Genomic DNA, 133,586 nt, shown 5'->3' on the forward strand with positions numbered 1-133,586 from the left:
AAAGTGGGATATGCAGCTTTTGGCCAGCACTATATATTGGACTGGAGAAAACTCAGGCTGCATGACAGAGCAAGAATTCCACGGATGCATTAAGACAATTTACAGTTGCCCCAGTTCTTGATTTAAACGTAAAAATATAGAGGAATGATGCAAGCACAGTTTTGTGTACTTAATTATGATGTTTTGACAAGTGATGAAACGTACTGTAAAAATGCCTTACCTGAAACTAACATTGTTTTTCATTTAGGGCGTTCTTAAACGATGTAATAAAAAAATAAAAAAAGTTTTTCTTTTGCGTTTTTCGGTGCACTGACTTTAGACGGCTACGCGCCTATAGACTAAACACGTAATACGCATGCACACTGTAAAAAAATATTTTCATGATTTGTTATCACAACTTTTTATCTTTTGTCAAATCAACTTCGATAACTAATGTGAAGATAACATACTATTTTGAGTTTCTGTTTATTAAACCATTCTTCTTTATTGTATTATAAAAAATGGGTTGTTTCAACCCAATTTTGGGTAAAATATAATATAAATATAATATAATTTTTTATATATATAATATAAATTTTTACATTACATTTTTAACCCAACGTTTGGGTTTGTCCATATTTTACCCAAAATTGGGTTGAAACAACCCAGCATTTTTTAATGTGAAACTCAAAATTTTAAGGCAACAACTTGCTTTTTTAAGTTAAACCAACATTTTCTTTTTACAGTGCACATGACGTCACCGTTTTCACAAATTCGCCGCATTTTTTGTAGTTTATGCGGAGATGATAATGGTTTCGTTTTCAAAAACTCGCACTTTGAAACCCGTTTTCAAAAGTTGGCGTTTTCAGGCCGTCAAAACACCGTTGTCGTGCAAATGAACGGCCAAAGCGCATAACGTAGTTTTTCGTTTTTAGTTAAAAACAGTGTCGTGTAAACAGCCCCTTAGTATACTGTGTTTTTCTAAGGGACCTGAAGTACTTTTTAGTATTCGTAAAAGGGTACGTTTAGTCAACAACGATGTACTAAAAACAGAAACGTTTTTCCTTTGCGTTTTTTTCCACATACAGACGACAACCTTGTCAAAACCATCCTCGTTCACACAGATCTGCGAAAACTACTAAAAACTCTGTATTATCCTGCCAGGTGAGTAGATGGCGATGTTATTTAGAAAGAAAAAACTACATGCCTATAGACTGAACACATAATACGCATGACGTCACCGTTTTCACAAATTCACATTTTATACGGTATAGTTTTCAAAAACGTGCACTTTGAATCCCTTTTTCAAAATTGTGCGTTTTCAGGCCTCCAAAACACAGTAGTCGTGTAAATGAACAGCCAAAATAGATAAAAGTTTTCCGTTTTTAGTCAAAAACGGTCCTGTGAAAATGGCCTCTTAGCATGCTGTGTTTTTCTAAGGTACTTTTAGTATTCGAAAAACAGTTAGCGAAAATTCCCTGGACGACCTACAACATCCGGCAAGTTTTTGAAGTGCGCATAATGGCACTTTACAATCCCATGAGGCCACGAGAAAAAAAATTATGAATGGAAGTGAAGTGATGCAACTGATGCTAGTAAGTCACGTGACAGTAACAACATGGCGGATGTAGTATCCGACCGGAATTCATTCATACTATACCCATATTCATAAGTGAAACTTGAAAAATTTGTTGCAGAAGTTCATTTATTTCAGTAATTCAACTTAAAAGGTGAAACTAATATATTTTATAGACTCATTACATGCAAAGTGAGATATTTCAAGCCTTTATTTGTTATAATTTTGATGATTATGGCTTATGAAAACCTTTTCACAATATTCTAATTTTGAATTTTCATAAGCTGTAAGCCATAATCATCAAAACTATAACAAATAAAGGCTTGAAATATCTCACTTTGCACGTAATGAGTCTATATAATATATTAGTTTCACCTTTTAAGTTGAATTACTGAAATAAATAAATGAACTTTTGCACGATATTGTAATTTTTCGAGTTTCACGTGTGTGCATACTTTGATTTCTTTTTTTTAGGCTATACTCAGGCTACGTGATTTCGGACTCAGCTTCAGACATTCTTACTCTCTGAAACACCATTAATGAGGCTGCTTATGCAGAGAACATTTCAGGGATGCATGTCAGTCTGTTGTGAGCAAGCCTCAATGAAACTTTATCGAGTTTCGTGCTCTCAAATTCAGTTGAGCGCTGTCTGTGCTTCTCTATATCATCAAATCTTATTGCAGTCGACAGAACATCCATTGAGCATCATTTGTTTGTCCAGCTGCGATGTCACAATAGTGAAGCCGGCGGAATGACAAGCACCATAAACCTGATACAATACAGCCGGCTCCATCATTCATCTCTGTGAGGAATGCTGCATATGTTATCAGATTACACTACATCACAGATGGAGTGCTTTGGAAACTAGTTGTGCATCCAGGTTTTTGCATTTGCAAGGGTTTGCAAGTTAAAGACAGGAGAATATAAGATGGGTTTATTAAATAATTAAATAAAAATGTTGTTTTTAACATCACGTTGACGTACAGCACAGTTTATCAACCGAATATTTTTCTGAAACACTCAATAATAACAAATTTTCGCTAAAGAATAGCAATGGAATTTCAATAATAATTTGGAATCAGTTTTATAAGAATTCTTTGAGAATTTGATCTGGTCTTAAACTTGATGGTTGTGTTCCTCATTTGTAAATCACTTTGGATAAAAGTGTCTGTCAAACTAATAAAGGTCAATGTGGATGACCTGAAAAGCCCATCTTTTTTGTCTTCAGATTTTTTTTATGCAATAGGATCTTGTTTTAATTAAAAAATATATATAATTTTTTATTATGCAACAATAACAAATACAAAAACAACACAATGAATGAATGAATGAGGCTTTTATAGCGCTTTCATATGTACTACATGAACAATAATAGACAACAAGGAGGGTTACAAGACAAAACCACAAATAATATTAAATTAGCTTAAATGTTTTACACCATGACAGTGTCTTACATGCAGTTGAGTTTTTAGATTTTCTCAAGGAGTTTAAAAACATATCAAACTCTTTCTAAAAAATAAAAAAAGGATTTTTCTTTGAAAATGTACATTTGTGATCTTTTTTTAATTTGATTTGATTCCTTTCAGATTGTGATGCACCATATTGTGATTACATTAGATCATTTCAAATTATCTCCAGCCATTCCTTTAGGATTTGTTGACAAGATCTCTTGCAGTTTCAGATTCAGGCAGTCTCTGGGCTCAAATAGGCATTTCTTCCTGTTTCTGTAGAAAATAACATCTCAAGAGACCGTGCACTGTGACCCCTAACACTAACTCATATACAGGCAGCTGTGAAAATCCAACAACAAATGAAGGCAGCTTCAGATTCAATCAAAGTGTTCAGTATATTTTAGACTCAAAAGAACGTTCTCAGTTCAGTCCGCACTGAATAAGTCAAGTGGTTGTGTGGGTTTAGAGGTAAAGCTGTGTGTTGGTGAAGGATTCGGATGCTGTTTTGAATCTAGTAAGCTCTTTATGTTATTTAAACAGTTATGTTAAAGGTTGTTTAAAAATATGAAATAAAAATGTAGCTTTCAGTGGGAATAACGAAGAAACCTACTGTTAAAAATCTTGGGGTCATTGAGGCTTTTATTCAAGAAAATTGCATGACATTTTTCAAAAGTGACAGTAAAGAAGACATGTTACAAAATATTTTGTATTGCAAATAAATTATGTTCTTTTGAACTTTCTAAAGAATCATTAAAAAATAATCTATCACAGTTCCAACAACTGTTCTCAACATTGATTAGAACGATTTCTGAAGGATCACGTGACACAGAAAACTGTGGAGTAAATAAATGATGCTTAAAAGTCAGCTATGCATCAGAAATAAACTACATTTGAAAATATATTACAATAGAAAACAGTTAAATTGTAATAATATTTCACAATACTACTATTTTGTACTGTATTTTTTATCAAACAAATGCAGCCTGAAGAGACTTTAGAAATGTTCCCGACCCCAAACTGTATAAAAATAGATGGTATTTATATGGTACTTCAAGGTAGTTTAAAGAATACAATGACACTACCATGATACATGTAAAAAAAAAACATTTCTGAACATGGTTTTACATTAGTTTGCAATATATGTGCATGTGCAATCTGTGTTGTTCTGAACATGGTCAGAGAGAGAGTCGCTGTAATATCGACTGACTGCACGGCTCTGTCCCAAACCTAGAGAGAAATGGTGATTATTCATCTCACTTTCCCAATATTTTGGTATAGGCTATTTAAATACTTTGCCTTTGGTTTATCAACATGCTAATGCCAAACTCTATTGGTATCAACTGTGCTGCTGCCTATGTAGGGAAGTCAGCACGGGTTTGGGCCAGAGACTGTTTTACGATAGATCTGGACTGGGATTGTTTCTTTGCTCTGAATGCGGAGTGAAGGACTTCTGTTAAATCAGGGTTAAAAACAGTAAAGCTGCTGCCACCTACTGTTCAGAAACACACACACACACACTCTAAACACATTCTATTGTTAATCAGCATCTTTGTCTGTGTCAAATTATTTCAAAATTTAAATGTGAACATCTATATTTAAATATAACAATCTTATCTTTAAAAGATTGACTTCACTAAAGAAACACACTTTTGTTGTTGTGATATTTCAACTGGAAATGTGCAGTTTAGTTACATTCTTACTGAATACATTCTAATGCATATTTTCTATGTGAATATGGAAATTTTTAGGAAATTTCCAGCATTATAAATTCTCAAGCAAATAAGTCTAATCTCAAGCAATGCTTTGTTAACCTTAAATCCAGTCCTGCTGTCATTTAATCATGATATAAAGTCTACCTTGAATGCACATGAAATGCATGTAATTGAACAGTAGGCCTAAAAATAAGTACAGTAGTTTCATAGTGAATCAATGCTACTCTGATCCAGTCAAATTGTAACATAATCAGGGTCATCTGCATAAAAAAGCTGACGTTTTTAGGAGCAAACTGCTCTTACAAACTGCTCAATATTATTAAGCATAAACCTTAACAAAGTTGTTTTATTTGTGTTGACACAGGGTTGCATGATGCTGGCCAAACTGAATAAGCACTGGCTTTAAGCTTCTCTGACAGGAACTCCGAGAAGTCGATAATGAACATCACATATAGTCTGTTGAAAGTCTCTGCATTCTCACGGACACATGTATCTTAATATGTGTGTGTGTGCGTGTGTGTGTGTGTGTGTGTGTGTGACCTTCAGTAACCCGCCTGCTCTCTCAGTTGAGTTTCCGATGCTTGGGAAGGTGTCTGTACAAAGTTTGCGTCAGAGTAAGAAATTATTTCCATACAATTGAATGTCTTCCAAGGCTCACAGTGTTCAGGGTCACTCAGCCTGTTCAATCTTTGTATTGAAGGGACGTTCCTGTAAATGTTACATTCGGTGCACTGACATGATGACAAATGACACAAGACATGATGTGGGTGGATGAAAGGCTACGGTTTAATTGAACAAACACTCCTGTTGGTCCGGATGGGACTTGATCCGAGTTACATCACTGGACACAGTCAGGGACGAGTGTGTGTGGCGATACACAGGCAAGAATCATTACATGTCACACACAGGCAGCTGCTGATGTAAATGTCCATATAATAAATAAATGAGCTTTTTTATAATTGTGAGGCAAAGCATTAAATTATGAAAAAAGGAAAATGTCTAATTTTTATATTTATTTTTTATTTCATATGTACATGATTTTTTTTTTCTCATCAGCAAAAGACGTCATCACAATCCTACAAATGTGAAAGAAAAGGTAAAATTAGTAATTGCACATTGCAAGAATTACATTTTTGGGGGATTTTTTATTATTTCAGTTGAACTCTATATTAATGCATTAAATAAAATGGTTAATGAACCGTTATTTGCACTTTTAACCATGGTAAAATTGGACAAAAATAAAAAATATATGAATAATAAAAAACAACGAATGAATGAATTAATTAATGCATAAAAAGCTTAATTTGTAGAACATGTTTTATTATTTTATTGTTTATATAATGAATAATAAGTCAAATAAACAATTCTTCCACCAACAAAGAGTATAGAAACTCTGCATTAATACAGAACTACACTGATATACAGTCGCATATACTTGTTTTAACAGCTTTGAACATGGCTTATCAGAACTGAAGTCAGAGCTGGAACATTCTGGCGTGAGTTCTCACCTTTTGAGAGGGATCCCACATTTTTCTGTTCCTTATTTGGGACTAGAGCGCATGCAGAGAGGAAGAACAAGGAACAGGTGTCAGGACAGCCTGAAAATAGTACTAACACTCCAAGCAACACAAACTCAGTTTTACAGTGTGTTTCTGGGACGATGTCTAACTGGTGTTGAGTCAGGAGGATGTAATTCCGTCTCTCCGGGGGTCATTACGAGTTTAATTTATGGGGAATTGCCACTCGGACACCTCCGGCAGCAGGGGCCGCAATCTCCAAGTTTAGTGTCCCCCATGTAAGGTCAGGGCCCGAGAGGAAGACAGATGTCTTGTCAAGACCCAAATAGATGGAGAACCAAATAGCTTTTTGGCTCTCCAAAGCTTCCTCTCCGAAGCAAAACATTTAAATTAGTGCACATTCTCAAAGCGGTCTCTTTCGTGGGAGATTGTTCAAAAACAAGAAAATATGAAATATTTAAAAATTATAATATTGTGAAATATTATTACAATTTCAAATAAACGTTTTCTACGTGAATATATTTTCATTATTCCTGTGAATTTTCCTCCAGTCTTCAGTGTCACATGATCCTTCAGAAATTTGCTCCTCGAGAAACATTTCTGATTATTATCAGTGTTGAAAACAGCTGTTCAAAAATAACAGCAGATGTTTGCCTAAAAATATTTTGTAACATTATAAATGTATTTACTGGCACTTTTGACGTATTGAATTCATCCTTTCTGAATAAAAGTCATATTTAAAAAACAACAACTTTATTTTAATGTGTCCTTGTTACAGTGTACAGTGTAAAGTATAATAATTAACTATATGTTCCTACTATAGGGTTAGGAGTAGGATTGGTTTAGGGTTAGTTACATTTAATCATGTATAATTTATAGTAATTACTATAGAAACTACATAACAAGGACACTGTAAAATAAAGTGCTACCAAAAACCCTTACTGACCCCAAACCTGTGAACGTAGTGTTTTGTAGTGTACTACTTATATATAGCAGTGAAGTAAAATTACTCTGGTACTTTACACCCCTGAACATATCTAAAAATAGAGACTGACCTGTATGAATGTGGGTGTTGAACTTATTTCTTATCGGCTTCAGCAATCACAGGCTCTGTTGGGAAAGAAAAGCAGAACGCAGTTTAACAGTATTAGACATGTGGAGACTCTTGTTCTGTTTGACATGTTCATTGTCTCTGCTTTCAAGAGGCTGTAAATCATTTTACAATAACAATAAACGTGTCCAACCTTGTACAGAGGCATGTAGAGTGATAACTTGACAAACATAAAGAGAGTTCCCGCATCGGGTTAAGTATTGTATTAACATAGCTTAGGTTGGATTACACTGATATTAGATGTCCATAAAGTGATGCTCCATTTGAGCCCAATCATACAAGCCTGTTTATAACACACTGACAGCAACATGAATTTTATAAATATTTATCTTACACTGATATGATAAATATAAACTTGATTTGGACTCTGGAATCCTTGTTTTTTTTTAAATCATCACATTGTTTCATTGCTGCACATGATTTAAGTTATTTTACAACATACTCTTTCAGCAAAAGCACAATTCTCTCGATTTCATTTATAAATGCATCAGTTAAACATCTGCATCATTGAAAAATCGCGATGTTACAAATGCGGCCTTGACTAAATAAATCTACTCTTACAAGGAGCATGTAATGTACATTCTCCTTTTATTGGAAATCTGTGCAATATAATGCAATCCTTTTGAATATTTAAATCCTTGGATTCATCTCAGCTAATGGATACTCATTTAATTCAGTCTTTTAGACCAATGAAAGGCCACAAGTTTTCCAGTAATTCACGATTACCGTATAGAAAATGATTTCACAGACACTGCACGCATAAAGAATAAGTCAAGCCCATGAAATATTATGGAGCTGAGGATAATTACACGTCTCTATTGAATTTTCATGCCTTTTGAGTCTTAAAATTCACTGATATTTAAAAAATTTTCATGACCATGAAAACTCTGGAGGTCTCAGTGTGGTCAGCAAAACCAAATAATGAAAATAATGTTATCACAGGGAACTGAAGAGCAGTGCTGTCAATCAAGACTGAATCTCATGATGACTGGAATGATCAAAAATACTAAAGGCTTATCACGGACTACTAAAAACACACTTGAGTTAAGTCTGCGATAGTTACTCACGTTTAACCTCCAGTTTGCAGGTAACCAAGGCCTCTCCGTGCTGGTTCTTGGCCCTGCAGGTGTAGACGCCACCGTCATAGTTCCCAGGCTTGCGGATCTCTAGGGAGCAGATGCCCTGGTTGTTCATTTGCCTGAACTTGGGGTCGTCACCAATGATCATCTGATTCTTCATCCACTCGATCCTGGGCTGCAAAGAAGTTGGAAAACACAATGAAAACATGGCACTTTTGCAGTCTAGAGTTTAAATGCATGAATGAAGATCATGCAACGAGCCATTTCTCACATAGATGAAACAAAAATGAACTTTTAGACAAAAAAAACAAAGGTTATATATTGCCTCTATTCTCTATTGATGGTTCCATGAAGAACCTTTAACATCTATAGAACGTTTCTATTCCACAAAAGGTTCTTTATAGTGGAAAAGGGTTCTTTAGATTATTCAAATGTTCTTCACACTAGGCAAAAAAGGATCTTTTAAGAAATGTTCACTGAAAAGTTCTTTTGGAAATTAAAAATGGTTCTTCTATGGCATCACTGACCCAGACAAGAGGATTGTCCAGAGCGGATTTCATGCGCAGACTTTGCAAGCACGGATTTAACAGTTTCAGAGGGGAATGTTTTTTGTAATTTTCTGATACATTATAGATATGATGGTATCCACCATTTAATCGTAATATTTGTCGGAAAACATAGGTAATACAAACCGTAATCGATAACAAAATCATGGTTGATATTCCTAAGGAGTGGTGAACCGTCTTACAAAAGCGAGAGCTTATTAAAGCAACAGAAAACAACCTGTTCTCCATCAAATGTGATAAATGCTGGGGTTACAGTGTTTAAAATAAGTTAACTTCGTCAGCCTTAGGAAGGTCAAACTAATGAGTTTTGGAAATGTTGTGAGAAAAAAACTCAGTGGGTGGAGTTTATTTAAATGAGTACCATTGTGACTTCATAAGAAACATGTTGTAGTCCAAACGAGCCGTTCGTTGTAGTTCTTGAAAAGGAAAATATAATATCTCCCTTTGAAATGGAGTATAAGGACTAAAGTTGAAAAATTGGAAAAGCATTTAATGCAAAAAAAAATTCCATGTATAGATATTAGAAACTAGGCACTCCAGACACATTTCAATGGTCCATTTTCCATTGTGCTAAAAGCTACACAACAATAAGACTTTAATTATGTTTCCTTTCCTTCCTACTGTAAGTTACAAGCAACTGGGGCTTTTATTTACTCACCAACGCCATTTTTACTTGCATTTGGCGCTTGGTGAGTGTTAACTTTGGATGCTGATCAACGCTATGCACACTTTCAGTGTCATGGCCTCCACATATCGTTGTTTGGAAGCTCATCCCGTCATAGTGATGTAGGAATCCCACTTATCCAACTCATGCGGTCCCTCGTCTAGTTATCTTTCCCACTAGGAGTTGCACTATCTCTGGTGGTATGTTAGTGGCGGATTCCTACACTTCAGTGGTCACTCAAACATGAACTGTAGAGCAGATCTTGATGGATTAAGTGTTGATTATGGAACAGACTTCACTATTAAAGCGCACCTGCACAATCTTTAGCATAATTGAACACATGAATGAATTGCATGAGGCTGCTCGGCTCATAATGATTAGATATAGGAGTCAGAGGTTGTTTACACTGGAGTGATTTGGGAAATCTGAACCCAAGAGGACAGCTCTAAAAATGTGGCCCAAATCGTTTGTGATTCAATCTCTTCACATTCACCTGTCCGCCCACTCACCTGTCAATCAACCACTGCACTAAAACAAGAGTTTTAACCTTTGCAAGTTGCATGCAGCTTAAAAAAATAACCAACCAAATGGAAAGTTGCATACATGCACAGTATACAATACATGCACATTACAGAACATCTTCAGCATGTGACGCATGTGCATTAAATTTCAATTAATTTAGATTAAAAACACTAGGAATATCTCAAGACTTATTTTACTTTAACTAGTACAGAATCACTGCACCACTTTTCACACGACATCAACATCAAACTTGTAGGTTAAAGGTAAAGTGTTTCTGTGCAACTAGCCATCAGTCGCTATAGCAGAAATAATGATGGTTCACAAACTATTACCCGAAAATTGGGCCTGCTTACGGATGCTTGAAAAACCACGTACCTTAGGGAATCCCCTAACGGAGCAGAGGAGCTTGGTGCTATAGCCGACGGTAGTGCTGCGGTCTACCAGGGAGGTGGTGAACTTGGGTGGCTCGCTGAAGTCGTGTTCCTTGTACTCGACAGGCTTGTAGTCAATGCCTAAAACACATCATAAAGATAAGACCACTACTGAGGTCATGGGGTCGATTCCCAGAGAATACAAGAAGTGATACAAATGTAGTAAATTGTATGCAATGAAACTTGCTTTGAATCTGCCAAATGCATAAATGTCAATAAAAATATTGTTAATTTAAATAAAGCTGAAATAAAATATAAATATTAGATGAAATACTTAGAAATTCAAATAAGTTGAACATTTACATTTAAATGTAATAAAATTAAAAAAGAAAATTAAATGGAAAACTGAAAAATAAAAGCTAAATCAAAACTATAATATAGTATCTATCTACATTTTAGTACTTAAATAAAACTGTATGAGACTGCATGCCACGTCACTTTCATGACATGACGCACATCTAAACAGAAATATTCTGCAAATATGATCCTCCACATGAACGGAGCAGCAGATGGCGTGACGGAAACCGATTTTACAAGATTGCAAGGTTGCAAGGAAGCAGGAAGTGCATGCGTGCATGTGACGTTTTGATGTAAAGATCTAGATATGCACAAGACCAGCCTTGTTTTGAGGATGTGGCATCATTTTTGGTTTATTTATTTTATTTTTGCATTATTCAAGCAATATGAAAATAAAAAATATAATGATAGATGGATCTAAAGTACTTGTGCTATATTTTAAGACGGATATAAGAGATAGGAACGAATCATGTGATGCTGAGCAAATATAGTCAAATATAATAAATGCAGGAAAGTTTCACCTATCTTCTGGATTGTGGCGGAGGTCTTTGTAACGGTGGCCTCTTCGCTGATTCCACACTTGTTCTCAGTAAAGGCCCTGAAGATGTAGGTGTTTCCCATGATCAGGTCTGAAATAGTGGCATTCAGTCTGTGATAATGCTCCATTACTGTGAACCAGTCCTGTGGAGACACAGCCGCTCAGGTCAGATTCAGATTCAGATTCAGATTATTTTATTTAATGCCATGTCAGCATTCAAAGCTACTTTCATGGCAAAAATTAAATTACAAAAATACAAGTATCATATAAATACAATAAAAACAAAACAAACAGAAAAACAGAAAGTCATATTATACAAGATTTTTTTTCATTTACATATTATGATAAAAAAATCCAAAACCTTTTCAGGCATAATCTTATTAAATAAGATTTTATAAAAGAGCATTTTTTAAAACTTCATAAAAGAGCAATCCTCTTGTATTAAGTCCAGGACAAACCAATAAATTATGTTTGACAGTTAAGGGAATCTAACAAAACATGCATAAAATTGGGTCTTCACCTTTAAGCAAAAAAGCAATGGTCAAACTTGTGTGACCCATACGACATCCGGTGTAGAACACATGATCAAGTCTAGTTTTAAGAGCGATAAAAAGTCTGTTTGTAATTTCCGGATGAGTTTCATACAACTTATTATTCTTGCACATATTCCACTCTTCTTGCCACTTATTTAATATGTATCGATTAATAATCGGTCTGATCTCTGAAGGAGGAATATAGCTCAGGTCAGTAAACTACTGACAGTGTAGAAGTGAATTCCTCATGTGATTTCATTCGATTACTTGGATCCAAAAGGAACTGCATAAATAAACATTGCTTTCGCACACGGCCACTGATCAAACAAACATAAAGTCCTGCCCACAACTCACGCCATTGGTCAAGGACTAGACAGGTCGCTCAAGAAATGTTTAATTTGAGACAATGAAATATGAATGGCGTAGTCATAGTTGTCTCTTCTGCAGAGCTGAAGTTCGTAAATTATGAACTTTACACAGTTATTGAACTGAACTGAATCAACACTGAACTGAATCAACACTGAACTGAATTATGATACTTATTGAACAAAGTTTGAATCATTGATTCTGTTACTTTATCACAGTGAAGCTGCTTTGAAACAATCTGTATTGTATGCAGCGCTATATAAATAAAGCTGATTTGACTCTGCTTGTTGAGCTGGGATAGGAGAAAACATTTTAACACCAAAAAATACTTCAGCTCTAATATAGCATGGCATTTACATGCTTCTTCAAGGCACTTTCAAGAATACCACCATGTGTAACAAACATGGTAAATGTCGCTATTGCGATGGCACCATGTCTGCCATCACAGTAATACCATGGTGTGTAGTAAATGTTGAAAAAGCTTGTACCCCTGTCTTTTTGTCGGCTTTCTGGATGGTGTATCCGGTGATTGCTGTGTTTCCGGTATCCTTGGGTTCGGTCCACTCCAGAGCAACATTGAAACCCCAGGTGTCCACGATCTTGATGGTGGCTGGAGGTCCAGGCAACTCTGGTGAACAGGTCGACAAGACAATTGTTGAAATAAACTCCTGCAACCACAGTCCATGATGTGTATGATCCTTTATAACACATACCAACAATCTGCAGAGTTAGCTGGGATTTGTCCTCAAAGCTTTCCACTTTCACACACATCTCGTACACGCCGGAGTCGGCTCTCTCTGCGGCACGGATGAAGAAGATGCTGTCCTTGTCGCTGTTGCGAACATTAACCTTTTTAGTATCAATAGGCTGGCCATCCTTTGTCCATGACACGGCAGGTTGTGGTTTGCCCTGCAGGTTAGAAAAGAAGACAAGTATAGCAGAGAATTAGCAACTCATAGTGCGAATATATGCCTAAAACTGGCCAAATACATTTTTAACAGATCCATACATTCAAAATGGACTCAGAATTGACTGACTAGTCTTCTTCCTCTCTGAAAATCAAATAAAGAAGATTGTGTGCTTGTGAATAATGTAATATCAATGAAATAATAAGCCATAAAGTGTACTTAGAAGTGTACTTAGAGAGAGAGTTCACTATCATGACTGTTTCTTAACACTCTTTTAAAATGTGCACTTTGTAACATCATACAAAAAAGTTTGTAACAATTTATTTATAATGCATTATAAAGTTATTCATAATGTATGTTATAATGCATTGATTACAATTATTTATGGATGCAATGCATTATAACATACATTATGAATGGTTTAATGCATTATACTTTCTAAAGGTGTAACAGAAGTATTATAACTGTGGTTATAATTATTTATGAGACCATACAATGCATTATAAGGTGCATTACAAAGCATTATTAATGCATTAAAAGTACTTTTAACGTTACGCTTTACAATAAGGTTTCATTAGTTAATTTTAGTCGACTACATTAGTTTTAACATGAACTAATAATGAACTGCACTTCTACAGCATTTATTAATCTTTGTTCATGTTAATTTCAACACTTACTAATATATGATTAAAATCAAAAGTTTTATTTGTTAACATTAGTTAATGCATTGTGAACTAACATGAACAAACAATGAACAACTGTATTTGTAAAAGATGAACAAATACAGTGACAAATGTGTTGCTCATTGTAAGTTTATTAGATAATACATTAGTTAATGTTTACAAATGAAACCTTATTGTAAAGTGTTACCCATTACTATATATATATATATATATATATATATATATATATATATATATATATATATATATATATATATATATATATATATATATATATATATATAGGCTTTAAGTAAAGTGTACTTTACAGAACATTTTAAATCATAATGTTTTAATAATCTATAGTCATGCACTAATGTTAGATTTAGCTACATTCGCCATGCATTTTCAGTGAACTGAACATTATTGTTTCATGAGATTACGTACACTGAAGGGAATAACAAGGTTGATCTTCTCTCCAACATTTTTCACGTAGCGCTGCCTCAGGTAGCGTGGCAGACGGATTTTGGGGCGATCTGAAGGGAGAGAAAAACGGGGTACATGACATAATTACATTGTATATACAGTATGCTTTTTAAACACTATGAGCACGGTTACATTATTGAGATCGAATGTGCCTTATAGTGCAAAGACAGAGCAACTTTTTATAAAGAAATACATGCTCTTATTTTATTGGTTTATAAAAAAAACCCTACTCGCTTATTTTATTTCTAATCCCAGTCAACAAAACAGAGGAGAAATCCTTGGTTTTAGGCAAGAAAAACTTGCTTATTTCACAGTTTCACTTCACTATGACTGGAACATACTACAAAATACTTTGAAACTTACGTCTCTAATCCCAATCTCCACCTTTAAGCAGAACCTCCAAAACAACATAGTTGACTCTTGTTCCTGCTGATAATCCTGAACCATATTTATACACACATACTTAAGCACTTTTTTATTTATTTATTTATTTTTCTCTTTGCGGTCAACGTTTTTTAAATTTAATTGCTTGATATGTGTTATGTGTATGACTAGTTTTACAGTATGTTTCTATTTATTCCTGTAGCCTCTTGGCCAGGTCATGTTTGTAAATGAGAAGTTGTTCTCAAACTGTTTACCTGGATAAATAAAGGTAAAAAAAAAAAAACCTAGCTAACCTTACCGTGACCCGGGCTTTCCAGAATGCAAGCTAACTGTAATGTCATCCTTAGCTGTTGTCAGCTAAGTCTGCAGCAAAAACTACCTAAATATTTTACAAAACCGTAAGTAGCAGCACAAATGTACTGTAAAAGAAGGAAATCAAAAGGCTAAAAACATTATGAGTCGTCAATGACACACTTTGAGCTAGCTCACATGCTAACGGTGCTTCTGTTGAACTCATCACAGCTTTAAATAGATCAGTCCTATTACACCCCTGTCACTAATAACTTATGATGGAGATCTTTAGTTACATTAAAACTGCTGAATTACAAATAATACTATATCTCAGAATCGCAGTTTAACATTCATTTCTAAAAAAGCACCTTCAATGCTAAATTTTTTTATATTTTTTGTTGTTGCATGCATGCATGTAATTAGGCAACCTCTGCATTGTAGTCAGCAGATAAAATGGTGAATTTGTCTCTGGAAAACGCTGAGAAGTGTTAGCCGAATGCTAACTCTTACAGGCTCCAGCATGCCTCTAAATAAACATAGCATCTCTAGTCGGGCTAAAAAGTCTCATGGGGTAACCTTAGATGTCACTTGACTCCTCATGCAGAGCGAGAACATTTGGGAATGCATCCCACCCTCCGACTCAAACCTTTCACACTTGTCGCCATCGCTCTTAAAGGAAGTAGCTTGACACTGCTCCAGGCGGCTAGCTGTCAATGGCTTTGAAGCCATGTAAAAGCCTCTCCACATAATCCTTGCTAATGCACAACACTTACCAACAAACCATTTTCTAATTTTTCTTTTATAATTGGAAAAGACATTTCATGGCATGCTTCGGTGCATGAAGACCTTTAATGGGAGATCTGCTAAGATGTCCCTCTCCCTCTTTTGCGTAGACCGGATTCAAGTTACATTCCAATACCGCTTGACTTTCCATTCTACATTTATGATTTCTTTCTTTAGACGCTGGACACTCTTGGAGTATGTAAAGCGACTGCAAGCATTCGTACACAAAAACTGGTTTACAAAACGGCTGCGATAATGCGATAATAACTGCCTCTTGTTGCTTCACAATGTTTAATACCTCAGATGTTGAAAGCTACTTAAAGTACAACTAACAACAGTGCAACAGCAAAAATATCACTGTGCCGTTTATGATATTAGACCCTGGACCACAAAACCAGTCTGGAGTCGCACGGGTATATGTGGCAATAGCCAACAATACATTGTATGGGTCAAAATTATCGATTTTTCTGGTATGCCAAAATCATTAGGATATTAAGTAAAGATCATGTTCCATGAAGATATTTTGTAGATTTCCTACCTTAAATATATAAAGAAAATATTTTTGTGAGTGAGTGCAGCACAATCGTGAACATAAATGCACAACTTTAAAGGAGATTTTCTCAATGTTTAGATTTTTTTGCATCCTCAGATTCCAGATTTTCAATAGTTGTATCTCGACCAAATATTGTCCTATCCTAACAAACCACACATCAATGGACATCTTATTTATTCAGCTTTCAGATTATGTATACATCTCAATTTAAAAAAATTGACCCATAAGCTGGTTTTGTGGTCCACTGTCACATATGCCACAGCAACAGATAGTTCTACATTGTACAGTAGATAGAAGACTTCTGCCTGATCTGAGCAAGTCTGTAAGGCAACACCTCTACATGCTAAAGCCAGACCCTTGTCAGGTAGACTTATTTAGATTTATTTTTCACAACTGGCAACCACTCAGAGCCAATTAGGGGGCCCTGTTGAACTGCATGAGAGGTTTGCCTGACGTGGTACCAGTTTCACCTCTCGAGATAGCTCTGAGGTCTGGGATACTTGAGATTCGAGAGGTGGCCCCCGATCTGTAGAGCGGCTACATGTGCAGGCAAGAGCAGGGGAACTCTGTGCTCCAACATTTACTGTAATTATGTCCAAAGAAAACTGGCTTAGATCTGAAAAGTGAGAGGGTACATTTTATGAAACTTCTCGGCTTGAAGTCATCTTAGTAATGCAATTCATTTTCTGTGAATGCCGCTATAGGTAGCCTAAATAAAGCGAAGAAAAACAAAATGCTGAAACTTTTAAGTGTTTATGATTATGATAATACATTAAAATAACATGATAAGTTTGCAATATCAAGCCGTTTTACAGATTTTTTTGTACAGCTAAAATAAATGGAAGCGGATGAGATCGGAAGCATTGACACAATAAAGTTACGACGGCGGCGCCTGCTCTCACATTAACAATAAGGTGAATAGGCTTTTGGTTCGTGCACTTTTTTCACTGCATTGTGGCCACCCAAAATGAAATTGTTACAATGGCTGTTATGATACACTATCATTTAAAAGTTTAGGGTCCGTAAGAGTTTATTCTAAAAGATCTTTTATTCTGCAAGGGTGCATTAAATAAATAAACAAACGTTCTATTCATAAAAGAATCCTGAATTTTTAAGTTATTTTAAATTGAAATAATATTTCGCAATATGACTGTTTTTACTGCATTTTGAATCAAATATATGGTGTGCAGAGGAGACTCTCACTGAGCCTACAGACTACAGTGGTGTATGTGTTTCAGAGCTTGATTCTGGGCAGTAAAAGCTTGGCTTACCCACGACCTCTCTGACCAGGACGGTGTCGGCCAGAGCTGCGGGGGGGCTGCGGCCGCTGGGGTTCATGGCCACCACCCTGATGTTCAGCCGGTCACCAGTGGTCTGGTTCTTGATCACATAGCGGCAGGACACGGTGAGCTCCTCGTTAGCGGCTTTCCAGTCAGCGGCTGCGATAGAGAGGACAAGAGTTAGAGCATCCAGTCAGTCATCATCTAAGATTTGCATCCCATTAATTATCATAAAAATTGGTAACACTTTATTTTTACAGTGTCCTTGTTACATATGTTACATGTACTTACCATAGTAATAATAGTAAATTATGCATAATTACATGCAACTAACCCTCAACCAAACCCTAACCCTATAGTAAGTACATGTAGTTGCTTAACATTACTCAGTACTTAAATATGTAATTACACTGTAACAATGACGCCTTCAAATAAAGTGTAACCTAAAAATGTATTGTGGATTAATTGCACATTGATTGTGGGTCATATTTAAATAATAAAACCTCAAAAAAAGTGTATTTAAAATTTTTCAATTAATAATTAGAAGTTTTGATCTAAGATTTGCATCCCATTTATAGTCTTACAAATGTATTGTTGGTTAACGGTACATTGCTTTTAGAAAGGCCATATTTTAATAAAATTATTAAAAGTATTATTATTATTATTTTTAGGTACTATTATAAAATAAAAAAATCTAAGATTGATTGTTGAATTGACACATTGATAGTAAAAGTGATATTTAAATAAAATGTAAGTATTATTATTTAAAAAATAGGTTGCACTTTACTTTACAGTATGGTTTAAGGTTAGGTTTAGGGTGTAGGTTCAGGGTTAGTACCCAGTTATTGTAATTACAATAATAAGTACATAGTAGTACATTTGGAACAGGACTGTAAAATAAAGTGCTACCAAAAACAGATATACAATTTTTTTTTACAATATATATATTGAAATAAAAAAGTCACACTGTTCCTGAACAAATCAATATGTGAGTGTATATATCCCTTTTCTCCCCCGAATTTATTTGCACTTATTTATTTATTTATTTAACTGCTGTGTGTGAGCAAGTTTAACTGTTTTTACATGTGCAACTGACATGACTGCAACAGCAATCCTGTTCTGCTGGCAGACTTCTGTGTAGCACTTCTAGAAATGCCTCACTCCATATAGGGACACAACTTAGGTGGGTGTACAAGCTGCCGTTGACATATTGGGGACAGGTGCAACCGAGAGTTTTGACCAGCCAATAAAGTGCTAATGAACATTTGAACGTTGCGTCGTGTTTAATTTAAGATATAGTATTGTGAGCTGGCATTTCAAGATGCAAGTGCTTGGCGGGCTCCTGTAATCAAGTGGAAAGGCTTTTCGATTTTAAATGTAATCCACATTGAGGGTTTTATTAAGCCAATGAAAAAACTGCTTGTCTGAAACCGAAAGCAGCTGCACAGTAAGTTGATGCCTGAACACGCAGCGTGTTTTATCTCAGCATCTAGAACAACTTTCGGCTACACTTTATTTTAAGGTGTCTGTGTTACACTGTAATTATGCATTTAACTGAGTAACTACATGAGGGAAATGCATTACAAGTAACTTGAGCTACGCAATCAGATTACCTTTTCAAATAACTAGTAAAGTAACGCATTACTTTTAAAATTTAAACAAAATATCTGAGTTACTTTTTCAAATAAGTAACGCAAGTAACTTTGTTTTCCCATTTATTGACTGACAGCTCTCCTGTCCTCATGTTGAGACAAATCAAAGTGCAGAGGCGTTGTGAGTGTGTGTGTGTGTGTGTGTGTGTGTGTGAACATGATGTTTATTGTAGTTCTAAACTAAATGTGAGCATTTACTCATCTCACTTGCACACACAAAAAAATATTCAATATTCCTCAGAATGAATAAAATCAGTGAAATGCAGAATCAGAATACTATGCAAACCTCCAATAACTAAATATGTTAAATAAAACATAATTTTTTATGCATTTAATCTCACTTTATTGACCAATGTGCTTGCTTCTGACCTTCGATGATTCAGTTAAATAAGCAAAAATGACTGTAGATAGATAGAAAGGTTTGCTTGTTTGCTTTCCTCTACTGTACACATTTCCTTCAGTCTGAGGATTATTATTTTACTTTTGGTGTGAAAGGGTCTTTACATTTGCCCAAAAATATAACTTTTGTGTTATAAAAAAACAAGCCCAGCCCAGGTGGGAAAAAAAGTAACGCAAAAGTAACGTAACGCATTACTTTTCTAAAAAAGTAATTAATGCAATTAGGTACTTTTTAAGGGAGTAACACAATATTGTAATGCATTACTTTAAAAAGTAACTTTCCCCAACACTGCTTACTATAGGGTTAGGTTTTGGATTAGTTGCATGAAATGATTAATAATTTATATTACATTAACTACATGTAAAAAGGACACTGTAAAAAACACCCATAAAGGGTGTTATATAACATTGGATTTGGACGTGTCTTGATCACTTCCTACCTCTAAAGAAAGCTGAATTAGTTCAGATTTCCAGACTTACTTCCTTCCTTGCAGATTTCCACAGTGTATCCATCCAGACCAGAGTTTCCAATGGTGGCTGGAGGTCTCCATGAGATCGTGACTGAAGTGTCATTGACATCCTCAACGCCGAGCTCGAGGGGCTCGCTGGTGGGCTCTGCAGAGCAAACACACATTCAATATTGTAAAGTAAAATCGGACTCTCCAATGCATGTCACAGTTGGAAATGGCACAAAGCATGGGTGAAACTGAGGTGATCTGAAGGCGTGGGTTCCCGTGGGTTTACCTGCCGGTGGGGGGGGTGGAGGAGCTGTCGGTGCTTTGATTTCCTCAGCAGGCGGAGCTTCAGCATCAGCTGGTGTTAAATAGGCAGGGCACATTAATAAAAGCAGCATTTAAATAGAGCTTCAGGCATTATGGAATCAGAGCCCATAAGTCTTTATAAGACAAATGCGTTTTAAAGTCAACATGAAATCAATACTGGCATGCTGGAATCAAGATCAAGCTGTTTTCACGTTGAATATCACAACGTAAAAATCTTTCATGTTGACTTTGACTTTTTCAGTACTGGGAAGCATCAGGTGTTTTGACTACTAATGCAGTGCGTCAAGTAAAAGTACAGTAGCTGTTTAGCATTGGTTTACCATGCACTGTAAAAAAAATCTAATCTCCCCAACTCAAAATTTTCTAGTGACTGGTCACATCTACATTTTTCAATTGGCCAAAGTGAAATTCTGCAAATGTATTAAAACAAATTTTCAGAATTTCACTTAGATGTGAAAAATTTAGATGTGACCAGTCACTAGAAACTAGATTTGGGGAGGTTATAATTTTTTACAGTGTGGCTATGACCATCAGCGAGGCCTCAGCAGCGCGTGCAGCGGCTCCTTTAGCCATGTGGACAGCAAATACTTTTTAAATGTTAGTAAAATGTTAGAATGGCCCATTTCTTTGCATAGAATATAGTTTAGAAAACATAAAAAAGTAGTCGTAGAACGAACATCAAACAATATCGGGTCGTTTTGCACATTATTTGAATTAAAATACATTTTAGTATATTTAATCTTGAGTTAATATAGTTTAAAATGATAAGAAATTAAATAATTTAATGATAACAAACTGTAAGCTGTACACAAATAAATAATGAATATAAATTATATTCATTAATGTTGTGTCCATCTAATATCATTATTTTAATACAAAAGAATATTTCTAAAACCAACAATCACTGAAGAATTACCCATACTCATTAACTTACCTTCTAACTGTTAAAGACTGGGCTAATCAAAACATCATAGTTAAATATTCATTATTATTTAAATATTAGCTCTCTGTGGAACTGTAAATAGAGATGTCTGTGTTTGTCACAGGCTCTAAATACCTCTGGCTTATAAGGCCTCAGTGGATATAGCTGGGGTTAAAATAATAATTGCACAGGTGATGAAAAGCATGCTTTGTTCTTGTTAGAGAGTAAAGTACTCAGATTATCATGTAAATTATTGCAGATTATAGAGTTTATGAACAAAGTAATGACCAACTGGGCTTCTATAGAAGCTTGTGTGAAGTTTTATGCTTGAGCTTTTAAAAATATTGCATTGGCGGCAAACCTCAATAGACGATTCCTTTTCTTTGTCTGCATTTCACAAAAGCTTTCAAAGGAACTGTGTGTTATTCTGCACTCTTGTGAGAAGTAAATGTCAATATATTGCCTGTATATTCTCTGAATAAATATATGGTAATCACGGATATCTGATACCATGGTACTGCTTTAGTACTTTTCTCTACGGGAGAAGAGATTTTAGAAGAAACTATGGTTATGGTTACCATGAACTTTTTGAAGAATGTATTTGAATTTAAAGTTGTATTGTCTTTAAGTTGATAATAAAGTGTAGTAAATGCGCAGATCAGGGTGGGTCCGGGCGAACAGCTGGTATGATCAGTATTAGAGGTTAACAGGTGTAAATGCTTATGGTGTTTTTTTTAAACCATCAGCTGTAGTCAGGCGTTTTCCAAGTAGCTTCCAAGAGTTCTTGGCTCCAGCAGTGATGTGCATTGAGTTCTCACGCATTAAAGGTTATCATTTGTTATATGGCATGCATCTGTGTTAATTTTGCTTGTTTGTTTGCATTTATTATTGCAAATGATAGAGGTCGCACAAAAGTAGGGTCATATTTCACCAACAAAGATAGAGAAGAAATTATATTTAGCATAAAAAAATGACTAAAAAAAATCTAATTTTTTTTTTTTTTACATGCATAGTAACAATGTTCATGACAAGCACATTTAAATGCGAAAATATTTTAATTTCCACTGTAATGCTAAAAATAATTATTTATAATTTAAATGGTTCTTCATGGCAGTATTTTTATTTTTATTTAATACATGGTGATTATAAATATGCAAATTATAATTTCTCCTTTTTTTCTCGCAATTTTAGACTGAAATGTTCCTCTTAGAATAAGAAAAAAGTGTGTACAGTGCTATCTTAGAGAGATCTACCAATAGAGATACACTTTGGCAATTTGATTTGAAGAAGCGTGTGAGAGTTTGGGGTCCACATGCGCACCCAGTACCTGCAGGAGGAGGTGCTGGTTCTGCTGGTGGAGCTTCAGCAGGAGGAGCTTCAGCCGGTGCACCTTCAGCTGGGACGGCCTCGGCCGGTGCACCTTCTGCTGGGACGGCCTCCACTGGGGCAGCTTCAGCGGGTGCTGGTTCAGCGGGTGCTGGTTCAGGTACGGGTTCTGGCGCCGGTTCGGGCGCGGGTGCCGCTGCCGGTTCCTCCTTCTTGGCGGCCTTAGCCGACTTCTTTATCGGGGCTGGTTTCGCCGGCATGCTTGTCAGCTTCAGGGATCCCTCTGACTCAGTAAGTCCTCCGGCTCAGTCTAAAGAGGGGTCACCCCAGATTTATAGCCTAGGCCATGTGGCGCTGGTCAACTCCTCCCCTCGAGAGTTTCAAGTGACTAGTGAGGGAGTGAACGGAGCTCTCAACATCACGGCCACTTCAGCTGTACATACAGAGTGCCACCGACTGCAGATAAGAAGTGTGCGGGTCGGGGGGAGGGGGGTCTTGAAAAGTAGGCCTACAAACTAAACTGATTTAATTACACAAATTACATAATGAAGACAACAACAGCATTTAAATGTTTAGTAATGACAAAAGAAACTTGTTCAAACAAGAAACTTCAACACTCTTCAACAATAAAAACAAAAAATGAAGCACAAATTGTGATGTTTATCTTAAGTAATATTTGCTTATTAGTATGGATGAATTGGATCATCGAAGGTCAGCAGCAAAGACATTAGTTAATAAAGTGAGATTAAATATATTTGTGTTAAGATATATAATTAGTACAGGTTGTATAATATTGAATATTCTGATATTTAATTGATTTTGAGGAATTAAAACACAACGCCTCTGCACTTAACTGTCAGTAGGACAGGAGAGCTGTCAGTCAATAAATGGGAAATCAAAGTAAATTAGGTTACTTGTTTGAAAAAGTAACACAGATATGTTGTTAAAAGCAATGCACTACTTTACTAGTTACTTGGGAAAAGTAATCTGATTACATTAAACATTACTTGTAACGCGTAACCCCCATCAATAACAATGTGTTTCTGTCTATCTAGCTTAGTTTATATGTGACTCTGGACCACAAAACCAGTCTGGAGTCGCACGGGTATATCTGTGGCAATAGCCAACTATACATTGTATGGGTCAAAATTATCCATTTTTCTTTTATGCCAAAAATGATTAGGATATTAAGTAAAGATCATGTTCCATGAAGATATTTTGTAAATTTCCTACCGTAAATATATAAAACATGTATTTTTGTGAGTGAATGCAGCACAATCGTGAACATAAATGCACAACTTTAAAGGAGATTTTCTCAATATTTCAATTTTTTTGCATCCTCAGATTCCATATTTTTTTAATAGTTGTATCTCGCCCACATATTGTCCTATCCTAACAAACCATACATTAATGAAAAGCTTATTTATTCAGCTTTCATGTGATGTATATATCTAAATTTAACATAAGGTCACATATGTCTCATGTCATCTTCATGAAGCTTTGGCATTTGTGTCCCCATGACTTTCTACAGGATACTAAAGTTATTTGATAGAGTAATTAGAAATGCATTACACACTAAACATGCTCTGTGTACTTTAACCCCAGCACGTGAAAACACAAGAACACACTTAACGAACGTTGTGGTTTTTATTTTGACAGATGGACAATGTCTTGGTGGTCATATTACGAACATCCGAATCATGCCAGTTCTTGCGCACTGGGCCACTCCATCGCTAACAAAAGCACAAGTCTTATTCCTTTCAAACCACATTTGTTAATGACATTTTTTTTTCTTCCGTAAATGATTGTTGTTGCAAATGCAGGGCCACGCTATGTACAATGTTTACATTTATAATGTTCTGTACAAAATGGAACTTAAGTTGTACAAACAATCATTTGGGGGAAACTTACAAAGAAAGAACGTAATATCATTCCTTTTTATACGACCCCAAATTAGGTAGAACAAATCCGTAATTCTGCTTCACACATGCGTTTACGACATTTAGAAACCCATTGCACATTGTAACTTACATCTTCTACCATCATATTACCTTTTATGCAACAGTATTGAGTTTTTTGAATCAATATCAAGCATTGCATGAAGTGAAAGGACTATTCAGCAACTTCTCACCACTTTGTATCTGTAATATTTTACATTTTCATTGGTCTTTGTAACATTTTACTAAGCCACCTGATATGAAGGATCCATCATTCACGAGTTGCCCAAACTTGACCCTGACCTCAAGACAGCACCATCAAGGCATACAATCACCCAAAGCCAGGGAGGAAACGAGTCTACGCAGTTCCTGACCGGTTTAACGCACATGACACATTATTGCAATAATATAGTCCACATAAAAAGGTGCATTTAAGAGCTATAAAGTGAAAAACAGCAACAGACAGAAAGAAACCAAAGCTCATGAGCGACAGACAAAAAAAAAAGCTAAAAAAAGCCAGTTTTAACAGTCACCATCCTTGTGCTGTCATTACAATTCCTGGACAGACAAAGTCGACAGTAAAAAGTTGCTGAATTGTCGCGTTAAATGGGACTTTGCACAACACAGCACAGCTATCACACGGTTACAGGCACAATAACCAGGAACATGATGCAGACAGTGTACAGCGGCTTTAGTCACACTAATAAACGTCGTTTTAAAAACGCTCCGCCAAATTGATCTCTACCTGCTCACGTAAATGAGACATAAATGAGATTCATTCCCTCAATGATTAGCTTTACTAGATCCAGATTCAATATCAATGGTAATTTAGCAACACTGTGCTGCGGTTTTGCTGGAGCAGCATTCAGTGATGTAAACTGAAACCGCAAATGGGCCGAATACAACCGGCAGATGAGCAACAAAAGCCATTCACACTGTCTTATGTCTGGAATGTAATCAAATATTAGACTTGAAGCAGCAGCGCAACAGAAGAAGGTTAAAGAAAACAGAATCATTTTGCCATCTTTGAGCATTACGAGTCTCTCTATTCGGCTAATAATCTCCAAAACCCTCATTTCTTGGAGAAGGAACTACGAAAAATCATATTTACACAGTAGAGTAATGATAATGCAATATATAAGATGAGTAGAAAGGAATGAAATGATTTGAGTTATATTTTAACTTCCATAGCCCAGATCTTACCTACATGCATGTTTGGATACTAGTTTAAGGTACAGAGATGGGAAATTACTGATCCACCACTGCTTTCTGCGAGCAAACCCTCTTCTATGCGAGTTACTGAGGACATACAGATGTAGTGGACACTACTGTCATCCGACTTTGATATTAACTGTAAGCTCCAGAGAAATGCTGTATGGTTTGATATGTTTACTACCGTAGTTAAAAAGGAGGTTGATTTACTTTGACATAACAGTTTGATTTTTTTAATGAGGCAAAATGTGATTTAACATCTAAAGAAACGTAAAGCGTACAGCTCTAAAACTACCATTAAAAAGGATCATATAAATAAAATTATCACTCGGTTGTACCTACAGGTGCCCTTAAACGCCACAAGACTAAGGCTATTGGATGTCAAGTGCGGATTATGCTAAACCAAGACATTTATGTTGGAAACTTTTTCCTAAAGTGATATCAGATAGCACCAAATAATCAAAAAAGAAAAATGTTCATCTTCCGGCCGTGTGCACTTTGTTGGGGCGATCGTACTCCGAATGAAAGGCTCGAATAAAGCACTGAGTATTTGGTTTTCTACATATGCACCATTTGCTACAAAGAGAGCAGTTAACTGAGAAAGTAGCTGTATTGAATCTAATTAGAGGCCTGAGATAACCAAACCCCTGAGCTGAGATCAGTGTCAAAGCCAACTTCTCTACAGTATCATTACAGGAAATCAAAGTGCACAGAAATTGTGTCTGGGACGTCTCTCTGAAAACAAATGAACTTTACAATCGGTTACTGAGATATATAGGGAACACAAGCTTCAGTTTTGAGAATGCTGCCCCCTACCAGGGTTATGTGCCTTATGCAGAATCATCATTTCAAATTAAATTGGAATGAAATTCAAAGACTTCATGTTTAATAATGCATTTCCTTTTTCAGAATGGATTATCCAGTTAATTGACAGTATCAAATTAAATTTGTCTAATCATCCACTGAATAAATAACCATAATTCATCATAATTAATGAAGTTTTTGTTTTAAAATTGTTACATTTCTTTGAATTGCAACTTTAATTCATATTTCATAATTCAAATTCCAATTGAACATCCTGTGTGTTGTGGCCAATTCGATTCAGATTCACATTTCACTTTAATCGAAAGGTGCCAATTAAGTTCTGAAACTTGCTCGAGGGAACATGATAGCACACTTAAAATCTGTTATAAGGCATTCACTGTGTTAGAAAGAGGAAGAAAGGTTTAAAGGTATAATTCACCCAAAAATGTAAATTCTGTCATTATTTACTCACACTCATGTTGTTCTGAACCTGCATGAAGGTCTTTCTTCTGTTGAACATAAAGAAAGATATTTTGAAGAATGTCAGTAACCAATCAGCTGCTGGTCCCCATTGACTTCTATAGCAGAGAAAAAAATACTAATGGAGTCAATGGGGACCAGAAACTGTTTGGTTACCGACATTCTTCAAAATGACAGAATTTTCTTTTTTGGGTGAACTATCCCTTTAACGAAGTCTGCATAAGTGTTTCTGAGACACTGAAGGATTGGGGTTCAACTATAGCTTATGCTATGGCCATATTCAAATGTGAAAGAAATGAAAAGTACAAAAAGCAGCATAGGCTAAAGTGGCCTTTAAAGTCGGAATGGAGACGTTTAAGATTTCCCAGTATCTCCCGTGTTGGCTGTAATTCACAAGAGCTTGACTGCAAGATGAAGTAACGCGTGCACACTTAATATTAAAAAATATTATTGATCTGCCTTTACTGACGCTGTTGTATGAGAGCTGGAAGGTGACATAATTTTTTGCAGAACTGCTTTACAGATTAAATTAACTAATTTAATAATTGATGATCGGAACTGAAATACATTATTTTCCTATTATCACTGTAAAGCTGCTTTGAAACAATCTGTATTATATAAAGCGCTATATAAATAAAGGTGACTTGACTTGACCAGTGGTTTTAGCACCTGTAATGTTGAGTTAATATGGGCAGCAGTGGAACAGTAAAGGTTCCCGCAAAGAGAAATTACATCTGTATGTACATTTACATCCGTAAACAGAAATATGCAGACAATAGTGCTATATCGTTATTATTGTCACTCTTTTAGGAGAAAGTTACTTATGACAAAACATTGTTTTTGCAAACCCTTACATAAAAGTACTGTGGTAAAAGCATAAAAAATGTGTTTTGGTCACTAATACCATGCTATTTACTCAGTACATGGATAGTTCACCATCAATATTTAAAACTTTTTTTTCTTTTTTCTTTCAAATAATGTTATAAGTAAAAGTGTAGATTTAGGTCACCATTTCTTTCTGAAGCGTTTCACTTTAATCACCCTTTATGCCTTCACTAGTTAATTTTAAAAGGTCCTGAGGTGTGACACATCCATTTTTAGAAGTACAAATGTACTCTTTCGATTCACTCTTTCATATTAAATCCACATGCATAATAACTTTAAAAGAGAAATATGCAGTTTTAGATGGAGAATAGCACGTCATACTGCAGAACATGTCAACTAGCCATTAAAGAAAGTACCATGGTGTTACCATGTGATAGCATCACTGAACCATGGTACTGCCACAGTACTTTTTTGCAAGGGACATTTGATTGAAATGAAAAAAGGTGGGATGGATAATATAATAACTTAGTGGGTGAAATGCACTACAGTAACAGTACAGTACAGTGTCATCTGCAGGTGTGGGGCAGCTGTCGGGAGTTTGGACCTCAACATGGGCGGCAGGAGAGATGGAGGGGATGATGGGAACGTCAATCGGATGTTCAGAGAGGAGGGAGTTTTGGATCTGTTTCTTTTTCCGGCGACTCGATGTAATTGGCAGCCTCTTGCAGTTTTAACAGCATAGCCATCTGGAAAAAGAGCAGAGTTTTCAGGAACATCAAGAAAATATTGAGATATTTCTTATGTAATAGGTACTGAGACAGGGAAGCCATTTAAAGTCACCATAAAATCAAAATGGACAATTCTTGTTGCAGTGCTTATTATAATGATTTATCCATGCACATTATTATTTTTTAAAATTCACATGCCCTTGTAAATGTTCTCTAAATATCCTCCACAACTGATATCAAACTGACATTCTGATCTGCCTCTGTTTATAGTTAGCAACGCCCAACTTCCTACGATCCAATCAATTCACGAAGAACGAAATCAAATCCTGCCCCACATTTCTCATTCTCATTCCAGAAGCCTTTTCATTCAGATATATACGTCTCAATCGGATCTTATCAAATCTTCAGTTTCATGTTGACTTTAATGCATATTTACTTACTTGTTTGAATGAACTGTGATCTATGTGCATTCATAAAAGTCACATATTACATATATAATTGTTTTGGTGGGGACTCAAAAAAACTATATACAGTGTATATAGAATATATATTGTGCAAAAATACTTGTGTTCCCATAAAAATTTATGTTCGAAAAATATTATCATTATTAATCTTGTCAAGCATGAGTTAAAAAATTCTCAAGCATGAACTGACTCATATTAGGCGTTCATATTTACTGAGCGCACGTATTATTTATAAGCTGTATATGTATATATATATATGTAAACTGTACATTCAAACCCCTAAGCCTAAACCTACCCATCTCAGAAAACTTTCTGCATTTTTACATTTTCAAAAAGCATAATTTACTATGATTTATAAGCTGATTCCTCATCAAAATGGGGATCAAAAATGTCACCACAAGGACAAACATTTCTGGAATAACAATCCTTGTGGGAACATTTACAACCAGGACCACACACACACACACACACGCGTGTGCTCACACAGAAAAGACAGTATGTATCCTGTATAATACATTTTAAATGTATATACTTAAATGATTGTTTTATGATGCTGACAGCCCTAATCCACACACTCGCAAACACAGCACTGACCAGTGGATCTGAGTCCACAGAGCTGGGTGGCGTCTCCTTATGTGTCCGCTCGTCTCCTGGCTGGCTGGGGCTGCCGGGGCCTGTGCTCGGGGGCGGCAGATGGAAGAGTTTGGCCTGGTCTTGCTGAGCAGACGGCCAGGGTAGAGATCCTCTGACCCACTCCACCGGATCCTCCCACACAGACTTCTGCCCGTGAACCTGCAGACGCACACATTCACCGTTAATCTGGAGAAAAACAAGTTAGGAAGTGACATCTTCTCAGTCAAGTTTAGGATACTTTGACTCACCTTAATGCCATCTTTGGCTCCTTCCTGCAGGTATGGGATGATTGAGTGATTCCATAGATCAATAAACCATGTGCGGAAATCCTCTACTGTAACTGGACAGGACAGGAAGAAGCAGGGACCTACGGCAACACAGATTGGACACAAATAGGTGAAAATACTCACTTTATTAGGCACATCAAGCTTGTTATTGAAACAAATGCCTCTTCATTCTCATCCAACATGATGCCGATATAATAATAAAAATTACCAATGAGGAAATCGGAGGTGCTGTGTTTTTCCAGGAAGGTGTGAAGGTGGTACCAGAGTCTGGGCACCCAGTCCAGAACCCGCAGAAGATCTTCATTATTTATGCTCCTGGGATCCTCGGCCTCCATTAGTTTTCTGTGCAAGTAACGCACCAGGAACCCGTTTGCCGGCTCGACGTTATTGGAAAACGTCACCATCCTGTATAGAGAAAATATATGACAAGTTCAAACATTTGGGGTCAGTAAGATATTTTATTCAGCAAGGACACATTCAATCGATCAAAGTGACAGATGTTTACACAAAAATATGAAGCTCAGCTGTTTTTAACACTGATAATAATCAGAAACGTTTCTTGAGCAGCAAATCATCATATTAGAATGATCCATAATGATTTCTGAAGGATCATGTGACACTGAAGACATCATTCAGTAATGATGCTGAAAATTCAGCTTTGATCTCAGAAATAAATTACATTTGAAAAATATATTCACATAGAAAATGGCTATTTCACAATATTAATGTTTATATTTTTAATAAAATAAATTCAGCAAGATTTCTTTCAAAAACATTTTTAAAATCTTACCGACCTCAAACTGTTGAACTATAGTGTAGGTCAAATAAAGTAAATCATACATGTGTCAGTTTGAGTGGGCCTCAAGTAAATGTTCCACAAATAAACATTAATTTTAGCAACTTTATGTACAGTAGGCTATATCCCATTTGATAACATTAAACCCAATCATAATTTAATTTAATTTAAATGTTACAGTCTGTCAGTCGTTGTGGAAAAATAAATCATGACAGGATGATCAGTATCTTAAATAAGAATAATAATGACCAGCTCTATATTATCCTGCTTATAAATGAGCATGAAACATTTATTTGAAGTGAAATTATTTGATATAATTTATGTTAGAGAAAAGGGACTGAGGATTGATACGAGAGACATAAAACGAACACATCTATGGTTAGAATTGTGGTTTGTGATTAATTGTTGAAAAAGAGAGTTAGGGCATTGGGCATACAGTAATAAAACACACATATTGTAACACTATAAAAATAGAAATATCAGGAATCCATGCGCAGTATATATAGGTAGTGTGAAGGCAAGCACATGTTAGTGTCACCCAAAGTGACAATCAAAACAAAAGCACATGATCTTCAAGAGGACGGAGAACACGCCACAGCTGTTCCTCACTGACGCTCAATAAGAAGAAGCAAAAAGGACCTTGGGTAGTAAAGTGCATGTTAGTACCAACCTGAAGCTGAGGTGTAGACCATGGTTAGGGGTCATCTTCACTGGCTGATTGGTTGTCCCTATTATATATGGACTGAAAAAGAGACAAAACAGCTCTTAACACCTTTAAAATGACTGGGAACCCCACTAGTCATGTGAGTGTAGAGTTTACACTCACCATTTGTGATATTTACAGGTTAAAGCACCATTAACAAGTTCACTAAGGGATGTTGGGTCATGCACATCATCCAAGAGGACAACCAATGGGATCTCGGTTGTGCTGCTCTCTCGATCAATCTGATTGGCCAGATTGGACAGATAGAGCTGAAGGTCCTTTTGGGATAAAAGGGACAAAACGCAATAAGAGATTATGTCAAGTCACATTTATTTATATATGGCTTTATACAATGCAGATTCTTTCAAAGCAGCTTCACAGTGATAAACAAGACAATAACAGAGTTAATTTTTAAATTGATAAATTATGAAACATTTTCAATTTCAGCTGTAAAGCAGCTATAGAAGACAATCATTTCGGTGTTATTTCAGTTCAATAACAGTGCAAAGTTCATCAATTAAAAAACAAATTCAATTTCAGCTGTAAAGCAGCTCTAGAGAACAGTGTCATTACTTCAATAGTGTCATTATTCAGCTCAATTCAGTTCAGTGTTAATGTTGCAATCAATTATTAACTGAGTTTAAATTCAGCTATAAATCAGGCCTACAGAAGACAATTCAGCTTTTATTCTCATTCGATAGTGTTAGTGTAGTCAAATCAATAATATTACTGAATATAAAGGGCTAGATTTGCTAAACAGGGCAAATTAGCGTGAGCGCAATCCCATAAAAGCGCCGATGGGAGTGAAAAGTTCAGCATGTGATCTTCAGATTTTTGAGTGGTATATTGAGTGGTATATAATGCAAATACCAGTAAATTGACAATCGCAAACCTTAGTAAATCATCCTGTGTGATTATCTTAAATACTTTAAGTTTTGCGTCTGAAAGGGAAACTCCTAAACATGTGTATGCAATAAGGTCAGTCGCAAAAATAACCGCCCACGCTAATTTTTGTGCTGTGAGTGTCTTTAGTAAATCCTGACAGAAGAGGGTTTGCGCTTGCACAAGCTGTTAGTAAATCTGGCCCTAATTGTCAATTGGGAAGCAGACACACTCTGTCAGCTCAAAGCTAGATTAAAGACACATCTCTTTGACCTGGCATTCACATAATACATTATAGACTTCTATAATTCAATGTTAGGCAACACTTCCCTTAAATCCTGATGTACTCGTTACATCATAAGAAGAATGACATCTACGCTAATATTAGTGTCTTTGTTTATCCCAAGGTTTTCCCGCAGCCTGCCAGATCCAGGCCGTATCCAGATCTGACGAAGGACCTTCGCCTGGACCCGATGTCAACGCAGTGCTGAAGTGCCAACTAGCCTCTCCCTGTGGAGGATCCATGTTACACTCTACAGATAAAGCGTTGTCGGGATGATTTCGGTTTCGCGTATCTACCCCGAAGTGATAAAATTCTGTATACATTTTTTTAAGGCCAGACAAGTAGTTTGTTAAGGCTTGGTTTGTAGGGAATTATAAACCTGCGCACATATATTTAAAGCTGCAGTCCGTCGTTTTTCCTCTTTGTCGCCATCTCTGTTAGAAATCTGCAATTGCAGTTATTCGCGGAATTATTAACTGTGCGTGGGTAGTAAATCGGCATGAAACAGCGCGGATGAACACAATGTATTGAGGAGAACCTGTCGCGTCGCTGTGGATACTGTACTGTCATCAGCAATGTTAGAGTATGCCTTTTGAAAGTGTCAACATTAGAATTTTCATCGGTAAATGTCATCTGAACAAGTAAGTAACATTCACTTTTGTTCTGACCAAATTCGGGGGGTGGGGGGAAGCATTGCAGTAGGCTAACGTTATATCATGCTGATTAAATCTAACGATTGCTTATATCACGTCAAAACGTGAAAAATATATTTTTTCTGTAGCCACTCTGAAGTCCGAAGTCTTTGGGTTTTACAACTGGTGAATCTCCAGTTGTCACTGGTGATTGTCGCTTTAAACTTTCGGGATCCGCCCGATCCGCCATACCAAGTGGATAAATCTCCTCCATCATCCACACACGCTAGCCGGGGACTCCTTCTCTATGTGTACAGAAGTGACGTAATGACGCAAAGACATGCTCGAAATTCCCGCGGAAATCCACCAGTACCACTGGAATTAAAATCATTATTACAAGCTTACCGTTTTGAATCGAGGTAAGGCAAGCAGATCGTTTTGAACACTGGCTGGTTACGTTTTTTTTCAAAAATGTCTTTTTTTATATTTTTAAACCCAAAAAAGTGCCGGACTGCAGCTTTAAATTAAAATGCGCATAACTATAGAATTCATTTTTGATGCGCACGTGAGCCATCAGCGTTTCTCACAGGTTCGCGTTTAAAGTCTGTGTAGAGAGAACGGTGTCGTCTTAGCGGCCTCTAATTTAATAACAAATGATCCTTGCGACGGAAGTGAATCAATCAAAACTAACCTAAGCTGGAAAATATCTTTATCCGCTATAAAGACAAAACTATTTTTGTTACCTTAAATTATCCGTTTATCATTGTAAAGCCGCGTTGAAACGATGTACATTGCTAAAAGCGCTATATAAATGAAGATGACTTGACTTAAGCATGATGACCAAAAATAGCATTTATAATTTCAATTCAATTAATTTATTTGTATAGCGCATTTCACAAATCACATAATTGCAAAGCAGCTTTACAGAAAATGCATGAGTCCACATTACAGTTTCGAGTGATCCGTTATCAGAGGTAAGTTATGAATATGATGTGTACATGTTGTTGCTCTGCTCTGATGTACCTTGCAGGACTGGCGGTGCATGTTGAAGGTGGCAGCGATGGCCGGCGTGAGCTCTCGAGCGCTGCGCTCCACCAGGTACTCGGCGAGGCGATAGGTGAGGTAGGTCTTCCCTGTGCCGCTGGGACCCGATAAGATCAGCCGCCGGTGCTTGAGCAACAGACTGATGTAATGCTGCATCATGGGCTTCGGGATGAGCGTCTCGAACACTAGAACGTCCACACACTTCTCCTTCAGTCCTGCAGTCAGGGACAACAGAGCGTGAAATTAAATATTAAGGACAGTACAATATAAACACAGGTTTTACATTACATTTACAATAAGTCTTATAGCAGATGCTTTTATTTAAAGTGACAGATGAGGAATATTTACAAGCAATATGTCATACAATAACTATTTGCAATGGCAAGTGTTTTATTTCATAATGTAAAATTGTATTTTATTCCATACTTCCATAATATTTTTTCTCCTACTACTATGGAAGTCAATGGGGTCCATAACTGTCTGGTTACTGACATTCTTCAAAATATCTTTTGTGTTCAACAGAAGAAAGAAACTCATACAGTTTTGGAGCAACTTGAGGGTGAATAAATGGTGACAAAATGTTCATTTTTGGGTGAACTATCCCTTTAATATTGTCCATTAATTTGTTATACATGCTTCTTATTAAAATATAGTCTAGTTTTTAAGTCTTAATGTATGTGAAATAGGGTAAAATCGCACGCAGAAATGAGGGAATACACATTTTCTACCCCAGCGAACAGTCAAATAGCTTTATTTTCATTTGTCTGGGTGGGCTATAGCATCACACGGCCTCAATAAACAACATAGAGTCGCAGCCAGTGCTTAAAATAACACCTAGACCAAGCACTGAGGAGTCTGGGTAACGACCCCAATACCCAGGGTCATATATCAGACCCGAGAGCTCAGGAATGATGGGATTGGGGGAGGGCGGTAGTGTTCTGGGTGGGCTATGGACCAATCACACGTCCTGCTGGCTGCTGTTAGTGTGCAGCATTAGCAGTATATTGCTCTTCTCTGGTGACGTGAGCTATGAAGAAAACCTCATCAGCCACAGCTGAGACAGATAGCAGCATCTACACTGCAGTGTTGCCTGTGGGTATTTGCAGTCTTTGTTGATGGTTATTGAAGATGGAAATCTGAAAATAATGGCTTGAAGCTCAAATGAAAAAATACTGAAAGATAGTGTCAGAGAAAAGACACGAATAATTTGAAACTCCTTGCAAGCAGTAAGCAATTGTAAGCATATAATATGGAAAAATGTTGGATCAGGGAACTTTTTTTATACTGTTTAAGAAAAAAAATTAATGTCAAATAAATAGGTAAATGTATATATATGTGTGACCCTGGATCATAAAACCAGTCACGAGTCGCACGGGTATATTTGTGGCAATAGCCAACAATACATTGTATGGATCAAAATGATAAATTTTTCTTTTATGCCAAAAATCATTAGGATATTAAAGGAACACTCCACCGTTTTTTGAAATAGGGCTTATTCACCGTCTTTCCTACATTTAGATAGGTGGGCAAATGCATTGTTTTAGTTGGCAGGGTCGCCGCTAGCTTAGCTTAGCATAATGAATGGAATCCTTTGTTGCCAGCTAGCATGTCCTGAGTAAAAGTGATAAAAAAAAAAAAATCTAATTACTTCTTGTGACCTGCGTATTCACAATGAGTACAAATTGATTGATTGATTGATATTTTATTTAGAAGGGACCATGTGTAATTAAAAACATAAATGTAAACATTTGATGCATTACACCAGAGTTAGCCTTAGGCTAATTTACATCTGCAGTCCCTGTGTACAAATAAATAACAAATACATACAGCACAGGTTAAAATATAAACATTATTCAAGAATATGTGGCATATCAAACAAAAGACATCAAATATTATTCAAGAACATATAGCATGTATTTAATGCCCCTCACTAGCACGCACACACAAACACACACACACACACACACACACACACACACGCACACACTCTATAATCACAACATACAGTGGTATGCCCAGACACAACCCATTCTCGACCCTTACGTCAACCCTGCATGTAATGAGGAAATGTAACTAAAGAAAATTACCCACTGACAAGTTAGTGGAAGCATTGTTGCGCAAGTTTTAGATGTTTTTTTAAATTATCCTTAAAGACCCCAAACAAGTCACAAGATTTTATATTATCTGGAATTGTGTTCCATTGTGTCACAGCTTTGATGGAAAAAGCTGCCTGGCCAAATGCTGAATAGCAAAAGGGCACAGTGCAGCTATGTGCGGAAACCATTCTAGTGGTCCTCACAGAGCCACGGTAACAGACAAACTCACGCAAACAGGTAAAAATAGCGATGTAGATTAAGACTAGGCGATTTCCTAGGCAGATCTTGACTTGGGACTATATTAGGGTGAAGCACAGGCGAAGCACTGCTACTTGGGCAGAGATATCTACAACGTTTCATTGTTCCCCAGCCGCACTGACCTTTCAGGGCGACACTGATGCAGGAGGAGCCGGTGGTGTAGAGGCGCACTGGTGGAGTCTCGGGTGGATGAGCTCCCAGAACCCTCTTCAGATGACTGAGGCTGTAGCTGTAGATGGAGTCCTGAGAGAGGCCGAGGCTGGAGCTCGGGTCCACCACCGATAAATACTCCTGCAGACACACAGCGAGAGGAGAAGCATGTGCATGTGCATGTTTCATTTCATGTCTACATGTGTGCATGTGTTTTGTCCCTCAGAAGACTGTGGGTGGCACTCACTTTAAAAGCCTGGATGACTGCAGAGTCTAGAGCAAACCAGTCTGTGCGCCCGCTGATTTTAACCGTGCCAATGAAAAACTCCAGCTGTTTCACCTCCTATCAATGAGGTTTTACAAAGTTAGAGCAGGACAGAAGGTTGTTTATGGTTAGTGAAACAACACATTTATTTAAATAATTACATAAAATATTTATTTTACATTTTTAAAGGTAGGGTCGGTCAGAATTGTCTAAAAAAACTTTTATTCAAATTTGTTTAAACTGTCTTTATATACCAATACATAATAAAAATGCAAGTACTCTGAAATAGAGAGTATAAAAAACTGAGTGACTCTAGTGTATTTAATCTTCATTAAACACAGCTCATTAATTCCATTCACTCCCACCTAAAAACGGGTGCGCGACTGCGCGCATGTGGGTGGAGCCAGTAATAGCGGCGGTAGTCATGGCGACGGAGAGTGACAGTCGCGCAAGCCAATCACTTGTTTTGTCCCGGTAGGAATTAATGAGCTGTGTTTTTTGAAGATTAAATACACTATAGTCACTCAATTTTTATACTCTCTTTTTCAAAGTACTTACATTTTAATTATGTATTGGTATATAAAGACAGTTTAAGCCAATTTGAAAAAAAGTTCTTTAGACAATTCTTACCTACCCAACCTTTAAATATTAAAAGAATTAATATATTTTTTCTTTATTTTATTAAACACTACTTTACAACATTATAAAAAATATAACAAACAATAACATAATATTAAGTAGCTTTGTTACACCTAAAATGTTATAACTTTCGTTATAGCTAAAAATTATTTTTTTTCTCTGTTAACTGAAATAAAATATAAATGTTAGATTAAAAACTTAGAAATATTGCTGTGGAAACTAACTAAACTAAAATACACTTAAGTACCTAAACTTAAACCCTAAAAAAAAAAAAAAAATATATATATATATATATATATTAAAAAATAGGAATATTATAAAAAACAAAAACTAATACAAAAAAACAAAAAGCACATAACAAGTTGACTAAAACTCAAATTAAAATTGAAAACAAAATAAAAGCTTAAAAATATTAATTATAGTATTAAAATAGTACAATGGCATATATAACAATGATTTTCAGTACAGTACTGTATGTGGCTCGTCCAATCAGAATTTGAATCTGAAGTACACACTTTATAATGTACAGTATATTCATCAGTATGAAGATGCTTGTGTAAAGCACTCACGTCTTTGAATAGGTGCTGATTGGGTATGCGAATCAACACTCTGACGAGACTTTCGTCCTTCTGCAAAGTTGTGGTGGGGCTTTGAAAGACATCTATGAGATGAAGAGATATTAAAGTAAGAGTACAGAATCCACATTTTGTGCATGAAATGTGTGTGTAAGAATGCGTCACCTGGGTAAGGCTCATTCTGTCCTGAAGTTTTGCTGAAAGATGATACAGATTGTCGTGGTGATGAGACGCCCAATGAGCCGAGGCCTGAGGATTGGGAGGCGGAGCTTGGGGGTCTGGAGGAGGGGCCACCCGTCTTCAGCTGGTCGTTCTCCGCCTTCAGGTTTTCAACCGTAACCTAACAATGCATTTATTGAGGGATTTAAAATCCGCATTAAACGGAAGTTGCAGTCATTTTGTCTTCACTACTGTGACAGAATTAAACAGCTTTTTAAACTAGGAAGAAATGTAGGGCGGGACTTGATTTTGTTCATTGGGAATTGATTGGATTTTTGGATCGTTTCCCTCATTTGATATCTCATGTGAGTGACAGGTTGTATATATGAGATGCGATGATGATGTAAGACTTGTGTTTTACTGTTTTTCTTAGCCTATCCAGTTGAACCCACTTGATGCGATGCTGCTGCATTGTTCATTCAAAACATTGTAGAAATAGAGAAGCTCAATGCAGAGAAGATCTTTGTTACGTCAAAACCCTAACCAAGCCGTTCACACAGAACGTGTTTTCTGTGCTGCTTTTCCATTGTTTTATATGCAAACATCTTTGACCATTACACTACAGCCGCATGTTTAGAAAGTTAAAAGAAGTTCAACTTTTTAAAAAATTAACATTTTCATTCCACTGCATCTCATGTTTTTAAAAGCAAAAAATTTCTGTGTGATCGGTGCTTCGTCTCTTTGTATTAATCTATGCATGAATACAAGATGTTGTTTTGTTCATAGCCGTTTATGCAATTTACGAAAATATTTCTGATTTATAAACATTAAGTTTAAACGGTACGCACTTTTTTTGTACAGTCATGTTATTTCATTGCTTTGAATAAACAATTGAATGCAGTGCATTAATATTTTGCTCATTGCGCCCTCTTGTGGCCTCAGGATACAAGCCAAAAGCTTTTCCCCTAACTGAAATTATGCTCCTTTTTCTACATTTGAGCCTCTAAGAAACTCACAGTTTGGGACTCTGTATCGGCAGAAACTCAGTATTCAATGACTCGGATCAGGGTCACAAAAAGCTTGATTGGGACATCCCTCACGCACGCACACACACACACACACACCTGCATGTTGGTCATGGCCTCCTGAAGCTGCTCCAGCTGATGTGCGGAGCTCAGAGCCTCCAAGCGGATGTCCGTCAGCTTGCGCTCCTTCTCCCATAGTTCAGTGCGTAACACTGACACCACTTTCTCTTCATGCTCAGTCTCCTCAGGCCCGTCACACGATCTGCCGCAAACACCAGTAAAGCTTACATAACATGATGTATAATTCAAATCATCTCTTAAGACATGGTGTTTATAATGTGGCAACAATTGCATGTCCTACCCTAGTGTTGAAGTTGAGGCCTTAGCGGGGACATTATCCACATTATGGTGTATTTTGGGTGAAGACGGGGCGGATGTGACCGGGGTCGCGATCTCCTCGATATCTGCGTATGGAGCTTTGGAACCCTTTTTACTGAAGGCCTTGTTGAACGAGCTCCGCAACTACATGTAGAGGAGGAATCAAAGTTTAACAAAAGCAACTCATTTATATTGAGTCTGTCTTTAAAAACAAATATAAAGTGTTAGTGTAGTGGATGGTTTGGATTCATGACAGGGATGTATATGATTTGAAGTGTTTGTGATGGTGTGTGCATTAAGACTCTTAAGAATAATTGGTTACACTTAACAATAAGGTTCATTAGTTAATGTATTAACTAACATGAACTAACCATGAGAAATACATTTGTTACTGTATTTGTTAATCTTTGTTAACGTTAGTTAATACAAATAAAGCTGTTCATTGTTAGTTCATGTTAGTTCACAGAGCATGAACTAATGTTAACAAGATTTTAATAAAGTATTAGTAAATGTTGAAATTAACATTAACAAAGATTAATAAATGCTGTATACGTGCAGTTCATTATTAGTTCATGTTAACTAATGTAGTTAACTAATGTTAACTAACGAACCTTATTGTAAAGTGTTACCGAATAATTTTTTGCTCTTTGTTTGCAAGCAAAGCATTCAACTAGCATTAGTACAGTACATATCGAACTGAATGCATGTCTTGTTGTTGTTAACTAAACTAAAAATAATTATTAATTAAATAAATAGTATATTAATAATATGGTGCAAAAGTGATACTCGTCTCAGGCATTAGTTATGACAGTGTTATTCACAAAGCACATATCAACCAGTTGAAAAATGCATGAAATGAAGGAGTAGTAGGACACTTGATAACATCATGTGATAAGTTTTTCAGTCAATATGTCTAATAATTGTATATTGTATTGCATACTTGTTGCCACAGATTTGTGCCTTTTAGGTCCATATAATGCCCAATAAACCCAAACCCACATCCTTTAAATATGGCAGATTCTAAACCTGAAAGCATCATTTTCTGACTTATTGACTGAGTTTATGTCCATGTAATACATAAATGATGAGGATATTGATTGTTTCTTTAGATGCTGATGTGTTTGTGATGGATGTGGATGGGATGTAGCCTGGGAAAACCCAGACCACTCTCAGTTGTAACTGAGTAAGGGTCTGGCAAAGCTCCATAGACAATTCATTTCCACAGGGGCGTCCACCAACGGACGTCGGAAAGATCTAAAACCAATCAGAGCGATGAATGTCATGACGTATGCAGAGCGACGGAGAAACATCTCGAGACTCTCAGCAATTCTCTGTTTGTGTTAACGAAAATGACAAAATTTTAAATCGCTTGAAACTGACGCGATAGCTGATTCGAACGAGTGATGTTGTGATGTTCCACGGCGGCATCCATCTTTGTAATGTACAAATTCTGCGTCACCGTCTCTGCTCTGTCGTCATCGTGTAAAGCCCGCCCCAACGTTTCTGATTGGTGCCGCGATTTCGACGGACTGGAAATGGGTTTCAATGGGCTCTTTGCCAGACCCACTTGCAGAGCAAATCTAAATTTGCCGGAAGTGGTCTGGGTTTTCCCAGGCTAGATGGGATGGGGTGGGCTGGGTAAATTACTCACCTCGTAAACCTTTAAAATAGGGAGCAGGGAAGCATAGGAAAGAGATCACAGTCATACTCAATTGCAACGTTGGAACAGTGCTGTTCCCATGATGATAGCAAAATAATATACTACATATAGCATTTTTAACGTTGAACCTAAAGATACCGAACCCAAAGACATAGGGGATATGTTCACAACCTGATTTGTCGGCTTTTATTATGTATATTTCGCGATAGAACTTACAGAACATCTAAAACATGTGTAAAGGAGTCAAAACAGCGTCAGGAATCCCTCCGTCACACACACACACACACACACACACACACACACACACACACACACACACACACACAGATCTGCTGTGAGGAGATGCGGTTCTGATGCCTGTACTAAACTGTGATGGGCAACATCGCCACTATGATGAGAAAAAAATAAGTATTTTTAAGCATGTCCTTTTTGAGATATTATGTCCCGTTTTTGGTTTGTTTGTTTGTTTACATGTCTTTCAAGTGAACCACCCCAGAGTAATTATTATGTGTTATTATCTAATTCAGGCGGTCTCGGAGCGATTGTCTTGTTACGGATCACAGCTCACATTAATGCCTAAACGAACAGAACCAAGGGAGAACCACACTAGCAGAGCACTCGCACCAGGGTTTGTTTTAATCCAACCAAACATGCCAAGTGTGAACACACCCTTAATGCTAATGCATGCATGTTAATAAACAGCTGTGTTACAAAAAACCCATACACAATATACAAAAACATCTTATCCCGGCTGGAAAAAACCCCCAGATCGTACTAGTTTAAGGTGGCCAGACTGTTTTTGAGTTTGTTGCTGGACTAGCGATCTTATTTTGCAACTCAAGCTATTTTCTTTGAATGAATGTGCGACAATTTTGATTAATTTGTGGCTTATAGGTAAATAACTAAAACGGTAAACCAATTTGCGTTATAATTACAAAACATTGTGTTTATAATTATGACAATACATTAGAATAATATGACCACAAATACTAGTTTTCAATATCAAGCAGCATAACAGACTGTTTTTGTACAGCTACAATAACTGGAAGCAATTGACCCTTCTCAGGGAGATTGATTGACAGGTGATCTGACCAATCATACTTCGCCATCCGCCATTTTGTCCGACAAAGCAGTCAGGAGAGTTAGTAGATCAACATGGGAGGATTTGAACTTGAGAAGCGGAGTACTGACGTCTTTCCGCGGTTAAAACAACATTCCTTCTGATGTTCATTCATGTTTATTTGATGCTATAAATGAACTAGAAGGAAGAGATGATCGGTTCACGAGCGGCTTTAACTGAGGCGACACAGCGATCTGTCACACACATTAAAGAGCCACAAAACGGTATTTATTGTTTAAATTTCTTTTAAAAAATGTCCAAATTTGAAAGGGGGGACTTTGTTTAATACGTTTAATATCAAAAGTAACCCAAAAGTAAGCTGGTCTGTCCTGTCTGTCAGTGTGTTGTCAGTCTCCTCTCTGCTCCGCGATGTATTTTTCACCACGTGAGAACATGGTGTGGCGTGAAAGCGGCGTAGCTTGTCGGACATAGCGACAGTAAAAATAAGGTGGATAACCAGCTTGAACGAGATCTACCAGCTCAACTGAACCGGCTGCACTAAATCTATACATTAGACATAATGTATATAGACACACATCCCATAAATGAGGTATTCCCTTTTCCTCACCCAGCTCTTCTTCTTCTTCTTCTTGGCCTCCTGTTCCTTCAGGCTGCCGGCGCTGGAGTGACTGGTGATGCTGTTCAGACTGGAGATGCTCTCAGACGAGTTCTGCCGGTCCATCTGCAGCTCTGGGAGAAAAATACAAGAAGAAAATAGCTTTATGCACGAAATTATTAAATGTAAATACTAAATAATATTGTAGATTAAAACATCTTGATCATTCTGAACTCAAACTTCCAAACCTTTGGGTGTGGTGTTGGGGGTACTGAGGGCCCCTTGCATGAGGGACTGGGCTTCTGTGTTCTTGGTCTTCAAGATATCTATGGTTTCCTTCAGGTCCTGTAGCTCAGAATCCTGAAATTACAAGGCAAAGTTTAACTTGCTTAACTTTAGGCTGCATTTATTTGATCAAAAATACACTGTAATATTGTGAAATATTATTACAATTTAAAATAACTAATTTGTATAGAAATATATTTTAAATTTCTATCTGTGATCAAAGCTGAATTTTCAGCATAATTACTCCAGGTAAAGGTAAATGTATGCATATTTTAAAATAAATTATAATACAGGGCTGTTGAATGCTTGATTCTGATTGGCTGACGAACGTTCGAAGGTGTGCAGTTATTGTCAGGGAAACGCACAGCTAAAGTAGTTCCGGCAGGTCTTGACCGCATTACAGTTCCATATCACTTCGCCAAATTATTTCAGTTATTTCAAAAAGTCTTTACACTCTACAACAGCAAAATAACCACAACTCACAACGACACTGACCAAGCAAATACATATAGTTAACAATAGAATAAAAATGAATTATTTCCATGTTTTTCCCCCACAAAATTACGTTTTATTATGTACGTAAACCACATAGTCTCTCTATCCCGCTCAAACGCACACTCACACACAAGTACGGACACACACTCACACAGAAACGTGTTGTTAGCACTGCGCATTATCAGTAAAATAGTTTAGCAACTTAAAGGAGAACTCCGGTGCAAAATGAACCTTTGGTCTAATTACACATTGTTACCTAGTCAACCGTTATCTGAGATTTGTTTTCATGATTATCGAATGTAAATAGTTTTATCTCTAAAAACAGTTTAGCCTATAACGCTAGTATAACGCTAGTATATGGGGCGTAGAGTAATGACAAATAAAAATCGCTTGTTAATACCACTAACAAGGCTCAAAATAGCCCCACACTAACACGGTAGCATAATGAGGGTCCCTACCTTCAAACCGAAGCATTGAGAACTTTGACATTGTCCAGACAGTTTAATAAGAAGATATTTTATACATACAGTCAACTTCACGTATACAAGCAGAATCCATCTTGGAAAAACAGACTCTATCAATCGATCTACGAACCACCGATCCAAATGCGCTGAACTGTGTAGAATCTCATATGGTCCAGCGCATTTGGATCGGTGGTTCGTAGATCGATTGATAGAGTCTGTTTTTCCAAGATGGATTCTGCTTGTATACGTGAAGTTGACTGTATGTATAAAATATCTTCTTATTAAACTGTTTGGACACTGTCAAAGTTCTCAATGCTTCGGTTTGCATGTAGGGACCCTCATTATGCTACCGTGTTAGTGTGGGGCTATTTTGAGCCTTGTTAGTGGTATTAACAAGCGATTTTTATTTGTCATTACTCCATGCCCCATATACTAGCGTTATACTAGCGTTATAGGCTAAACTGTTTTTAGAGATAAAACTATTTACATTCGATAATCATGAAAACAAATCTCAGATAACGGTTGACTAGGTAACAATGTGTAATTAGACCAAAGGTTCATTTTGCACCGGAGTTCTCCTTTAAAAGCTACATGACATTTCTCACTAGCGAGGTAATAACGGCACTGTTCTTGAAGCAGATAAACTTACAGTTTCGCTATTAGTAGAGACGCCGCTGTCCGAACACTGTTGAGAGACGCACAGATTCAGGTAATTTACACACGCTTAATCTCTCTCTCTCTAATAACTGCATTAATAACAGCATTAGTCTACTATCAAAGCCTCAAGCCTCCGTTACTAGCTCTAAAATGACGTTTTGGAATTAGCAACGGAGGAGTGGGATGAGATGCGTAAGTAAATAGTCCTTTTAAACAGGAGCGTTTTAACATTAAAAACCTGACAAATGTCTTGAAATACATCATCTGAAAAATTTTCTCTGGACCGTTTAATTATTCAAAAATAATAGAGAATCAATAATAATGCATTATTTTTCTAATAATTAAACGGCCCATCCTTACATATTATTTGCAAATAGTTTAAATTGATAAGGCTACTTAACTACATTATTTTTTTATTCCCTTAAACACATTTTAATCAAGTAATTCCTTTAAATAAAAAGACCCCCCCCCCATGTTGAAGCCTTGCTGTAAACTGACCTTCTCCTCAGAAGTGACCGACAGACTCTGCAGTCGTGCTGTCATGAGGGCCAGACTCTGTTCAAACGCCGCCACCAGGTTGGCCTGCAGACAGGAACAGGTTAGTGTCTGACATACTGTGTACACTACGCATCATTACACAACACACACTCAGAAGTGTGCATCTCCATCTGGACGGGAGTGACGGGAAAGGACGGGAATCAAGAACAGCTGTTGAAATGAATGGATGGATGGATGGATGGAAGGTGAAGAGAGGATGACCTGCAGGCTGGAAAGGACAAAAACATGAGGTTGCCATGTGACGACACACACACACGCTTACAGAAGAGAGAGTGTGTGAACGAGACTATGGAATCATCCTGATAAAAAATACAATATCCATCATGCTTCTCACAACTACATGTTTACATTTCCTGGAAAAACTCTCCCGCGTGATGCTAGGCTGTTGTGGCTGGTTACCAGGGTGTTTCTATGGGGTTGCTATAGCGTGTTTTCATGGTTGCTAAAGGTTTGCTATGCTGTGTCTAGGGTGGGATGGATGGTTGCCAGGGCATTGCTATGTGGTTGCTAAGGTGTTCTGAGTGGTTATTAGTGTGTTGGATTTACTATGCGATTGTTAGGGTTTTCTCATTGGTTGATAGTGTGTTTCTCAGTGGTTGCAAGAGCATTGCTAAATAGTGTTAGGTTGTTGTGAATGGTTTCCAGGGTGTTGCTATGTGGTTGTTAAGGTGTGTTAGCACATTCATTTTAGGTTGCTTGAGTGTTCTGGGTGGTTATTAGTGTGTTGGATTTACTATGCGATTGTTAGGGTTTTCTCATTGGTTGATAGTGTGCTATGTGGTTGCAAGGTGTTGCTCTGTCGTTGCTTAGGTGTTCTCAATGGTTGCCAGAGTGTTGCCAATTGGTTGTTATGATGTTATGGAAGGTTGCCACTGGATAGCTATGCTTTTGCTTGTGCTGAGTGTTTTTTACCATGTTGCTATGCAGTTGCAAGGGTGTTCGGTATGGTTACTAGGGCGTTTCTATGCGCTGTGTTCTGAGTGGTTATTAGTGCGTTGGATTTGCTATGTGGTTGCTAGGGTGTTCTAAGTGGTTGCTAGAGTGTTATGAATGGTTGCCAGGGCATTGTTATGTGGTTAATAGTGTGTTTCTCAGTGGTTGCAAGAGCATTGCTAAATAGTGTTAAGTTGTTGTGAATGGTTTCCAGGGTGTTGCTATGTGGTTGTTAAGGTCTGTTAGCACATTCATTTTAGGTTGCTAGAGTGTTCTGAGTGGTTGTTAAGCAGTTGCAAGGGTATTGTAAGTGGTTTCAAAGGTGTTCTGGGTGGACATACAAAGCACAAATGATGCAATACAAGTCACACACAAAATTTAATACTATGGGTTATGGGTTTGTTAAAATAAGCAAATGCTACTTTTAATCCTCAATTAGTGCATTTATGAGTATGTCAGTGTTTGCGCTTCCGGTTCCCACTTTCAGCACACAGGGTCAACACTATGACATTATCAGCATTAGGCCTAAAAAGCCACAGAGCAAACATAAATAACTTCCGCTTCACATCAGGGCTGGGCATTGACACAAATTTCACGATTCGATTTCGATTCACAAGCTTGCAACTCTATCCGATTAAATTCGATTCGATATCAATTATTTTGGAAATATACAATACATGGCAAATTTTCTCAATTAAAAAAAAATCTCCAATAATGCTGTAAACTATATTGGCACTACATTACTATACTATACTAGGTTATATAATAGGTTAATATTAACTGACTCGTTTACAAACACACATGACACACAAGGAAGATTTTTATAATAAAGTTATAATATTAACTTTATAATTACATGGACTTTATAATTACATAATTATGTTTCTACTCCATTTCTTTTTGTTAAATATAAACATTTAAATGGTGGCTGTCATAAAAACTTGACAGATTTATTCAAACATACATTAAAAAACGATGAAAATATAATGAATATGTAATATATTTCGCAAAATGCGCCTCACTAGAGTTATTTTTTTTACCTAACTACATGTGACATTACGTGACATAGACTTTATTCAGGTATGAAAGTGGGGCTGTGAGGGATAGTGTTTTCAATGGCATCCGCAATAAAAAGCGGTATAAAGCTCCTAGATCACATATATTTTCCACAGCTCATATGGTCTGTTTTTTTTTGTCTACTTAAATTTCTGTGTTTCGTCAGCAGAAAAATCCAAAAAACACATGAAATAACAACAGCACAACCCAGAGAAGAGATGCATGTCTATCAGTCACAGCCTCACTTTCATTCCCGTTAAAAATAAATAAATAAAAATTAAAATAATACCAAAACATGTAAAGCAAATTATAACACTCACAGATTAAATTTAATGAAATGTCAGGGGGGTTAATCAATGTACTGCATGTTGCCAGTAATTTAGAGACTATTAAGGCACTCCTCTTTTTTAAATTGGTTTAAGGACTCAAATAAAAAAAATTAAATGCCTCAAAACATGGAGAAACTTTAACAAAATCTACATTTGTGTAAATTAAACTTCAATCAACATATTATCATGGGATAGTAAAGTATCCATTGAATGCGCACTTCAGAATCTCAGTGGAAGTAGTAGGACATCCAGGGACATTTTTTGATTATTTTGACATATATATACACATCTATATATAGTAGGGAAGTACTTGATTTCAGACGCTTTTCAAAATGTATTATTATTGCGACTTATTGGATGGGAGGCGCGAGACAATGTCCTGTTCATTCATCATCTGAAAACACCATAGACTAAAATATCAATTCTTGTGATTTAGCAATCGATATCGGTTCATAAAAATGAAAATCGATTAAAATCGAGAAATCGATATTTTGTATACTTGTATACTTCACATCATCAGTCAGCGCCACAATAAGGGCAGGGAGGCCTTCGAGAGGCACACACACACACACACATGCAACAGCGAGTGACAGTCCAACAAACCTGGCCTGCCTGCAACAGCCAGAAACCCCAGGAAGCAGTCAGTCATCAGAGGCCGGAGAGGACATCAGCCAGGGAGAGAGGGAGAGCGCTGTTAGGACTATAGGGCCACAACTCTCCATCCCACACACACACTCATATATACACCGGGATCAGAAATCAGGGCCCTCTGGAGGGGATTTACAGGTGCATTCTCACCTTCGGTTTCTACACATGTAGAGCCCTACTCAGACAGGACCACTATTCCCTGCGGTGATTTGGTAAATTCATGCTTTATACTGTACTTTGTGATTTTAATCCTGTTTGAATCACACTGGGAACACTAATCCTGTCTTCATATGAGCGTCACTACAGTGTGTGACTGTATGGCTGAAGCAGCAGATCAGTGCAGGGTGAGTTAAAAGCAGGTTAGTGGGAGTTTGCTGTGAGAACTGATCAATTATTGACAGCTGGATTTAAAACACTAGAAATATTGTGATTATGAAAGATCAACATTGCATGGCAACACTCATTATTGAACTAATAATCCTGGGTTGACTGGGGAAACAAGCAATGATTATTGAAGAGTTTAGAAAAGTGGTAGAATGTAGAAATGCCGGTGACTGATAAACAAACTGCTATGACAACATATTATGGACATTTAAAGGGATAGTTCAACCAAATAAATTCTGTCATTAATTACTCACCCTCATGCCGTTCCAAACCCGTTCATCTTCGGATCACAAATTAAGATCTTTTGATTGATGGATGTTTAAATGTGAATAAAAGCCTGAATTAAATCTGTTCATCATATAAAGTGATCGAGTCTCGTCAGAAAATTAGTTTTATGATCTCTTTATGAAGTTCTTGAAGCGTCAAAGTGGTGGTTGCGTAGCTGTCAATGGGGACAGAAATCTCTCAGAGTTCATCAAAAAATATTTTCATTTATGATCTGAAGATGAACGAAAGTCTTACGGGTTTGGAATGACACGAGTGTGAGTAATAATGACATAATTTTCATTTTTGGTTGAACTATACCTTTAAGTACGTATAAAGACTCAAATTGCTATAGCTATTATGACACAATACATGTGTATAACTTGTATAATATAAAATCTAATAATATATATATGAAATAAAACAACAAATTGCTACATTTTAAATGTATAATATAAAAAAAGAGAAATGTGATTAAGAGATCTATGTAAATGTATCACTTTAAAATAATACCAAGAAAATAGAAAGCAGTAAAATAACCCTAATTTTAAAAAATCTGCAATTGTGTATATAATAGTGTGTTTTTGCACGTACATTTGCTGAGAGTTGGGTGGTGAGGCTAGCCACTTTATCCTGAGACGACTCGAGCTCACGCCTCAGTATCCGGATTTGCTGAGATGGAAAACAAGTTGCAAATATTAAAAATCCATATACAGCCCTATAGTACTTTCAAAACACAGATATTTATGGTCAGCAAAAGATGGTTTAAGCTTAAAATGTGATGAAATTAGTATAAGAATGACGTCACTTAAAAAGAGAACTATGGTTGGTTCATTTACATGTCTGGTTCTTGGCCAGGAAGAGATCAGACTCAGATTCAAACGTGAATATGAATGTTTTATGTCTTGAGCAGAAAATAAGAGGAAGCAAAGGATAAGGACAAGCTGACAACAGCGTCATAAGAAAAGTCTTACCTCTCCTTGAATTCTCTCTTCAGTCTGAGAGTGCATGATACAGAAATGGAGATAAAGACCAGGAAAGGTGAGCAGGGACAGGAAATAGAGAGGAAAACAAGCCTGTGCATTAAAGTGATAGTTCAACCAAAAACATCTGCCATTATTTACTAACCCTCATGTCATCCAAACCCATTAGACTTTCATTCATGTTCAGATCGCAAATTAAGATGTTTTTAATGAAATCTGAGAAATTTCTGTCCCTCCATTGACAGCTACGCAACTATCACTTGACGCTTTAAAAAATACATAAAGAGATTGTAAAACTAATTCGCATGAATTGAACGGTTTAGTCCAAATTTTCTGAAGAGACTCGATCGCTTTAAATGATGAACAGATTGAATTCAGGCTTTTATTCACATAAATATTTATCAACTCACACATCAGAAGCTCAAACGTGCTGTGAAACATGAGAATGAACCTCATTGGTTCTCACACATCAAGCGAACATACTTGAGCTTCCATTTACAACAACTGATGTGTGAGTTGATCAATGTTTATATGTGAATAAAAGCCTAAATTCAATCTGTTCATCATATACAGTGATAATTTCTCTTCAGAAATTTTGGACTAAACCACTCAATTCATACGGATTAGTTTTAAAATCTCTTTATGAAGTTCTTGAAGCGTCAAAGTGGTAGTTGCGCAGCTGTCAATGGAGGAACAGAAAGCTCTCAGATTTCATTAAAAATATCTTCATTTGTGTTTCGAAGATGAACGAAAGTCTTACGGGTTTGGAACGACATGAGGGAGTAGATGATGACACAATTAAAAAATTTCTGTGAACTATCCCTTTAAGAGAAACTGCAAGAATTAAAGGGCCGGTCAGATCAGATTTTGTGCTCCATCCAATTTCATTCATAATCATAAGAATATGAATGTGTAGAATTTTCAGATTTATCTACATAATAAAGTTCAAGATTGATGAACTTTGAGCTGGGAATTTTTCTATTTCTATTTTAGCAAAAAAAAAAAAAAAAAAAAAAAAAAAAAAACTCTTGACCAATAGAGGATCTAAACACCATTCAACATCATCAATTGAACAAATATAGAAATCAAACCAATTTCAACAGCCTCATAAGTTTCTACTCACAGAATAGTTGGATGAGGCATTTGAGGCCAGAGACAGCACAGATCCATGAACTGAGAGAAAGAGAGCACAATGCATTTTTACTTCATAATTGAAGTCATTTTTAATATGGTATATATTCAATTTAAACATAATATTTAAAAAGGAAAACATTAGTAGAGACTTCACATAACATGCACTGAAGAATCATTCAAACTAGGACCAGGAACGTGTATTAAAGAAAAAAGTATTCATTAGATGTCTTGTTTGGCCATTGAACAGTGTTGTTATTAACTAATATGTGCTCTGGTAATTGAAAGTAAAGCTGAAATAAAATAGAAATAAGTGATGAGAAACATAAACTTGATAAAAATGTTGTCTTGGCAAATAACTGAAATCAGTTTACGTAAAACTACAAAAAATAAATAAATAGAAAATAATAGCTAAATAGAACATTCAAATTTTTTATAAAAATGGCAAAAGCACCTAACAAAGTTACTAAAACTTAAATAAAAACTACAGGTGAAACTCGAAATTTTTTGAATATGGTGCAAAAGTTCATTTACTTCAGTAATTCAACTTAAAAGGTGAAACTAATATATTATATAGACTCATTACATGAGTGATAAGTGAGATATTTCAAGCCTTTATTTTGTTATAATTTTGATGATTATGGCTTACAGTTTATGAAAACCCCAAATTCAAAATTATAATATTGTGAAAAGGTTTTCATAAGCTGTAAGCCATAATCATCAAAATTATAACAAATAAAGGCTTGAAATATCTCACTTTGCATGTAATGAGTCTATATAATATATTAGGTTTAACTTTTTAAGTTGAATTACTGAAATAAATGAACTTTTGCACCATATTCAAATTTTTCGAGTTTCACCTGTATAAAAACCAAAAGCTTCAACATTGTAATTAATACTAAAACAGCATAAAAGTAAAAATAAAATAACACTGGTATAGAGCTATCAGTAATAATTAGATTAAAAGGTTGGTTTAACTGACACTTTTAAGTTAGATTGACTTGACTAGATTTATGTCTGCATGCATTTGAACACAGTTTATTAGCAAAGTAAAGCATTTCTGCACGTCTAATCAAACTGAGGGACCGGTGCGGAACATTTCCTGTGTCTCACCGTCTTCACTCGGCTCTCGGAAGGATCCGGATCTCATCATGCTCTTCGGTCGCTCGGCCAGAGAGAGAGAGCTGCCCAGGGGAGAGGTCCCGTACAGCTCGTAGCCCATGTCACTCGCCGGGATGCTGTTGGATCGTGTGATTTGGGAACTCGGGATTGGCGCCACTGTGGAGAACGTCAAGGTGATTTATCTCAGTCATGTGATCTGGGGCTGGTTGCATAAACATAGCTATTATGTTAAGACACTGTCTAAAGTTCAGGGGCAGCCAGTCTAACTTTTCGGTATCAAATTAGGCTAATCTACATTTTTATGTAAACTGATTTAAAAAAAAGCTATGAACAGTCTTAAAAGGGGTGGTTTATTATAATTTCACTTTTCTAACTGTAGTGAGTGTGTAATGTTGCTGTTTGATCATAAACAACATCTGCAAAGTTACAACGCTCAAAGTTCAAAGCAAAGGGAGATATTTGCTTTTACATAAATAGCTTTTTAAGGACTACAACAAACGGCTGGTAGGAACTACGCGACATTCCTCCGGGGTTAGTGACATCACCAACCCTAAAATTTACATAAACCCCACCCCCGAGAACACGATTATAGATTATCATGACAGAATATGCTAATTTAAGATAGTTAACTCCACATCAGCAACATAAATTCATCAACTAACCATTCAGAAATGTCCTGTTGCTTCTACATGTTGTCACTTCTTCTTGAGTCTCTCCATCTTAGTCTGACTCAGGTTTGAACATAAAAGGCTAAAAGTTTAAAAAAAATTCAGGACACAAGCTCTCGAAGCTCCACCCCCTGTGCCGGGAGCAGCAGCTCATTTGCATTTAAAGGGACAGACACAAAAACGGTGCGTTTAGAGTCATATTTTTTTTACAGTCTATGGCTCATCCCCAAAAAGTGACAACTTTAACATGCTATATAAAATTATCTGTGGGGTTTTTTGAGCTAAAACTTCACACACACACTCTGGGGTCATCAGAGACTTATTTTACATCTTGTGAAAAGGTCACTATACCACCCCCCTTTAAAAAAAAATATTTGATGTCTAACTCGTCTTAGGGGTTTATGCAACCGGCCCCTGGTCTTACCTGTAAAATGGGAAGGTGTTTGACGTCACTTACCCACGTTGGTTGGCGGTGTTTTTCCTAGGAATGGCTGTGTCACGTGTGTGGGTGAAGGAAGCTGAGGCGGGCTCTCCGAATCCGTCATGCTAGTGATGGTGTGGGAATGCCGGCGTTCCCTTCCTTCGCCGTCGGACTGACCGCTGCCATAGCGACTGAGGAAGACAGTGTGACATACGTCAGAATCATCTTACATCGCACTGCTGTACTAGCTCATTTTAGATTAGAGGAATGTACCTGAATCCTTTCTTGGGTAAGGTGTTCCTATCAGTTTGTAAACTGGGAGGGGTAGAGAGCATGAGCACACATAAATACCTCACCCCAGACCAGCACTGTTAGCATTACACTGATATCCAGTCCACAATCTTCATCTGATAGTGTCACTCGTCTAGTTTAATCTTTCTGTTGGTTTGCTCTTTTGCCAGTAGGGGGCGACTGGCTCACACCAGATGGCATTTAATGTTAAACTTTTTAAAATATTTTATTGTGCTCATTTGAAACATTAAGTGTGTACAGGAGTATACGTGTACACAATATATATATATATATATAATAAAATTATAAAAAAATTCTATATATTATATTAATAATATATATTATTAAATTATTTTAAAAAATCAATATATCTATATACATTATATTTAATATAATATATTAAATATAGATTTATAAAATAAAAATAAAAAATAATTTGAATTAACATGATAATATTATCGATTACAAAATATTTTAAAATAATAATATTAATTCATAAAAAAAAAAAGGCTAACATGCATGGATTAAAAGCCACAATATTGATTTGATAGGCACCTTAAGTGAGGCCTGCACACCAGCATCCTTAAAAACAATGCTGGTGACAGTTATGCTGCTATTTTTAACATTATTCTATATGAAATCACCAAGTTAAACCATATACAGCCATTATACAAGCCCAAACTCACCTGTCGCCTAAAGTGATGGAGGTCCGACTGCCTGCGCCCCACGTCCCAGTGCTCCTGGCTTCTTCCCGGTCTCCCAGATCAGTTTTTAAGGGCACGCTCATATGAAGAGGCAGTGACTCCATGCTGCGGTGCAGGCCGGACATCTTCGGGTAGAGGATCGGGGAGCTGCTCACGGACAGAGCCTGGCCTGAGAAACAGCTGGGAGAGTCGATGTGGAGCACCGGCGCTGGGCTCGGGGTGAGTCGAGGGGGCAAGCGGGAGCCCGCCAGGTCCTGGAGCTTGGAGTAGGGAGGGATCTTTGGAGGAAGGTCTTGGATGGTGATGCAGGAGTCCAGACTGTTGGAGTTGACCTTGTCTAGGAGAGCCAGGCTGGGAGGGTGAACCAGAGACTTGCTGCTCAGCAACCTGTTGGAGTACAAGCACCACATCAGCCTCAGTGACGTCATGAACTCAAAGACCTTGTGTAGTCAAGCGCCGCATGAAGCCGAGGGATTCACTGCATCCGAAGGAACTAAATAAAGAACACGCCGCCAACCATAAAATCGACCTCAAAGGCTCTTTATGTCCGGTTCCAGAAAGGCTTTTAAATAATTGAGTAGCATAACTTGCGTAATATAAACACACAAGCATCAGCAGAATATTTCCAGCTAAAAAGTGGCATATTAAAGTCGCTTAATTTACTCAATTAAACACTTATTTTTATATATTTTCCCTTTTTTTTCTTCTACCTGAGTCACTTAATTTTTTACCATTTGTTGATTATTATTTGAAAATATCACAAATTGATTGTTATGATTTGTTAAATATTTAAATCACAATGCCACAGATCAGAATCATTAGCTGTAACAATTAGAATTGATTTAAATCAAATCATAATAATCAATTCATTTTTTATTTGTATACCTGTTGATTTAATTGAATACTATATATAAATAATTAAAAATAATATATAAATAATTAAAAATAAACACATAAATTACATAAAATATATAAATAATTTAGGACAAACGAAATCATTATTAAAGAAAAATGTAAACCAAAAAGGTTTATTTAATAATATTTAATATATAATTCAAAATTCAATAAGCATAGATTTGAAGCAGCACACACACACACACACACACACACACACACACACACACACACACGTATGTATGCATGTATGTATGTATGCAAGTACGATTAAAATATGTGTGTGTGTATATATATATATATATAATACATATATTTGTTACATATATTTTTAAATATTTGTTTTTTTTTCAAATTATTAATTCATTTATTTCCATTTTAATAAAAAAAGAAAAGAAAAAAGAATGTTGTATTTCACTTAATTTGATTTACAAATGAAATGGTTACAATGGATGTTATTTGACATGGCGTACCTTGGCGTGCAGGTGGGAGAGCTCAGCTCCGGGTATTTACTGGAGCTCGTCCTCCGCACTCGATGGATCTTCTCCACAGTCTCTCCACAGCTGTTCTCAGCCTTCAGGCAGCTGATCTCCAGGTCCGCTTTGGCCTTGGCCCTTTCCTTCTCCTTCTCACGATCCGTTTGGTTGACGGGTCCCGTGAAGCACGGGCGACTAGCCGCTTTAAAGCTGCCTCCTTCTTTTCCTCTGGTGGGCATGGTGTTGGGCAAAGCTGGCACGGGTTTAAGAGTGAGGAGACCGGCATCGATGCTGCCACTAACAGGGCGAGAGGTTAGACTCATAGCACTGGATTTTGCAGGCCGTGGAAGACTTCGATATTGAATGCTACCGCGAGCGTTGGGCGCGAGGAAACCCTGTTCGGAGCCGCTGGCATCAAAGCTGTTTTTGCGCCCACCTCCACCTGGGACTGGTTTGATGGGGATGCCCGAGGACTTTGGGGTTTTGCCCACAGTGGCCGAGCCACTGGTGATAGTGGCGCCTCCTGCTGTCAGGACAGTGGCGGTACCGGTGGTCGGGGGTTTCTTGTAACCAAAGGAGCCGCCGGCTGAGGGTTTCGCCAGACCTGAGGGAGGCTTTCGGTGCTCGGCGTTCTCCCGGCCGGCATCAGAGCGGGAACGCTGGAGACCCGTTGCCTTCACTGACATCCTCACCCGCTCAACTGCCTTTGAGTCTCCTTTGGGGACTTTAGAGAAAGAGAGGAAACAGTCACTAAAACTGACCACATCGCATCATATCTCAGTTGTACATGTGCATATTTAAACCCTTGAGCACCAGCGTTTGGTGTCACATCTGGACGTGTTTGAAGATACAGAGGGGAATATTAGTGGTGAATGACTAAATTTCACTTCATAGAATATTTTCTGGTATTTTTATGTGCTTTTGTGTGATTTCAGGGGAAATGTTCTCAATGTACTGTTCAGAGAAATTTCTTTAAAATCATATTATCTAAGACATGAGAACTGGTTCTACTTCATCCATAAAGATAAATCAAATCTACAATAGGATAACCACAATCTTTATCAAATCTCTTCATCTCTTCAAATCAGTTTTCCTTTAGTCTTAGTTTTGTCCCAATTTGTTACGTGCTTTTGTAATTTTATAGCTTTTTAATATTTCCATTTCACTTTAATTAATATGTTTTAGTAATTTTAAAACTTATTTCAACTTAAACTTATTTCAGTTATTTTCCAAGGCAGCATTTTTAATTTTAATTTTTGTTTTTTTAAGTTGAAGATTTTCATCTAATATTTATATTTTATTCCAGTTCCATATTTTAATAAAAATAGTTTTTAATAGTTTGATTTAACAATAACATCATATCTTTAAAACAACACACCAAACCCCAATGAAAGCCAAAACCAGAAACCCGAGATGTTCATACTACATTAACTATCATAAACTAGAGCAACCTGTGGCAAAAAAATCCTGAAATGTCATGTTATTAAAACATAAATGAATTCCTAATCATTCAGCTCCGTGAAATACATCAAAATACCCTGCTATTACCATCTGATACCACAACAGCACACACACGCACGTACGCACACACACACACGCACGCACGCACACACACACACACACACAAAACCAGGATGACACACGTCCACAGTGTGGTCAGAGTCAGAGACGTGTCTTTGAAAGGTGAGTAGGGAAGCCTTGGGGGTATGACATCAGATGAAGTCATGGAGAGAACCCGATTGAAGCCATGGTTAAGTTTCTGTGGCTTAAATCTACAGTATGTGTGAGTCATGGATGGAGACGAGGGCAAGCACTCATCTGCATTTAATTAGAGACACTGCAAAGATAAAGAGCGTCTCGGCCCACACAAGACATAAACACGTGATCCGTACAGCGGAGGAGTCAGATGAGACCAACACCAATCACATCGGAAAAATACTGAACAACAATATGTGAACTTGCTAACGAGGTTTAATTGACTAAATATTACTGATAGAGGAGATTTAATATCTGTACCAATACTATAGACACTTTAAAAGCACATTTGTTGGGTTTGAAATGATAAAACAATTGATTTACTTTTCAAAATGAACACTTTCCGGCTCCCAAACTGCATGCTAACATAATACTCTTATATTATTACCAGTTCTGCATTATATAGTATAGAGTGCTCAGTATGCAATACTTTTATACATACTACAGTTCTGTAAAAAAAATTTAAAGTAAAAATTTTTAATGACTCTTTAGCTCACTAAGGCTGCGTTTATTTAAACAATAATACAGTAAAAACAGTAATATTGTGAAATATTATTACAATCTAAAAGAAAAAAAATATATTTTAATATATTGTAAAATGTAGTTTACTCCTGTGATCAAAGCTGATTTTTTTTGCCTCGTTATGTCACATGATCCTTCAGAAATCATTCTAATATGCTGATTTTCTGCTCAAGAAACATTTCTGATTATTATCAATGTTGAAAACAGCTTCATATTAATATATATTATAGTGTAATTTTACTTCAAAGTGGCTACACACACCCAAAAACAACAGAAACCAACAGTTTAATTCAGTGCTATGACCTCTATGCTTTTTATTCCTTAAATTGGTGATTATGTTTTTGCCATTTGGGAGGGTAATTTAATAACAGAACATAAGTATGACGGAGAAAAACTGCATACGGCACCATGGCTGCTGGTTTTCTTCTAAGTGCGCTGGATTGCTGACATTTAAATGTCATTTTAAACTATGGATCCAGCATAGAAAGGTTACACTGCAGACAGGAAGACTGCATCAAGAGAAGATGGTAAAAAGATGAACCTGAACCTCATGAATTCTTCTATGAAAACATGATAAATTAAATTCTGTCATCGTTTGCATGTTCATGGCATAACAAACCAGCATGACAAGATGCATGAATGAGGTTTGAGAGTTTGTTTTCCAGAGGACAACTACTCAGAATCTATCATATGACTTCAGAAGACTTAATACAGAAGGTATATATATATATATAGCACAATAGATTACTTTTATGATGCATTTATGGTGCTTTATTGTCCTTTTTACAGTCTTACGGCCTCATGGCCACTGCATTTTATTGTATACAAAAGTGTGGAAGGATATGATGGTGAGTAAAAAGATGAACTTTGAACTATTTGTTTAAGTTAAGACTGAGTTCTGATACTATTCATGTGGTTCCTTTTAAAGTTTCCACACAAATGTGTCATCAGTTTGAAGGGACACTTCGCCAGCCTCTGTATCACACATGGTCTTCATTTACAAGAGATTATGGATGACAGTAGTCGTAACGTAAACAACCTAAGTTTGTCCAAACTGATTCATTTCCAAATCATGATATAGTACCATTAATATATGATTCTTCTGGAGTTGCATGTTTGGAGAACAAAAACGTTTTGTTTTGCTGCCAAGAATGAGACCTCTTGAATTTATGTCTTGTATATCTTATGTCTGAAATATGTCCAAATCAGAAAATACAGTCCGTTTATGTCAAAGCTAAAGCCTAAACGTTAGCATCAAATAAATAAAGGAAAATAATACAAATGAAGTTCATACCTGCGATTTTGAGCACACTTTGTGAATTGTGTGTGATGGGTGAGGTGACGCCCACAGGAGGATTGCGGCTCTTCTTGAAGCTCCCGGGTTGTCCGAGACTCTGAGGTTTCTTCAGTTCTCCTTTCCCCATCTTGTCCTGCGCCGGACCGTCCGGCAGCCGAGTTTTCCTCCACTTGCAGGACGGCTCCGCTTTCAGGCTCCCTGTGTCATAAACTCCATCAGCCTTCCGTAAGGACTTACAGTCCTCGCTGTACCACGCCAGTCCACTCTCCACCAGAGAACGCTTCTCTGCATCCGTTCGCAACTACACACACACACACACACAGCAGAGGATATATGTTAGAAGAGTATATTCAGTATGAGAAATCATGCTATACTACATTTTACTATAGTTTTCATCATTGATAATAATCAGAAATGTTTCTTGAGCAATAAATCATCATATTTGAATGATTTCTGAAGGATCATGTGACACTGAAGACTGGAGTAATGATGCTGAAAACTCAGCTTTGATCTCAGGAATAAATTACATTTTACAATATATTCACATAGTAAAAATGTAACTTGTAATAATTTGTGAAGTGTTTTTACTGTATTTTTGATCAAATAAAGTATGAGAATGAGACACTTTTCAAAAAATATTACTGACCCAAAACGGTAGTATATTTGCACTAAATTTCTATTAAACATATTTATTCATTTTACACCATAAAATATTTTACATAATGAATTTATATTTTATTAGAATTTATTTAAGTATGTTACTTACTATATTTTATACTGTAATTTATGGCTTGGCCCACATGGAATCTTGATACTTCAACTGCAAAGTTATGCAAGCTCATATGCAGGCCTATTCGTGACTTACTTTTCCTGTCATTTATGACTGAACATTTTTTCAAGTTAAATTAAATGCATAAAGGCTTCATACAACACACTCACATTATCTGAGAAGTAATAACCCAAAACGGTAGTATATTTGCACTACATTTTTATATATATAAATATATATATAAAAAATATTAATTTTACACCATAAAATATTTGACATAATTATTGTATATTTTATTAGAATTTATTTACGTTACTTACTATATTTATTTTATACTGTATTTTATGACTTGGCCCACATTGATACTTCAACTGCAAAGTTATGCAAGCTCATATGCAGGCCTATTCGTGACTTACTTTTCCAAGTTAAATTAAATGCATACAACACACTCACATTATCTGAGAAATAATAAATCAAAGCAATCAAAGGCGTAAAGATTAAACTGAGCTCATCTAAAAGACTAAGCCTTAAAGACTTTTACACCTACAGTACATTCAATGTAGGCACAGAGTACATTAATGCATTAATAAGCACAACAACTTTGCATTATATATAACATGCCGCCATCTTTGGCAAATGGAAGTGCTCAAAAATATAATGCCAAGAACATGACATTTCTCTTTTCACACTGTTTCTGAGTAAAGACCAGATGGCACATTGAAAATATCTTCAAAATGTAATGTAATCATGATTACTAAAGCAGCTCAGAAAGTATATCAAGTCATATTGTTCCCCTTTTTGTCTGTTTCGAGCTTGATTATTGACATCCGCGGCTTTAATGACGTGGAAAACAAAGGTGTGATTTCATCGAGAACTGATAGCAAGTGCTTCAAACAAGCAAATGACGTGCCGATAGAAAACAGCTGCGCTTCATTCATCCAGGAAAATCAAAGCCAGGCTTTTGAGCTGGTTTAATGTGAGTAAAAGCTCTCCCGGCCTGACTTTGGGGGTGATTATGATACACGTGTCTCATACTTCGGTTATGTTGCATTATTTGTAATCATTATTTGTGATGTCGTCTTAACAAAATATCAATTTAAAAGATGCTTCTATAACCTGGTGAGACAAAAACAGACCCACAAACTGAGAATTGTGTACTTTAGGTCACAATTGTGACTGCTATACAGCTTCTTATCAACAGAAACATTCAGTTCTAGAGAAAAACACCAGACTTCCAAACCAAAGACACGTTAAATTGAAGATGGCAGCAAACACCAAACCACAGTCTGAAACACGAGCCTGAAACTGTCAAGACGCCTTGCGTTCTCTTGTCTTGACACAAAACAAATCCTCGGAGGTTATTTTATGCCAATGTTTACCAGAGCAGGAACTGAAAAACAATGTCAAAAACAGATCCGGAAGTCATGTTAATATGTGCCTTGGTGTCTTCATTCGGTTTTGTTTTTTAAGCAGCGGTTCTGATCATTTCAGTTCAGACCAAATTCAGGGTCTGTGTTTTTGAAAGAAATGTCTTCTGTTCACCAAAACTGCATTTATTTGATCAAAAATACAGTAAAACAGTAATATTGTGAAATATTATCACAATATCAAATAACTGTTTAAATATGTTAAAATGTAATTTATTCCTGTGATCAAAGCTGAATTTTTTTTCAGCATCATTACTCCAGTCTTCAGTGTCACATGATCCTTCAGAAATCATTGTAATATGATGATTTGTTGCTCAAGAAACATTTCTGATTATTATCAATGTTGAAAACATTAATATTTGCGGCGTCAAATTTAATTGTAGGATTCTCTGAAGAATTTAACGTTAAACAAACAGCATTTATTTGAAATAGAAACCCTTTATAACATCATAAATGTCTTCAATATCACTATTGATCAATTGAATGCATCCTTGCTGGATGTTTTTTTTTTATTTCTTTAAAAAAAGTCTTACTAACCCCAGATATTTTGAATGGTTGGTTAAATTTCTACCTCATGGACAGAATATGTTCAACTTCATACTGAAATTTACAGCTGTAGATTGATTTATATCTGATCTAGATCCACCTAAACCACAAATGAGAGTCGGACTTGGCTAGTTGGATGAGTTTCTGGATATTTTCTTACCACAGAAAATCATTTCTTATACCTGCACTTTCCAAAAGCAAACCGAAAAAGTGTGTTGACAGAAATCCACTCATGTTTAATGGATGCAGTGAGGTGTGTTTCTCCATAGACGTCAATTGTCAGCATGTTTTACAAGCTGAAATCTGTAGCATGTTGTCAGTAGGGCTTCAGTTGAATCTAACCCCATTCAGAACATTTAGGGCGCTATCTTGCATCCAGCGCAAATTACTTTGTACGCAGACGCATGTATCATTCCTATTTTGCACTAGAGTGCGGATCGGGCCGAATTTTTCAGTCCGAGCCCGGCCCGCGTCCGACAGAGCAGTACCGAACCCGACCCGAGCCCGACAGGCATAAAGATATTTATGTTCGAGCCCGACCCGAGACCGGCAGTTAAAATCCCATTTTTTTCTCATACTAATGACAATTGTACGTTTGTTTGTGTGGAAAGCCCGCTTTTATTAAGCAACTGTAGGAAGGCAATCGGAAATGTCAACAGGACAGCGCATCAGCGCGCGGAGCAACAAGCGCTCTTAACACAAGCGCGCGCACATTATGCACGTGTTTCGTTGTCACGGCTACATAAACAAATGTCCGCACACAGGAAGACGGATGTTATGGTAATATTTTACATGTATTTTAATCACAAAAACGAACGTTAGCATCAAGTGAAAGCATCAGGCACATCGGCTACCTACATAAGCTGTTTTAAATTTAAAATGTTCAATGCCTTATCGCGCTGATGTGACCGAGCCCGACCCGAACCCGAACATCATTTCTAAATATCTGTCCGAACCCGGCGGGTCCCGTCGGGCTCGGGTCGGGTATCCATCCTCTATTTTGCACCCGACGCACAGCGGACTTTTCCCTCCACAGACGCACGTCGGTAAATTAGGGAATGAACTTGGCGGTTCAGAGAAAAGAGGAGGCGTGCTCCGGCGCAAACGTTCCCTGGTGATATTTTGCAGTTTCAGAAAACAATTCCGCCACAGACCAGGAGAAACCCAGTCTAAAGACAGTGGCGAGTTATTTATATGCTATTTTAAGTGTGCATGCTTGGCCATAATGTAGCGTGTGCACAACACACACACACTTTGCTTCTCTCATCTACACAGACGCAGCAGTTCCCATTTTTGCAAACCATACATAATTACAAGGAAAAGTATTACCACATGAGGGAAATCATTGTGCGCATCTATCTGCGCATTGGTTGATCTGCGCATGCGTCGCGAGTGAGCGCTGTGTTTGTGTTTGAAGCTCCGTCGACTTGATTCATAAATCGTTGATTTTGTTCTTTACACTAATTTAGAAACGAGCATTTTCTATTTTTCCAGCGTGTGAACATATCTCCGATACTACTCTCTATAAAAAACAATCGGATTGCTTTGATATCGCTAGTTATATCCAACTTTCCGAACTTCCGTTACTAGCTATCTCTAACGATAGCCCGCTAGCATTGCTCGCGTGGCCTCGCCTATCGACCGTCTTATTTACACTCGAATCACTGAAATCGCTCTGTTTGTGTTGGAGTTTGTGTTTGTGCTTGTGCTTCGAATCGCTTGTTGTGTTTGAAGTTTGTGTTTGTGCTTCGAATCGCTTGTTGTGTTTGAAGTTTGTGTTTGTGCTTGTGCTCCGAATCGCTTGTTGTGTTTGAAGTTTGTGTTTGTGCTTGTGCTTCGAATCGCTTGTTGTGTTTGAAGTTTGTGTTTGTGCTTGTGCTTCGAATCGCTTGTTGTGTTTGAAGTTTGTGTCTGTGGTCGAACCGCTTTGGTTGTGTTTGGAGTTTGTGTTCGAATCGCTTAACTGTTAACGTTAGTTTGTGAGCGTGTGAACATATCTCCGATACTACTCTCTATAAAAAACAATCGGATTGCTTTGATATCGCTAGTTATATCCAACTTTCCGAACTTCCGTTACTATCTCTAACGATAGCCCGCTAGCATTGCACGCGTGGCCTCGCCTATCGACCGTATTATTTACACTCGAATCACTGAAATCGCTCTGTTTGTGTTTGAAGTTTGTGCTTGTGCTTCGAATCGCTTGTTTGTGTTTGAAGTTTGTGCTTGTGCTTCGAACCGCTTTGGTTGTGTTTGGAGTTTGTGTTTCGAATTGCTTAACTGTTAGTTTGTGAGCATGTGAACATATCTCCGATACTAACGTTACTCTCTATAAAAAACAATCGGATTGCTTTGATATCGCTGGTTATATCCAACTTTCCGAACTTCCGTTACTATCTCTAACGTTAAGTTAGCCCGCTAGCATTTGCACGCGTGGTCTCGCCTATCAACCGTCTTATTTACACTGGAATCACTGGAAGGATACGGGTTCTATCCATGATTTCAGTCCTAAATTAGTAGTGATATTGGTAGCATCACTGCTAATTTATTGTTCATCTGTCATAATGGCGAATATATCGGATGTGTGTCTACCTCTGAGTGCAGGTGAGGACACGTTTGAGCTGCATTCGGTGCGGTTGGAGCTGGAGTCCGTGGAGAAGCAGATCCGTGATCTGCTGGGGAGGCAGGCCGAGCTGCGAGACCGACGATCAGCGCTTGAAGCATCACGCGCCGATGCTCACAAGTCAGTGGTTAGTAACTTTTCGACTCCGGCCTCCTCTACTCCGTGTATTTCTCTGCACAGGACCCGAGCACCCCTGGTTTCGTTTACCCCGACACCGACACAGCACCATGGACCCTGGATGATGCCACAGCGGAAGACACGAGCCAGGACCAGAGCAAGGACCTCTCCGCCCCTCCCGGTCTTCGAGATCTCCACCCGGAACCGCTTCTCCCCTCTTCGCGAGACGGAACGCGACGACGCTGTGATCATCGGCAGTTCCATGGTCCGGCATGTCCGCGCTACCTCAGGTAAAGGTATGGTGCGCACTCACTGCTTTCCTGGTGCTCGTGTTCTCGATGTCGCTGCGCAGGTCCCCGAGATCCTGAACGGTGACGAGCGCGTCGGAGCTGTCGTGCTGCACGCGGGGGTGAACGACATCAGGCTGCGGCAGACGGAGGTTCTGAAGAGGGACTACAGGAGCCTGATCGAGACGGTACGCAGAACATCGCCTGAAGCAAAGATCGTCGTGTCTGGACCGCTTCCCACGTACCGACAAGGACAAGAAAGGTTCAGTAGATTGTTTGCACTAAATGAATGGTTGATGTCATGGTGTAATGAACAGAGACTGCTCTTTGTAAATAATTGGAATCTGTTTTGGGAGCGACCTAGGCTCTACCGTGCTGATGGCCTGCACCCCAGCAGAATCGGAGCGGCTGTTCTGTCGGACAACATCTCCAAGACGTTACACACCATATGACTAGTAAGTCAAAGTCCAAATCACATTCTTTGCTGTCCCAAATTAATTGATATAAGTACCAGTGTAGAACACTATATAGAAACTGTGTCTATTCCTCGTTTAGTGAGGCCAAACAATAAATCTACTGCAGGATCTAAGAAAAATCTAATTGTGATTAAACCAGAAAATCTCAATATTAGTGAACAAAAACAATTTCTAAAGCTAGGTCTTCTAAACATTAGATCGCTTACACCTAAGGCGGTTATTGTAAATGAAATGGTCACTGATAATAGCTTTGATGTACTCTGCCTTACTGAAACCTGGCTTAAACCAAATGATTATTTCGGTCTTAATGAGTCCACTCCACCAGGATACGGTTATAAGCATGAGCCCCGTCTGATTGGTCGTGGCGGCGGTGTTGCAACAATCTATAGAGATATTCTTAATGTTACTCAGAAAACAGGCCACAGGTTTAATTCGTTTGAAGTACTTGTTCTAAATGTTACGCTCCTAGATGTAAGAAAGAAATCCCTATTATCTCTAGCCTTGGCTACCGTATATAGACCGCCAGGGCCTTACGCGGATTTCCTAAAAGAGTTTGCAGATTTTCTCTCAGATCTATTGGTCAATGCCGATAAGGCAATAATTGTTGGAGATTTCAACATACACGTTGATAACACAAATGATGCGTTAGGAGCTGCGTTTACAGATTTATTAAACTCCTTTGGGGTCAAGCAAAACGTTAGTGGTCCCACTCATCGTCTTAATCATACTCTAGATTTAATTATATCATATGGAACCGATCCAACCGATATAGATATTATACCGCAAAGTGATGATATCACTGATCATTACATGGTAACTTGCATACTACGTACGGCTGAAATGTGTCATGTTGCGCCACGTTATCGACCAGGCAGAACAATCCTTCCAACCACTATAGATAGATTCTTGAATAGCTTACCTGATCTATCTCCGCTCCTCAGTGAACCCAAACAAACAGAGGAACTAGAGGAAATGACTAGCAGTATGAGCACCATTTTCTCTAGTACATTAGAAACTGTTGCACCAATTAGATTAAAAAAGGTTAGAGAGAAAACTAAAGCACCATGGTACAACAGTGCTACGCATGTTATCAAGAGAGAAACTCGTAACTTAGAGCGCAAATGGAAACAAACTAATTTAGAGGTCTTTAGAATTGCGTGGAAAGACAGTATGTCACGTTATAAAAAGGCTCTAAAATCAGCCAGGTCTGAGCATCTACGCAAACTAATAGAAAATAACCAAAACAATCCAAGGTTTTTATTTAACACCGTGGCTAGATTAACAAATAAACATACATCAACTGAACAAAATATTCCGTTACATTTTAATAGTAATGATTTCATGAATTTCTTCACTGAGAAAATAGAAAGCATCAGAAACACAATTGTAAATGTACAATCTTTGACAGCGTCTTATGATTCAGCCTCAATTATCGCCCCTCAAGAACAACTACAGCGCTTTACAACTATAGGACAGGAAGAGCTAAATAAACTTATCACTGCATCTAAACCAACAACATGTTTATTAGATCCAATACCCGCTAAACTACTGAAAGAAGTGTTACCTGTAGTGGAAGAGCCTCTTCTCAATATTATTAACTCGTCTCTATCTTTAGGACATGTTCCAAAAACATTCAAGCTGGCAGTTATAAAACCTCTTATTAAGAAACCACAATTAGATCCAAATAACCTAGCAAATTACAGACCCATTTCAAATCTTCCATTTATGTCTAAAATACTAGAAAAAGTTGTGTCCGCTCAATTGTGCTCTTTCTTGCAAGAAAACGATATCTATGAAAAGTTTCAGTCAGGATTCAGGCCACATCATAGCACAGAAACTGCGCTGGTTAAAATTACAAATGATTTACTTTTAGCTTCTGACCAAGGCTGTATCTCAATACTAGTTTTACTCGATCTTAGTGCTGCGTTTGACACTATAGATCATAAAATACTCTTAGATCGACTTCAAAATTACACTGGTGTTCAGGGACAGGCATTAAGCTGGTTTAGATCGTACCTATCAGACCGTTACCATTTTGTCCATTTAAATGGGGAAAAATCAAAGATAACGTCAGTAAATTATGGAGTGCCACAGGGATCTGTATTAGGCCCCCTGCTATTCTCAATTTATATGCTGCCACTTGGTAATATTATAAGAAAACATGGAATAAGTTTCCACTGTTATGCTGATGACACTCAATTATATATTTCATCTAGACCAGATGATAACACTAAATTATCTAAAATGACAGAGTGTGTTAAAGATATAAAATATTGGATGACGTGTAATTTTCTTCTATTAAATTCAGATAAAACGGAGGTATTACTGATTGGTCCAAAAAACTGCCCACAAAACCTCTTACAATACAACCTTAATCTAGATGGACGTCCTGTTACTTTATCCTCTACAGTAAAAGACCTGGGTGTTATACTAGACCGCAACTTGTCTTTTGAAAATCATATTTCAAATGTCACAAGAACAGCCTTTTTCCACCTTAGAAACATTGCTAAGCTACGTAATATGCTATCAGTTTCTGATGCAGAAAAGTTAGTTCATGCATTCATGACCTCGAGACTAGATTACTGTAATGCTCTATTAGCTGGTTGTCCTGCATCCTCAGTAAACAAGCTACAGTTAGTCCAAAATGCAGCCGCTAGAGTTCTTACTAGGTCAAGAAAATATGATCATATAACACCAATTTTATCATCTCTACACTGGTTACCTATTAAGTTCCGTATCAATTACAAAGTATTGTTACTGACCTATAAAGCCCTAAATGGTTTAGCTCCTGTGTATTTAAGAGATCTTCTATCGCCATATAATCCATCGCGCTCTTTAAGATCGCTAAATTCGAGGCTTCTGGTCGTACCTAGGATATCTAAGTCCACTAAAGGAGGGAGGGCGTTTTCACATCTAGCTCCTAAACTCTGGAATAGCCTTCCTGATACTGTCCGAGGCTCAGACTCGCTCTCCCAGTTTAAAACTAGATTAAAGACGCATCTCTTTAGCCAAGCATTCACATGATGCATCTCATACCTTTTATACTACAGTTAAATCAGATCAAATGCATTCATATTAAGAACAGCAGCTACGCTAATTATTTCCCATCTGCCTTTTTTTGTTATCTCGGGACGCCTGTCCCGAGATAACTCAAATAGAGTTTGTCAGCTCCAGTTAGTATCCAGCCTCTCATGGAGACTTCAGATGCCCCAACGCCTGTGATGAGACGACTCGACGCCTGTGAAGAGACGACCCAACGCCGGCGATATGTTATGCCCTAAATTTCATGATTAACTAACTGTATTTTTGTATGTATATTTTTGAAATGCATTTTCTGTAAAGCTGCTTTGAAACAATGTGTATTGTGAAAAGCGCTATACAAATAAACTTGAATTGAATTGAATTGAATTGTTGTGTCCATGAAGATTAAAAAAAAATAGGCATAAATCTAGATTACACATTTACCCAAATGATTCAGGCTAATTGTAGTAATGCCGGATCAAACCTTTTTGATCAATAGTGGCGAGACACATCGGTATATAAGGACATCTGACAATGTGCGTTGTCCGTCAAGAACCAGGAAACTAAATTCTGAAGACTGAGAAATCACCGTTGCCATCATGTAAGTTGCGTGCGCTGGTAAATCCGCCGTTATAATAGCAATCCGCCATGGAACAAGCGCGCCTGCTCTTAAAGGGAATGTGAGAGGACGCTCTGATTGGTTTATTTCACGTTACGCCCAAACCACACATATGAATAATGAAGCGACTTCAGACCAACACATTTTAGATTTTCGCCGGGCGCATTAGTCATTTATCCCGCCGGTATAATAGCAATAGCACCCGAGATCCGCCCACAAAGCTACTTGCGTTTCGCGTTTGATACTTGCGTTTCAGAGCGTTACAATAGGGCCCATAATCAGTGGTGTTTTAGTGCAACATATACTGTAAATGAAGTCTCAAGCCTGCTTGTTGACATGCACGTTCATGCCAAGTTATACTGAATCCAAATAAGCAACGTTGAAGGACCTTGAGAAGTGCTTACCATGACGGAGGAGTTGCGTCGCGAGCCGACAGGTGTGGTGGGGAGAGAGTTCAGAGAAGAGCTGGCGTTGAGATCCTCTGAGCTCAGGTTATCAGAGCCATCGCTCAAACCACTGCTGATGGAGCTGCTCTCGTCCCAACTGCACATACACACACACACAGAGAGAGAGAGAGAGAGATAAAGATGTTTAGAGGAAACACAGAAAGGATGAATGATGCAAGAGAGAAGTATAGACACAGTAACACACCCTGGGCACGTGTTATTGCTCAGAGTTTGCTCTTTCAGGGCCTAAAGTTTTAACTTTTAGCATAAAGTTTGTGTTAGTTGTTTCCTCCCTTACAATTCTTTTAGAAATTAGACACAAATGAGTCAATAGTTGAAATACAGTAACTTAAGAAATTTAGTTTATCTTGAGATCTCTTTACCAAGCTTTCCTGTGAGATTACAGAGGTCTTTTTCTCAGGAGGAAGATCTGAGTAGCACTGTGAGACAATATACTGACAATATACATTATATGTATATGACAATATACAATATACATACTGAGTATTGTCTAGTGAGAGTAAAATAAAGGTCCTTTATTGGCATCAATGGTTCCATGAAGAACCTTTCAGATCCATAAAACCTTTCAATTTGCACAAAAGTTTCTTTATAGTGGAAAACAGTTCTTTAGATTCAATGTTCTTCACAAGAAAAAAAAAAGGGTTATTTTAAGAACTTTTCACTGAAATGATCTTTGGGGAACCGAAAATTTAGCATCACTCTGAAAACCCCTTATTTTTAAAGTCCCCCTGGAGTCAATAATTGTAAGTCCTTAAAAACTCATCTTAGATAATCAAAATGACATATTTACATGTTTTTTACACCATTGCTTCATTTAGTATATGCAGATTCATGAATATGCAAATGAGTAAACAGCTAATAATAATGTATAATGTTACATAAACCATTTATAAACCAGCTGCCTTCTAAAAATCAGCATCTTTAGAAATGCTTTGAACATTATAGTACTTATCCATTACACAGTACTTATCCAATACACTGAGAAAGGCATATAGTTCATCATAACATCGTATTATACATCATATACATAAATGACTCGCTATATTGCTATATGTACCCAATTTTTCCTGTCCCTTCTTAAGGTGTTCTCCGCCACACACGTTGACAGGATTGGTCACATGTTTGTTGTGATGGTAGAAAACATAGGCGGTTTAAAACCGAGTTTTTGAGACCATCGTTGGTTCACTGCAGTTTTAAGGAGAAAATACTCAGCCATGGTGTTGACTTATGAATTTGCACATGGTTTGTCATGTGAGAGATCCCCACGGGGGTCTTTAAGAGTGTAGAGTAAATATAAATGATTTGTCACTTGTCTTTCCTATGGGAAACTTTTCTGCTCCATTACCTGACCTAGGAACAGACAGCAGGATCTCAATGGGAGTATCATAATGAGGCAGATGTCTTCACCATATGACCAGAGACTCATTCTACCACACAAGCTCAGTTCTGGCTTTGAAACAGGCTTGCATTTACAACCCAAAAAACATTCTAGGGGATGTAGATGCAAAACTGAATGATGGGTAGCAATTGGAACGGAAAAGATTAAGGTCAGTGAGTTTATGAAGGGCAAAGCCTCAGTCCCGTAACTAGACGGGCTGTTCTGGCAAACGCTCCCTCTGTTCTGAAAGAGGGAAAGCAACACTAGGATCATAAATCGTCTTCAGTCTTGAAAAAGATGTGATTTAAGCCCAAAACATGCCTGTGCATTTTAAAACTCCTTTTCATTGTGTTTTCTATTCACAACAACATAAAGTCAACAAGTTATAATGCATTAAGTAGCTCCACAATATCTTTACTATCTGCTATTGTAGCAAAGAGAGGTGTAAAGGCCCGTTCACACCAAGCACGATAACTATAACGATAACTATATTAGACGACATCGTTCTGTTTATTCTACGTGCGAGTTGCAGTTTTGTCGTCTGCCGCTTTAATGATCGAGGTCTTCAAAGCAGGATGGATTCTGATTGGCTGTCAGAGTTTGTATCATTCATTAGCTGGAAAAAAATAATTCTGAAAGTGATTCCAACAATATCGTTTCTCTGTATCGTTATGATTATAAAGTTGAAGTGATATTATTTTATATTTATATATATTTTTTTTTTTAAACTATAACTTTATCGTAATTGTTAGTTATCATCCTTGATGTGAATGGGCCTTAAAAAAAGGATTATGAATGATTATATCCTTAATTAAAAGTAAAAAGAAGAGTAAGTTAACAGAAAAATAATACACATACAAATAACTAAATAAACAAACAAAAAAAAACATTTTATTACATTTTATATTATTTAGTAATAATAAATTACCAATTCATGCATCAAAGTGTTGTGATATTTTTCAAGAAAATGAAACCAAGAACACAGTGAGAATGGTTCTGGATCAGAAGAGGTTATTTGCTGAAACTAAAGTTCTTCAAAAGAGCCATTAAAGAATCTAATGACACGCGTGCGATGTTAATAATGACACGCGTGCGATGTTAATAATGACACACGTGCGATGTTAATAATGACACGCCTGCGATGTTAATAATGACACGCGTGCGATGTTAATAATGACACGCCTGCGATGTTAATAATGAACCCGAGTCATTATCACAGTCTGTCTCTTGCTATCATGCCGGTTCTAGAGTACTTTGTGGTTTCAGACTCGGCAGAGACTACAGAGATGGAAAAGGGAATTATGGGTGCCAAAGAATCAGAGGACAAAAATGGCTTGTTGATGTTCGGAAGAACAACTTAAGAAGCCAGCAATTTGTGCTAATTACAGGTTGTGTGGGCATCGAGGGGAGAGAATGGACTTGCCTACATGTCTCAACGGTTAGAGACGACTCCCGCAAGGATGTTTCTTAATGCTTTTCTTTTCCACTTCAGTTTCCATTTCCACCCATTTAAAAATGTAATGGTGGCACTCTGGAGCCAAAAGTTGGCCAAAGTCTGCGTCAGCAAGTTTTAGTCTCGTTTGAACGGGAAATGTGAGATTACCATACAGAGATATTACATCATTAAAAGAGCAAACAACACAGATTTTGTGTGTTTGCAATGTGCAAAACTCACTTCCATAATACTGAAGCATTCTGGGTAAATGTCAACTTGTCAAGGGAGTTGCTACAGTGTTTGTGGTTGTTTTCATTAACTGAAAAAAAGATTAGATTTTAAGGTTGAGTTTAAGTTGAATAAATACTAGGGTAGACTATATAGAAATGAAACTAAAGTAACAATGCAGATCACCCTCAAACATACAGACACAAGATGACACTGTTCACACAAACGCTCCGATTGATATCTCAGAACAGAAAAGTTTTAGTTCATCAGTGTTTCACCCTCAGCAATAAAAGTCCTGTTCTGTTCAGTCTCTCAGGAAATGCTCGCTGTCTCTATATTGGGCTGAGGGACGATTCATGAAGAACCACTGTGGTCTCCAGAATGGGCAACGGTACCATCAATCTCATTTGAACATTGGAAACCGCCAAATAACTCAGGAAATCATTCATCACAGCTGCTGTGAAAACACAGCCCAAAAGGTACGAGTTTAAAATGGAAAAAGACGACAAGAAATACAGCTGGTTACTTTAGTAGCGTTACAGCTGCAAACTGCAAACAAAGAAATCTTTAAATGTTACTTAACAGTAGTGGAATCAATAAAGTGTCTTTCTTTTAAGTCAAATTTTTAATTTAGTTTTAATTTAAGTTTCAACTTAAAATTTGGGCAACCAGGTTACTTTAAGTTAAACCAACAAATAATTGTTTACACTGACGATGAATTAAAAAAGTATGTTCTATAGTAATAGTGAAAATGGGTTGTACAGGTTGTACAGGTACTACATCCGCCATGATCAGTTGTCAGTTGCGTCAGATGCGTCGCTTCACTTCCCTTCATAAATCCCTCCCGTGGCCTCATGGGATAGTAAAGTGTGTATCAAATCAGAATCTCAGTGAAAGTAGTAGGTCATCGAGGACATTTCACCTACTGTTTTTCGAATATGTATTCAGACATACTACTTTTTTGGCGTACTGTTTATTTTTCAGATGCAGTGACTAAGTAGCCTGTCCATAAAACATGACCAATACTCATATATATAGTAGGGATGGCTGACGCGAAACTGACGTTCCGAAGCTTTTCGAGATCCCGAAGCGCAGATGTTTCGAAACACTGATCCGAAGCGTGATTCAAAACACCCATGTCACGTGACTATGGCCAAATGAAGCTTCGGAGTGTTTCGACAGGTGGCATGGTCCGCCGAATCAGCGTTTGATTGACAGGGTTGGGAACAGACCACACAATCCGTATAAAAGTCAAGTCAATGCATCTTCACCTTGTGGGTTTTTGTGAGTTTGATTTTGAGATAGCGGATTTTTGGTGATATAGTGACATTTATAGAGTGATTTGTTTAGTTATATTTAGGCTTGCATTTAAATTTACACATTGACTGATAGGTTAGAGACAGACAGAGTATATACATATCACATATTAGAAAAATACAATAATAAAAAAACAAAAAATTGAATGGCTCTTTGTCAAGGTTGTTTCAGATCAACACCTGCAAGTGACCACTAGGTGTCACCGTTGAGACGGGTGTTGGATTGTTTCGAAGACTCGACACAATATGGCACATTTATGGCACAATATGGCACATTATTTATATTACAATATGGCTGTTTCATTGTTTCACGAAGCCTCGATCTGCCCACCACTAATATATATAGACGTTGCACAGGGTCATACTGTACACGCAAAAACAAAACACCATCAGATAATAACAAGTCCAAAGCACAGGCAAATGCAGAGGAAACCGGCAGAAGATTGAGACCATAACCAGGATAAAGTACTCAGAATTGCAGTGTAATACAAACAAGACTTCGCAATGAGTGAATGAACACACAGGGTTAAAATAGGCAAAGTAAACGACATAATGACAAACAGGTGGCAGTAATCAACATGATGGGTTATGGGAAACGTAGTTCATGAAGCGGTAAAGACAGAAGGAGTGTCCTCTGGTGGTCATCATGGGCACTACAGCTGGCAGGTGTGAGAAACATTATTTTAAGGTAAAAATTACATTAAACCATTCACAACTGTTCCACTGTATATGGTAAGTTAACCAATTAACAGGTTTTTACTGTAGCTTTTTACAATGTAATTTTACAATGTAAGCTGTGAAATGCATTTCAATTATTAAGTAACGCTATATTGTTAGCATTTGCACAAAACATTTAATGCATATAATTGGACTAGTCTTTATGCAAATAGTCAGAAGTGTGGCTAAGAGGCACAAACAATCAGATAAAGTTTTCGTCTGAACTGTGACTATTGAACAAAGGGAGTTTGAGTTGAATTAATGTCTAAATAACTTGGTCTACTATCTCTAAACTAGGTTTCACTCTCACAAAAACTCTCAAGTGTTGTCAGGAATAAAGGCTGCAGTGGCGCTGATAACTTTAACAGGTCCTATGGGGTCTCTCTGAAGAATGGATCGTGCTTGTACTTAAGAAAACTCAGACCACTTTACCAAATTTGACTACAACACCAATACTTGATGACAGAGTATTAAACCATTGTTTATTCTGGCTATAGCTCAAATTGGCTGGTTGATTTGTATTCTGTGTAATTAAAAAAATGAGGAATGACTTTGGGTGGGGAGGATTTGTTGGGCTTGAAATATTGAGCAATTATGTTCTCCTCCCAACTTTATTCCATATGAAAAGCATGTGGGGCTTTGTGACAACTCCCAGCGTTCAGCACTCATATCAGCTGTGACTATATTTTGAGTTACACCCATATTGGTGAAAAAAATCCATAAGTGACACAATACGCAGCGAGAAAGAAAAAAAAGTGTGTGTAGAGTCTTGAGCTGTTTACCAGATGACCGATTCAAACAAGCACAGTTACTCTAACATAAAACTGACCAGTAAAATATCCTTCCACTTCAAAAGGATGAAAAATCCTAATTAGACTGAACCTTGACCTCTGTAAACATGAACACACACTTATCATGTAGGTGTTGCTGCTTCTGGTTAGTCTCTAACTAACAGGAGCCAGTCCGTTTCTTCTTTAAAGAGAATGTTAAAGAGCCTTTTCTCATGTTACACAGCATCTGTTTGCACTATAGGATTTACTTCAAGTAATGCACAGTATATTTACATCAGCAGTGTTGTTATTGTTATCTAAAACTATTTGGTAATTGAAATAGAGCTGAAATAAAATATAAATATCCAATTTGGAACATAAACGAAAATGAAAATTTAGTAATTTAGTAAGTAATTTACTAAGAAATTAAAATACTACAACTGAAAAAAAGTCAAAAAACAAAAACTAATGAACTTACTGAAACATAAAACCAGGCCTACAATTAAAATGAAAACTGAAAATATGAAATCCAATTAAAAATATTAATAAATAATACTATACATCATGACGTTCAGTAAATTATTATTGATTTATTATTAGCAGTATTATTTTTATATTCACTATAACATTGATAAAAACAATCACAAAGTGCAGTAACTGCTATTATGGTTGCAAGCTCATTAATACATCCTTCAACTAATCACAAGTGTGTTTACTTTGGCTATTTCACTTCCAACACGACTTATCCAATCAAAATTTGGAACCAAACCCATCCGTTATAATAAATAATACAGAACAGCGTCCAATTTTTATAATCTTTAAACAAACAAAACAGGGATTAGTAAATAAAACATTGCTGTCAAACGATTTTTCCCTCATAATCACTAAAAAAAAAACTTGACTCACTTTGAAAAGAACATGGTTCTGTTGAGACACGCAGATGTCGTCAGAGGGCGAAACGAGAATCCTTCATTCATCGCTGAGTCACACCAAATCACGCACAGTCATCCAGTCTTTGTTCACGCTTAATCCAACTCTCATCCATTGAAACTATCCGACTGAGATCAGGAGTCCCTCTTTCACAGGCAACACCCCCGTCAAACACCCCCACCTCCCGGAGAGCCAGTAACTGTGTCCAGATGTTCAGCAGCGTCCAGCGTGTGCAAATACAGCTGCATTACTGGACCTGGTCATGTTCAGTACAGTTACTCTTTCAGTGAAATCACAGCACGCACGCGTGCACACACACACACAATGCAATTTCGAGCTCCTTACCCGACCCATCTCAACTAAGTGCCTAAACCGAACCCGAACCCTGAACCTAAACCTACCCATAACCCACAGTTGTTATATCCATATCCCTAAAACCAAGTCATGGCCCTCAGACAGGCCTTTAAAGGGCTCTCAGAAAGTGAGGACCGGACAAAATGTCCTCACTTTACTCTCTTTGTCCTCCGGTCCTCACAAAGATAGTTGTGCAAGCAAGTACACACACAGTAACATTTTGGGGTCAGTTAGATTTGTTTGAAAGAAATGAATACTTTCATTCAGCAAGGATGCATTAAATTGGTCAAAAGTGACAGTAAAGACATTTATAATGTTACAAAACTTTTACATTTCAAATAAATGCTAAAAATGTATCTCAGTTTCCACAGAAATATGAAGCAGCACAACTGTTTTCAACATTGAAAATAAATTTTGAGCAGTAAATCAGGATATTATACTGATTTCTGAAGGATCATGTGACACTGAAGACTGGAGTAAAATTCAGCTTTGATCACAGGAATAAATTACAAAATATATTCAGATAGAAAACACTAATTTTAAATTGTAATAACATTTCACAATATTTTTACTGTATTTTAATCAAATAAATACAGCCTTGGTGAGCAAAAGACATGTCTTTAAAAAAATCTTCCAGACCCCAAACTTTTGAACGGTAGTGTATCGAAGCACCATAGGATTACTGTACCATTATCACCACAGTGCTTTTTATAAGGGTAATATAATGCATTACATATAGGCTACAGTACATATACAGCGTCATGGAAAGTGTTTTGAGATTTACAACACCATTCATCTATACTGACAAAACTGGTGAGTTAAACTTCTGGCTATACGTGTCTGAACCAGCGAACGCCAGAAGCACACACACTTCCCACGACAGACCCCTTGATAGCTTTTCCACACCAGCAAACTCTCCACAAACACACATTCATCTCTGTTCAGCTTTGATGTCTGTCGAGAGCTTCTTCACGCCAGAGTCCAGCGGGGACAGACTCGACGAGCACCACGTGAGCACGAGGAGGAGGACGGGGAAATGCTGGAATAGATTAGCTGTGAGCGAGTTACTGAGTGAAATGAAGCTTGAATCTCTTTCTGTCCATCTCATTTCTTTCATGTGGCTCCAGTGGTGCCGAACCATGTCTACACGTATACACAAACACACACACAACCACACACAGATATATCTCCCAAACACACTGTGTGTGGCCTGCGCTTCTTCAGCCACGAGGTTATGTACGCACATCATCTGGAAACACGGATAATCATAACATGTACACAGTGTGTATCCGCAAATAGCAAATTAATGCATCTTCACAGGGCCTGGCTGCCAGAATTTTCATAAAAGTTGCATAAAACCTCAGAATTAGACATTTGGTAACACTTTATTTCGATGGTCCACTTTTTCTACTAACTATAAGTAACTTTGCAACATCTCAACTAGCAATCATTAGATTATTAGTCGACTGTCTGCTTAATATATGCTAACACTTTATTGTGATGCTCCACAGACTTTCTGACTGTAAATAACTTTGCAAGTACATGTCAACTTAACCTATAGCAGTCTAATACTCTAATGAGAATTAGTTGACATGCAGTTGCTTATAGTAAGTCCAAAATAAACCATCGAAATAAAGTGTTACCAGAAATTTAAATACAGTAAAAAGCAAGACCCCACTGTATTTGCACCTTATAAAAACATAATTTTTTATAAGGTGCAGTAACTTTAAAAAAGTATAGCAGTAACACTGAAAGCACTCTTCTAACTCATCTTTGTGCATCCAAAATTTAAGACAGTCATACAGGCCAAAATCTACAGTAGGATTAGGTCAACGTACACTCAGTTATTTAGACTAATATTCAAATTCAAAACATGTGTGTTTCAGTCTAAAATACATATTATTAAAGTTTACAAAATCCATAGAATAAAGTAAAACCAATAACCTATGTGCATGCACATTTCTTTGGCTTGGGTTTATAATTAACACATGAATATCTGCCATAATGCCAATTTTCTAAAAAATGCTGGGTTGTTTTAACCCAATTTTGGGTCAAATATGGACAAACCCAGTCATTGGGTTAAATTTTTAAATTGCATTTTTGATCCAACGTTTGGGTTTGTCCATATTTGACCCAAAATTGGGTTAAAACAACCCAGCATTTTTTAGAGTGTAGTCATCAGATCTGCACAACCAGACTAAAAGCATTAACTGGATGCAGTTCACTCGTGCAACAAGCTCCTAAAGACACAATAATGACTCTCTGGGATTTAGACCAATGCAGTGCATGAATACCAACACATCATTCACTTTTATATCCTTGTGACATGAACACATTTCTGCCACAATTATTAAATGAAGATACAAATCAAATGACTTCAATCCCATCAAACTGCTTTTGCATGAACAACGTTAGAAATCACAGTGTTAAAAAATGAGCGACTTTTACACAACAAAGTGCTTTAGAGAGTCTTTTACACCACGCATCTGTTAGATCAAGATGTAAGATTGTGAATTATGTTCACAGAACTGGAATCAAATGATGTGAATCTCTCAAACAAACCACAAAACAGCAGCTCAAGCCTGAAACATTAATAACAGCCACACACACACACACACACTTTCCATGCATAAGCCCAGAAGAAAACCTGATTGCTCAGAGTTGCACTTTCACAGCTCAAGAGACTTCTTAATTATTAATAATTTAGGTATCAACTTTATCTCAGATGCTGCTTTAAGATGCTCTTAGTAATAAAATCAACAGACAAAAGCCAATAGTTGTCATAAGATAAGTGTATAGACCGGATCTTTTGCTCCAGGAAAAATGGGATGGGAAACTTTTGTGTTTACACTGAGATCTCTGATATTGGTGTTTTAGCCAATCAGAGCACATCTCTTCTGAAACAGGAAAATTAAGCAAAAATGTGCTCAATTTGCTCTCATTTTCATCTCACTGCTGTCAAGAAAAACATTTGGCATATTAACAATAGAAATATTGAGATATTAAACATACATGTCAAATTTTTGTTTTCCTTTTCAATGGGTATGAGAGCATTTTGAGAGCTTTGCATGGAGATAAAACATGTATTTACACTTTACAGTTCCTCTAAGAACCTTTAACATCCATGGAAAAATGTTCTCAACACTAAGAATTTTTCTTTTCTTTGGGCAACCAATAATGGTTCTTATATGGCATCACTGCGAAAAAAACATTTATTTTTAAGAGTATACATAATATTTACTTGCTTATCAGAAATGCAATGTCAATGCACAGCCTTCCTATCTGCACTGCCACAGAGGGAAGCTAATAATAGAGATAATTCACTGACTCCCACATGAAACACCCACAGCAGTGAGGAAACGGCACAGATGCTACACTGCAGACGTCTGCAGTTCCTGTGTATCTCCAGCAGGGGTCACAGCCTGTGAAGCAGGACCCCGTCACACACTCGTGAAGTCTGTCATGCAGAAGAGCCCTGACCACACATAGAGCTTGTGTATGTAATGGGAGTCCTAGAAAAATATCCTGCAAGACCCCAGACACCTCTCCAGATGTGTGTGTGTGTGTGTGTGTGTTTATTTGTCTGTAGGACAGCTGATGTCCACATGCTCAGAGATCTAGACTGCTCACCCTTCCTCTTGTGGTTAATGGATTGCATCCTGTGAAAACGTATTGGGGACGAGGCCTTGAATTACACGAAAGCCTCACACCTACTGTACAGTAAGCACAAACTACATAAAATACTGTTGCTGAGATCCTTGCTGGAAGTTAAAGTTAAAATGTCAGTTTTCTAGAATGGAACATTTCAGGCTTGTAATACGGTGGACTATTCAAGCTCAAAATGGACATTGTCAATAAATCAAGTTTGAACTACAAAAAATGTGATACTCTAAAATGTACAAAAATAAAACACTGTCAGGGTAATACACAACACTAAACTCAACAACACAAATGCTCAAATGAACATAATTATTAGCACAAAAAGAAAATGTGAAGACATCTTTAAATGCTCTTTTCCTCATCGAAAATATCATGATCAATGATTTTAACAAAAAATTGCATGTATTGTATATAAATTTAAATAATCCAATTAAACATATTTTTTCATAAATTATGATTCATTTTCTATTATTATTATCATAATTATTATAATCCAATGAAACAAATAAATATTTTCATAAATTATAAAGTGATTATTTTATCTTTTAAAGAAATATTGTTCTAATAGTATCATTATTATAAATATTTTTATATTTTAATATGACATGCATTCTTGATAAATATACATTTAAATAATATATATTTTCTCATATATTATAGTGATCCGTTTCATTACTTTTAGAGAAATATTATTTTATTGTTGTTATAATTAAAATAAATATGCTAACATTTTAATATGACATGCATTGGTTTGTTAAATTTAATTTTATATATTTTATTTAATAACATATATTTTTACAAATTGTTTCATAAATTATGTAGTATGTGGTAATTCATACTTTTATTATTTATTATTTTATACTAAACCTACATGATGTGCATTCTTTCTAAATACAATTTTGTGACGAGATAGCATACAGTTTTCACTTTTACATTATTTTCAGTTAAAATTATTTTTAGAATAATCCATCAGCAAACCCACACTCCTTATATAAGCCTCACTCTAGTACTAATCATGCACGCTACTACAACCTCAATGCAGTTTCTAAATGTGCAAAATAACTTCTCTGATGTGATTTCCAATCCCGTGAAAACCCTGAAAAGAAACAGGAAGAAAACAAACGCTGAACTGATTACTAACACATAGAGAATCAATGGCACACTTCCATTCATTAGCCTCTCACTCCAGCCCTGCATTGAAATATGCAGCCATTTTCCATCCGCAGTAACACACACACACACACACACACGCTAATATACTGACACACCATCTTTCACTGGGTCACACAGAGTCAGGCTGATGGGGGTTACTATGGCAACACATCCCGACCCATGCGCTGCAACACAGAGAAAGATGGAGAGGGACGGGAGGAGGAAACACACCATTGCCACCGTACTTGAGCATCACCAGATAAGCTTTCCTTTCAAACAATTTTCACTCAGAAATTGCTAGTCAATTTCACAAATAATTACGAAGTAGCAGCACATTTAATTAAACATTACATTTTGAAGTAGAAAGATTGAAATAGTATTTTCATGCAAAACATACAGTACTTCAGTAATCGCTGTTTTATTTACAACAATTTATTTTAAAAAATTTATACCAGGTGCAAGAAAAAAATTAGTGAAAAAATCGATCCCAATCAATTGGAGGAAGGACACAAGCCTGTAAACAACCACCCTAGCAACACCCCAGCAACCACCTACATGAGAACACACTACTCACAGGAAAATCTACTTATCCAATTCCTTTTTCAACTATCTGTGAAGCTTTTCCCTTGAGTTTGTCTAAACGATCCCCATTCACACGGATCCGCGGAAAAACGACTAAAAACGCTGTAATCTGCTGCCAGGCCATTAGATGGCGATAAAACACTATAGATTGAACTCGTAATACACATGTGCAAGACGTCATCGTTTTCAGAGATTCACGTTTTTGTTGTTTACACGGAGACCGTTTTCAAAAACTTGCACTTTGAAACCCTTTTTTTCTCGTTTTCAGGCACTCAAAACGCCAGTGTTGTGTAAATGAACGGCCGAAACGCAATAAGGTACTATACGGTTATCCAGACCACACGATGGCGTACCCCTAACCCCGCCCCTAAACCTACCCGTCACTGGGGTTAAGACCAATCAGGGATGACTATACGGACTATACGGGACTTAAAAGACACACGTGTGGTCCGGATAACCGTATAGTTCCCACAAAAAAAAAGTTTTTTAGTTGGAAACGCTGTCATGTGTAACAGGCCCTAAGTCCTGTGTTTCCAGTCATTCTTTGCAAAGTCTTGTATGTTGTTACACTGCATTTCTGACTATTTTTCGAATGACCCTTTTTCCAGTGTTTGCTGCCCTGTTGCTCATTTGGATTGTTTGCTCGTGTGTTTGACCTTTTGCCTGTTCTATGGATTACGATTCTGGATTGTCTCAATAAAGCTGCATTTGGGTCGATGGATCTTGAGAAGTTGGGAGGAAGACGGCAGATATACTGCAGATGTAATAATAATAATAATAATAATTCATTACATTTATATAGCGCTTTTCTGGACACTCAAAGCGCTTTACATAGAAGGGTGGAATCTCCTCAAACCACCACCAATGTGCAGCATCACCTGGATGATGCGACGGCAGCCATATTGCGCCAGAACGCCCACCACACACCAGCTTACTGGTGGAGAGGAGACAGAGTGATGAAGCCAATTAGTATATATAGGAGGATGATTAGGAGGCCATGATGGACAGAGGCCACTGGGCAAATTTGGCCAGGATGCTGGGGTTACACCCCTACTCTTTCGAAAGACATCCTGGGATTTTTAATGACCACAGAGAGTCAGTACCCCGGTCTAACGTCTCATCCGAAGGACGGCGCTCTTTGTCAGTATAGTGTCCCCGTCACTACACTGGGGCGTTAGGACCCACACAGACCACAGGGTGAGCGCCCCCTACTGGCCTCACTAACACCTCTTCCAGCAGCAACCTGGTTTTCTCAGGAGGTCTCCCATCCAAGTACTAACCAGGCTCAACCCCGCTTAGCTTCAGTGGGCAACCAGTTTTGGGCTACAGGGTGATATGGCTGGTGATATTCAGGTCAAGCCCAAACCGCAGCGCTCACCCTGCTGTGATCCTTCAGCATCCCAGAGAGCACTGACCATAATCAACAGTGTAACCCAACCATGTGTTTCTTCAGGAGACTAGAATCTCAGTACTTCACAATCTCAGATGTTTCGGAGTCCTTTTATGCAATGGTCGAGCTTTAGGGTGAAACATGAGAGCGTAAGATCAGTGGCACCGGGACATATGGAGACGAGAACATGGAACGGCACTTAGAGCGGTGAAGATGAGATAATACAACAGAGGTTACAGTAACCTTCATCATCTTTATTTACATTGTGTCCAAATGTGCAAGTATCAATGTCATAAAAAACGAAATCACCCTCAAATAGATAAAAATAAAATTGTATACAAAAAGCTTATTTTTATCGGCAAATTAAGATGTTCTGCATTTGTGAGCTAATTTTTACAGCACATTCTACCCTGAAATTCTCATTATTAAAATGCATCTGAATGTTTTACATTTTTCTGCCATGTATCAATTTTTATTTTATTTACTTTATTAACTATACATTAAAATATTTTATTTTATTAGACAAATATTATAATATATATTATACTATATAATATAATATAACATTATTTATAATATTATTTTATTTATTTATAAATAAATAAATATATATATATATATATGCAAGTAATATAATATACAATTTATTATATTATTCATATTATATATATCATTATATTTTATATATATATACATACACAAATAATATATAACATAACAACATACAACATAACTTGATATTATTTTATATTATTCATATTATATATCATTAAAATCCATGCATACACAAATAATATATAACATAACATAATATATAATAATTCATATTATGTATTATATTATAATTAATTTTAATATTATTTTTCATACCTGTAATGAGAATTTTAGGGGAAAATGTTTCATTGTCAAGAAAGTAATGTCACAATCTTAATGATGCTAAAAATATGCCGCTGGTCCTAAAGACAACTAACAAAACATAGCAGTTGTGAATCCCTTAGCATTAGCATGAAAGATTCAGGATGGGTTTGACCATGAATGTGAACAGAACGGGTGAGTCTCGGGGGACACAGTAATACACAGACACAGGAGCTACAGCCTCGGGCCAGACACAATCAATACACAATATTTGTCTAACTTCAGCCTTAGCTTTTTGCCTATATTTGTAAATTGAGTCCAAACTGCAGCCCATCAGCAGTTGGCATCAAAAACACTACTTTAGCTTGCAAAAGCTAATATTGTGTCATCCTCCAGCTTAGCTCCTCCAGATATGATATGTGCTAAGCTGTGCTTTTCTGTCCAGTTTTAAGGTCCTGTTCTTCGTGATCCCATTTTTTAAACTTTAGCTAGTGTGTAATGTTGCTGTTAGAGCATAAATAATACCTGTGAAATTATAAAGCTCAAAGTTCAATGCCAAGCGAGGTATTTGATTTAACAGAAGTCCCCTTTCAAAGCCGACAGCGAACGGCCGGTTCGGACTACATCCTCTACTTCCTGCTTTAATGACGTCACTAGATCAGTTTTTTGACTAACCTCCGCCCACAGGAATACACAAAAAAAGGGGGCGTGGTCTTGTTGCGCTCCTACAGAGAAGAGGAAGAGTTGCGTTTGTAGAGTGTGTTTGTCGCCATGTCGTCGAGACGCTGTTATTTTCATCCCGGAGTCAAATCACCTTTGTTTGGCCATGTTTACAGTAACACTGAGCGCATGCATCTCCACGTTACGGTAAGAGGAGGGACCTTTCCGGGCAACGTGCGCTAAACTGCTGTCCAATCACAACACAGGAACCGCTGGCACAATCAGAACTCGTTACGTATTTCTGAAGGAGGGACTTCATAGAACAAGGAAGTCATCAGCCCGTTTTTAGGACAGTGAAAACAGCGGTATACAGATCAGTAACTTTTGTGAAAAATACTGTGTTTTTTTAAACGCAAAACATGAACACACGTTATATTGCACACTATAAACATGATCAAAGCTTCAAAAACACAGGAAAAACGGGACCTTTAAATGGCACATCTCAAAACTAACCACAGCCCTTCTACTGTCTTTATACAGTATATCAATATGGTACTCACTAGTCACAACATATTGCAAATCAAAAGTATTGTGGTATTAAGATCACATGCACACTCGAAACACTGTCAGGGAACACTAACAGGGAATCGATCGAGAAGACTAAAGCCTCTGCGAGGGAAAACCTTAGCTCTCCTCATCAGCTCATCTCCATGGTTACCAGATTCAGACTCATCTTCCCCGAATTAACTCCCGCAATTCTTCTGCACAAATCACCAATATGCCACTAGCTGTCAAAAGGAACAAAACAAAACAACTAAAGGCCTGTATTACAAAACATGCACTTAAAAAAAACAATTAAATGCAGGAAAACTTACCATGCAATTGAATTAAGCCTTTTCAACTGAACAAATAGCTTGATCTGATTATTTGTGTCCTATAGTTTTGTAGTTTGAACTTAAATGCATTGATTTAAACCAAATATAAAGTGAATAAATACATAATTACAAAATTTTAGTATAGCAAGTATTTACATTGAGATAATTTATCTTAAAAGGAACACGCCGACTTTTTGGGACTTTAGCTTATTCCCCGTATCCCCCAGAGTTAGATAAGTCCATACATACCCTTCTCATCTCTGTGTGTGCAGTATCTCTGTCTGACGCACCCACCGCTAGCCTAGCTTAGCACAAAGACTGGATGTAAACGGCTCCAGCTAGCATACTGCTCCCAATAAGTGACAAAATAACGCCTGAGAATATAGTTCCCAGTATGTATACAGTTAGAAGATGGCTGTGTCTCATGTGACCTTGTTATTTGTACACGCTGTGACTATACAAATCACAACATGTAAATAGGAAAATGTTGCCGTTATTTTGTCACTTATTGGGAGCAGTATGCTAGCTGGAGCCGTTTACCTCCAGTCTTTGTGCTAAGCTAGGCTAGCGGTGGGTGCGTCAGACAGAGTTACGGCACGCACGGAGATGAGAAGGGTGTGTATGGACTTATCTAACTCTGGGGGATACGGTGAATAAGATAAAGTCCCAAAAAGTCGGCGTGTTCCTTTAATTGTTAACACACGTTTAGTTTGCCACAGCACTGACATTCGCACATTTATGTTAATTGAATGATGCAACAATTACCGTAGTCAACATATAACCATCCCACAACCTCACCACAAGTCCCACAAAAACTCTACAGGGAAATACATTTTTAACCATAACTAACGAATCTTTAAAGACAGACCTACTGTGAGCTACGAGATTGTTAATCAATGATATTTGCTTCTGCTGAAGCCGTCAGCCCTCATTATTTCAATTTAGTTCGAAAATAATCGTGTTTAACAGTGGAATTCCTGGTGAAAACTACATTACCCATAATGCTGTACAGAAAAGTCCACCAATCAGAGAGTCGAAACAAGCAATCTCTTTAGCAATTTAGCAATCTCCCATGAAGCACTGCGAATTACGTAATCAAGTCGATCTCCCTACGATCTCAAAATATTTTAATATTTCAATATAAATGCATATTTTGTAATAAACTTAAATATTGTATATATTTATATAATATCTGTAAAAAGCAGTTTTGAAAAGTGCGTAGTTTTATATTTCTTCAGCGTTTTTATTTCGATTATGCTTTTCACAGTGCTTCATATTTTCAAACAGTTTGTAATGTTAAAATTCACCTTGCACTCTATGGTGACCACAAAAACTTCAACAATAGAAACTCCAAGATAACTGAATATTAAAGACTAACATTTCCCTTTACTCGAAAAATGCCGAGAACTAAAAACCCACCAATGCAGTTTTAGTTAATGCAACAAAAATTATTAATGCAGTCCCAACACAATGAAATTAAGTTGTGATAAAATGGTCGCAATTGTGTTACTTTAACTAATTTTAAGTAAGTAAACTGAACAAGCAGCAAAAAAAAAAAATTTTTTTTTTTAAATCAGCACAATTTGACAAAAATATAAATGCCTGCATTTTCAAGACATTAACTGACCCAATAATGTAAGTGACAGTTCCTTCAACTGACCAAAAACTGTCTCTGACCCTCCGTATTGTTAAGGCCTGTTCTTCTTTATGCAAGTCTCTCTCTCTCTATAGTAGAAAGTGAGAACGAGGGCTGGGTTTGATCACCCCACCGTCATGCGGCATTCTCTAAATCCCTCTGCATGAGCTTCCCAGATAAAGCCCAGATTCACGCCCAGGAGAACTGGCCTGGATTTCATCATCTGAATAAACGTGCAAAGTGAGTATTTGGGGGTGTGTGTGACCGAGCAATGAGCTGTGCTGATCATTTCAAACCCAAAAAGAGCAGATAGAGGAATTAGAAAGACGATCGAGGCCAGTAAAGTAGTCAAATCTTCCAGAGATCAAACTCCCAGCGGCTGCGTGCGGTCCGAGGAACACAAGGTCACACCGATGGCATGCAAATTATAATGATTATAATGAAATCGAGACCTGACAGATGGCTTGACTTTGCTAAAAGACACAAATGGTGACTGGGCTGTTATATATAAATGCTGCAAATCGCTGTTATAGCTGCACAGAAAAAGTTTGGCTTTAAAGGGTAAAATTTAAAGGGCCAGAAAGTGTAAGGTTGCTGGTTCAAGCCGTCACCATTGTGCCCTTGAGCAAGACGCTTAAACTGGAATTGCTCCAGAGGGATTGTCACTGAGCTGCAAATCACTGGATAAAAGCGTCTGCTAAATGCCGTTTGCTATTATTTGGGTGTGTGCAACCTTAATATCTGCAAAGCTGCTAGCTATCAAACTACTACTGAACAACAAACTGTGTATTTATTATTTTTACACCAGCAAAATGAACAATGTTTCTATAGGCTTCAATCAACTTGCATTGGCCCTAGTGAATGTTGACGGGACCCAAAATGACAAAAAACATGGATTGTTATATAGATACGGTTGCATAAGATGTCATTAAAAGCCAAGAACTGTGAAATATGTGACCACTCCATTTAGATAGACAGCACATGTCCACTATCCAGAGTATGATGTCTGTTTCATATTTCTGTTAATCTAGCCACAACTAAATGACATTTGAAATCTAATTTAAAAATAGAAATAGAAAACAATGTGATTTAAACACTAAATTCACCAGAAACTCCAGCAGCGCTATCGGCAGATTTTGAAACGCTCATGACTGGAAACTACTTTCACCTCAATGTGAAAAGTTAAAAAAAAAAAAATTGTTGAAAAAAAAAATTAATACTTTTATTCAGCAAGGATGCATTAAATTTATCAAAAGTGACAGTAAAGACGTTTATAAGTAACATTACACCCATATAACATTCTCTAGCAAATGCTGTTCTTTTGAACTTTCTGAAAAATCCTGAAAAATCACGTTTTCACAAAAATATGAAGCAGCACAACTGTTTAGTAACTGAATAATGATGTTAAAATTTCCAATTTGCATCACAGGAATATATTACATTTTAAATTATATTACAATAGAAAGCAGTTATTTCAAATTGTTATAATATTTCACAATATTGCTGTTTTTACTGTATTTTTAATCAAATAAATGCAGCTGGTGAGCAGAAGAAACCCCAAAAGTTTGAACGGTAGTGACTAATCACATGTCACAAAGCAAATATGACTCATTGAGCTCTAACTAAGTAACTTTTCTGCATTTCCGAGAGTCCTGTACAAAAGCAGCTGCGGCAGAACCAGGAGGGCTTCGTCATTCACAGCATCCCTGCCGGTCTCTCTGGTAATGTGGATAATTAGCATGACCCTCTTTGATGCTCTGCTCACTGTTGCCTTTATAATCTAGTGTACTTACATGGCAGGTTAACAGCCGTACTGCGTCTCCCGGGCTCATTCTTGACATTCGAGTAGCTCTCATGAATACTTCAAATCAGACGTTATGATCCTCTTCATAAAGTCTTCCATTGGCCTAATCTTTTTCAAGTTGACAGGCAAACAAACACATGGAGACACTCACCCATTGGCCAGATTGTCGTCATCGTCATCAAGGCTCTTGCAGAGAACATCAGAATCACTGAGGTAGCCAGACTTGAGGTCGCCATCTCCAGCGTCCAGGCCTTCGATGAACTCGCTGCGTGCCGTGTGGCTGAGGCGGCTGGAGCAGCGAGCGGGCATCGTGTGAGAGGTGTACTGGGACGAGGCTTTGGTTCCCGACAGATAGCTGGATCCGGTTGAGGAAGGGGCATCGCCGGCTTGCAGACGAGGACTGGACTGGCCGTGGCGCCAGGAGAGAGGCGAGGAGCGGTTGGAGAGGCTGGAGATGCTGCGAGCGTTGGTTTCATCACTGTCGTAGCACACGCTGCTGTCCAAACAACTGTAGATGGAAAGAGAGAGAGTTACTGATGCATTCAAAACTCAACGTAATAGGGTTGTGGGACGCGATGAAGGCCACAGGAACTCATGACCTACTAAAGAAAAGGATGCATGATCATCTTCATCTGTTGAGGATGCAGATTGCATAACCAGATGCACCAGCTCAAATGAATAATATAACAGCAGCTTCCTCCACCACATAAACACTGAGTAGCTATTTTTACACACTTCTCTCAGGACAATTCATCAGTCAGCTGCGAAATACCAGAAATACAGAAATTTCAAAAGTGCTTTGAAATATTTGAAGCTATCAAGGCATAAAATGCACACAAACATGTTGGCTTTGGGTTATTCGGTTAGTGTTACCCAGGGCTGTTCATTTGCCATGTTATTCTTACATGTGGGTCATTTGGCTTTAAAGTCACCATGAAATCAAAACTGACAATACTTGTTTTTGATGGAATTTTTCTAAGAATTTTTTTTTCAGGTTTGCTGTGCTTGTTTGTAGGTCTGCACAATTTATCCAATAAAATTATATTGTGATGATATGATCAATATGGCTATAATGTAATAATACTCATTGTATTATAATTTTTTATTAAGATTATAATTAATAAATAAAATATTTAAAATAAATATTATTATTGTAATAATCCTATTGTACTGTAAAAATAAAATAAATAAAATCGAGCATTTAATATTAATGATAATATCTATGTAAAATTAAAATACTTATGTCTAAATTTCTACATTTTAAAAACTTTAATCTGGCATTATAGCAGAGGACCTGGACTGCAGATAAAGGACCGTGTGGGAGTTTCTAGTCAGAAAAAATGATTTATTTCCCTTTACTTTAAAAAAAAACAACTGAAAATAACACACACACACACACACAGCCTTATTTCCCTGCATTGGACAAACTGACGGCCCAGCCACTCCCAAACCTCATGACCTGCTTTTCCATTCTCTTTCAGTGCCACATCACATCCTACTTGAAGCCAAAGCAAAGTCCCTGCTCTCTCCAAGTCATGCACTGTGTGGCAAGAATAGTTCTTCTCATTACTAAAATCAACAAGCACTGTAAGGGCAAGTTCAGACTTAAACTACTCTTTTACATTGTCTGGAAAAAGTCTGTTTGCCCATGCACAAGTGACCAGCACAAGGCCATAGCATTGTGAGAGGTTGCTAATGCATTATTATGCAATTGTTATGTGTTTAAACAAGTGTTTACCTCCAAGTCTTCACGATGAGCTGGTCACTAGGTCTGTCTTTGTACAGTTTTATCACATTTTGATGTGCCAAATATATTTGTAGCACCAGCAGTATTAGTTTAATATTGCAATGTACAATTATAATATTATTACTATTATATAGTTTAAGAGTTTGATCAAATCACTAACCATAAAAATGTGTAATAATCATTATGCTATAGTATAACAAAATACAAAAACAATTTGCCGGTTTTGATTAAAAACTCATCCCACGTTATTACCAAAACATTCTGAATTGATAAAAGGCTTGTTTGCAAAAGGAAACACATGACAAGCTGTTTTCCTAAAAAGAAAAATCAAACACCGCACCTCGATTTTGAGTCATCGTGAGTTGTTTTAGTCCATGAATCTCCATGTCTTAAAGGATAACAGAAGCATCAGCAGGCCAGGGCTTTATACACACACACATACATTAGCGTGGCTGTGAATCTGTGGGTTGAGTCTGGCTGATATAATATGAATCATTTTTACGCCTGCGCCATCAAGTCTTTGGGAGATCATCAGTCTTACACAAGTGCTGCTGTTAAAATGGAGGTTAGCTGCAGGTCTAGAAATCATGCTTTTCTGCTACAAAAATGTAATACTCAGAAACTTAGTAAGGCAGAGAATAGTAATCCTGCAGGGAAAGGTTTGATGTTAGAAGAAAGGACAGGCTGAGATCTCTAGGGGCAAAACTGAGATAAAAGTTAGCACAATTGCTATGCTAAGCACATCTAGCACACCTTTGGGGAAGGAGAATACATTCATCAGGATGAAGCATTGAACTCTCTCTGTAGCTTCTCTCTCGCTTACTCTGTCACTTGAATATGAATATATATCTTTTGCCGTCAGAACTGCCTTATTTCTTCATGGCATAGAGTCAACAAGGTTCTGGATTCCTCCGAGATGTTGGTCCGTCATCACGCAGATTCTGCAGATTTGTCTGCATATCCATGATGTGAATCTCTTGTTCCAGCACATTTCAAATCTGCTGTATTAGACTGAGATCTGGTGACTGTGGAGGCCGTTTGAGTTTAGTGAACTCACTATCATGTTCAAGAAACCAATTTGAGATGATTTGCGAGTGTTAGCAAGAACACTCAGGTCGGCTGTGGCGGTTAAAAGATGCTCAATTGGTACTAAAGACCCAGAGTGTGCCAAGAAAATATTGAACAAACCATCACACCACCAGCAGCCTGAACTGTTGATACAAGGCAGGATGATCCATGCTTTCATGTTGTTTACGCCAAATTTTGACCCTCATCTAAATGTTGCAGCAGAAATCCAGACTCATCAGACCAGGCAACGTTTTCCAATCTTCTATTGTCCAATTTTGGTCAGTCCGTGTGAATCATAACCTTAGTTTGCTGTTCTTATATGACAGGAGTGTGTCAGAGGTGCTCAGAGATTATATTCTGCGTTCAGAGATGATGATCTACGTTCCGTTCAGAGATGATGATCTACGTTCAGAGATGATGATCTACGTTCAGAGATGATCTTCTGCGTTCAGAGATGCTCTTCTGCGTTCAGAGATGCTCTTCTGCGTTCAGAGATGATCTTCTGCGTTCAGAGATGCTCTTCTGTGTTCAGAGATGATCTTCTGTGTTCATAGATGCTCTTCTGCGTTCAGAGATGATCTTCTGCGTTCAGAGATGCTCTTCTGTGTTCATAGATGCTCTTCTGTGTTCATAGATGCTCTTCTGTGTTTAGAGATGATCTTCTGTGTTCAGAGATGATCTTCTGTGTTCAGAGATGATCTTCTGTGTTCAGAGATGCTCTTCTGTGTTCAGAGATGCTCTTCTGTGTTCAGAGATGATCTTCTGTGTTCATAGATGCTCTTCTGTGTTCAGAGATGCTCTTCTGTGTTCAGAGATGATCTTCTGTGTTCAGAGATGCTCTTCTGCGTTCAGAGATGATCTTCTGCGTTCAGAGATGCTCTTCTGTGTTCATAGATGCTCTTCTGTGTTCATAGATGCTCTTCTGTGTTTAGAGATGATCTTCTGTGTTCAGAGATGATCTTCTGTGTTCAGAGATGATCTTCTGCGTTCAGAGATGATCTTCTGTGTTCAGAGATGATCTTCTGTGTTCAGAGATGATCTTCTGTGCTCAGAGATGCTCTTCTGTGTTCAGAGATGATCTTCTGTGTTCAGAGATGATCTTCTGTGCTCAGAGATGCTCTTCTGTGTTCAGAGATGATCTTCTGCGTTCAGAGATGATCTTCTGTGTTCAGAGATGATCTTCTGTGTTCATAGATGCTCTTCTGTGTTCAGAGATGCTCTTCTGTGTTCAGAGATGATCTTCTGTGTTCAGAGATGCTCTTCTGCGTTCAGAGATGATCTTCTGCGTTCAGAGATGCTCTTCTGTGTTCAGAGATGCTCTTCTGTGTTCAGAGATGCTCTTCTGTGTTCAGAGATGCTCTTCTGTGTTCAGAGATGATCTTCTGTGTTCAGAGATGATCTTCTGTGTTCAGAGATGATCTTCTGCGTTCAGAGATGATCTTCTGTGTTCAGAGATGATCTTCTGTGTTCAGAGATGATCTTCTGTGCTCAGAGATGATCTTCTGTGTTCAGAGATGCTCTTCTGCGTTCAGAGATGATCTTCTGTGTTCAGAGATGATGTTCTGTGTTCAGAGATGATCTTCTGTGTTCAGAGATGCTCTTCTGTGTTCAGAGATGATCTTCTGTGTTCAGAGATGCTCTTCTGTGTTCAGAGATGATCTTCTGTGTTCAGAGATGATCTTCTGTGTTCAGAGATGCTCTTCTGTGTTTAGAGATGCTCTTCTGTGTTCAGAGATGATCTTCTGTGTTCAGAGATGATCTTCTGTGTTCAGAGATGCTCTTCTGTGTTCAGAGATGCTCTTCTGTGTTCAGAGATGATCTTCTGCGTTCAGAGATGATCTTCTGTGTTCAGAGATGATCTTCTGTGTTCAGAGATGATCTTCTGTGTTCAGAGATGCTCTTCTGCGTTCAGAGATGATCTTCTGTGTTCAGAGATGATGTTCTGTGTTCAGAGATGCTCTTCTGTGTTCAGAGATGCTCTTCTGTGTTCAGAGATGATCTTCTGCGTTCAGAGATGATCTTCTGTGTTCAGAGATGCTCTTCTGTGTTCAGAGATGATCTTCTGTGTTCAGAGATGATCTTCTGTGTTCAGAGATGATCTTCTGTGTTCAGAGATGATCTTCTGTGTTCAGAGATGCTCTTCTGTGTTCAGAGATGATCTTCTGTGTTCAGAGATGCTCTTCTGCGTTCAGAGATGATGTTCTACGTTCAGAGATGATCTTCTGTGTTCAGAGATGATCTTCTACGTTCAGAGATGCTCTTCTGTGTTCAGAGATGATCTTCTGTGTTCAGAGATGATCTTCTGTGTTCAGAGATGATCTTCTGAAGACTTCGGTTGTAACGAGTGCTTATTTGAGTTACTGTTGACTTTCTATCAGCCGATCCAGTCTGGTCATTCTCCTCTGACCTCTGGCATCAACAAGACATTTTCACCCACAGAACTGACTCTCACTGGATATTTTCTCTTTTTCGGACCATTCTCTGTAAATCCTAGAGATACTTGTGTTCGAAAATCTCTGTAGATCAACAATTTCTGAAATACTCGTCTGGCAACAACATCCATGCCACGTTCAAAGTTACTTAAATCACATTTATTTCCCATTCTGATGCTCAGTTCGAACTTCAACAGATTGTGTTCATGTCTACATGGCTAAATACCTTGAACTGCTGCCATGTGATTGGCTGATAAGATATTTGGGCTAATGAGCAGTTGAACAGGTACATTTGCACATACACATACATAGGCCACTTTTATCGATACCCCTGTTTAACTGCATGTACATATATATACTGTATATATAGTTGTGTATTAATGTTTGTACATCTGAGTCTGTAAAGCCTGGAGAGCAGCTGATTTCTGTGTGTGTTTGTTCATATTCGTTGATGGAAAGTGTTTCATTGTGTATTTATGAATGTGGCAGCCAGGTGTTTGAATGACTGAAGTGGAAACTCTCCAAAAAGACGTGGGAGGCTGCATGGTTGTGGAAAAAGTAATCGTTTGTGTATAATATAAAGCCTTGTTTATATTCATGCTCTTTGTGGCACAAATGTGTGTGAAGATTGTTTCCAAAGAACATTGTGGTGCTTTCTCCCATGGTTCATTGAAAAGCTGCAGTTTGCATCCTCGTGAATTAGTTTAGCTGTGATTTTTCATGCCATAAACATGCGCTGGTTCTCTCTCACCTCTGGCTGAGCTGAGCTCCTCGCAGGCTGGACATGGTTTCCTCCAGGTTCTGTCTGAGATCCAGAACATTCTGAACCGTCCGTTTCCTTTGAGACTCGGGATCTGCACACATAATTAGCAACCAAAATACAATGAACAGTGAGTAGGTTTCCATCAAGGAGCAATATTAAATCAAGCATCAGATCATAGGATTTTCATTGTATGTCATATAAATGCATATACACCACAGTTCAAAAGTTTTGAGTAAGTAAGCTCTTTAAAAAAAAAGGAAATTTATACTTTTATTCAGCAAGGATGCATTAAATTGATCAAAAGTGGCAGTAAAGAATTTTTTTACTATCAATCACAGAATCCTGACAAAATATTACGGTTTTGACATGCACCACAACTGGTTTCAACATTGATAATAATCATGTTTCTTGAGCAGCAAATTGTCATATTATAATGATTTCTGAAGGATCATGTGACACTGAATACTGCAGTAATGATGCTGAAAATTCAGGTTTGATTTTTACAATATATTACATTAGAAAACAGTTATTTTAAATTGTAATAATATTTCACAATGTTACTATATACTTTTTTGCTATACTTTTGAGTCAGAATAAGAGAAGAATAAGAGACTTCTTTCAAAAATATTTATCATTTATAACATCTTACCTCAAACGTTTGAATAGTGGTGTATTCGTGTAAAGAAAAAAGATCAGTTAAACTTTATTTCAATGGTTTACATTCTACTTAATATAAGTAACTTTGCAACTGCATGTCAAATAACTCTTGTAAGAGTATTAGTAGACTTAGGTTAGGGTTCAGGTTAGTAGAATAAGTTGACATGTAGCTGAAAAGTTACGTATAGTTAGTAGAAAGTCTGTTGGTGGAGCATCACAATAAAGTGTTAGCAGATATTAAGCATCTCATACTCTAATGACTGCTTGTTGACATGTAGTTGCAACGTTACATATAGTTAGTAGAAGGACTAAAGTGGACCATCAAAATAAAGTGTAACCAAAAAATCTAACTTAAAATCAGCCCAAAATTTGCATCTTACAAAAAGATGAGTTTCTCAAAAAGTTTCTACACCAATATTTCCTCAATAATTCAAAGATGCTAATGGCTAAAAGTACTCGATCACATTGAGAATTTAAAGACCCATGAAAGAGTTTGATAAAGACAAGCTTCCCATTGAAACAGGAAGTTGGCCTTTTAAAGAGCTTGTCTTGGTTTTTAAATAGCCAACAGCCTTTAGTTTACGTCAAGGCCTTTAAAGGTCTTCAACAGTCTTCAACAGTCTTCAACATTAACCCTGAAGGCAGCATGAAATGAGACAAATGCTAACAACCAGATAGAATCATTTAACTCCATCACCTACATTAAGAAAATGAAAACTAAGAATGAAAGTCCCAAGAAACTGATGCTGCCACTTCTAAACTGCCACACAATTTCTTGAAAACCTGCGATTCGCAGGCGGTCAGCATGTCAACAGCATGTCCAATCAATCCCATGGTGCAGTTAGGCCCGACGCCTGCCCTGACATTATTAACGACGGGACTGCTTTACAGACGACGAGAGGTGGTTTACAAGCATTACTCTACAGCAGATAACTCATGTCAATCAAGTCTATTCCCATGAGAGAATTAACTCTAGCTAATCACATCACTGGACAGACTTGCATGGTGGAAATAGTAAATGAGGAGACAAGATGACAGTATTTCACTGCAAAGTACGTATGCAAACAGGTGCTCACATAGATGACAAAATTGAGCTTCACCTCTGTGATTTGTCCTGACATCCACAGAAACAGGAAGTTGTTATTTCAAAGAGCTTGTCTTTGCTATTAAGGAGCCAACAGCCTTTCATTTACGTCAAAGCCACTAAACGTGAAAGCTAGCAGTCTTCAACATGAACCCCAAAGGCCGCATAAAATGAGCCAAATGCCAACAATGAGATTATGAGAACCAGAGAACCAGACAGCCTCTTATCACTCCATCGCCTACATGAGAATAAAGGATGAAAGTCTTCTTCTGTCCCAATAAACTGTTTTCTGTTCAAGCAGTTGTAAACTGCCACACAATCTCTTGAAAACCTCCTAAAAACTTCACTTTCTACTGTACGGTTAAATAAAAAGCAAGCATGCACAATATTTTTAAATTGATATATTTACATTATGTATACAAACACTCTCATATTCTACATTGCAACCTTAAATAGTGTGTGCAATGCTCTGATGCAAGCTCCAGCTCCAGATTAAACTTTAATATATGCTCTTTTCCCCATGCTTTGATCAGAAAGGGCATACTGGACCACAGCTTCATGTGTAGATGTTGTGCATCACTGCTGCATATGTGAGCACTGGTGCAGTTTAATGATAGACAGAACAACCTGTTCAACAGTGTACTGTAATTCGCTGATTAACAACCACAGAACGATGCATCGTTGGAGAGAATAACCAACTCGTCACGACGACCGTTTCCTGAAACTGTGGTAACATGGTCTAACCTCTGTCATTTGAACCACATTGGTTTAACAATACAGGACTGTCATTAATGACTTCACACGCATGTGGAGGAGGAATAACTTCTGCTAATTAATCTTTTCGAGATCTCAGAGATGCTGCTGTAACAAACACAGCAACTAATGACTACTTCACGGTTTTTGTTCCATGTCATTTTGCTTTATTGATAATTGATTAATCGCGGGATCTCGCATACGTCATACTCTGGAGTTCCCTAGCGCATTTTACGCACATGCACACTTTTCAGATTCGGCCCTGATTGTAGTGTTGACACGCTAAAATATTTAGATTAAAATGTATATATATTTAAACAGAATGAAAGATATAGAATTTACTGTATGTTAGATTGCTTATTGTGCCCAAGAGCATGATCTGTTTAAGTCCACATGTTATTTAACAAGAAACTATGCTTCCAACTACAGGTTGAGATCTATAGTTCCAATCATGTAAGTTTGCGCGGCATGTTCGTTGGATGAGTGTGTGTGTGTGTGTGTGTGTGTGTGTGTGTGTGTGTGTGTGTGTGTGTGTGTGTGTGTGTGTAATAAAATATATTTAACCAATTAAAAAAGTGGTAGTGCTCTGGTTCCAAACTCTACCAGCAGTTTTGTAAATGAAATAATCAGATGATATAATTATTTAAAATAGTTTTTCAAGCCAAAACATTCAAAAATCCTTAAAACAAGGTACATTTACTTGAAGAAATGCTACAAAATTCAACGATTGGATATAAGTGTCTTTTTAACTTTGTTTTAACCAGTTTATACTGAAAATTTGTGAAAAAGCTGCTAGTGCAGAAAGACAAAATACTCTCTCAGATATATTTATCTTTTTGTAAGGATTTTAAGATATTTGACATTAAAACAAGTCAAAAAGACTTATTATACAGTACATTTATTTTCATATTGGTATAATGTCAGCTATCAGTCACACTGTCTAGAAATTGATATCAGTTATTTATAAACCAATAGCGCAGTCAAGGAAACAAACATGATCACAGTCCCATGTACATATCCGCCATAACTTGCTCTACATTCGTCTCAAAGAAGCCAAATTTGGTCTCAACCCTTTATTCCCTAAGTTTCCATATAACTGTTCCTCAACTCAAAGTGTTGAGTTGAACTATTGTCTTTAATGGATATTTTAAGCCTTTCCCCTCAGAGGTTTGGACGTTCGTCCAGCTGCGCAGTACAATAGAAACTGTGAATGCACAGAGGAGAGAAATACTCCATTCTGAGCTCTAATTCAGTCTTGTGACCATGCATGAGTGGTGTGCAGAAGTTGTGTGCCACATACGGTCCAACAGAACGTCTCAGGAAGTCTATTATGCAGCGGTTTATTATGCATAAACTCCACGTGTGATAATGATTATAAAAAGAAAGAACTTTGATATAGAGATTCGATGAATTATTCTTAGAGACCTTGTGATTAAATGTTCCTGCATAAAAAAGTTGCCCTATAGCAAATAGAAGAAAAGCTCTGCAAGCACACTAGTGTTGGTTGTAATTACTGTATACTCTGTATATGAAAGCATGCTAAAAATCCTAAAAGAATGCATGCATTTTCTACTATAATTTGGAATCAATCCAAAAATGATGCTAATGGGAATACGGTGTGAAGAAATAGTGAGAAGAAATTCCAACAGGATCTTTTTTTTCCGTTGTTGTTCTGTTCTTACTTTTTGTTTCTGGGTTCTAAGAAAATTCCCATTTGGATCTTTTGGGATTGTTTTCAAATTATAAATCCGATCAGAATGCTATATGGATTCGTGCTACGGAGAGATGACCTATACATTTTAATAAGGAGTTTAATCTAGGTCATTCGTTTACTCTTATTAGCCTTTAAACTCACCACCGAATTGCACCATCTTAAACAATGCAATGCAAAGAGGACGAGGATCTAAAATGAGATTGCAAGCAAAAAATTGCAAGAATTCAGGCCCAAATTGGTCATTCAAACAGATGAGCTCTGGAAACGGAAAAAATAGAGGTCATCCATATGCACAAATGCAGGGCATGCTGTGTTTAGAGGATGGCACAAACTAAATAGGATATTTGTTTTAAGTGAAACTGATTATTGCCATTGACATTCACTAACCATAACAAGCAAACCTCATATAATATCACACAATCTTTATGTAGCCAAATAGCTAGCTAAGGTGGTTATAATCAAATTTACAGTATGTGTAAAGACTGAAAATGATCCCTTAGAAAGCCTAGTTGTATTTCCCACGTCCCTACGAATAGATATCCAGTGTGACAGGTGATCGTGCATGCTTTTATTCATGTGTTCGACAACACCATTTATCAGTCTACAGATCAAGACACAGTCAAAAGGGTTGATGACAAACCCTTCAAACCCGAATTCATTATGACCCCTTTTTGTATTCCACAGCCTTTTCCTTGCCTCGTACTACCAGCGTCCCTGATAGCAGCCATTACCTCATTACGAATGAGAGAAGAGCGGCAACACCAGCACACACAGCCGGAGAGACACACAAGCACCAGACAGGCGTTGAAAAGCAGATCTGTGTGCCGAGCATCACCCCAGAGCATTTTGTCATTCAATCATTGAACGATATTGGATATACGCCAAGGGGAATAATCTATGAGCGCAATTTCTATCCCACAAGTGTGAGAGAGGGCAGATGCACAATGCACATGCTACCCAGAACAAAGCCCTGCATTGTCCAGCTGTCCGAGACCACCTTTATAATCACAGCAACATGCATTCGAGAGATCTCCAAGTGCAAATATGGATCAAAACAACGGCGTGGTTGGAGTTTTTCCCCAATCAATCCACGCCATTCATCAGCCTCGCTGCCAATGGCAGCTGGTAGTAAGTGGGCGTGAAAACTGGTCGCAGAGATTTTCAACCGTACTCACCGAGCATTTGACTGAAGAGCAACTGCTCCAGGTCACCAAGAACAGTGACCACCAGCTCCGGGTCCACCTTGAGGAAGGGTTTATCACCACCTTCCTCACCTTGACCTTTAGCCTCCGGGTCTCTAGAGCTCCCAGCCGCAGGTTTCTTCCCGCTCGCTTTGGCTTTGCTGGAAAGGATATCGTCGTCGGACTTGCAGTCGTCAGACGTCTTGCTCAGGGGTTTTACTTCCGCGTAAGGGCCTCGAGGGATCCGACTTTGGATTTTTCCCAAAGCACCAGGCGCCGCAAGTGGAGTGAACGTCTTGGGTTTGCCCTGGAAGAGGGAGTGGTCCGATTTTGACAGGTTGCGGGAGAGTTGGGAACCAACCGTCCCTCCACCGCCCGCGGGTTTGGGCTTGCCCATCTTCAGGTGTCCTGAGGCAGCTTTGCTCATGTCGTCACACCATTTGGGCTCGTAGAGTTGCATCTTCTTCTCGGCATCTGTCAGCACGGCTAAGTTGGTCAGAGACCTCTGCTTGCGGAGATTGGACGGCACCGGGATACGTCCCTCTGTGCTTCCCACGCGGTACACCTTCAGCTCGCTCCGGGCCACGCTTTGTGGCACGCCAGACTTGCCCCTCTTGGCAGCCATGCCCGCACCTTTCCTTGACGTCCCCTTTCTCTGTCTGCCTTTTATTTGACCCCCAAGCGTCTTCCTCTACTGGAGAGCATTTAGGACCAAATGAGAGAAGAGCGAGACCATGGAGGAGAGATTGAATGTGCAGCTCTTTCTCTCTCGCACGGGAAGAAAATGCCGTCCCTCCCTCAGCCTTCCTGTCAGGCTGCAGCTGCTGCCGCCCTGGTTCCCCTTGTCTCTCTCCTCTTTCTCTCCCTCACTCGTTTTCTCTCCTCCCTTCACCAGACCGTCTTGCCGCTGAGCCGTGCAGCAGCCAAATGACAGCAGTGCTGCACGCAACAACAGTCCCTCCCCCCTTTCTCCCTTTCTCCCTCTCTCTCTATCTCTCTCTCTCTCTCTCTCTCCCTCTCTCCCTCTCTCTCTCTCCCTCTCTCTCATGCATTTTCCGGTGTGTGTCTCTCTGCCTCAGCAGAAAGTGTGATCTGTTAGGGGAGATGACAAATTGCAACACCAGAATGTAAACTGAATCCAGTACATCGAGTGTATTTTCACACACATTATTTCTCTGTCCACATTGTTTCTCCCCTCCCCCTTCCAGTGTCCAGTGCTGAATAAATTCGATAAAACAGCTATTCACTATGTGCCTGTAGGAGAAATGCAATCATCCATCCATCCATCCATCCATCCATCCATCCATCCATCCATCCATCCATCCATCCATCCATCCATCCATCTATCTATCTATCTATCTATCTATCTATCTATCTATCTATCTATCTATCTATCTATCTATCTATCTATCTATCCATCCATCCATCGTTTGTAATAGGTTGCCTTTAGTGGTATAATATAATAAAGCAATATTATCTCAAATAAACTAGTTCTATAATCATGCAAATAATCCAACACAAAACAAGAAAAAAAGTCCTAACATGTATATTTTCTATTTATATCCATGTATCTATTTGCTCTTTTATTGCAAATATGGTAGTACATAGTTGTATAATACAATAATGCAATATAATCATACTTTCCCCCAAACATTAAGAATATATTAGCTATTCAGTTCTAAACAACATACAATTTTTTTTTTTTAATAATAGAAAAAGATCAATTATATTCAAGATACAATCTTTAAATCATTTTAAATACTTTAAATAATTTGATATAATACTATGTATAGAACAATAATTATTATTGCTTTTAAGGGTGTTTTACTAAAAAACAAAACAAGATATTGATTAACAAGATGATTTTTTTTGCTATATATACAGTTCTGGAGATAATCCAGATATATTGATCAGCAAACTTAACCTGTGCAATCGCTCAAACCAAATCTCAAGGTCAAAATGTTGCTTAAATCTGCAAACCTTTAAAAAAGACAGTCAGAAAATAAATTAAAAACATTTAGCAATGTTATATCATTCAAGTGAAAAAAAAAATCTGCCAATGGAACAAGACAAAATAAACACATATTCACGATATATTCTCTAAAAACAATATTGCTTCTCAAATAAATCGATCTTGTTTCAAGGATATTTATACTGGAAAACAGAACAAACAAGCCAATAAAATAAGAATATGATTTCTTGGAATATGTAGGAATAAATATTTTACTTGGCCAATAATAAATCAATAGAGTCCAGATGTTTGCCATCACACCTCCCTCCTCAACCCATCCATCTACACTTCATAAAACCGCCGTGCTGTTTTTAGATGATCCCTAGCTTCATCGTTCATGATATTCCATACGCATATCTCTATGGAGTTCTCCGCAATGCTTCGCTGGAGAAGCCGTCACCATGGCAACGCTGCTACCTACATCACAACACGCATTAGGACGAGCATGTCTCTCCACACGGCACTGCACAAAGCAGCACATCTCCAGCGTGAATAAGGTAACAGCATGCCACAAACACACTTTCTGCTCGTCTTTATCGGCTCGCAAATGAGCCCTGACAGGAACCTGGCACTGACTTAAACCAATCCCCCAGAACCAGTCTGATGCAACTGACCAGTTTGGTACAATGACTTAATCTAGACCTCAGCGCTCTCCTGCAGGGGGTCGGCACACTTGGCCAAACACATGCTAGTCCTGGGGCATCTGGGGTAATTCTGAGTAGAATGAGGGCTTTTGTTTGAACTGGTCATGAGTGGCCGTGTCATTCTATGGGGGATTTTTCCATTGACATCATTAAAAGAAGAACATACTTCCTGTGGAATGCACAAGTTGTCACAAAAAGTTCTTCGTTTTAGTTACATCAATAAAAAGCAGGTCAACAAGTTGTAGAAAAAAAATGCAAAAACAATTGAATTGCTCTTTTATTGACTTAATGGGGCTTTCATTTACTGTTTTAATATAATTTAGCCTCAGATGTTTCTCTTAAGATTTCTTAGGGGGGAAAAAATAGTCAAGCTGTTGTCAATTGTTGTCATACAGCAAGACGATGAAAATGTAGAAGAGAAATAAGACATGTCTGAATTCATACTGAGATTTCTGATATTTATTTTGCTGACGGTTTCTTGGCAAATCCAAGCACAATTTGAGACGTCAACGAGCTTTTTTTTTTTTTTTATCCCAGCAAAAGACTCTATTTGTTTTCAATTTAAAATAAATCAATGAATTACAATTGTCAATTGCAAAGATCTGAAAAATATGTATGTAATGTAATCAAGTCTAAAAAAAACAAATGAGATATTAAAATATCTTTAAAAAGCGAGATAATAAAAAGAGATGCATCCATTTAATCTCAATTATGTCTAAGAAACATTTGTCAGGTACCATTAAAAATAATCCCTATAAGGTCTTAAAGAAACAACTAAGATATAAAAATATTAAAAAGGGAGATATTAAAAAGTATATATAAACATAAACTACAACTGTAAAAAATGTGGCTGAGATTAGTTATAACAACTTAAAATTTGTTGAGATAACTTAAATATCCAACTTAACTAAACTAAAGTTAACTACACTTAATATTTTAAGTCAAACATCAACACATACTTTTTAAAATTGAAACAATGTTGGATTTTAAGTTGTGATAAATAATCGCAGCAATTTTTTAAAATACTGTATATATATGAAAAGCATCCAATTAATCTAAGTTAGGTCTAAGAGAAAAATTCAATATATTATAGAGAGCTCAAAAGTCTAAAAGAAAACAGTATTAAAAAGATCTGTTCTTCATATGGGATATTTTCTTATGTACTGTACATTATAAATCACTGTGGTCCAGCGCTGACACAAAACACCGCCGGATTTTGACACGTATTAGGTGAGAGACCTCGCCGTTTTCTCTTGATAAAATATGAAACACACATTGTGGTGTGACTACCGCCCTCTCTCTGGAGAAAGCCAAAGGTTCTCCAAACATCTGGATCCCATCCGGAGACTGTGGTTGGCCAGCAGTGCAGATGTTTGCAGACATGAGAACATCCCATGGGTTGCTGGCATCTGTAGCTGGTCAGCTGCTGCCATTACACCACACTGATGTATTACTCACATGTGCTCGCGTTTCATTCAGTGTTTGTGTGCGGATGTGGGAACATATGGCTGTGCTTGTCTGTTTGTTTGTTTGTTCACGTGCCATCATTCTTACATTAAAACACACCCCTCTGAAGAATTACTGAGTGACAGAAAATAAATCTTATGTCTCCGCTGCACATCTGCTGTATATTAATGTGAAACATGTGAACACCGTCTGTAAAGACTCATATCTCTCATATCTGAAAATATCTGTAATAAGACTAGCTCAGAATTTGCTTCTCACATTCTGCCTGGAAAATATATATTGTGTAAATTAAGTCAGAGAAGTTTACAGACACTAATGAAGCAAGCAGAGGGCCTAAAAAACTGTAACCATGGTAAAAATCACTGTAATGCGCAGCTTCAATTAAGATTATTAAGCTTATTGGTTCATTGACCGTTCGCAAAGACCCGCCCCCTTTAGTTACTGTTGCTATGTCCGACAAGCTACGCCGCTCTCACACCACACTTGTTCTCACGCAGTGAAAAATACATCACGGAGCAGAGAGGACACTGACAGACAGGACAGACCAGCTTACTTTTTATATGAAACAAAGTCAAAACTTTCATATTTGGTCATTTTTTAAAGAAATTTAAACAATAAATACCGTTTTGTGGCTTTTTAATGTGTCGTGACAGATCACTGTAGAGCCTCAGTTAAAGCTGCTCGTGAACCGATCATCTCTTCCTTCTAGTTCATTTATAGCATCAAATAAACATGAATGAACATCAGAAGGAATGTTGTTTTAACCGCGGAAAGACGTCAGTACTCTCTCCTGACTGCTTTGTCAGACAAAAATGGTGGATTCGGCGAATGGCGGTTTATGATTGGTCAGATCGCCTGTCAATCAAACTCCCTGCGAAGGCTCAATTAGCTCTCTTATGATTGTCTAACCATTTGTTCCATTGATGCATCGCTTGCAAGCTAGTGTAAATTTATATATATTATGGCTTACAGCTTATGAACACCCCAAATTCAAAATTAGAATATTGTGAAAAGGTCATCAAATCATAATCATCAAAATTATAACAAAAATAAAAATGAAATATCTCCCTTTGCATGTAATGAGTCTATATAATATATTAGTTTCACCTTTTAAGTTGAATTACTGAAAAAAATGAACTTTTGCACGATATTCTAATTTTCCGAGTTTCACCTGTAAATGGCCCGCATTACAGTATTATACAGTATTTCACTGAGATATAAGGTCTATATAGAGGCGTGTGGTCTGCTAAAATGTATTTGAAAAGAGCTTCAGAGTTACATACATCAGCAAAGCCATGAATCTCCTCACATGGACTAGCAATCATAATTTACAACACCAGCATCTGCTAGTTCTTATCAATCTGAATAATAGCATCCCTCACAAAAAAAGCACTGAGATGATATCAGACACTAACAACAATCTCAGACCGACAGTAATCTCACTACAGTTTACTGACCTATATGATGAAGGAAAAGCTCAATACAGAAAAAAGACTTTGGCTGCAACCCAAATCACATACTTCTCTACTATATAGTTGGTGAAAAACAGTCAGTGAGACAAAAGAAGTACGTCTGAATTAACAGTACTCATAGAAGAGGAGGCTAAAAGTTCGTCAGCTCCAGTTATGTATCCAGCCTCTCATGGAGACTTCAGATGCCCCAACGCCTGTGATGAGACGACTCGACGCCTGTGAAGAGACGACCCAACGCCGGCGATATGTTATGCCCTAAATTTCATGATTAACTAACTGTATTTTTGTATGTACATTTTTGAAATGCATTTTCTGTAAAGCTGCTTTGAAACAATGTGTATTGTGAAAAGCGCTATACAAATAAACTTGAATTGAATTGAATTGAATTGAATAAAAGTCCCCGGATGACCTTCTTCTGGTGAGATTCTGAAGTGTGCATATGACGGACACTTTACTATCCCATGAGGCCACAGGAGAGGACTTGTGAATGGTGGTGAAGCGACGCGACTGATGCTGGTAGGTCACATGATAATGACAACAACATGGTGAAGTCTAGATTACATTCATACATTTTAGCGGTCGTGAAGTAATCACTTATTTAAAATAAGTACCAGCTCAAAAGAGTATGCGGTTTCGGACGCAGCCGTAACATTCATGAATATTGAATATTTTAGCAGAGACTCACTCAAATCCTCACAGCACATTTCCGTAGAGTCTGAGGAACAATCACTGAGATCCTCCAGAGAAGCCGTAGTGTCCTCTCCAACCTGCAGCCTGAGGACACACAGGGACACACCAGGTGAACAACTGGGAATTTAAAGTGTTTATAGCATATTAACTTAAAGGATGAGACCTTATTTCAGAATCAATTGTGTCTCAGATGTTTCTTTAAAAAACAAAAAACCTACAGTATATATGTACAAAATACAACCCATACAGTATATATAGCTTTCAAAAAATATTAATTGCATCTAACATAAAAGTTTAATATACTGTATAGCAATATCAATGGTAAAATTTCATAGTGGAATTTGATTTTAAGAAAATCATATTTATGTCTTAAAAATCAAAATTCTGACCAATACAATAAACCAAAAGTGATTTACAATTATACTGTAAGTATAAACCTATAAAGTAACCATAAAAAAAACTGTTAACATAAAGAACTCTTTACTATTTTGCTATTAAATAAAAACTTTAAAAAAAACAGCACAAAAAAAAAACTAAAATCAATCATTCTAAATCCTAGAAGTGAATTTAGGCATCACAGCATTATAAAGTACATTATGAAAAATGTATATATACTTTAAGATATGTTAGTTTTATTAAATGATTAGCATGATAGTTGAACTTAAAGTGAACATCAACTGATGGCAAAGTCATTTAACTGATAAAAATAGAGAAATTGAGCATGCACAGTTAAATATCGGCAACATGTCCAACCGCAAGAAATGAAAAATGTCACCTGAACCTGAAAGGAGCCACATGTGCCGTCCGTGGAGACTCTCGGCCTTCAGGACACGTGTTTGTGACACCGATCTGCGGTTTCGACGCAATCCTCCCTCTGTCTCCATCACCACGAGCCTGCATTTTCATACGCTGCTTTTGAATGCCAGCTGACGTTTCCCAGATGACGTTCCCATTAGTCGGCTTCCGAAGGGCTTGACCCGGTTCCTCCGCGTTGTCTAGACTCCTGAAGTGATGATGCCCAGATCTCCAGTTCTGGTTGGAGTGTCTCTCCACGTCTCTGAATCCGTCCTGGGGCAGCGAGTCCCTCCGCAGGTCCCGTGTGCTCTTCAAATGGGTGGTCTCTCTTTTAAGCACACGTGGGCTGCTGTGGGCTGAACGGGGAGCAAACGAAGCCCTGGACGTCCCTTGAGCTCTCAGTGAAGACTGATTCCTCAACCCTGTCCCTTTGAGTAAGTCCTTAGAGACCGAAAGAGAAGATATGGATGAGGTTGAGGAAGACAACACGGTTCTTCCACCGGCTGGACCGTCGCTCAAGCTCTTGGTGTCGTGTTTGGAGAGGGTTCGTGGCAGAGGAATGCCAGAGCTGCTCTGAGACATCGTCTTCATGTTCATCTCGACGCTCATCGTCCAGGAGAAGCTCTGCAGGAGATAACAACATCAGATTACTGCAATTACTTGTCTTCTATCTAAGAATATGTATTGACAAATACTGGAGAGGGCTGGATGACATTAAAAGTAAACAATAATAATTATGAATAAACAAGGAAGGGAAGATGACAGCATGATTTGCATTTCAGAGGTGTTTGCTCTCATGCATAAATATATTACAAGAGAAAAGAAAGTAACAAATCAAAACATTTTTTTTTATAAAAATCACCAGTGGAGGTTGGGTAAATATAAATATTACTGTATATATACAATTATAATATAATATAATGATTTGCATTTTAAAAATAGTTTGGTCTCATTCACAAATATATCACAAGAGAAGAGAGCATAACAGATACAATAAAATAAAATAAAATAAAATAAAATAAAATAAAATAAAATAAAATAATATAATCTTAGGACGTCGTGTAAATAAATAATACATATCCGAATATTTATATAATAAATAAAACAGTCAATTATTCTGTTCTTACATGTTTGAAATTTAATTCATTCTCTGCATTCCACATCGCCATGATAAAAGTGAGATTAGCTACATAAAAATGTCAATAAAAGTGGTTTAAAAATATCAGTTAATTTTGTTTTTAAACATTTATTTGATCCCTCTTACAAGCTCATTTGCATATGTGCTAATGATCAGGACTCAGTGACACACTGCAGTGTGTTTGGCCGGGGCACTGCTCTTCTCTGGAGGGGTTTGATCAGAGGTCTGCTGACAGACTGGCACCACTCCACACTCCCAGCATGCACTGCCAGCTCTGTCTGCCACTTCTCAAGCTCTTCCAGTGACTGGCACCAAAAGTGTCCCCTTCTTCCCAATAATAGGACATCTATTGTGCCTGCGGAGTCTCACTGTGTCCACGTCTGCTCAAATGAAATGTTTTGATTTATCCTGTGCCATAAGAAGCACTGAGTCACATGACTGCAGTGATCACTCATGGCCATATAAATCTGTCATAATGGTCATATATTAACACCTGGTTCTGATTCTGCTGAGTTCACAAGCCCTGATTCCAGATCAGCTGCACCTCTTTAAGGACTGAGGAAAGAGATATTGAGACCCTCAGGCCTGACGGAGATGTCACGTCCTATTAGTGCTCATTATCTGCAGTGTGTGTGTGTGTGTGTGTGTGTGTGTGTGTGTGTGTGTGTGTGTGTGTGTGTGTGTGTGTGTGTGTGTGTGTGTGTGTGTGTGTGTAAAAACATAAATACATCTTGGTTGTAAGTTCTACAACAACAGACAACAACTAAAACTGACCTAAAATGTTGCTGACATGTAAAAGGATTACTGGAAGCTGTCACATGTAAAACACATCTCAGAAACCAGTCAAATACAATTATATTAATGCATCCTTTCCAGAGCAGTGCTTTTGTATGATGGGTTTAAATCATATAAAATAAAATAAAATACATAAATACATAGTTTTAAATTGGGATATCTTGTCCTTCAATCTAAAATTTTGTTTTAATTTTTGTATTTTTTATATGAAAACAAAAATAATATTTTTATATTTTATATCATATTTTGGTAATGATTTTTTTACCAAAAACAACTGACTTTATATTAAATTCATAGTCTGATATTTTCTGTGAATTTTGTCCTTCAAACTAAAATTACATATCCATTTCATAATCATATTTGTATGAATACAAAAACAAAAATCCTATTTGTATCAAATTTATGTGATCATATTTTAAAATTGAACACAATAAAGCCACACTGGCAACTTTGTAATGAAAGAAGATTGTAACTTTAAAAGTTAAACATTAAAATAAATTCATGACAATTTCTGTAGTTATTTTAAATACAGATATTTTACTTTAGACAGTTTTTAATTTATTTAATTCAATAAACCGCAGGTTCCCATTGCGATGACTTATAGTGTGACAACATGCCCCGCTATATTAAATCAATGAGTTTTGTTCAGCAAATCGTTCATTGTAAATGTCTACACACTTTCAAAAATGCATATAAAAACTCAGACACCCTGCCCCATTCTCTCTTATAAGCAACAAATAAACATAACCTTATAAACCTCATCACAACTTTGCAAACTAAAGTGAAAAAAGCAAATCACACCTCATGAACTCATGCATATGACATGACTGCTTCAGTCTCAGTGTAACCCGATCATAACGGCGAGCCGAGAGTCTCAGTGCAGACAGCAGCAGATATCATGACACAGCAGTCCACAGCTCACAGCAAGTGCATTACACAGGACAAAACCTCTGAGCAGCTGCTGGTACTGAATTCTCTCTTTCTACTGCACACACACACACACACACACACACACACACACACACAGAGATAAACACATCTGTGAGCTCTCCTAAAATACCCATGCAATATTTGAATGAAATCTCACCTCTCGTTGCAGAGCGGCGGTGAAGTCCTACAGCATCCTCGTGCGATCCGTGCGATAACCTTTAATGATGTCTGATACAATCTCCAGGGAAGGAGGAGACTGAAGACATCTGGACACACAGGGCAGAGAGGACACGTTACGAGCCAATGACGACGACAACCCGACTTTTGCTCTCTCCCTCCCCTCTCCGAGAGACACACTGACACTGTCTCTCCTCAAAGCCAGACACACACTCACTCGTGAACATGCACACGCCACTGGCTCGTCGTATTCATCTTGCCATGATGCATGCAAGGTTACACTTTCACCAGACCACCATTCATTTGTATAGGCATCATGACAAACTGCCTAAAACTGCAAAACTTTGCAAGAAAACCGAGCAAGCTCTCAGAACAACCGCCTACAACACTATAACACACTTAGAAATGCCCACACAACCACCCTGGACCGCCAGAACACACTTAGTGTCCTATCTACCCGAAAACAAATAATGCATAGCAACACCTTGGCAACCATCCAATTTTGTATGTGCAAACACCAGCCACATTTTTGTTCATAACATTTTAATATATATTGCCGATGTAAAGATATACTGTATTTTATATTATCAGTGTGGACTGTGGATTCCTATTGCAGTCACTGTCCTTATGTGACTGGCCGTGGCTTTATATAACAGACCTGGTTTTGTTTGTTAAATTTAGACCCGAGACCCAGATTCAATAATTTATTTATTTATTGCACTTCTACGGGACCGTTTCAGTATGTCAGACTGAGTCTTGTCAGGGAGAGAGAGAGAGAGAGAGGTCAAGCCAGACAGAAGATGCTTCAGATCAGATTTAGTAGAAAACAGAAAAAACAGTGATGGAGAGAGATCTACTCGTTTAGGAAATATTAGTTAATTATTTAAGAAATAAAAGATGCATTGAATTGATCAAAATGACAGCAAAGATATTGTAACATGTCGGTGTAGTATTGTCTCGTTGTTAATAAACGCAGGAGATAAACACATTACAAGACAATGACTGACAGAGAACAGAACTGAACAGGGAGTGACAATAAACTAAATAACACACAGCTGATCATTATTAATAACCAGAAACTAATAAGGACGTGATCAGAAACTAAGGTCAGGAGCAGGAAAATATGAACTAAAGGACTGAATATCAAAATAAGAGTCCATGAGAGACATTAATTTTGTTACAAAAGATTTATGTTTCTTTTAGACTTTCTATTTTTTAACTTTTCTACAGTTTCCACAAAAATATGAAGCAGCAGCACAACTGTTTTCAACACTGATAATAATCATAAATGTTTCTTGAGCAGCAAATCATCATATTATACTGATTTCTGAAGGATCATGTGACACTGAAGACTGGAGTAATGATGCTGAAAATTCAGCTTTGATCACAGGAATAGATTACACTATAACATATATTCAAATAGAAAATATTTCACAATATTACCGTTTTTTGGATTAAATACAGCAAATGCAGCCTTGGTGAACAGAAATGTTTTGAAATGTGAATTACTAGAGGTTGTGTGTACAATTATCATGTTCATTTTGAAAGGGAAACTACGGAAGCCCTGAACAGCAACGTAAAAAAAAAAAAAAATTCGTAAAAAATTAAATAAAAATCAATATTATATAAATGTATAATATTTACATGTATGGTGATTTTATTCACCGTTATGAATGCACACACGCAGCTTCTACGGAAGACTGTATTCTCTCAATGTTTCGACTTTAATCTCTAAATATTTCGACTTTAATCTCGAAATATTTCACGTTTATTCTCGAAATATTTCTACTTTAATCTCGAAATATTTCTACTTTAATCTCGAAATATTTAGACTTTAATCTCGAAATGCTAGAAAAATATTGTCACAAATTTTTTGTTTTCACTTTTTTTTTTACAGATTTTTTTTTTTTTCGTTGCGGTTTGCGGGCTTCCGTAGAAAACAACCTCATGCAAGTGGATAAAAACTGTCAGTTTAGATTTCTATGATAGACAATATTAGACCATCTAATATATGTTGATGAATAAGTTAAATTTAGCTAATAGTAATAAGAACAGCAAGGAATGATAGTAAATAGAGATTTAAACAGAAAGCTATACGGATCTTACAGACGCAGACCAGCAGCAAGGCAGACAGGAGCAGACGGTTATAATAGATATATAATGGTTATAATAAGATAAATTGCCTATAATGTAAAATTAATTAATTGCATTTGGTTATCCGTATCGGAAATTGCAAACAAATATCAAGAGAATCTATATCAATAGAAATAGATGTACCAAATGATTCATTCACTAACCATTAAGTTGGATTAAATAGACAAATTTATTAAACTGAATGAAAAGAGATGCAAATGAAAAGTTTGATAGTAATAGCATTATGAAAGGCATATTTTTGTGTTGTGAAAAGGATACTTTGCATAAACAGCCCGATAGCATGACATCATTATGGTGATAATATCGGGCTGACCATGCGAGACCAGACTCTGCTGATCCACTGCATCTCCAGCAGTCGCTCCTAATCCAATTGACTCCGGCCCACAGCCTTGTCTGTCATACAACTAACACGATTTAAACACTTGATGCGGTTCCCACTGGAATCTTAATGGTCCATTCCGCTGCACATTGATCCATCTGCATAAAGACAAAGTAAAGCCTCATGCTGCAGATCTGCTCCAAACCCTGAGCATACGGTCTACTGTCTACATAGGCAGATGCCTTCTAAGACAACATCCTAACCTCATAAGTGACCGATTTGCAACACTCTCCATTCCATGCACCATCTTGGATGATTTAGCAAAATCATTCTCATGCAATGCTGCAATTAGGTACCCTGGAAATCCAGAGTTCTCGCGAGAGCACAATTTGAAGTTCAAGTTCGAACCCGAAGACAGACACGAGAGGCGGGAACAGAGTAGACGTGATCAATTTGAAGTTGCAAAAGAAAGAACGCCGTGGATCAGGAGGTGAATTAACACTGCAATAGCCTGAACTTAAGTTGGGCCCAACTTTTCAAATGTAATCAACATTTAAGTACTAGATGTGTTGGGCTATTTAACATGACATTTTAATTATGCTATGCTGAAATGAACGAAATTACTTGAAAAAAGATCCGAGTCAGTAAAATGATCCGAACTTCCCACTACTACTCCGCTGGTAGCTAAGCGCATGGGGCTTAGTGATTCGTCACGTCGTGTATTATTGTGATTGGTTGTAGTGTTAGCCAATTGCGTGCAGTGAGATTTTCAAATGCATGCTTGGTGCCGCCCCTCGAGCTGGCCGATTTTCATTAATCGACACCAGACCATTAATCTTTCAGATGTGACTGTATCAAATTTTTATATCATGATAATTGCTGATGCTTTTATGGCAGTATTGATTTAAGTTACAAAAATTAAATAAAAACTCTGAATAATTAAATACAATAATACAATGCCTAAAAAAAATTATAAAGTAGCCTATGTACAAATGTTTCAAGCGCAAAAGAACTATAAAAAAACCCCCAGCCTATTATGTAAGTATTTTGTGCTGTGATAAACAACACAGTGAATACAAATTCTAAATGGCTGTTTGGAACATTTAAATACTGTAAAGTATTCTAAAAATGCATTCTAAAAATCGAAATAATTCATATAGAGGAATGATGCACTGTATTTTTTGTTTGGAGCAAAGCTTTTATTTGCAAATTACATTGTGTAATATGCATATTTGATTTAAACTCTTGCTGCACCTGTTTTTATATCAAATAATGGCAGATACAACTTTTAAAGACCATAAGAATGGCTAGAAAAAATTGGGTTACACTTTATTTTAAGGTGTCATTGTTACAGTGTAATTATATATTTAAGTACTGAGTAATATTAAGTAACTATATGTACTTACTATAGGGTTAGGATTTGGTTGAGGGTTAGTTGCATGTAATTATGCATAATTTACTGCTATTACTATAAGTACATTTAATATGTAACAAGGACACTGTCAAATAAAGTGTTACCAAAAATTGTATACTAAATTTCAATTTAATATTAAAACATTTTCTCATCAAATGCAAAAAGTCTTAAAAATAATGGATGGATAATCAATCCTCCCATTTTGTGCTGTCCTTCGATCTTAGTCTTATAATGCATCTTTAGCCTAAACTAATCTGGTTTGCAGCCTAAACGTCTGCTTAATGGTCTCTTTAACTGGGCTGAAGCAGATGTTTAACTGGCCAGGCCTTTTCTGGACAAGACATTATGTACGTTTTACATCATAGCTGGATATGACTGATTTCAGCACTAGAACTGTGTTGAATGTTAATGAAGGAAACTTGTCAGAGAAAGTCTTTGTAGTTTAATAATTTAAAGGCAATAAAAGCCAATTTCATAACAAAGATCACAATTGAACAGCTGAATAGTCTAATTGTTCTGGAGACATTTGAGTATAATTTGAACTACTTTCAGCAGACATTCAGAGACACTAATATTGATTAAGCTGCATTAAAACACTATCAATAAATCCACCCCACCCTGATGACTTCATTATAGCTCGTGTTCACTCGAACAAACCAACCATCTGAACATACAGCCCACACTGCATACACATAATATCCATCTATCAGTATTTTCCAGTAATAAGAAACAAAATATGCAGGCCAAGAACCACACTGTCCATTTAAATGAACTGGAATTTCAAACAGAGCCACTTTATACATAAAGATATTGCGCCAACTAGTGGTTGAGGCAATAATCACCTTTAGTACACTAGGAAATAGATTGCGGTCTGGGTCCTTAGACCATATGAGACCCAGATCCAGACTTAAAGTACTGAGACTCAGACCAACAGCATTAAGTAATGAAACTCAGTCCAAAAGCCATGTTTATGTGGTCTCAAAACACAAGACCATAACCACAAGATCAAGACTCATAGTTTTACACACCCGCAAGAAAACAATTGTGTTGTAAGGGATAAAAATAATAGAGGGGCTTCATATCTGACATGTGAACAGCAGTGAAAGCCTGCATGCGGACATAACTGGCAAATGCAGTGCCGACTGGCAGGCATTAACAAGTGTAAAGCTGTTGTAGTAATCATATAAATCTAGTGGACTTGATGTTTGAGCCGGAGGGACATGCTCCTTTGGATCCAACTACAATATGTTCAAATCTTGCACCGCCTGGCACAACTGACCCAGTTTCAACAGAGCCGGTTTGTCTGGGAGTGTTTGTCAGGGATTTCAATAGCTAGCCTAGATGGCCAATTTAATGTATTTTTAATTATTTGTTTTTTTAATTGTTCCAGTCCAACGCCAATCTCTTGAAGTTGAATCTGTACTAGTCTCCAATTTCAAAGTCAATTTAAAGTTCTTATAAAAACATTAATAAAAGATGGACTCATAAAGGGGGGACTATTTTAACTTTGACACTTAGCAACCCCTTAGAAACCATCCAGAAATGCCCTAGTAACTTACAACACCCTGGCATTGTAGCAGTGAGTTTTACGCACGCACGCACGCACGCACGCACGCACGCACGCGCGCACACACACACACACACACAATCCGAAGATTCACTCTCTCTAAACCCCTCCTTTCCGAGAGCCTGCTCTGCTCTGATTGGTCACGTGGCCTAGTCTATTGTGATTGGTCGACCGCTTACAGAGTGTGTCTTCTTCAGCGCTTTATATACAGCCTGCACCCGAAATCGCATACTTCCCTACTATATAGTAGTTGAAATCAGTATGTGACAAAATAAGTATGTCCGAATTCACATTACGGACAGGATTTGTGAATGGCAGTGAAGCAACGCAAATGACAACCTGCGAATGTAGTACGTCCCAGATTACATTCATATTACACACATTCATACTATATAGAACATACTTTTTTAATGATCGCAAAGTGATTACTTATTCAAAATAAGTACCTACTCAAGAAAGTATGCGATTTCGGACGCAGCCATTGTGATACGTATGATGCTGTCGGTTTTCCCGTATCAAGTCCAGCGCGTGTCCTCATCCTTTGGAAGTGCCTGCAAAGTGGCGCCTTCTCGATATGAACAACACGAAACAAACTTCCAGTCTCAGCTACAACTACTGTGTTTGAGGGCGGGGCAAAAATGACGTCATTTGCGGGAAGCCAATGAAGACCATAGGCTGGCATTATGCAAATTTGTTACATTGTTACGTAACAGGAAGTGGAACTCATTTCAGCAATTCGGAATCATTTCTTTCTTTTAAGAGACAATAACTTTATTTTTGGTGCACTTTGATAATTAAAACTTTGCAGACCTTTTACATTCACTAACAGTTATATTTCACAAACAGTTATATCCGGGGCACTTTAAATCCTAGAAATTACATGATGTTGGAGTTAAGATGAAACTAAAAGTGATGAATGTGTGCAAGCCTCTCTGAGAGTGATCAGGTCATGCTATAACACGACTCAAACTTTCCTCTCCATGAGTCATCTGACAACTATACGGGCTCTCGGTTTAAAAGGCAATTTTCTGGAAGACTTGAGTAGCTTTATACCAGTGTCCTGAAACCCATTGAGTTTTACTATAAAAACAACAGGATAATAATAAACTGGCCATCCACACCAAATTCCCTCAGCTACTGAATACGGTAGTGAAATGTCCAAGCATAACGCACTCGCACTCGCACTCGCACTCGCACTCGCACTCGCACTCGCACTCGCACTCGCACTCGCACACACACACACACACACACACACACACACACACACACACACACACACACACACACACACACACACACACACACACACACACACACACACACACACACACACACACACACACACACACACACACGTTGCTTTATGGGGATTTTCCATAGACATCATGATTATTGTATATAATGATTATATATTTTATTTATATATATATATCATGATTAATGATTATATATTGTAAAAACTGAATCACATAAGATCCCATCACAGAAAAATTTTCAACATTTTCAAAAACACATCATATGACTTATAAGATAGGGATTAAAGCTTATAAAATGTCCACACATTTGGGGGCCACACACACACAAACACACACACATACTTTCTTGAGAAAGCAGAATGCCATTTCATACTTTGCCATTCTTTCAGTGGAAAATGTGTGTCAAACTAGGGTGTAACTCTGTATTTGTGTGCATGTGAGTTCCGCATTTATTATTTGGAATAATATGATCTTGTAAGAGGGAATGTAATTAATAGGCCTTAAAATATCAAAATGTCATTAAACATGTCATGCGCTCATTTGTAAAGGACATTTCCGCAGGGGCTTTGCAAATCGAAACACAATTCCAACTTCACTTCAAGGATAATAAAGCCCATATGCGCGACCTTAGATTTATCCAGTGGTCTTGTTTGATGGAATATGTAGAATATATAGACAGGTATAACATTACACCGGTTCATGAGGTCACGCACAATGAAGACTATTTAGTTCTGCTCCAAAAACCTAAACTGCCAGGACAGGATTTGAAAGTATCATAGGCGCATTACTGATGTGAAAGCTGTTGAGACAGCAACATTATGAGCACTTGTAAGATATATCTGGCTTTTGACCAAATGTTAAAGCAGGATTGCATGCATTCTTTCCTGGCAATCCCAGAATGCATTGTGCTCAGTTCCAAAAAGAAAGAAAGAAAGAAAGAAAGAAAGAAAGAAAGAAAGAAAGAAAGAAAGAAAGAAAGAAAGAAAGAAAGAAAGAAAGAAAGAAAGAAAGAAAGAAAGAAAGAAAGAAAGAAAGACAGACTAAGATGCAGTGTTCCTTTTGTTAATTAAAACTAAACTTATTAATTGTTTTTGGTAATTGAAATAAATATAAATATGAAAAACTTAAAATGTAAAAAACTAAACAAACTAAGTTAAAATAAAAAATGTTGCCGTGCCAACTAACTAAGTTCGTACTAAAATTACTAAAATAAATAAACTGAAATAAAACTAAATTAAAGATTTGTAGAAATATTAAAATGAACACAAAATCAAAAAAAAAAAAAAAATCACATAACAAGCACAACAAAATTTCTAAAACTTAAAGTAAAATTTAAATCAAATTTAAACTATAGAACTAAAAGCTAATTCAAAATATGAATTAAATAAAGATAAATTAGGCTATACTAAAATGATAAGAGTCAAGAAAATAAATAAAATAATACATGTATTAATTTACAGAAAATAAATGATAATTCATAAAATAAAAAGAATAAAAAGAATTAATTCTAATTAAAAAAATATATATTTTATCCAATATGCTTCCGCGAGGGTTGCATTGTTAGCAACATCTGTATCTGCCAAATCTGCATGACGCACCCTATAGTGACATCACAACACCACGACATCATCATACACCAGCGTGGTGATGTCATCTAACACTGTGCCTCCGGCTTTTCTAAGACACCGAATTACAAGCCACACAAAAGTGAGCCACATGCCAAGATCATGAGATTTTCGCCCTGAGCATTTCCAACTCAAAGTGCAGCCAGCCGCGTAAACATCATCCATCTAATGCGCGTTAGCTGGGATTTACTCACTGTACGCTTATAGGATATTACACGTCAGTTAATACATCTGGCTGTGATAATAACATACATACAGTGTCAGTATTTGCATGTTTATCAAACTTACTCACTGCTGGAGACACGGATGACAGATGATGATGATGATGATGATGATGCAGGAAAATCTTGACTTACAGAAAAACTTCTTAGACTTTCTCCAAGATTCAAAGTTAAGTGTTCAACCTTCATATGAGCATCATAATAAAAGCAGCAGTGATCCCGCGGAGAGTCTCCCGACTCTGAATCTAAAGGAATTGATCTCTCTTCTGACTCACCCTTCATTGAAATACATACATGTATTCTCTTAACCAGTAAATGGACGAGCTGGCGTGTGTCCAGGACGAGCCTGACCGGAGGTGAGGACCTGCACTGAGGGCCATTAGCAGTGGATACGGATCCGACCTGACATGTCTAGAGCTCTCAGAGGTTCGGATTTAAATGCATCACGGTGTATATTTCAGATATGTACATTTAGTCATTTAGCAGACGCTTTTATCCAAAGCGACTTACAACTGAGGACTACAGCAAGCGAGTCATCGTGAAGAGACAAAAATAACGCAAGAAGTGCTCAAAATACAAAGGTCAGGCATTGCTCAGAGTAGCATAAGCCAAACAAGGGAGGATTAAAGTTTTTTTTTTATTTTTTTTTTTATGTCAAGTGATCACGGAAGAGATGAGTCTCCAGTTGTCTTTTGAATGTGGTCAGGGATTCTGCATCCCGGACGAGGGTGGGCAGATCGTTCCACCAGCAGGGAACGGTGAATGAGAATGTTCTGGAGAGAGATTTTGTGGCTCTCTGTGATGGCACCACGAGCCGTCGCTCACTGACCGATCGCAGGCTTCTGGTAGGGATGTAGACTCGTAGGAGCGAGTGAAAGTATGAGGGAGCTGAGCCTGTGGTCGATCTAAGCAAGCGTCAGTGCCTTGAACTTGACGCGAGCAGCGAGCGGTGGCCAGCGCAGAGATGAACAGAGGAGTGACGTGGGCCCTTTTGGGCTCGTTGAAGACAAGACGGGCTGCAGTCTGTAGCTGTAGTCTACGTGACGTGGGCCCTGTAGTCTATGTACAGACTACAGCTGAATGTTGAAGTCTTTAAAGTACATTATAAATTACTAAATCTTGCTCATTTCACCAGCGCTCTTCCTCACACTCACACACATACACAAGTTCTGGCGTGAAACTCTTATGGCGCAGGTCTTTGACTTCTTTGTTAGCGATCACATTGTTATCTACATAGTGCAGCTGATTGGTTTCAGTGGCACTTGCTGCTCAACGTTCAAAAAATATTTTTTTGTCAAAATAATTTTGTCATAATTTCAACTTTTTGTCATAATTATATTTGACTTTTCTACTTTTTGTTATCATTGACCTCTCTTTTTGTCATGATTGACTTATCAAAACATGTTTTGTTTTTCTAATATGGCAGAAATGGACTGATGTATCACTAGCCTATAATGATGAAGATGAGAATAATGATAGTGAAGATTTACTTTTTTATTATTATGAAGATTATGATCATAATGGTGATGATGAAGAAGTTTTTGCAAAATTAAAGGCAGACCACTTTATCATTTCCCTCATCCTCAACATTATCAACATCATCATTCTAAAACATCACTGTAAAAAAAAAAAAAAAGTTGCTGCCTTAATTTTTTTAAGTAGGCTACAATCAACTTGAATGTTTAAGTCATTTTAACTTAAAATACATTAAACTGACTTTAAAAAAATGTGTTGAATCTTGTATAAAGGTAGAAAATTGCTTAACTTATTTTGATGAGTTAAAGCAATGTAAAACCATCTGTTGTCATAACTTATTGATCATATAATTACATACAGTGAGCATCACATAAAAGGTGATGATTATGATTGCCTCGATGTGTCGTTGATACTGATTATGAAGGTGGTGATTAAAGTGTGTGTCTCTAGTACTGTCTATCCATCAGCTCTCTCTCTCTCTCTCTCTCTCTCTCTCTCTCTCTCTCTCTCTCTCTCTCTCTCTCTCTCTCTGCTGACAGGCTCAAGTTTCATCCGCATTACAGGCAGAACTGCAGCCACTCGTTTATCAGGCTTTACTCTGGACTGAATCTAATCTGAGCACGATGGAGTGATCCATCCAAACCAGCAGCAGAGTCTCTGTTTCACATCAACCGGGCTGCATTTACTCGGCTAATGCTCTTTAACTCTGCTTATTCCATTAAGACCACAGTCATAATTATAGTCTCTCACAGAAAATCAACAGCGCCGAACAGAAAATAGCGCGGTCTCGGCACGTGCTTTGCTTATTTTGTGGTGGGAAAACAAATCGTTAAAGTATACAAGGAGAAAAACAGACACTCAAGCACAGTCGGATATTTGAAGAAAAAATTATAGAGCTATCATGAACGTACAATTATTAGTCAATATACCCTATACAAGCCAAAAGCACGTGATTGTGAGAGAGAGAGAGAAAAGAGCGAGAGAGCACGCAAAAGAAAGGGTGTGTCTACAAGTCAGTACAGAAGAGTGAGCGCGCCCTCTTCTGGTCATTTCCTGAAAATGCGCACACACACACGGACCAATATTTACATTTTATCTGTTACTTGGCGAGTACAGAAGATGCATAATATCTTTACTTTCTGTAAGTGTGATTTCATAAATTCCTAATTATGTGCACCTCCCCCCAACCCCAACCCTCCTATAATTACATTTTATTTGTTACTTGGCAAGGACAGAAGTTCCATTAAACATTGTTATTTCTATTTATTTATGCATGAGGATGATTTCTTAAGTTCCTAATTATGTGCCCCCAAAACCATCTTAAGATCCTAGTCCATATTTTCTTAAATATTTTATATTCTAAATAAACACAACTAATTTTAAATCAATTTTCCATTAAAGGGACAGTTCACCCAAATATGAACATTATGTCATCATTTACTCATCCTCATGTCATTCCAAACCTGTATATGACTGACTTACTTTCGTGGAACACAAAATGAGATATCTAAGCTGCTCTTACAATGCTGAGTGCAAAAAAAGTACAGCTATGGGCTAATCTATAGTCTTCTGGAGCCATTAAATAGCTTTTATAATAATTTAAAGCAACATAAGGGTGAGTAAATGGTAAGTAAATAGTACATTTAAATTTTTGGGTTAAGTCCCTCCTATACAACTCATTAAATCATTAATTTCTTAATTAACTAATTAATGCCAGTTCAGCTACCTATTATGTAAAATCAATTTACATCTGACTTTACATTAAATTTAACATCTGACTTAATAATTTTTGCGATTAACATAATCTATGACGGATTGATTTCACAGGTTAACAAATGGAAATGAATCTAAAATAATGATTTACTCACGGATGCTGAGGGAACTGCGTGTCACAGAGTCACTGACAACATTATTCTGTCCGTAATGCTGAAGAAATGAAGCAGCAGATCTTTCCTTCATCACATAAACTTCACATGCAGTCGCCCTCTCTCTCACAGGACCGAACACATGCTCAGATTTACAGGAACACCTTCCTGTCTTCGGCTCCTGGATTAAAGCATCGGTCACACACTCATGCTCACACACAGATGCATAGCCTATAGTCACAGCGGATGTCCAGAGGTGTGTGTGTGTGTGTGTGTGTGTGTGTGTGTGTGTGTGTGTGTGTGTGTGTGCGTGTGTGTGTGTGTGTGTGTGTGCGTGTGTAGAAAAGACTTCTGTAACACACATAGTTGAAAATGGACATTCCTTGCTCAGTCCCGAGGCTATGGATCAGTTTCCAACACCCTCTCTCTTTGCATCCACAATCGAAGGAAGTCATCGGATCAGACGAATCTGTGCCGGACGAACTGCACCACCAGCAGGATCACGGGCTCCTGGCACACACTGAAGATGCATGCGGTGAACATGCAACACATGCCCAGTTCAATTAGAGTCAAACTTACAGGCCCAGTTTCACAGACAGGGTTTATTATATTAAGCCAGAATTAGTTCAATTAGGACATTTCAGTAGATTTTGTAAATGTGCCTTAGGAAAAAACATTACTGGTGTACAGTAATCTCACTGTAAAAAATATTTTCATGATTTATCATCACAACTTTTTATCTTTTGTCAAATCAACTTCGATAACTAACGTGTGAAGATAACATAATATTTTGAGTTAAACCATTCTTATTCATTGTATTAACTCAAATTTTTAATTACAACAAACTCAACATTTTAAGGCAACAAGGTAACTTGCTTTTTTAAGTTAAACCAACATTTTTGTTACAGTGTGGAGACAAAACAATGAGGTGACATATATTTTAAGATATATTAGTGGAAGTTGCATTCAGTTAAAACAGCTCGTCTTAAACCTTGTGTGTGACACCGGGGGACAGAGAGAAACGGCCACTGTTGGAAGAGGCTATTGGATATATTTTTTATTAATTTTACGTTTATTACATGAGGTCTCTCAACTGTTTAAAGTTGTCTTAACAAAAAAGTTACTGTGGCGAAATTTTGGTACTTAACATTTGATTACCATGTCTGCCTTTCATGGTTCTTAAATGTTTACACACTGTAGTGAAACACAACTAACTTTTTCTTAACCAACTAACCTACTAACTAACATCAACTATCCTGATATATTTCTTTAACTAACTTGATTTATTTCTTAACTAACTAATATGCTTTATTACTTCACCTAGCCTGCTTTTTCTTAACCAACTAGCGAGTTAACTAACCTACTAACTAACATCAACTATCCAACTGACCTGATTTATTTCTTTATCTAAATACATTTATTTAACTAACTAGCTAACTATTTCCTCACCAACTAAATAATATGCTTTATTTCTTAACTAACTAACCTGTTATTTTTCTTAACTCTCAAGTTAACTAACTAACCTACTAACTAAAATAAACTATCTAACCAACCGGATTTATTTCTTTAACTAACTCACTAAGTAAATTAATTAATTAATTTATTTATTTATTAACTACCCTAACTTGCTTTATTTCTTAACCAACAACTAACTAGCCTGCCTTTTTAACCAACTACCTAATGTTTTATTTCTTAACTAATCTGCTTTTTTCTTAACCAACAAACTAACCAACCAACCTATTAACTAACATCAACTATTTAACTGTCCTGATTTATTTATTTAACTTGATTTATTTCTTAACTAATCTGCTTTTTTCTTAACCAACTAACTAACCAACCGACCTATTAACTAACATCAACTATTTAACTGTCCTGATTTATTTATTTAACTTGATTTATTTCTTAACTAACTACACTGTAAAAAATTATATGATCAATAAGTTATGACAACATATGTTTTTACATTGCTTTAACTTTAACCTTTTTACAAGATTCAACAAATTTTTTTAAGTGAGTTTAACGTAATTTAAGTTGAAATGACTTAAACATTTAAGTTGATTGTACTTTTTTTTTACAGTGTAGCTAACTAACCTGCTTTTTTCTTAAACTTTCTTCCGTTTCTTATTTCCAGCCGGTTCAGCTGTGCTTCATTGGTATGAGACGGGTGAGGGATTCCAGTCCTCCTAACAAACACCGTTTAAGGTCAAAAAACATCTGCAAACATTTCACGGGTCACATCAACACTGCACGTCTTCCAGAAAACATCACAAAACTACAAACACATTAAGCCATGCTTTTATGGACACAAACTGTACAGTATTGTAAATTATTCTTAAATCTTAAAGTTTGTTTGGTACTTCAACTATTAAACAATTAATAAGAGACTCATATAAATAATATTGTTCTGGTCTAAATATAGTATTCTACATTTGTATTTGATTGTTCAGTACACCGACTCTTTTTAGTAAAAACATTGTCTTGCATGGTTAACTAACAATATATAATATAATAGTCATACACAAAAAGAAAACTGTAAAATAATGTTTTGAGAAGAGCCAGACAGGTTCTCAGGTTCTCTCTCTCTCACTCTCTCTCTCATCACTCTCTCTCTCATCACTCTCTCTCTCATCCCTCTCTCTCTCATCCCTCTCTCTCTCTCTCTCTCCTCATATGAGGACTCAGACTCTGCTGTTCGCTCTGTGATCTTGTAGTGAAGCAGAATCACACAAACTCCATCACTGCAGGTAAGAGCTTTACTATTACTTAAAATAAATGTGGGGAAAGACACAACACGTGTTTTGACCCTTTATCAGGTTTTATATCAGACGAGTATATGGTCACATTTTAAAATAATGTTGTTAAAGTTAGTTATCGCATTAGCTAAAATTAACTATCAATTAGCAATATACTTTTACAGCATTTATTAATCTATGTTAACTTTAGTTAATGAAAAAAACAATTCTTCATTGTTTGCTTATGCTACTATGCATTAAGTACTGTAAATTCACATTTTGATTAAGATATTAGTAAATGTTGAAATGTACATTATTCAAGAAAGCTTTCATTCATGTAAACTAATGCTAACAAAGTAAACCTTATTGTAAAGTGTTACAGAGTAGGCTATATAAATCATATTGCATAATATATGCAATGATGTTACAGGCATATTCTTCCATGACTCCCAAAAAAAACAGCACTGATGTAGTCATTTGGATTATACTTTAAAAACAATGGCAATGACAAAGGATATGAAACCATAGCACTTTACCTGAATTTACCTAATTTGATTAATTGAACATTATCCAGCAACAATTGACCTTCTTATGAAGAAAATGTAATTGAAACTCTGAAAACACATAAAATCCAGAGCAGAAAATGACGAAGATCTTTTAATGTGTGTGTGTGTGTGTGCGTGTGTGTGTGCGTGCGTGCGTACTGTCAGGATGCCGCTCGGAGGAGGAAACAAGTGTGGCTGCTGTAAGAAGACGGTGTATTTCGCAGAGGAGGTCCAGTGTGAGGGACAAAGCTTCCACAAGTCCTGCTTTCTGTGCAGTGAGTCACACATCAGTAACTCAAGTGTATCATCTCCTTTACACTTATGATTTAATGTGTACCTTTGGTCGACTCGCTTCCATTTCATTTAACATCCAACACTCATACAATCTCACGAGAGAGATGAGCACATGTTCAAGCTCAAGCGGAGACATACACACGTCGACACAAACGTTCACCTGCTCTATAATACAGTATTTTAAGCATAAAGGATGTGCATGTTAGTGTGAGATTCTCCATGTGGAAATGGGTGGTGATGGTTAGTCCTGTAGAGAGAGGGTGTTACCCGGAAAACGGAAAGATTATTCATGCAGATGGTCATATATATCATGGAAAATATAACGTATTGTTCTCTTGAACAAGCAGCTGTGAATGCAATGGCCATGAAGAAACTCTGTTTGCTCACAAATCTCCACCAGTGGATCTCAGTCATGATTTTTCTGTCCTACAAAAAGGCATTGTCCTAAAGATTTTTTTTTATTTTTTTTTATCGGTTGCATTTATTTAATTGCTCGCTTAAATGTACACACGGATCATTTAAAAGTAGTTTGAGCTTCTGAACTAAAGAGTGGAAATCTGGCTAGATTTTGGACACGAGTAAATCTTTTCTGTTTAACAGCGTGTCCATATTAGGTGTTGTACAAACAAACCTCCCGGTGGATTCGTCTGCCTTTTATGGCTGCGTATGGCCTGCAGATCTGAGCAACAAATGGATGTTTATGTGCAGACGACACTCACAGACACATTAACACTGATGTTGCATCAGTGTTATGTCACCGAACCGCAGAGAGTGTATATGTTAGGATCGTACCTCCATTTTTCCTCCTGCTCAGCAATAGAGAATGAACATATCACGTTTCTCCTCGGCTGTCCAAAGCTTCTCCTGGAGCGCCACTATCCTGCAGAGTTCAGGGGGAAATAAATATAACAAAATGTATTTGAAACACATTTACATATGTTCTAAATATAAATTATGGAAGTAAAATAATGACAAATTATTTACAAATTCAAATACAAATTTACAAATTCGAATTTTAACATTAAAGGCAGAACAGTTTCTGTCATTTTAGTGTGTGTGCATGAGGTAATCGCCGCCGCTAACACACATGAGCTCTTGAAACCCCACCCTCTGCAGCAGCTCATTTGCATTTAAAGGGCCAGGCACAAAACGGTGCATTTTTGCAAACCCTCAAAAAGTGACAACTTTAACATGCTATATAAAAATATCTGTCGGGTATTTTGTGCTAAAACTTCACACAGACACTCTGGGGACATCAGAGATTTATTTTACATCTTGTGAAAATTGAATTTTACCACCTATTTAACCCCCTGAGGCTCGTTTTTTTTTACATAGCAGCAAAATAGACCTAAAATACTCCGTCGGTTTTGGTCATACAGACTTAAGAAATATGAAAAAATAAGCTGTTAAATGTCTACTTTTTTATGTGTCCACTTACAATCGAAATAAAACATTGTGCTTTTGTAAAATAAAGAAAGTAAACTGGGAGTGCTTTATGCCTCTCCGTCTCCGTGAACTTTTTTTCTGAAGCACTTCTCTAAACTCAAACAAAACTCAGCGAATACTATTCACTCAGACATGAGCTATATATCTCTATAATCATTTAAGTGTGTAGTTTTAAATTATCTAATTCAAATCTAAAACAAATATTCTCTGTTTATGTAATCTATATAAAAAGAGCGAGAGATCAGCTGTGCTCATTATCGTTCTGGCACCTCATTACTCCGCTAATGTGACACGCCCATCGACAGCGCGCGCTATTCAAACGCAGATTATCTGAGGCAACACATGCAAACCAGTCAACGCCCACAACAGCTGGACAACACACTCGCTGTGAGGAATAGCTCTGCTAATAATATTGTGATTATCCTGGAAATTTTACCTCAAACGTGCTGGAGTAGCCGAACAACGGATCCAGCTGCAGATCATCAGTAAGTGCTTTGTTCTAATCGCGATATGAACTGGTGTCTGTAATCCGCAAAAGACTGTTTAAATTTGAATCGCGTTTCTGTGTTTGAATGAATGAACGGCACATGTGCATGCGTTTGTTTACTAACGTTACAGCTCGTCTGTGTGTGTGAATGAAATATCTATTGCCTACTGAGATGAGTAAAAATCGACTGAATACGTTGAAATAAAATGTCTTTGTATAAGCAACATTTTAAACTGCAAATTAACATTTATGCCCTAATATAGGCTATATTATAAAAGACGATATGTTACAGACGAAATATGAAAGACAACATTTCGTTTTGGATAGATTATAAAGTTTGTACTGCCACAATAAAACCTAATTTCCAAGGTGCAAACAAAATCTTAAAAGGTCAATATAAGCCTTCTCTTTAAATTATTTTTGTGTTTTATTAGTGACAAATTCGGGGAGAGGATAGCCTACATAATCCAAAACTTTCTGAAAATACGAATGAGAATTAACTGCACAATTACTAGAAATGTTTACCTTGGATATTATACAATTTGCAAGCATAGGCCTACACAGTTTGTGGAAAAATACACTTTTTTTTCAAGATGTTTCCAACTCTGAACCAATTCTGTAGATGTGTGTGTGTATGTATGTATATATATATATATATATATATATATGTGTGTGTGTGTGTGTGTGTGTTGTCTTTGCATTCTGTGTGGCTCAGTGACACACTCAGTGAAAGCCTCATTAGTATGCCGCATTAGCAGGTCTTCTTTGTCTCCAGGTGTGAATGAGGACATTATTCATGACCTTGTTGGATCATTCACGCCCCCCTGCATATTGCCTTTCCAAACAAAAAGTGTCTTACAAAATTTAAATCAATCTATTGTTTAATGTGAACGATTAGCCCGGATGATTTTCAGATCATTTTGAAGTAAATACTCTAGTCGAAAAGATCCATTAGTCAAAAGTATTGTGGGAATATGTGAAGTTGGTCGTTTGTGGTCTTATATCAGAACATTAAAGTTTGAGTTTTTTGAATAACCACGCATAAATAATATTCTCTCAAAAATGCTAACATGTACATACATGTTGCTCACATATTATGATAGTCATGTTCGTGCTAAATAGAGTGTAATTACACCTTTGCCATTAATATGTTTATAAGCAACTGAAAAAAATACAAATATCAGGTCATGTCAAAACATCTCAAGGACCCCAAAAACACCTTAGACTCCAGAGGGTTAAATAAAAACGGTTTTTGGACTAACAAGGGCATTTTGAGTTCTGAAACTTACAGTATAGATGTCTTTATAGTCCAATGAGCTCTTATATGTCTAAAGATCAGGGAAAATTTCTGAGTAACCGTTGCGCTGTGGATTATTTTGCTATGAAACGCAACATTATTCTCAGAACAAACAGTCTATTTGCAGTTTGTGTCTTGAACATGCATGCATCTTCTGTGTTTACTGCAGTGGTGTGCAAAAAGAATCTGGACAGTACAACAGTAGCTGTGCATCAGGATGAGATCTACTGCAAGTCCTGCTACGGCAAGAAATACGGCCCAAAAGGGTATGGCTTCGGTGGAGGAGCGGGAACTCTCAGCATGGACACGGGAGAAGCTCTGGGAATCAAACCGGCTGGGTCAGGAAGAATGTTTCATTGAAAGCAAGCACCCTATGTGTGTCTTTACCAATGTGCATTAAAGTAGCTGGTGTGTATTTGTCTCACAGTCAAACATCCCATCAGCCGACCAACAACCCCAACCCGTCAAAGTTTGCGCAGAAGCTTGGCGGTTCGGATGTGTGTCCTCGCTGTGGAAACGCCGTGTTCGCGGCAGAGAAGGTGGTTGGAGGAGGAAACGTGAGTTGGTTTTTCTTGACCTGACTTGTCGAGATACAGTCATTTTGCCCTGGGACAAATGCCTTACCAAACTCGTCAACCGAAACCTCATCATGATGTGATGTATTAATTTGGAGAAAAGTCTTGATTGTTTTGGCTCGGTTGCTATAGTCTTATAAAAATCCAAATCAAACATAATACCATGTCCTGACCTGCCCTGACAAACTGACAAAATCACAGCAAATGCGAACATGTTCGATGTTTTATAGACAGCCACCCATCACGACAATAAATGAATGATTTGAAAATAATAAGAAGAGCGAAACCAACCGTATTTATGTGTGTCCTCCTTTAGTCTTGGCATAAGAGCTGCTTCAGATGCGCAAAGTGTGGAAAGAGTCTGGAATCCACCACTGTAGCAGATAAAGATGGAGAGATTTACTGTAAAGGTCAGTATTAAACAGTTGATATTTATTATAACATGATATATTATTTATTAATTATTAATATGTATATTTAATATAACACTTAAAGGATAACTCTCGACAAATTGCAAGCTAGGCTATTTTTGTTAATCTACCCGAGTCAAACATTCGTGTAAAAGCATAATTATAATGGAAACTCCACTTTTAAGTTTGACCGTATTTTCATTTTCGGTCAAAATGCCTTTTGAATGGGAGTGAATGGGGCACTACAATGATAGCATCAAAATCGCTATTTTTAAAACACTAATGCGGCTCGACACAACATGAAACTGTGCTGGAAGCATCACCAGCGGCTCTACACATGAACTCAAGCGTTGACTACATTATTTGTGTACACAAAGTTTCCTAAAAAAGAAAGGTTTTGTACAACTCACTTTATCAGTTAGTGTTTCCAGTGGCTGGAATATTGTCAGTCAAAAGTAGTCGATCTCCGAATGCAACATAATGAACCTTATGAGGAAACGTCGTGAACTTGTAATTCCAATGAAAAGCATGATAACTTAGACACTAAGCTCATGGCAATGTATATGGAACTAAGCTTTAGGAGCTTTCCATCTTTAATCTTTACTCTCCTCATGTTACGGAGATCGACTACTTTTGACTGACACAATTCCAGTCGTACAAAACCTTTCTTTTTAGTAAACTCTGTGTACACAAACAATGTAGTCAATGCTTGCGTTCATGTGTAGAGCCGCTGGTGACACTTCAAGCACAGTTTCATGTTGTGTCGAGCTGCATTAGTGTTTTAAAAATAGCGATTTTGATGCTATCATAGTAGTGCCCCATTCACTCCCATTCAAAAGGCATTTTGACCAAAAACGAAAATACGGTCAATCCTAAATGTGGCGTTTCCATTCTAATTATGCTTTTACACAAAAGTTTGACTCAGGTAGATTAACAAAAAAAGCCTAGGTTCAATTTTGGCGAGAGTTATCCTTTAATATGTATATTTATCATAACATTATTTATTTGAATATTATTTATATAGGGTGCTATGCTAAGAACTTTGGACCGAAGGGCTTCGGGTTTGGACAGGGAGCTGGTGCTCTGGCTCACGCTTAATAGAAATACAGATGACATCGGTGAACCCAGGAGGACAAACTAGTCACTTAACCACCTACAAACCTCACGCTGTATGAGAAACATATCTAATAAATGTTATACACACTTAAGTGCACATTTTGGTGCTCAGTATGTACTAAATCCAATAAACGGGGTTTCATGTGAAATCCAAGACTGCATCAACTGACATTTTTGCTATAATAAAACTGGGTTGTTTTTCCATGTACTTTTGATTTATTTAAAAAAAAAAGAATATTAATAGTTAAAGCAATTCTCTGACTGGGCTATACCATGCATTATGCTTTTTAAAAAAATATAATAACTAAGAATGCATGACTGCAATTATAATTTGACCAAACATGAAGTTTGTAAACAGAAAGCGGGACACAGAAAGCATTGAATACTCGGATGATGCGCTTGTTTTCTCCATGACATCATACACACATGAAAAACACAAGTGTGAAGAGGAACAAAGCGTGTTTATGTCTCTGAGCCTGTCACGGGCCCGATCTAATGAGACGATGCCACAAAGACAGCAGAACACAGACTGACTGCATAAGACCATCAGAGAGATTGTAATGCTTTCATCTAGAGACTAATTCAGAATTAAACAATGGAAATGAATAAACAAAACTGGTCTCAGAGCAGCTGCCGGGGGAACAAACATCCACAGACGGACATTCCCACCAAACACAAGCATGCCACGAATGGTAAACTAGTGTACTTTTATAAATAGTATGTGAAGCAATATATATTAAGAAACATTTCAAATAGTAGTATATGCTACATTCCTATCACAGGAAACTCAACCTCAATATGTATGTTTTTTTTTTTCAGCATTCACATTATTTTGTGTAAAAATGCCAACTTTTAGCAGTTCAGTTAAAAAAATGCACCAGAAAGATATGTTAATCACAACAGTTGATATTGCTTTGAATGTGCATGCATTGCATGTGAAATTCCCATACTGGAGTGAAGGACTTTTATTAGACACAAACACACTATTGCTCACTGAGGAAGTATAAATCCATCACCAGAGGGCGCCACATCTTATTATGGTTGCACCTTGCAACACAGAAGACAATTAAATTTTTTGTGGCATGATGAATTGAATGTGTATTTGTGTTTGAAACAGTGCAGCCGGGCAGAACCAAACGTTCCTTCACTCTCTACACAAAGGGAGTCTGGCTTGTGTTTGTTTTTATAGTGCTTCACAGTTTATAAAAAGCAAGTGATAATTGGCTGTCTGAGGTCTGAATATTTTTAACAGATCCACAAGAAAGATTTTGCTACCGGGGCTAGTTGTCACATAGTCGTCACATAAAATGTCACAATTTTATTTTGAGACAAAGGTTTATTTTGTCCCACATTAGTTTTTCATGTTGCTTCCAAACACTTAATTCAAATTGTATATATTTGGTCAATTACGTCCTTTAAACTAATATATTTGTGTAGTGTCAAGTACTGCTCTGAGACACAAAGGTTGAGGATCCAAATT

At 37.3% G+C, this 133,586-nt stretch overlaps 4 protein-coding genes across 4 annotated transcripts; 1 reads left to right on the plus strand and 3 right to left on the minus strand.

Moving 5' to 3' along the window:
- Positions 1 to 5,482: 5,482 nt before the first annotated feature.
- On the minus strand, positions 5,483 to 23,207 carry mybphb (myosin binding protein Hb). Its single transcript, XM_079628909.1, has 12 exons — positions 22,772 to 23,207; positions 20,221 to 20,355; positions 17,681 to 17,848; positions 14,360 to 14,448; positions 13,056 to 13,251; positions 12,831 to 12,970; positions 11,427 to 11,586; positions 10,553 to 10,689; positions 8,414 to 8,600; positions 7,291 to 7,345; positions 6,227 to 6,268; positions 5,483 to 5,794 (listed from the first exon to the last, which is right to left on the minus strand). The coding sequence occupies exons 1-10, from the start codon at positions 23,028 to 23,030 to the stop codon at positions 7,314 to 7,316; spliced, it is 1,503 nt and encodes a 500-aa protein (XP_079485035.1). The 5' UTR covers positions 23,031 to 23,207; the 3' UTR covers positions 5,483 to 5,794; positions 6,227 to 6,268; positions 7,291 to 7,313.
- Positions 23,208 to 26,827: 3,620 nt separating this feature from the next.
- Positions 26,828 to 101,929, minus strand: nav1b (neuron navigator 1b). The gene is made up of 28 exons (XM_079627205.1): positions 101,183 to 101,929; positions 95,788 to 95,890; positions 89,941 to 90,297; positions 69,985 to 70,123; positions 59,696 to 59,999; positions 56,122 to 56,848; positions 54,737 to 55,141; positions 53,796 to 53,950; positions 52,662 to 52,826; positions 51,541 to 51,590; positions 50,409 to 50,432; positions 50,029 to 50,106; positions 45,761 to 45,844; positions 43,610 to 43,721; positions 43,374 to 43,495; positions 40,009 to 40,169; positions 39,747 to 39,909; positions 38,629 to 38,803; positions 38,458 to 38,549; positions 37,232 to 37,327; positions 36,957 to 37,125; positions 34,460 to 34,695; positions 31,763 to 31,917; positions 31,607 to 31,678; positions 30,349 to 30,545; positions 30,102 to 30,220; positions 29,815 to 30,012; positions 26,828 to 28,774 (listed from the first exon to the last, which is right to left on the minus strand). The coding sequence occupies exons 1-28, from the start codon at positions 101,811 to 101,813 to the stop codon at positions 28,688 to 28,690; spliced, it is 5,376 nt and encodes a 1,791-aa protein (XP_079483331.1). The 5' UTR covers positions 101,814 to 101,929; the 3' UTR covers positions 26,828 to 28,687.
- A 1,598-nt stretch (positions 101,930 to 103,527) lies between these two features.
- LOC307006978 (uncharacterized protein) lies at positions 103,528 to 108,876 on the minus strand (the record flags this gene model as incomplete). The annotated part of the gene is made up of 3 exons (XM_079628529.1): positions 103,528 to 103,616; positions 107,468 to 107,556; positions 108,248 to 108,876. 3 exons carry the CDS (start codon positions 108,874 to 108,876, stop codon positions 103,528 to 103,530), a joined length of 807 nt encoding a protein of 268 aa, XP_079484655.1.
- Positions 108,877 to 125,503: 16,627 nt separating this feature from the next.
- csrp1b (cysteine and glycine-rich protein 1b) lies at positions 125,504 to 132,204 on the plus strand. The gene is made up of 7 exons (XM_079627201.1): positions 125,504 to 125,515; positions 125,916 to 125,948; positions 126,647 to 126,756; positions 130,175 to 130,343; positions 130,433 to 130,562; positions 130,897 to 130,990; positions 132,015 to 132,204. Exons 3-7 carry the CDS (start codon positions 126,648 to 126,650, stop codon positions 132,086 to 132,088), a joined length of 576 nt encoding a protein of 191 aa, XP_079483327.1. The 5' UTR covers positions 125,504 to 125,515; positions 125,916 to 125,948; position 126,647; the 3' UTR covers positions 132,089 to 132,204.
- The last annotated feature ends 1,382 nt before the right edge of the window (positions 132,205 to 133,586 follow it).

Source organism: Phoxinus phoxinus, assembly GCF_949152265.1.
Source record: "Phoxinus phoxinus genome assembly, chromosome: 11".
Taxonomy (NCBI): domain Eukaryota; kingdom Metazoa; phylum Chordata; class Actinopteri; order Cypriniformes; family Leuciscidae; genus Phoxinus; species Phoxinus phoxinus.

Bases quoted from the DNA above. Each gene is read 5' to 3' on its own strand.
- mybphb (XM_079628909.1), bottom strand. From the start codon at position 23,030: ATGCCGGCGAAACCAGCCCCGATAAAGAAGTCGGCTAAGGCCGCCAAG. The intron at 17,849-20,220 runs GTAAGTCTGGAA...TCTCTATCGCAG, and splicing joins GGAAATCTGCAAGGAAGGAA to CCGCTGACTGGAAAGCCGCT. The intron at 12,971-13,055 runs GTATGTGTTATA...CCTGTTCACCAG, and splicing joins GCTAACTCTGCAGATTGTTG to AGTTGCCTGGACCTCCAGCC.
- csrp1b (XM_079627201.1), top strand. From the start codon at position 126,648: ATGCCGCTCGGAGGAGGAAACAAGTGTGGCTGCTGTAAGAAGACGGTG. The intron at 130,344-130,432 runs GTCAGGAAGAAT...TTTGTCTCACAG, and splicing joins CTGGGAATCAAACCGGCTGG to TCAAACATCCCATCAGCCGA. The intron at 130,563-130,896 runs GTGAGTTGGTTT...GTCCTCCTTTAG, and splicing joins AGGTGGTTGGAGGAGGAAAC to TCTTGGCATAAGAGCTGCTT.
- nav1b (XM_079627205.1), bottom strand. From the start codon at position 101,813: ATGGCTGCCAAGAGGGGCAAGTCTGGCGTGCCACAAAGCGTGGCCCGG. The intron at 38,804-39,746 runs GTGTGTGTGTGT...ATGCATTGTTAG, and splicing joins AGGCCATGACCAACATGCAG to GTTACGGTTGAAAACCTGAA. The intron at 28,775-29,814 runs GTCAGTGCTGTG...CTCTTTTTCCAG, and splicing joins CTGTGGACTCAGATCCACTG to ATGGCTATGCTGTTAAAACT.